This window comes from Azolla caroliniana, unplaced genomic scaffold, assembly GCF_043228905.1.
Source record: "Azolla caroliniana isolate FFs.n. ecotype wild unplaced genomic scaffold, voAzoCaro1.0.p SCAF_8, whole genome shotgun sequence".
Classification (NCBI taxonomy): Eukaryota; Viridiplantae; Streptophyta; class Polypodiopsida; order Salviniales; family Salviniaceae; genus Azolla; species Azolla caroliniana.
In genome coordinates, this window is record NW_028230443.1 from 2,936,051 (window position 1) to 3,080,229 (window position 144,179).

The 144,179-nt window shown below is 37.8% G+C and overlaps 11 protein-coding genes and 1 pseudogene across 14 annotated transcripts in view; 8 read left to right on the top strand and 4 right to left on the bottom strand.

Moving 5' to 3' along the window:
- Nucleotides 1-22,874: 22,874 nt before the first annotated feature.
- On the top strand, nt 22,875-40,810 carry ABCC13 (multidrug resistance-associated protein 11). The gene is made up of 36 exons (XM_087323268.1): nt 22,875-23,032; nt 23,488-23,528; nt 23,607-23,688; nt 23,890-24,072; nt 24,296-24,427; nt 25,057-25,175; nt 26,408-26,480; nt 27,966-28,211; nt 29,282-29,351; nt 29,436-29,502; nt 29,593-29,680; nt 29,796-29,914; nt 30,047-30,144; nt 30,236-30,302; nt 30,379-30,496; nt 31,473-31,589; nt 31,952-32,032; nt 32,115-32,348; nt 32,821-32,922; nt 33,013-33,080; nt 33,199-33,330; nt 35,507-35,654; nt 35,763-36,064; nt 36,145-36,295; nt 36,538-36,713; nt 37,141-37,252; nt 37,334-37,387; nt 37,834-37,956; nt 38,043-38,141; nt 38,216-38,308; nt 38,464-38,574; nt 38,657-38,818; nt 39,246-39,433; nt 39,554-39,743; nt 40,036-40,203; nt 40,544-40,810. The coding sequence occupies exons 1-36, from the start codon at nt 22,964-22,966 to the stop codon at nt 40,619-40,621; spliced, it is 4,461 nt and encodes a 1,486-aa protein (XP_087179394.1). The 5' UTR covers nt 22,875-22,963; the 3' UTR covers nt 40,622-40,810.
- A 3,830-nt stretch (nt 40,811-44,640) lies between these two features.
- Nucleotides 44,641-47,730, top strand: LOC147860779 (Chaperone DnaJ-domain superfamily protein). The gene is made up of 3 exons (XM_087323807.1): nt 44,641-44,976; nt 46,829-46,897; nt 46,986-47,730. Exons 1-3 carry the CDS (start codon nt 44,704-44,706, stop codon nt 47,637-47,639), a joined length of 996 nt encoding a protein of 331 aa, XP_087179933.1. The 5' UTR covers nt 44,641-44,703; the 3' UTR covers nt 47,640-47,730.
- Nucleotides 47,731-51,766: 4,036 nt separating this feature from the next.
- On the top strand, nt 51,767-56,348 carry LOC147860780 (uncharacterized). Of its 3 annotated transcripts, none has more exons than XM_087323620.1 (4): nt 51,767-51,857; nt 53,956-54,580; nt 55,202-55,483; nt 56,122-56,348. In XM_087323620.1, exons 2-4 carry the CDS (start codon nt 53,960-53,962, stop codon nt 56,158-56,160), a joined length of 942 nt encoding a protein of 313 aa, XP_087179746.1. In that variant the 5' UTR covers nt 51,767-51,857; nt 53,956-53,959; the 3' UTR covers nt 56,161-56,348. The 3 variants fall into 3 exon arrangements, with proteins under 3 accessions (XP_087179746.1, XP_087179748.1, XP_087179747.1); XM_087323622.1 differs by having other exon boundaries at nt 55,205-55,483; XM_087323621.1 differs by lacking the exon at nt 51,767-51,857 and adding an exon at nt 52,154-52,174.
- A 6,543-nt stretch (nt 56,349-62,891) lies between these two features.
- LOC147860781 (E3 ubiquitin-protein ligase RGLG2-like) lies at nt 62,892-67,673 on the top strand. 2 transcript variants are annotated; one of them, XM_087323623.1, is made up of 10 exons: nt 62,892-62,977; nt 63,996-64,233; nt 64,358-64,442; nt 64,543-64,683; nt 64,940-65,053; nt 66,040-66,132; nt 66,232-66,316; nt 66,895-67,000; nt 67,121-67,248; nt 67,448-67,673. In XM_087323623.1, exons 2-10 carry the CDS (start codon nt 64,165-64,167, stop codon nt 67,515-67,517), a joined length of 891 nt encoding a protein of 296 aa, XP_087179749.1. In that variant the 5' UTR covers nt 62,892-62,977; nt 63,996-64,164; the 3' UTR covers nt 67,518-67,673. The 2 variants fall into 2 exon arrangements, with proteins under 2 accessions (XP_087179749.1, XP_087179750.1); XM_087323624.1 differs by lacking the exons at nt 62,892-62,977; nt 67,121-67,248 and having other exon boundaries at nt 63,891-64,233.
- A 16,342-nt stretch (nt 67,674-84,015) lies between these two features.
- Nucleotides 84,016-84,868, top strand: LOC147860782 (protein NOI4-like). Its single transcript, XM_087323871.1, has 2 exons — nt 84,016-84,078; nt 84,701-84,868. The coding sequence occupies exons 1-2, from the start codon at nt 84,016-84,018 to the stop codon at nt 84,866-84,868; spliced, it is 231 nt and encodes a 76-aa protein (XP_087179997.1).
- Nucleotides 84,869-86,014: 1,146 nt separating this feature from the next.
- LOC147860783 (E3 ubiquitin-protein ligase RGLG3-like) lies at nt 86,015-99,305 on the top strand. The gene is made up of 12 exons (XM_087323743.1): nt 86,015-86,100; nt 95,249-95,486; nt 95,619-95,703; nt 95,804-95,944; nt 96,213-96,326; nt 96,424-96,521; nt 96,621-96,700; nt 97,278-97,383; nt 97,504-97,631; nt 97,814-97,946; nt 98,044-98,100; nt 98,807-99,305. Exons 2-12 carry the CDS (start codon nt 95,313-95,315, stop codon nt 98,885-98,887), a joined length of 1,197 nt encoding a protein of 398 aa, XP_087179869.1. The 5' UTR covers nt 86,015-86,100; nt 95,249-95,312; the 3' UTR covers nt 98,888-99,305.
- Nucleotides 86,580-89,992, top strand: LOC147860784 (E3 ubiquitin-protein ligase RGLG2-like). Its single transcript, XM_087323742.1, has 8 exons — nt 86,580-87,354; nt 87,487-87,571; nt 87,672-87,812; nt 88,063-88,176; nt 88,283-88,375; nt 88,475-88,559; nt 89,138-89,243; nt 89,691-89,992. Exons 1-8 carry the CDS (start codon nt 87,286-87,288, stop codon nt 89,703-89,705), a joined length of 708 nt encoding a protein of 235 aa, XP_087179868.1. The 5' UTR covers nt 86,580-87,285; the 3' UTR covers nt 89,706-89,992.
- A 3,365-nt stretch (nt 99,306-102,670) lies between the features above and the next one.
- Nucleotides 102,671-103,999, bottom strand: LOC147860785 (zinc finger A20 and AN1 domain-containing stress-associated protein 2 pseudogene; annotated as a pseudogene).
- Nucleotides 104,000-110,789: 6,790 nt separating this feature from the next.
- LOC147860786 (putative galactose-1-phosphate uridyltransferase) lies at nt 110,790-113,801 on the bottom strand. Its single transcript, XM_087323920.1, has 3 exons — nt 112,968-113,801; nt 111,735-112,040; nt 110,790-111,110 (listed from the first exon to the last, which is right to left on the bottom strand). The coding sequence occupies exons 1-3, from the start codon at nt 113,511-113,513 to the stop codon at nt 110,847-110,849; spliced, it is 1,116 nt and encodes a 371-aa protein (XP_087180046.1). The 5' UTR covers nt 113,514-113,801; the 3' UTR covers nt 110,790-110,846.
- Nucleotides 113,802-116,386: 2,585 nt separating this feature from the next.
- On the bottom strand, nt 116,387-118,315 carry LOC147860787 (pentatricopeptide repeat-containing protein At3g03580-like). The gene has a single exon (XM_087323872.1). The coding sequence runs from the start codon at nt 118,313-118,315 to the stop codon at nt 116,387-116,389; it is 1,929 nt and encodes a 642-aa protein (XP_087179998.1).
- A 20,401-nt stretch (nt 118,316-138,716) lies between these two features.
- LOC147860788 (Glycine cleavage T-protein family) lies at nt 138,717-141,513 on the top strand. The gene is made up of 3 exons (XM_087323475.1): nt 138,717-139,328; nt 139,683-139,801; nt 140,790-141,513. Exons 1-3 carry the CDS (start codon nt 138,750-138,752, stop codon nt 141,334-141,336), a joined length of 1,245 nt encoding a protein of 414 aa, XP_087179601.1. The 5' UTR covers nt 138,717-138,749; the 3' UTR covers nt 141,337-141,513.
- Nucleotides 141,514-142,524: 1,011 nt separating this feature from the next.
- LOC147860789 (U-box domain-containing protein 44-like) overlaps nt 142,525-144,179 on the bottom strand; it is a 5,156-nt gene continuing 3,501 nt past the window's right edge. The window contains exon 3 of the mRNA XM_087323433.1: nt 142,525-144,179. This exon is cut by the window's right edge and continues 286 nt beyond it. Coding sequence (XP_087179559.1) covers nt 142,970-144,179 — 1,210 coding nt within the window. The 3' untranslated portion in view covers nt 142,525-142,969.

The window sequence follows — 144,179 nt, forward strand, 5'->3', positions numbered from 1 at the left end:
CACGTAAAATTGATATCCGACATGTGCTTGAGCTTTAAAGTGTACAACAAGATCGTTCCTTGAGACCACGGAAACTATTTGCTCATGTATTGCGTTAAGCACAATATTCATCTTTTCTTATTATTGGAATCATGGAGATGATAAAGGTTATCCATCTTTTCTACTCTTGGAGTCATTGAGAATCGAGATAATAAAGGTCTTCCCTCGTTAAACCAATGCATTTTTTTGGTTGTTTGAGCCATTATGACTATAGAAGGTCTTTCCTAGAGCATAACATGACATTATTTTATTTTATTTTGGAAAAAAAAAAACATGACATTTTAATCTCAACACAAAATATGATAATTGGTTTCTTGCACGCTTGAGCAACATGTCCTTGTTACATGGTTGAATTCATATTTCTATGTTGAAGTATTTGATGGGATGTTATACCAATCTTGACCTTCATAAAGGTATTTCAAGTTTACAAAATCACTCTAACATCAAAACTTCATAAAGGTATTTCAAGTTTACAAAATCACTCTAACATCAAAACTTCATAAAGGTATTTCAAGTTTACAAAATCACTCTAACATCAAAACTTCATAAAGGTATTTCAAGTTTACAAAATCACTCTAACATCAAAACTTCATAAAGGTATTTCAAGTTTACAAAATCACTCTAACATCAAAACTTCATAAAGGTATTTCAAGTTTACAAAATCACTCTAACATCAAAACTTCATAAAGGTATTTCAAGTTTACAAAATCACTCTAACATCAAAACTTCATAAAGGTATTTCAAGTTTACAAAATCACTCTAACATCAAAACTTCATAAAGGTATTTCAAGTTTACAAAATCACTCTAACATCAAAACTTCATAAAGGTATTTCAAGTTTACAAAATCACTCTAACATCAAAACTTCATAAAGGTATTTCAAGTTTACAAAATCACTCTAACATCAAAACTTCATAAAGGTATTTCAAGTTTACAAAATCACTCTAACATCAAAACTTCAAAGGAAACATTGAACTAAATTGGGGTAAGATGGCTTTCATAATTGAGCTCTAGTATTCCATTGTTTTTTGGTTCTTGAATCATTAAAGATCTTGTGATGGTCTTAGTCATTGTTTGCATGTTGTCAACTTCAAACCTCGAATGACAATTTATCTCTTGAATAACTCCAGTTTTGCATATTGACATTGTCGTGATGTGACGTGCCCAAAGGTGGAAAGTAGGAATGCCTCCTTTGCTCTATGCTATATACCACTTGTTCTTCTTCTGTTGATTGTAGGAGGACTCAATCTGGAAGGCTAGCATTTCTTGCTTTGCCTTCTTCTTGTGCTCTTTGTGGTGCCTTAATTTGTAACTCTCGATCAACCAATGCACACTTTTGCTCGCTAATGCTTTGATCTCCTAAAATAGGTTGGTAGTTTCTCCAAGATCAAGCTCCTTCTTGGGCTTTTGAGTTGTCTTCAGTGGCAAATCTAAGGAGGATGTTGGAAGTAGGATCAAGTGATAGCCCGTGCACTTTCTAGGGCTAGTTCCTTCAAATGCCATAGATGCCCTTTCTCTATTTGAGTTGTTAGCACACCCTTTTATACACAATAACATGTATGCGAGAAGGGACTAAAAATTCCATATACATAACTCACTTGATACAATTACGTGTTTCAACTAGAGACCATAAAGACAACATGTGAAGAGTTACAGGGTCAGTTGTTTCTCTCACTTCATGATATTATATAAAGGATATGCTCTCCTCACCAATCATTTTATCATATCATAAATGGTGCGTGACCTTGAGAAAGTCTTTTGATAAATAAATATATCATATTGTGTGTCTTAACTTTATTTATCCTTGTCCTCCTAGTTGTCCTTATGGAGTTATTGATAATGGTTATTTGACAAAGGACTTTAAAAGAATAATATCTTGTGAGATAGCAGAGAAGGTAACTAGAAATGGCAATATACCTAGTCAGCTCCCCATTAAAAGAAAAATGAAAATTTATGGGAGTCGAGGTTTATGTTTGCATATTGTTTTTATTTGAAATAGCCCCTAGAAACACATGTAGTATGTTGAGAGCTCAAATATAGCCTATTGCATCCATCTTTGAGAGTTCACATCTAGTCTCCTACACTCACCTTGGTCATTGGAAATAGCAATATACTGAGTTATCTCCCATCAAAAGAAGAATGAAACTCTATGGGAGTTGAGGCTCATCTTTGCATAATGATTTTATTTGTAATATCCCGTAGAAACACATGAGAATGAGCAAGAGAATTAGTACGAAAAATTAGGAATTTCGGAGAGGAAAATAGCAAAAACACATTAGAGGGAGAACCAATAATATAATTAATGATACACTGTGGATATTTGACAAGAACGATAAGAGAGACAAGTGAGCACTATGTTAAGCCTACAAGTATTGAGAAAGGACTTTAAATATCATGTTTGGGTATGTTTTTTTTTCCCAAAAAGGAACTACTTTCCCATTAGTAAGGCGAGATTTTTACAGAAAGACTATACAAGATGGCATGTTTGCCATTTGGGTATGTTTTAATTGAGATGCCAGATATGATCTATGGGACTCATAAATAATAAAAACGATATATCCAAAAGGAATGGAATCTTGTCATCTTATTATCTATAGGAGTCTATATTCATGCTTGTGATAGTGTCTTCTACTAAGTCTTGCTAGTTTACTAGAGGCGTTTATAACTTGAATGTGAAAATGGCAAAGTGTGACTTTAATGGTATACTTCTAGACCCCCCTTTCTAGTGTAAACATTGTTTACAAATACAATTCATGCCCTGATCATAAAAATAATTTATAGACACATTCAAAGTTGTCATATTTTCATCTTTGAAGTTCTTGTGACCTCCATAGTCAAAGACCCACATGGTCCCAATCGAGTAGCACATGCACGCACGTTTTTACGACAACGTATATAATAATGTGATGTGTTGAAAATAAGCTTTTCTCTCTCAATATCAAAAAATCATTCACAATGTTTTATTTTGTAAATAAAGGTAGAACTTTTCCAAACCCAAAACATTGAAGGAATTATAGAGTTTTCTTTGTTATTGAAGAATTATCAGAGAACCATGAAGTTGTCGAAATTATCCCACTTGGCAATCGCATTGACAATGACCTTGGGATCTCCCTTGGATATAGTGAACTTAAGAATTCATGTGCCAACACACAAAGGTGATATAATATGATAATCTGTAACATCGAGATGGTTGAATGTGGACTTGAGGAAGCTGATTTCCTGTTTTTTTATCAAGATGAGTGACAATGGTGTGGGGGTTGGTTATCTAAACCAAATTCTTGTGGAGGGAGAGTGATTGCATTTCATTCATTGGGACTTCCAAAAGTTTGCAAAAAGAAAGAAAAAATTGTATTGACAACTTCGATTGGAAAAATGTTGCTCAATATGCTTATGGCTTCGCTACCTTAGGTCATCAATTATTCTCCTTGAGCCTGTCAGATATTCCCAAGGATTGATTCACACGGCAGTATAGCATATGCTCTGATGGATATGTATCAAAATATCGGAGATGCATTGGCATCACAATATGGTGGATATAATGCTCATAATATTGTTTTTCTTGAGACATATGGAAGGGAAACTCTCACTTTGGGAGTTGGATTTTCATTGTTCTTTACATGTTGGGAGTAATGCTGATGATTCACATGCATATATGCTTGGTATAAGAAGTATATTTTGTTTTGGAAAAAAATAAATAAATAAAATTGTAAGCTTTTGGGCAGACAAGCTCAAGTTGTAGCTTTCAAGTGTTTTTCGTTAATACTATTGAAGAAAATCTTTGAAGGCAAAAAAAAAGGTGGTATAATACCTTAGCCACTCGTATATTTGGATCTCCACAAGCAACATCATCCTTCAAGTTTCCTCCAATGAGAAATATTAAAGTACTCTACCCTTTAAATTCTTAATATGTCTTTTGCACCCCAAATCATGCCTCAAATACAAACACTTTACACACACACACACACACACACACACACACACAATATGCCAAACACCTCAAGTACTAAAAAAACTATTCAAAAGTGCAATAAAGGGAAATCTAAGGCAGACTGTGAGAAGACCCATTGAAATGTGGGTTTTGGAACTCCAATATAGAAACCCACACTACAAAAGTATATGCCCAAATATATCTGGGCATTGAGCATGTAACAAAGTGATGCCTACTACGTTCATGGAAATTTGTAATCGGGCATTGCAAAGTTGGCATATCTTGTGTTTGAGACCATAGTAATCTATAACTTCAAGGAATACCAACTCTTGTTCTACTTGTTTGAAAAGCCACTACACCCCTTTGGGTACCAAGAATGCATCTTGTGCAATCAACAACCTAAGCTTTGTGATTAAGTACTTACCCTCTCATCACATTGTTCTTTAAGTACAAAGTATATCCATTTGCAAGGATTTTACATTCTTTCTCTCTAGTGGGGATGTTATAACTTATTACACATTCCAAAACATTGTAGTAAGGAGCCAACAAGTGGTTAACTATCATCAATCATGAACATTTCATTTTTCTATAACTATTTACTACATGCCACCATGACTTTTTTTATCATTGTTTTTCCAAAATCAATAATTGTTGGTTATTTCACACATATGTCCAATAATATAATTTGATAAGCCTATAGAATAGTTAAGTACAACTATAAAATATAAATATTAACATGGTAGTTTGGGAATATAAACCTTTAGGATAAGAATATGAAAGTTAGAATGAGAAGTAAATATATTTGTGCCACGAGTTAGTTTTCAAGTAGGTGAGTTGTCGGTGTTCACTTCTTCTACCTCTTCCAAACAGAGTGAGGTTTTATGCAATATGGGTTGGGGGGTCACCTAATCTAGGGTTGAGATCTTGATTGAGGGTTGACGTTGTTTTCTTCTTTTATGTCTTTCATATTAGTAAGACAGTATACTTGAATAGAATGGTATGATATAGATAGAGAAACATAATAGAGAAGATAATCTTAACATCCAATAGATACATCACACAATATAGTTTAAATTAATTGTCAAATACAATATCATTATGTTATCTCTCACTTGATTATCTTTACCTCTTCAATGTGAGGTCTTTACTTACTATTCTTAGTTCAGTGCATGCATGGCATGACAATTGTAGACTTCTCTAGTATATGAACAATATCTATTTCATTATCATAAGGATTTAGTATATCTTAGTGGTGTAATCAAAGTCTTTAGCAAATCCTAACATGTGCTTGTATGTTTTACTCAACATCTCATGGTGAGAGCTAAGCACTTGAACAATAAGGTGAAGAGGTGAAGGGTTTGAACCTTGTTAAGAGGGAATAGATGGAGGAAATGTCATCTAACATTATACAAAATACAAGAATGAGATATGCAGTAAAAATGAAAGGAAGGATGTACATTTTATAAAAGTGGAGTGTTAAGGATAAGTGCTAAGAAGTTTCTATTTTGGCAAATGCTTTGGTCCACGAAAAGGGGTCAATTGGGCCCCCCAAACGGGATGGATTCTAAACATGGATCTCAAACCTAGTTTCTCCTGCCAATTGGAAGATAGATTCAGTGCATCCATGTGGAAGGCATGGTGTGACATTAGACGAGGGCTCAAGTGCGATCATCCGAGGTCCGAACCTGCCAGGCTCAGTCAACGTATCCTATGGAACCCATGTCTCAAGGATGAATCTCATCAACTACTTGGATCAAGTAAGGGATTGTCATGGGGATACATTGCAGAAGGTCCAGGAAAAAGTATAGAATGTTGGAGACGGTTTATGTCACTGCCACTACAAGATCAAGCCAACATACTCCATGGAATCAGGGGGGGATGGACTATGAGATCGGAAATCATTAACGCTCTACTGATTAGGGAAGCTGTTATTCAAAGGACAATAATGGAGAAATGGATAGGCTACGAGGAGGAGGGATCTTTGATCCCGAGAGAGGTAGGGGAACACTAGACAGGATCGAAGGCTCTAAATTGCGAGACACTGAGACAGAATAACGCAATTCGAGTAATCGCGTATACTGGTCTCCTCCAATCTGTTGCCGGTCGGGTCCTCGTTCGGCGCCTTAGCCTCGTCGGCTCCGTCGTCATCCTCCACCTACGGGTCCAGTTTTGCCTTGTGCTACTTCTTGAAGGCCTTTATTTGTTTGCTCACGTCCGGCACTCCTATTGTCGTTTTGCGAGCTCTACAAGGTGGTAGGTCGGATTGTCGTTGGCACTTGCCACCACATACGGTCTGAACCACCATGTCACGAATTTCCGTGTCAACATGTGTTGGTTATCCAGGCTGCTATCGTAGACCAACACCCAATCACCTTCTTCAATTTTCCTCGGTCGCAGTCGGTGTGTTTGATTGAACCGCCCCTTGTTCTTCGTCCACTCCTTCGCTCATTCCACATCTTCCGGTCTCTGCTCAAGTTGCCGAATCCCCACAACCATCAACTCCTCCCAATTCATCTCGTCCGACCAGTTGACTGTCATCCATGAGGTTATCGTCCATTCCACCACATGATCGGCTTCTATTTGAACATAAGTTCTCCTGGCATGTACCCAGTTACTGAATCAACCCATAGCGCATAAGGGAGAAGTCGCGGCCAATTCCCGATCCGTCCGTCGCACACTCTCATAATTGCCTTCACGATTGGCCCATGTCCGCATTCGACCTTTCTGTTTGCGTCCGGATTGTATGTCATTGTGAGGGAAAGCTTGACCCCTAATCGGTTGAATAGCTCCTCGACTTCTTGCATGTCCAACTCTCCTCGGTCGGCCACCCCTATGCACTTGTACCAACAAATCACATCCTCAATTAAGAACCGACACACCGGTGCATTCGTCTCTTGCGAGCACCAGGTACTGCATTTGCCCCACTCCCATCGGCATCATAACTAAATCGACCATCCACTTGAAGTGTATGGTTGGTGGGTAAGTTGGTGAAGCTCGTCACGGTGCCAGATTGTCGAATGCACTTCACAACTCTCACACATCGACATGAAATGGTGCACATCCTTGTACATCCCGGCCACCAGTACCTTTCTTTCAGCTTCTTGAACGTGGCCCACATCCCCCAATGTCTGAACCAGGGACTCTCATGAAATTCCGTCAGTAACACTGACTGTTCCTCTATCTTCGTCACCACCCGGAGTGGTGTACCATTCCGTTTCTTCGGGTGTCACCATATTATCTCATCCCTTAGGAAAAACTGGTATGCTTTCTTCCTGATCCGGCTCGCCTCTTCCTTTGTCCATGTTGCATCCACCATCATTGTGCTCAAGAACCTCCTGACGAGCAGCCAGTCCCCTTCATAGTTGTCCTCGTCGAACTCGTGCAAGGTCGGAGTGCTTCGGCCGTTTGCCAACAACTAGGGCCGACTGGAAGAAGTCCATGACGACTTCTTCATCCTCCGATACTATGTCGTCCTCGTTGTTGTATCGTGCTCTTGGTAGCATGTCATCCATGTCATTGTCCTTTCCGTAGATGTGCCATATCTCCGGATTAAGGGACTTTATGTACATGATCCACCTGAGCATCGCCAGGTCGGGAGTCGCGCATCTGGAAACCATTCCGAGAATTGGGAGGCATTCCGTTTCGATAATTACCTCTGTCCCGATCAAATAGTCCTTATCAGCCTTCACCGCCGAAATGATACCCCATAGTTCTCGCTTGACTTGGGTATCCTTGTTGTCACTCACTCAAAACTTTCATGGCAAATCAAATGGCGAACCACGTGCCGCCTTCGTCCTCTTGGTTGATTACCCATCTGATTCCGATCATAATCGTGTCAACCATCACGTATACCGGAGCTCCCTTCCCGTAGATTGCCTTCCGGAGAGCCAGTGCCACAGTCAGCATCCCCTTTAGTCTTCACATAGCCTTTGAGCGCTCTTCTCCCAATTCAAACGCTCGTCCCTTCTTCAGCATGTCGTAGAGCGGCTCTGCGATATATGCATAATGAGGGATCTGGATGTGGTAGAAGACGCATGCACCTAAGAATCGCCGAAACTCCGTGGTCGACCTACATACTTCTTTCATCGCCGAAATGGCCTCTACATTGGTTTCCAGCCGTAGGGTCGGCATAGGTGACCGACCACCAGGATCTCTGATTGTTTGAACGTTGTCTTGTCTCCCAAGAAGTTAAGACCCGCACCTTCGAGCCTTTGTAGTATCTTTTCGTAATCAGAGATGTGGTCTGACACAAAATTCCGGCACCCATCCTCTTCGACCTACTCGCCCTTCACATCCTCTGGACACCCCTTTATCAGGATGTCATCCAAGAATGGCATTGTGATGTCTGGGATGCAATCCCTTAGAACCTTGTTCATTGCATTCATGATGTGGGCCACCAAGTTCGCCCCTCCTTGCAGTAGGGTACACATCCGAACTAAGCTGAGAGGGGTCCGCATCATCTTGATGTCCCTGCTTTCGGTTGGAACTGGTCATACCCTGAGTATCAGTCGTCGACTGAGTAGATAGAACTTCCAGGGATGGCCTACGTGAACTCCTCAATTGTTGGTCCGACTCCTGCCTTCTGAATTGTCACTTTGTTGACAAGTTGCAAGTCTTGGATAAAGCGTAGTGTGTTCTTCTTCTTCGGCATTGTAAACCATTGATTTGAATAGGGGGCACTTGACGGTTCGAGGATCCCCATGTCAAGCTTCTCCCTAAGCAGCTCCATCAAATTTAGGATGTGAGCTCTTGGTACTGGAATCGGTTTCAGGTTTCAGGTTCCACGGTACATGCGGTACCGTGAATATCACCATTGGTTCGACGATGGTCGGGTCGACGCACCCGATCTCCTCCGTCGAGAATACAAAGGCTTTCCTATGCCTTTTGAGCATCCTCCGAAACTAGTCCTCCTCCATGGGCAGCCCTCCTTTCAAGCTTCTCCTTAAGCAGCAGCTCCATCAAATTCAGGATGTGAGCTCTCGGTACTGGAATCGGTTTCAGGTTCCACGGTACATGTGGTACCGTGAATATCACTGTTGAGCGGCAAGCTCAACTAGATCCGGATTGGCTGAATAAGCCTGAGCCGGTGAGTGAGACAGATCGGTGAGCCGGGTAGTTGGGTCAGAGCGGTAACTGGAAGCTTAGTAGTAGCCTAGACTACTAGGTAATCATTGTCTCGTAGTTAGTATCAGATGCTCATGTGAGCATTGAAGTACATTGTACTTCTGTCAGTCCTTCTAAGGACTTGTATAAATAGTGTTGTTTAGCACGTTGTATGTATAGAGAGTCACACAGAATTTTAGTGTGTTATTTTTTAATTGAGTTTATGTTATGCTCTCTCTGTCTCTCCCACATGTATTCTCTGTGTTAAGCTCTCCATTAAACCTTCTCTCATTTTCTGTTGCTATTCGGCTGAGCCAGTTCTGTCTAATGCTTCCGCATGTTTACATTCACATGGTATCAGAGTGCGAGGGTTGAGAACCTCTACAACCAACACTTGCTTTCGTAGACGAACCCTAGAACTCGGTAACAACAGATAGAGAGAAGATATGGATAGAGGAATGGCGAGTTCACTTCCAACAGAGAAGCTCGACCGGAGCAACTACGCATCCTGGTCATATAAAATGCACCAGTACCTGCTGGGGCATGGATATTGGAGTTTTGTGGAAGGAACAAATGAAGTAGCACCGGAGCCATCACACAAGGACTTCTCGGTATGGGAGCAAGGAGCGAGCCGAGTATTGTACTGCCTCGCGTCCTGTGTGCATGATTAGATGCTCAACTACATCAAGGATGCAAAGACGCCGAACGAGGCATGGGAAAATCTACGGAAGATTTTCGCTGCGAGTACCACAACCCGTAAGTTGCAGCTCCGGCAAGAGCTAAACAACATCCGGCAAAGAGACATGTCAGTTACGGATTACACCACCAAGATAAAGGTGATTTGCGATGCACTCAGGTCCATCAACGTGACGGTGGACGAAGAAGAGATGGTACAAATCTACCTCGATGGTCTAGCGCAAAGGTACGAGCCAATCTGGACAGCGATCTGCATGCAGGAGAAGCCACCGTCCTTCTTCGACTTACAATGAATATTGATGGTCGAAGAAAACCACGCGAGTGGGTCGAGGATCACTCAATTGGACGACCGGATGTTGTACATGGACACAGATCGGCCCCATGGACGTGGTGGACGAGGTGGGTTGGCACGCAATGGAGGCGATCGGCAAGAGCAGGACCGAAGGCACAGAGGTAGTGTCGATAGCAGTTCTGGACCCTCCACAAGCAGGGGAAGTCAAAATGGCGCCGGGTGTTGTCCAGAGGACAGAAATGTAAAATTAGGAAATTAGCAAACGCCGAGTCCGAGTATCACGGGCCACCGATGGCTCGGCTGTGTATTAGGGGAAACGTTATTTAAACGAGGACCAATACTTCAGAGCGAGGGAGAAGAAAAATATAGGCGGAAGCACTAGCTGAGTCCCTCGTAACTAGATAATCTTGTAAGGTCACCGGCCGTAGGCCGTGTTCTGTAATCCTTTTTCTGTCACAGTAATATATCCGATTTGTGCTCAGTTTGCTCCATGTGTCTGTGCTTTGATTCATACCTATGATTTCAACGCCGCCCACGCCTATCAAGATCTCGCTAGTGTTTTATCTCTGAGCATTGTCTCTCTCACGACGCCTCTGTTACGAGCCTTCACGTACCACGCCCTTGAATACCGATAGCCGCAGATCTATCAAAGGTGTTCACCCAAAGGAACAGGTAACACCGGGAACCGGCAAGGAAAAGCCGACACGGAATGTTGGTACTGTGGCAAAAAGGGCCACAGGGAAAGCGAGTGTTGGAAGAAGCGCGCCGATACGGACAAATCCGGATCCGGCAAAACCGATCGGGAGAACCGACAAAGCTCGCACTACACGGAAGGATCGGAAGGATCCGGAACCGAGAAAACCGGTAAAGGGCCAGCCTTCGTGATGAAGCACAAGGCTAACTCGATGAAGAAGACTACCTCCAAATAAGAGGAAGTCTGGTATGTTGATTCCGGAGCGTCCAACCACATGACGAGCCATAAAGAGTGGTTCTCCTTTTTGGAGAAACCGGAACAATCGGGGATTGTCAAAACCGGAGACGACACCCCTCACCCAATTGTGCATGTCGAAGAAGTCCCTTTAAGCCATGTCGGGCAAAAAGGGAAGTTGATGAATGTATTACACGTTCCAACTATCACAAAGAACCTGGTGTCGGTTGGACAAATCGTCGACCAGGGGATGCAGGTGCGGTTTACGCACCTCGGGTGCTTCATCGAGGAAGAAGGCCGGATAATCGCGCAGGGGCGCAGAGAAGGGAGGATGTTCATCCTCAACACCAATGACGTTGGCACTGCCATGTTTGCCAAAGGGTAGAAGGTCGAGTCAGACATCGACCTGTGGCACAAGCAAATCAGCCACGTCAACTACCAGAGGCTTCAAGACCTGCAATCGAAACAAGTTGTTTTCGGTTTGCCGAAGTTTAGCTTTCGGAAGGCTGAAATTTGTGAAGCCTACCAACTCGGAAAGCAACACCGACTTCCATTCCCCACTGAACAAAACCGGAGCCATAACAAGCTCGACCTAATCCATTCAGATGTATGGGGACCGACACAAAACGTTAGTCTTGGCGGGAGTCAATATTTCGTCTCCTTCATTGACGATTGCAGCCAACAGACATGGATCTACCTCATCGAGAGGAAGAGCGAAGTCTTCGAGTGTTTCCAGAACCTTCAAAGCTTGGTTGAACGGGAAACAGAGAGGAAGATCAAGTGCTTGCGGTCGGATGGCGGAAAAGAATACTTTTCTGGCCAATTCAACAGTTATTTGTAGCAGAACGGAATTCGGAGAGAATTCAGTTGTAGATACACACCAGAGCAAAACGGTGTGGCCGAAAGGAAGAACTGGTCGATTGTCGACGCGGCAAGGGCAATGCTAGAGGAGAAGAGCATGCCCCAATTCTACTAGGCTGAGGCGGTCCGGACGACCGTGTACATCCAAAACCGGATCGGAGACAAGGTGTCAGCACATGAGTTGTATTTCGGGCACAAGTCGAATTTGAGACACCTTCAAATATTCGGCAGCATAGCATATGTGCATGTACCGGATGAGAAGTGGAGGAAGTTGGATCCGAAGTCGGAGAAGCGCATCCTAGTCGGTTACTTGCATGAGCAAAAGGGGTATAAGTGTTATAACCCCTAGACTAAGCAGGTCCGAGTAAGCCAAGATGTCGAGTTTGATGAGACGGCATCATGGTACTCCTTACCGACTCCAACTCAAGACAAAGACCCGATTCCGGAAGATGAGGCTAGTGAGCCTGAGTGGGTCCAAGTAGAAGATGAAGATTTCGACACTCTAGAAGAGAGTCCGATCTCATTCTGGTTGAGTGAACCGAATGAGCGGTTGAGTTGGGATGACCAGTCGGATGAGGAACCAGCGAGTAGTGGAGACTCTGTTGTGCTCTCCCCGTGCAAGGAACCGAGGAGATGGTTCACACGCAAAGAGAAAGGGAAATAGAAACTGTCGGAATTCGAAACCGGCGACGTTGAGTCGAATCTTCGGGAAAGGATGAAGGCGGATCTTCGGGAATGAAGTCCGAACTGGCCAAGAAGGGCCTCAAAACGGGTAACGACAAGTTACGCCGGTCATCCCGCCAAAAGAACCTCGTTACGCGGTACGGGTACAATGAGTACATGGCGCATCACTATGCGTACATGACTAAAGTGGTAGAAGTGCGTGAGCGGAAGAGCTACGCAAAAGTAGCAAGACTTGGCGTGCCGCTATGGAGGAAGAAATGCGGGCACTTGATGCCAACGACACATGGGACCTCGTTGACCCTCCCCGACACTGTAAACCGATCGGTTGCAAATGGGTGTACAAGGTAAAGTACAATGCCGATGGTTCGGTTAACCAGTACAAGGCTCGGTTTGTGACGAAGGGATACACACAGACCCACGGAATCGACTACGACGAGACCTTTGCTCCTGTAGTGAAGATGACGATGGTTCGTGTGGTACTGGCGATCGTTGCGGCAAGGGGGTGACATCTTCACCAGATGGACGTGAAAAATGCTTTTCTTCAAGGTGACCTTGAAGAACGGGTCTATATGATCCAACCTCCCGGATTTCAATCGGAGATGAACTAGTCGGCGGTATGTTGGCTTAAGAAGTCGCTTTACAGTTTGAAACAAGCCCCCGAGCTTGGAATGCGAAGATCACGCACTAGTTGCGTAAGATGGGGTTTGTGACATCTAAATCCGACTCCTCATTGTTCATCCGGCAAGGTCCGGACGGTCCAGTTTGCATCCTACTTTATGTTGATGATTTAGTCATCACCGAACCCAGACTCAATGAAATCGGCCGAGTCAAGTCCCAGTTGTCGGACACATTTGAAATGAAGGACCTGGGGGACCTTCATTATTTCCTTGGGATCGAGGTGATCTGAACCCCCGATGGCATATTGCTCTCACAACGACACTATGTGTTGAATATGTTGTACAAGTTCGGCATGATGGAATGCTGACCTGTCTCCACACCCCTGGACCGGAACCAGAAGCTTTGTCCCAACTCCGGACCAGCTTGCGATGAGAAATTGTTCCGACAAATTGTCAAAAGCCTGATATACTTGAAAATCACCCAACTCGACATCAATTATCCGGTCGGTGTGATCAGCCAGTTCATGCAGTTCAAATAGTCCGGTATGTTAGTGGCACAAAGGACCGGGGATTGTTATACCGACATGGTATAGTTGAAGAGCGAATCGGATACACATATGCCGACAGGGCTCGTGATGCATCGGATCGCTGATCCACCTCTGGTTACATGTTTTCTCTAGGTAGCGTGGCTGTTGCATGGAGCAGCAAAAAGCAGCCAACAATGGCTATGTCAAGTACTGAGGCTGAATACCAGGGCGCTACCAATGCCACCTGTGAAGCCATCTGGCTTTGGCGACTGCTGCAAGACCTGCGGATTGAGGTACCGACCCCGATCCTGACCTATCGTGACAACATGAGCTTACATTCACAATCACCATTGGTTCGACGATGGTCGGATCGACGCACCCGATGTCCTCTGGCGAGAATGCAAAGGCTTTCCCATGCCTTTAGAGCATCCTCCAAAACCAGTCCTCCGCGGGCAGTAGGAAGCCACCCTCACTGATCTTCAACTTCCGTAGCGTTTCGTCGGTGAATCAGTGCCCTATGTCAGCAAAATGGGGGTTAGTCATGATCCCCTTCATCCTCTCCCAACTGTCCTCTAGTAAGGGTGTTGCTACTGGCCTTACCTTTCAGTCCACAGTCTTGTACTTAGTGTCAACTTGGGCTATCCAACCCGACTCGACCAATCTCTTGAACTCCGCTATAACATCGTATATCTTGACCAAATTGACCGGAATCATCCAGTCTTCACCCAGGCCTCCCGTGACCACCCTCTCGATTTCCCCAAGGGTGTTGTCGAATGAAACCACCTCCACGATGCCACTGATCGAGTCGTCGGGGTTGATGGCTCCACAAGCCCTCAAGCGTCCCTCGACTTGTCTTTTCTTTCGGCCATTGATGTCAATTACTATACAACCGCCACTGTCAGAGAACCAAACTTTCCTACCTATAGTACAAGTGTGGAAATTCTTCCTGTTTGCCAAGAACTGCACGCTCCCTATGTGCAACGCTCGGCCACAACCGAGCTTAGAATCATACACAGAAAACGGGAAACGAAAAGACACACGACACAAAGGAGAGAAGAGTACACAGGATGTTTAACGTGGAAAACCCTGAGAGGGAAAAACCACGGGAGTCCACAGACTCCAAACTATCACTATATCACAATGATTACAACAGTGAGCTCACAGAGGCAACGACCTCGCGCTCACGACCTTCGCCACAGACGGCGGTTACAACAGAGGCAACGACCTCTTCCTCTCTCTCACTCTTTGTACACTGTTACGAGCTCTCTCTTCTTGCACCAACAAGAATGACAACAACACTATCAAAAGTTTGCCCTAAGTCATATTTATACTAATATGACTTTTCGGCTATTTACAAATATAGCCACGATGGACTCTCAGAAACATAGTTATGAAAATGTCTCTTCATCCGCAGAGCACTCCTCATCGGGCTTGCATCATCCGGATCTTGCCGGGCACTCGTCATCCGGTTCTCACCGGGTCTGCACCATTTAGGGAAAAGTTGAAACCAAACCGAACCATTTAATAAAAAATTTAAACCTAACCACTTAAATCAAACTAATTAAACATCGAAATAACCAAAAATACATTATATTAAATAAGCATTTAAGTTAAATTTATTAAATCAATAAAAACCCATCAATTAAACCATTAAATCAATAAACTATTAAGGTAAACAAAAAGTTAACCAAAAACCTATAAACCTTTAAACCAAACCTATAAACCCAAGTTTTAGAACTGAAACCGAACCGTTTATCGAAAATCCAAACCAAACCCAACCATTAATTTTTTTTGGAACCAATAAACAGTTAAACCATGGCTTAATGGTTCAGTTCAGTTTGAGCCGAAACTATGCCCATTGCTACTTATTAATACTATACTTATTTACATTCTTTTTATACAAAGACTGAATCCATGTGCATTCTTGCACACCCTCGTTCACACGCATCCGGTGAGATTTTCTCCTTGTAGCCAAAATTCCCCACAACAATGAGTGTAGGGTTAAATACAGTTAGGGGTGATCACAACAATTTTTAACAAAATGAACACCTAGGGGTTTTACAAGAAGGTAACAAAAATGATATAATTTGTCGAGCTTTAGTGAGGATCCAAGTTTCTCAGTCACCAACGAGGCCTCGCCTATGAACAACATCTAGTTTCCTTTTGTTTTCATAGTGTCCTTGCTTGCCATAGAAGCCAACACCACCTCCTTCCCTCTTCTCCACCACCTCTCCAAATGAGACGAACCTTCGAAGACTCTCACACCAACACTAATAGAAACAAAAAATGATGGCGAAGAAGTGGTCTAATAGCACTTTCACACCCACCATTCCCCCTAAACCCTAAACTCTCAAGTAACATTAAGAAGAAGGAGATGAAGAAGGGGAAAATATGTAAAAGAGTAACCCCCTTTATGGGCTAATCGAGACTCAACTCTACACCTCTTCATGAATATACAATTTGTAGCCTTAACACTAGGCTATATACTTTTCGTTATATTTGTTTTTACATATTAGATTTCTATTAACATCATCCTTTCCCCATTTCTACCTTTGGACCCATCACCCACAACAACGATGTTGTGTGGCTTTGTTGAGAGAGAGAGAGAGCTCAAATGGTTTGAAACCACACTTGCCCCCTAGAATCCATGAGTGCCCATTCGTTGCACGAACATCGGTTCATTACACAAGTGCCCCTTTGATTCCATGAGAGCCCCTTAGAATCTAGGAGCACTCATTCATTTCATGAGCACCAAAGCATGAGTGCCCATTCATTACACAAGCACCCATTGAATCCTCGTGCCTCCCCTTTGATTCCACGAGAGCCCCTAGAAATCCAAGAGCATCCAATCATTCCACAAGCACTAGAACATTCCATTAAGGGAATCCACGAAGGCATTACACGAGGGGGGGTGTATTCCATGAAGGAATTGCATGAGGCCAATGCATGAAGGGGGATTGGACCAAGGCAACCCATGAACAGTTTACATGAGCCCATTCCATGAAAGGACTCCATGAAGGGATTGCAAGTACATTCCACTTGAGAAATCTACAAAGGGATTTTGTAAAAGTCAATCCATTAAGGGATTGCACGAAAGAAAATTCACGAAGGGATCGCACAAAAGCCAATCCACGAAGGGATTGCACAGAGTTTATTCCATGAGAGCAATCGACAAAGGGATTGCATGAAAGAGAATCCAGGAAAAGGGGCTCTAAGCCCATAAAAAAGGGTAAGTAATTGCAAGTGCCTCTCCAATGACATTGCACCTTCCTCATTTCAAATCTCTTGCGGTCTAGCTCGAGTAGCACACATAGTCACATTTACAAGATATCAGCACCCTACTGGGAAGCGCTCACACTTCATTAAGTGAGATCTCACAACTAGAGAATAGATAAATAGATTTCACGAGTTACTCGATCATGAGAAGCAAAAAACCCTAACTTAATTTAACTACCCAAAGGTGTTTTCCGAATTGAACATTGGAACACCCATTGGATAAAGATCTATGTGCAAGTTCTCGCAAAAGGCTTCATGGTAATTACCATGTGATCACGTGCAAGGGAATCAAGAAGGCAAAGAAGCACAAAATAGTATGAAGGGGGGACCAAGAAGGCGAGGAAGCGCGCAAATTGTGTGAAGGGGTCCGAAGAAAGCAAGAGAGCACATGATCATGTGAGGAAGAACAATAGAGGTTAAAAAGAAGAGGAAGGAGCAGCCAATTGACTTCTTCTCTTCAATAACATAGTGGTAGCTTAAATCACATTTTCTCAAAGGGATTAACACGAATTAAGGGTCACTACTAAGTCCCGAGGGTTTCCTTCCTCTTGGTGGGCTAGCCGAGGGATTGGGGGACCTCACTCTGTAATGGCAAAGACCACGTCACACATCAACTTAAAAACACTTACCTCTCCACCCCATGAAATCATAGAAGCCTCTAAGGCTTCGTAAGCTAGTATAAATAAGGACACACTTAATCACTACCCTAATTGAAAAAAATGTTTGTCTTAGATAAATAGATAATCATTATATAACAAACATAAGAGGTGTCTCAAGTAAATAGATAATTACTCAATAAGAAACATGTGTATCTTGATTGATTAGGTGGAAAAGCTACATGGTGTAAAAGTGGCTCTCAGTGGATGTAAAGGGGAGATAATAAGGACCAAAAGGTAGTCAAAACGTTAGGACACCCAAAGGTTTCTTTTACATAATTTAGTATTGCCCTTTTATACAAGTAGGAAACCCTAAAGGGTCTCTTGCACATTACAAGCCTATTCACAAATGATCATCCCTACATAATAAAGGTAGTTCCCCACAAATTACAATATAACCATGTTTCTTGACATTTGGTTTATGATCTGTAGTTGGGATTAGCATAACTAAAACCATATATACAATTTGACATTATTTACTTAACATGGAAATAGTTGTTACTATTGTTATTGTCGTGGTCGTTACAAGTTAGGCACCTACAACCAATGTTGACGTCAGACTTGCAATCAAACCTAGGCTCGGGCCCCACACTAAACTCAACTAGTTTTCCCCCTTTCATATTAAAGAGTAACAATCAACTTTTTGAACTCGATAAGAAGAGTATGCATGTAGGGGTCTCGACCTCTCCAAAGATACGTGGCAACATTAATTTCAGCCTCACATGCATCTTCAAGGTCATTGTCTTCCAAGGTGACCAATACCCACTTTCTGATGGAGATTGATTGAGCTTGATTCAAGCCTCTTACTAATGCACAACGTTGATATCGATGAGACAATGACCTATGCCTTTATTATGGTGACTTCAACCAATTTATTTGTCAGTTCCCAACAAAGGGTCCCTGATGAAAAATCTACCAAGCAAACAAATTTCAAATCTCGCAATAGGAAAACAATAATGTCCAACTACAATGGGAGCCAGACAACCATGTGACTCTTGGTATCTGCCTTTATTGCGATCCTACCATTCGTTTACATCCTCTAAAGGTTTTTCATCACTTCAAGGTAAGTCTCTCTTTTGGATCTACGTTGATAACTTTACCCTATATCCTAGACCCTAGATTCTAGAGCAATCATTTGTTTCATTGACACCACCTTTGCCAGAAACCATAAAATCTCACTTTTCTAATTATTGAAACCAATATCACCTGAAATCATTGATGGAAAATGCTTTTATCAAGTGCAATTACAGAAGTGACTGCCCCTTTAGTCTTTTGACACACAATCTAGTGGTGGATTGGTCTAAACACTCCATCACCTAGTAAAGCTTGCCTTAAACTCTTGCACTTTGAATCGAGGGAAAGCAAATCTCAACTCAATTGCTTTAACCCCTCCTCCAACATGGAAAATGCTATTTCGGTCATGCATTCTCCTATTTGATCAAGGTCTATTGACATGTTTTTTGCTCCAATCAAGACTAATTCCAACTTTGTTGCTCAATCCCTAGTTCCTGCAAGAATTGATTCCAACTCAGCCACTCACTCCTTTGCCCCAAGGGGGAGTCATTTCTTCAATTTAGCAAGTGTCAACCCCATCTTGGGTGCTCACCCTTTGGCTCTAGTTTGGACACATCATGACTCCCATTTTTGCTCAAATTTTATCATAGGGCACAATGCTTTGCTCCTTATTAAGCGGGCAACATTGAGATTAAAGATCTTTCTCAATCTTTCTAGCTATTTGGCCTTGTTAAGAATTGGTCTCCAAGTTCCCACTCCATAAAGAAGAGTTGGTGTGACAAGTGAATCAACTAGCCACAATTTAATTTATGTGCTTATTGTATGTCAAGAGCATCAAGGGTTGCATATCCACAAGAATGTCAAGCATAAGCAACCTCCCATAAGGAGAACCAAGACGATGGGAATGTTATTCCTATGCACTTGCAAGATCATGTGTATGCCACCATTTCCCAAGAAGAATTATGGTTTTAATATTGTTACCCATGCTTGAGTTGAGTTAAACTGTTAAGGTGTTTTGATGTCTTTGTAATTCCTTTCGGAGTGTTGGAGATCAACAAAATATCATCAACAAAACTTTCAAAATATATGTGTCACATTTTTAAGCTCTAATAGTAGCTATCAAATCAACATTTTCCCTTTATTAGGTTCAAAAAGTGTCACGCTCGTTGAATGTGTATGTTTTGTTGTATTTGCATTTTGTTACATGTGTGTTTTATTATGGAGTTTAGACATTTCACTATGTGTGTGGGATCATGTGTGCACACATTGATGGGTTTCATCATGTATGCATGTTTCCTAATGTGTATGCTCAGGCAAAAAATTGTCGTAAATTGTAATGTGAGGGAGGCTCAGTAGTTGATACAATAGATTGAAAACTAAGCTTTCCTCGTTCATTGGGTGCAAGTTGCAATATTCCTTTTAAAGAAAGTTAGATGGGAAAAAGTTGTCATTCGGCTTTTGGGAAGCCTATCCATGTGGTTGAATACTTTAAGCACATGCTTGAAATTTCAACATAGACCAAAAAACTTTGAGAGTCAGGGTTAGGTTCCATTTCTCCTCTCTCAATTGTCGATATCTCAATGAATCTTACTAATGCTTCAATTTCCTTTTCATATTATCTTGTCCTTTGTTTCCTCTCAACACTTACTTTTACAAAATAACTACATAATGTCTTGTTACTTATCAAACACATTGAAACTCAAAGCTTTTTTGTGGGTATCACCTGCTCAATATTTGAATATACAAGTCAATTAATGTTGTATTATGCTAAAATCATTCAATTAGCTTTTTTGTGGCTATCACCTACTCAATATTTGAACATATAAGTCAATTAATGTTCTATTATGCTAAAATCATCCAATTGTCGTGTATTATCTAGGCAAAAGGGCATTGGTTTTGTAACAAAGAATAGAAGGTCTTGCTTGACTAGCATGTCTAATACACATGCCATCTTCAATTATGCATACAACATGATTCACGTGACATTGCCGGCTTTAACAATTGATTCATCATACTAGGAGCACAAGACATATAAGTGTAACATGGTTTGGGAAGATTGCGTATAACATTTGCCCTAGAGGTCTTGTTCCAATATATGAAAAAGCTAAAGATACATGTGTCCTTTTTTTTGTTTCTCAATGTTAATAATTATAAATGCATATACGAGAAAGGATCGCTCTGCAATCATAATGCTTTTCTTATTTGGGTGTGTACGATATTCTTGTTACCGCAACCAAACGTTGTATGCATGACTCTAACCCCCTCTTTGATATATGTTGCGTCCATTTCAAGTTAGAATACTATGGTTTGCCCCCATCACACCATGAGAATGTTCATGATTGCAATGGAAAGCATGACAACATCATGACAATTTAGGTTGCTTAAAGAACTTGCATATTTGATGGCACTAAGTGTGAGATCAATGTCCAACGGTCCTTGTCTAAATTAGATTCGGCTATAAGTTGAGACCACATTCGTGACCACTTCTTAGATGATATTCAAAGGAATGACATATTCCATTCATTCAATGGACTATAGCCACAAACACGTATATAAATTTGGATTAAAACACCATTAAAGCATGAGCTTAAATATGCACAATAGACTTAACACCTTACTATGTGAACCAAATGATTTGATTCAATGTTAAATCCATTGTGGATGATTATGTGTTTAGTTAATTGGTGCAACCGTTGTGCACGTAACTAGTGAACAATTTTATCATGTTGTTCTCATATGAAATCAATTTAACGTTGTTGACTAATACTTTGTCATTATTGTTATTCAAGTGTTTATCGTCGATTTTAATTATGGTCACACACACACACACACACACACTCTCTCTCTCTCTCTCTCTCTCTCTCTCACTCACACACACACACACACACTCACTCACTCACTCATACACGCACAATCCTCATTGTGGCATGACATACTTGCCAAGCATCATATTATTGGTCTCCCTCTAGACGTTAAAAAAAAATCTCTCTCAATTCTTGTCTCTTGCAAAGGTATCAAGATCCCTCTCCATCACTCTATTGTGCAAAAGTTATTAAGCTCGTTTAACATGCTTGATTGACCTTTCTACATGAAACATTCGGTTGTGCTTCAACGCTCCCGCTCTCATACATACATACATACACACACACACACACACACACACACACACACACATACACACATAACATACATACAATCCATCCATCTATAGACACACTCACTCACACACACACACTCTCACACACATATACATATAGTATACAAATCAATCAACACACACACACACACACACACACTTACACATACATACATACATATATACGAATCAATCATACAAACATATATATATATATACACACACTTACACATACATACATACATATATACGAATCAATCATACAAACATATATATATATATACACACACAAACATATATACATATATACAAATCAATCAATATAAACATATGCACATACATTAATACTTACATGGCACCCCCTTCCCATTGTATAACAACAAGGATATACACACACACATATATACAAATCAATCAATACAAGCATATACACATACATTAATACATACATACCACACTCTTCCCATTGTATAACAAGAAGGATACACACACACACACACACACACACACACACACACATACATGTATACAAAACCAATCAATACACATGCATTATATACATACATACCACCCCCCCTTTCCCATTGTATATAACGTAAGATCGACGGTATCCTCGACGGAGCCATGATATATCAAAGCATTCTAGATGAAGGAATCCACGATATGTACATACATACATGATTACATATTGATATAAGCTGTGGGCCCGAATTCGAGCCCCTCCTTGGATCGAAATCTCCGAAGAAAAACTTATTTAAATGTGAACACACAAACCATAAAGAACAGAAACACATTCACACACAACTTTGTTGGTTGTGATGACAGGAACGTGCTGCTGCTTGCATACAAATTCAATTTTTTAAAATGAAAGGAATCGGATTTCAAATGAATTGAATTGAGTTGGATTGGATTGGATTGGATTTGAATCTGATTTTGCTTCTTTCCATCGAGCAGATCAAATCTTGTGCTCAACTGATGAAACCCCTCATGAACTCTATCTAATTCCTAAGAAACCCCTAAAATCCTTCAAAGGCCATATATCTCTGGGAAACCCTAATCCCTGCCTGCCTCATCCTCGAAATGGAACATTAACATTGAAGAGAAAATTTTGTGTTTTCTGTCAAAGAATTTGTTTGGCACAGCAACAGAGGATGCGATTGAAATAGAGAGAAAGAGAAAAAATAAAAAATAAAAAATAAAAAATGAGATGATGCACATGAAGATGAAGATTATATTCGGATTTCCGCCTTCATTCCTCTGTTCTGATCCGTTCCCAGTAACCTCCGCAAATTCAAAACCTTTTTCTTCAAATCCAGCTATTTGTTTTTTCCCACATAGTCTGAATTTAAATCGATCGTTTGCTTGATTCTACTTGCATCAATCTTTTGCAGTGATACTTTGCATTAATCTCTTTATATAGGCTGTTATATTGGCTCACCAATATAGTTTTTTAATGCATTCTTTCACGAAGAATCGTCTGTTCATTGTAAGGAACATTATATCATGTATGTTGTTCACGAAGAACATTAAGGATCGTGTATCATACGATGCTGAATAGGGAATAATACTCTCCATAGAACAATCTATGTCATTTGGATGGTTTCCTAGGACAAAGAACAGCCATCTATGCTTTTAACTGTGTTCAAAAGAAATTTTATGAGCAGATAATCATTCATGTAATCGTGTTTATAAGCAGTATTTGTAATGTCCTTCGTTGGTTTTCTTGGACAGGCATGGACTGGTCATGATTTCTCTCCCTGTTTCGAGGACTTATATCCTTAATATATCTGTGGAACTTTGCGCTAAGCTAGGACATTAATTTGATGGGTTTATTCCTTGATCATCCATACAATATTTGGCTGTGCAGCAAATTTGTTAACTCTTGTTCTTGCTGCTTTTTATAGCGTTCAAGGTTCCATTGCATCAAGAAAGGTCCGACTTGAAACCAGCACCTTATTCATGAATCAAGTGCTGTTTTTTGCCTTTTATGAATCACGTGGTGTCCACTTAGTGTATTCGAGTGGCTAAAGAAACAGACACAAATCAAGCAATATGCTTTAAAATCCAGTTATTCTGCAGAACTTCATTACCTCTTGCCTTTTTATGTATCAATATGGTTTTTGCTCAATGCAGAATGTGAGGAAGTCATTCGAGGTGTTGACACTAAGGAGGTCTTTAATGTGGATAAAGGCACTACCAATGTTAGCTATTCTTGTCACGATGGGACAATCATTTCAGTTGGTTCTACATGATGAAGAGTATGCGAACCTTCAAAATCATAGTTGGATTTATCTTTTCCTACAAGGACTCGCATGGGTATGTGGTGTTTCTTTCAGCTGTAGTATTGGCATTTGTTTTTGTGAACTATGTATGCCTCTGAGAATCCCTTTCAATTATCAAGTTTTTAGTTTTACCCAGTCCTTTATCAGTTGCAAATTGCCAAGTTTGTAATAATGTTTGATGCAGATTGTATGGCCATCTCTTGTTGTGAGAAAACTCTTCACCATTGCTACTGGTTTTATTTCTTGATGTGTGGCAGGTATCATCTGGCTGGATAGTGCATTATCACCCTGAAGTTGTCATAAAGGATTTTCTCATTCTCCGTATCTGGTGGCTTTTGAGGCCAATATTGCATATTCCATTTTTGTACACCTTATGCAAGTCATCAAAGGTAATTGGTTAATTTTCACTTTATTTAGTTGGAGATGTATGCGATATTTATAAGTTGCTATTAGTTTAAGCTATAATGACTGGATTACAATGACATGCACATTTAGTGGCTATGATGATACATTGAAACCTCATGCTATATTATAAGTTGCTATAATGAATCATGAGAACAAACAATAAAACTCCAAATTCTATGGCAAGAAAGATGGTGTTGGGCTGCTAGCTGTCGGCCAAGGTAGAGTATGATGAGTTCATATATTACGAAAGACTTGTATTGTTGTAGTATTCAGGTAAAGGCATAAATGGTGGTTAGTCTTTTTCATCAGTTTAAAGGGCTTGGTAATTTGTAATTCTTATTTTAGGATATTCAAACCATAGTTGAATGTAGTGGATAACCCCTTCTTGGAAAGAGTTCATCAAACGCCAAAATCTGTTGTGAGTCTAAATATATAACTAAAAATTAAAATTGGTTAGTATCGGAGACACTAATTTCTATACCATTATTTGCTCACAAGGTCTTTTGTATTTATAAATAATAGGTGGTCAAATTGTTTCTAATGATACAGGTTAACACATAGAGAAAGCAAAGAATTTCAAATAACTTATCTCTTGGTAAAATGGCCTTGTTAGGTGCTATGGTCTCTCAATGTATTAGAAGAGATCCTTCAGGCAACAATCTCATTTATCTTTGGATTATTTATCTTTGCCATTGGATGGAGATCTTCCTCAACTCTGAATTCCAGAAACAGGTGTATCTTTGGCATGTAACATTTTATACTATTCTTGGAATGATTCTTTGAGACATTTAATAAATTGCCTTATTATATATACTTGAAGCAAAATGAATATATATTTAAGAGACTTTTCTCTCACATAGATGATAGCATTATGGCTCTGTCTACCTATTACTCTCTGAAGAAGTAATAGGAACTCAATGCAGTGCTTCATGCCCTTAGCGTTACTGTATATGAACCTTCACCTACCCATAGGAAACGTCCATGACAATGTTGTAAAAGTGGAGAATCATAGAATGAAGTACGTTAATGGAGTGCTTCATGCCCAAACTCGGTGAAAATCAGCAGAAGAATATGAACTTTGGACCAAAAGGGATTATAACCTTCATTGGAGGAGGATAAATAATGGAAACCACAAATAAGATGGTTTAGAGAACTTGGTCAATTGAGAGTATGCATGCTTATGCACTGTTCTAATGTAATGCTGGGTGTACTATGGAATGTAGAATCACTGATGTGTTCAGTATCAGTGATCATGGATAATGGAAAGCAAGATGGATAGTCATATAAATAGGACAACAGTTGTCAGAGAAGGGACCTATATGTGCAAGAGGGAGTGGACACTACAAGTGAAGCGATGTGAGGCTCATAACTGGGGAGTTTCTAGGAAGAAGAAGTGATGTTATGGTGAATGAGTGGCCAAACATGCCAATGATAAGAGAATTGATGTAGAAAGATGCATGAACATGTGGAGATGGTGAGAAGTATTCTTGAAGTCAAGATAATCTACAGCCCTCTATTAAGAGAAGGTGATGAGAAGCTTACAGGAAAGATGAAAAGGGGAATATAGATGATGAAGTGTGAGGATGGTGGTGATGAATCCCTACATCATTGTACTTTGATCACAGGCTTGCAATCAATATATGGCTAACTACCTAGGTTATGTACATTTTCATTATCTGTAAGATTCACAAGGATATAAGTATTGGTTTTCATAGGTTTTTCCCTTTTGAAGATGTAAATGTACAATTCATTTTATTTCTCTGCTTGATAACAGTAAAGATTGATCAAATAGTTTCTTTGCTTTAGGCATTTCACATACTTTGTAGACTGTTACTTCACCCATGGTTTCTCAAGTTTTTTATTATATAAAATGCATCTTGTTGGTCCAAGGAATGTTTCATATAAATTTGTAATTGTGATATAAAGGTTTGTCTCTGAATGCGCTGATGATTTTTCCTATCAAGGGAATTTCCACTATTGACGGATCCTCTTCTACATTCAAAAGGTCTGGGACGAAGCGAGCAGACATATCCAGTGGTATGTGTACAAAGAACTCTATGTATTGAGTGCTGAAGAGTTATCTATAAGCCAATTTATATACCAGAACTGGATAGCAACATAGAATATGTTAAAATCATTTGGAAAAGTTTGATTGCTTTAATAATTGGATTTTAATCTTGTTTGGTCTTATAGGCTATTTTGGCCTCTTAAAAGGCACTAATATTTCTTTCTTTACGTTACCTGGGTAATGCTAGCGAACTATAGCTTGCAACGTGGTTACTCTGCTTTCATTTTATGCTGGCTAGCAAATGTTTCCTGAAACAATAGTCAAATTTTCTTATGATAACAGCAATGCCTCTTCTAGTGATGCATCCTCATATACATTTATGATCTTTAATTATTGATAGACTATTTTCATACCATGTACCCTTTGACTCATTACAGCATACACTAAACTTTTCGTTTCAGCTGAGGAAACTTGTAGTGTATTTGCAGCAACATCTAATAATGTAAATATTTATCACTGCTGGTATGAGATGTTTTACTATATCTTTTGCTTGTTTAAATTTGTAAACTTTAAATAAAAGTTCTAAACCTTCATATGTTCAATTATGTTACATACATTTGAGGTTGTGTTCCTTGATTCTCAATGGAATTGGAACTCCATTAGAATGGCCCTTGATGGTCTTGAGTTGGGGTAAGAATCTTCTCCCTACTAGTGCCTTTTAGTGATTTGACATCACCATGCACAGGAAGAAATGATCATACTTTTCCAGAAAGTTGAATAGTACATTGAGGGACATATGCACAGAGCCCAGCTTGCCCATGCTGGAACTAGGTTGCCCCATGTATCTCCCACACATCTTTCAATGAAAAATCAGTCATGAAATTGAACCAGTTGTTTTAAAAATATGAATGGTTTCCTCTCCAAGTGCACGATATGTGTGATTAACTTATCTCTGAAGAGGTTGGTTACTGCATCCAGAGGGCATGAACGTGCTTCTTGAATTGAACTTTGTGGATGTCAGTATCAGCGAAATTCAGTTTTTTCCTTTACGCTCTTGAGTTCTCTTTCCATGCTGGGCGATACGAAGTTTGTACAATCTGCAGCAAGCAACAAGGGCTTTGTCCTTCCTCCTTTCTTAGCGTTTCGTTTAACTAAACACTTTAGATTTCCCTGTGCCAATACCAATTGGATGGATCTAGACAATGCTGCATTTATCATGAATAGTGAACTGTAATCAGATATAAGAGTATGTAGGTTTATATTGTTCATGATCAAACAAGGACATGAAGTAGGCTTGTTTCTGAGAATTGGAATTAGGCCATTTTCAGATGACCATCTTCAATTAAAAGCAGATTGTTTGTGCTTTTATTTTCAACTGCTTTTAGACTTTTTTATTGCAGATTTGTGCTATGTGATGTTGATTATGAGATAACTGCTATGTTAAGTCGTATATTTAAAGAAAAAGTGTTGCCTCCTATTAAAACATAATCAACCAATTTAATTGCTTTTTGTAGGATAATTCTCTGTGGAAATCTCTTCTCTTCACATGGGTCACACCATTAATGGATCTCGGAACCACCCGACAACTAGAATACGAGGATCTGTTCACATTACCTGAACAATTGGAACCAATTAACTGCTCAAAATTTTTGTTAGAATCATGGGATGAAGAGAAGAAACGTGCTGATCAAGATCGCTCATTCTTCCATGCAATCTATCTTGTATATCGATGGCAATATCTTCTAATTGGCATTGTTAAGGTAATAGTTTCTGTTTCTGTTTATTTGTTTTATTATTACCCCTACATGTGTCTGTTTTCATTTCTTTAGAGTTCTATCTTTAATATTTTTTGTCCAGAATTGGCAGTCACTATTTTCTTTGATTCATGCAATGAATAGATTCAGTACATTAATCCCTGTATTCCCTTCCTGCGAGTACGAGTAGACTAGGCTACATATATTTGGAAAGACTCGTGAAAGGGGGAATAGGGTGTGTAATGCCTTTCACTGATCGTCATATTGAAAACAAAGAGGACATAAATGAGCTGTACAGTATAGATTGCATTAGGCATAAGATGACCCATGATCAGTCTCTTCTGACACATACCACATGAGGAGGATTGTCATTGAAACAACATATATGAGTAATCACAGTTCAAATGTTCTGCCTAGTTAGATTATAATCTTATCATGTTATCTGGGTATAGAAACATGGTGTTGCATATCCATGCCTTTTGAGAACAACAGTGGCTATCTAAAGCACTAAAGAGATTGAATCAAAGGAGCATTGTATATGCCATTGTACCATTGTCTATGAAATTGGAGAAGGTATCATTGCTTATATGGGTTTGGACTCTTCATAGAGTAAAATAATATAACAATTGAAGACTCTAGGACTATGATTATGGGGGTCACATAACTCGCTGAGAACCTATCGAGAGTCCAAGTGTCAACTTTATGTCACTTAAATCACCAACTTTTAGTCACTTGAGAGGAGGATCCTAGAGTCAAACCAACAGTTTCAGAGGGGTCCTGAATTGAAGTATTGACCTAGAAGTACTACCGTATTTGAAGTTATTCTGGTTTACTGTGTCATCTTTATCCACCAGAACAATTCCCTTGAGACATGTTTGGAAGGCCAGAGATATTATTGCATAATAACTTACATCATGAATCAGAATCTGATCAGTATTCCATGCGAGAATAATTACATGTATACAGGTATTTACTATAATTTCTGGTATGCTTGCTACAATTTAAGAATGTTTTCTTTCTAGTAATACATGATTTTAGTTGAGTTAGATTTGAATATGTTTGTTGGTTTTGCACAGTTTTTTAATGATATGTTGGGATTTCTTGGACCATTATTCTTGAATATAATTGTACGAAGCATGGAAGACGGTGAGATGATGACTTAAATATTCATATTGAAGTATGTTAAAATGATAAGTAATTTGTATTGTTTCATGAAGCAATTTTTTGTAGGGTCAACAGGCAGCATAAGTCGTGGTTATTGGTGTGCTATAGGCATTGGTATTGTTTCAGCTTTGAGGTAAATCTTAAATTGAAGTGCTTTATTATTACCTGTCACAAACTATTTTAAGTTATTTCTGATTCATACTGCCGGAATATTCTTTTGGAGGGCATTCTTTGGGACACAATACACATTTCTTGTGTCTAAGCTGAAGTTACAGTTGCGAGCAAGCATCATCACTCTGGTTTACCATGAAGTACATGATTGATTCTTTTTCAAATGCGTGTTGTTTTGTATGAAAGATCTTTCAAATTGCCCTGATTTTAAATCATGTTTAATACTATTGTAAGAGCTCCTATATGATATTTTAGGCGTTACGTTTGAGCCTATCAGAGCAAAGTTTATTTTCCAATGGAGAAATTCAAACTCTCATGTCTGTTGATGCTGAACGCATTGTTAACTTGTGTGGTAGCTTACATGAACTCTGGAGGTAAAAGATAGTCTAATAATTTTAAGCTTTATTGTTCTAGTGTTCTACAGTTAAACTATAATATCAACAGGTTTCTTATTAAAATTTTTAAGGTTCGTAATACCTATAAACAATGCCTTGTCTTTCCTTCAGCTTGCCGCTGCAGATGGCAGTTGCATTGGGTTTGTTATATCTGCAAGTGAAGTTTGCTTTTGTTGCAGGGCTTGTAGTTATAGTCTTATTAATTCCAGGTTCTCTAGGATCTCTCTTGTTACAATGTGATGAATGTTAGTAGAACATGCATGTTGTGTGATAAGATAAAATTATGCTTCTCTATTTCAGTCAATAAGGTGATTGCATCAAAGATAAGTGTTGCAAGTCAGCTCATGATGAAAGCAAAAGATGAAAGGTTTTTACATCTCCATTTGTGTTCTTTTTTTATCTGTGATAAGTGGAGACATACAAACTGCAATCTTTGCATGTAGGGTCCGGAAAATGGGTGAAATTTTAGCATATATTCGGACTATCAAGATGTATGCCTGGGAAAAATTCTTTTCAGATAAAGTGATGGAAAGTAGAAAGGAGGAGGTCAAATACTTGGGGGTAAGTAGGATTTTGTTTAATTTTCATCATAAGAGTTGAATTGGATTTATGCTATCTTACTACTATAACTGTAAAAGACTCCTAGCAAGGATATGTTTCTGTACCTCTTCACAATCCTGATAATACCAATATTGAAAGGCAAGTTCCAGATAGGCATCTTGTATATGATGTAGGAAGATAGATATGACAGACAGACCCATGAGTTTATTATCATCTTTGGAGGTCAATGACCAAAAATATTACATTTTCACATAATACATGTGAAAGTGAGTAGAGACTGGAGTATAGAGAGAAATTCTGGGTGCAAGAGGAATCATTGGGCATAGCTGGATCCATATGGTAGACTCCCTGATGAATTTGATGATTATAAATGAAGATAAGCTATTGTGTCAAGTGAATGATGATATGTGGGTGGATGTGGTTGGTGAGAACAGTGGATCGTGGGTTATTGGCGAACAATTATGACAAGATAAGTATGATACAACATAGTTGGCATATGGTAGTGAATGTTATGATGGAGTCTGTCGCTCATGGTGCCCAAGATTTAGTCCTTTGTGCTTCTGCCACCTAGCTTGGAAAGCACTAATCCCACTCAAGTCTACCATGGTGGCATCCTGTTATAGATAAAAAAAAAGTTTGGGAAAAAGGATGCCAGCTCTAGTTCCATATTTGTGCTATTTGCATGGAATCACCTGATACTTTGTAGTCCTTAGCCAGAGCATGCATCATCGACATATTCTCTAGCCCTGGGTGGCATGGGACGTACCATTTATGAGGATTAAAGTATAAGTTGAGAAAGACTTTAACTCCAGTGTACTGCATGATGCTCCAAAACAAGACTGTATGATGACCGCTTTTTTACAGCTTTCTTACAATAGATTCTATTGAAAATAAAAAAAGAGATGCATTTGTCAATGTGATTGATGAACTTATGCCATTTTCTCAATATACTAATCTCCCGTTGAAATTCTTGCAGGTGCGCAAATATTTGGATGCTTGGTGTGTTTATTTTTGGGCCACCACCCCAATTTTGTTTTCCGTCTTTACATTTGGACTTTATTCCGTTCTTGGTTACCAATTAGATGCTTCCATTGTAAGGGCTCTAAACATGAAGAGTACGGATTAAATATTTGGTTCCTAAGGGTTCTACTTAACTTACCCTTTTCATTCTTACACCTTATTGTTAGATCCTAGAAAGAAAGAAAGAAGAAAGAAAGATATTTTAACCTCTTTTAAGAGGCCAAAATGGCCTATAATACCAAATAAGAGATTACATCTTGAGTGTTGTCTCGTCTTTGAGAACAAATCATGGTGGAAGTTATATATATGAAATTTCTATTTCCTTTTTCATGGTGGAAGTTATATATATGAAATTTCTATTTCCTTTTTCATGGCGGAAGTTATGAATTGACCTTTTACTATTCTAAAACCTAATGTTGTGTTTTGCTGTGATAGGTATTCACCAGCCTTGCACTTTTCAATATACTTATTTCTCCTTTAAATTCCTTCCCATGGGTTGTGAATGGGATTATAGAGGTAATCAGATTACACTAATTAATTCATCTCAAGCAATATGTACTAAATGTTTTCTGTATGTGAACACTTTCAAAAATGGCAGGCTCTCGTTTCTCTTAAGAGACTGAAACGGTTTCTATCAACCCCTGAAATGAAGCAGCCAGCTGGAGTGAATGTGGAGTATACAACTGCAGCAGGAGAAAAATCTTTTCTTTCAATATATATGCAGAATGCAAGCTTTTCTTGGGCCCATAGCTTACAAAATACACCAACTCTAAACCTAAATTCCATCAAATTAGGTATTCCCAAAGGGAGTAAAGCTCTTATCATTGGAGAGGTATATAGCTCTGCTCAGTGTTTTACATATTAACAAATATCTTTTAGCTTGAGGGAAAAATGTGGATATTCCCATTAGCTAAGTAAATAACAATGCGAGTTCAGCTGGACTGAAACTTTAGCCTTCCGAAAATCTCCAACATGATCCTGTCAAGATGGAGAGGTTTCTGATGTAAAGAAAAAACCTTCAATGTTGGATGATAATGGCCTTGATTTCTAGATGACAAGCATTGGGGCCTATATGCATGACAAATTTATTTTGCTTGATCTATTATGATTCCTTTGGCATGTTCTGGTGAAGATCCTACTCATGTCATGCCCTAGAATGACATTAAATGGGGGAGGGTTGATCAGAATATGGGATGGGTCTCCATGTTCTAAAAATAGAAGTATGCTTTCGTAGCTATTAGAGACATATTCATTTCTCCATTTTTTTTCGGTTTTGTTGTGACATTGTTTTGGTTGTGTTCTAGGTTGGATCTGGGAAATCATCTCTCTTCCAAGCAATTCTAGGGGAAATGAGATATATTCATGGAGATATTCGATCAAACGGAAGATATGCATATGTATCACAGGTATTTACAGAATGTCGTAGGGTATATGAGGTCCTGGACTATAAAACATTAACTTTTCAGAGGATAACCCTGCAATTTCTACATCTTTAGAGCCCATGGATTTTGTCCGGAACAATTCAAGAGAACATTTTGTTTGGGCAACCATTTCAGAAAGAGAGGTAATCAAGGGTAAATAGTTTTATGATTTCAGCTCTATGATACATTTTCTCATTTTATTTTATCTTTTTTTTGTTCTCTTTCTATGAGCATTTGGGTTCTGGGGAATATTCTATACAGGTATGAGAGTGTACTTTCAGCTTGTGCCCTAGATATTGATGTGGAAAGGATGATTGGCAAAGATTTTTGTGTTATTGGAGACAATGCATTCAATCTGTCTGGTGGACAAAAGGCTCGGTTAGCTCTTGCCAGGTACTAGTTAACAGTTATACAAAACACTACAATAAATCAATGCACACTCTTATGCTGGCAGTGTTCCAGAAAGTTTTGCAACCGAAGTAGGCCTCACATTAGGTGGCACACGGGTGATGGGTCATGGATGTGGTGGTCTATATACATGGGAGATCTATTGTAACCCTGATTGAGCCCTTACTCATGTAGCTCTTGCTTTACTACTTGCAGTGTGAGCGATGGAGCTAAAGAAAGTTGTGGTGTCTTTATTAATGAGTTTTTCTGGCTTCTCTATCTCTTTATTTCTAACTAGAATATTCCAAATATTGCTTTATTTTCTCTACTGAGATACATACTGAGGACACCCAATTTTAACAATTGTAGTTATGCATTTATAAAAATGATTTGGTCTCATAGGTCATTTTGGCCTCTTGTGGACTATAATATGGTTTCTTTCTTTCAATGACCTACCATAAGAATCATTAGACAATCCCTATGTTCAATGCACTTGTTAAAAAGATGTAGTTTTCTGACAATATATAACCAAGTAGTAGAGAGAGGCAGTGACATCTAGTATTTCCAGAATGTCAAAGCTGCAGAGGACTGCAGAGGAAAGAAGGCAAGGTTTCCTTGCTTTTCACGGTATTTTCGCTTTCTTCAATTTCCCTCTTGGAGAAAATACTTGATGGAACAATCCACTAAAGTGGTTTATAGTACTGTATACTTCTTGTGTTTAAGGATTATATATAGGCAGCTTGGCATGCTTACTTATTGCATTGCTTGATTACTGAGATACTCTAGCTATAGTACTTGTACTATGTGTTCACCAGTATACAATCATCAGAATTAGGCTGCATGGCAATTCTGATGGTTCAGGTAATATATAGTCCTGTTTTTCTAACAAAAATGTAGAACCAAATACTGCTGAGACGGCAATGGTGATATTTGAACATCCTCAGGAGGCCAGAAACATGACGTGTGGAACCTAAAAGAATGCTACATGATTCACCTCTGCTGGTACAGAGTGGGGGTGTAGCCACATTTGCTCACGTATGTTCTTAAGGTCACTCCTATGCATATGTGCCTAAGAGGCGGGAGTTGATGCTCATAACTAGGAGAAATTATGCAAGGTTGATGCATATGAAAATGGACGGTGGATATCATTGCTGGATGGCCATGAACGCTTCACATCATAATGTGGAATATGTTTCATCATTGATCTAGTATTTCCATTGCTGCATAAACTTGCCGATGCATGCATGCCAGGGTGGAACCACCAAGGTTTTGAACAGGACAATGATAGAGGAACCAAGAGGGATGATTGAAGAATTTAGATAAATATAAGTAATAAGTAAACAGTATTTGATTCTTCGACCTTCTAGGAAGAGGCTGCAAAACGTAATGAGTTGTAGAAGCAAGATTAGACAGGTATTTTCTATGGGTGGATCTGTAACCTATCTACCACAGAATAATACAAGCCTTGAGGCGTGTCACACATAACTTTCTAAGGAGGGAAAATGTGTTTGCTGCTTATATGAAAACTTAAAAGTACTAAACTATGTTGGTTTTCAGAGTATGAAAATGTTCAAATATCTGACAGATGGTTAGAATATGGGAAGTGTTGAAGAATTTATTTCTCTCATTTCGTAAGTCTTCAATTTTTTATTTAAACTACTTGTGTAGTTATAAAAAATTCCAGAAAATTATATTTCTATCATCTGATGTGATTCTTACTATTTATATTAGCAGTAATGAACTGCATGGGAGAGTAATAGTTCAATTCTCTTTGTGAACTAGATGAGGCAGTCATAATCAGAATATTTCTAGTTTGTGAAATTTCCTTTGAAAAATGCTTATAATGATCCAGCCGACTTTTGATCAAGTTCCTTGAAATTTTCAATGCTACCATCTTATGTGATTCTTATCATTTACATTTGGAGTGTGGGATACATAAAAGTTTGATGATGTTATCTGTTTGTGTGCTGGATGAGATAGTCATTGTTAGTATAGTTTATCTTCTTCCCGTTGGATATGTTCACAGTGAGCCAGCTGATTTCTGACAGAATTGTTTCAGTTCAATATCCACATACATGTTTGTTCATTGTCATGCATCCAAAACATGTAGAGTGTTCATTGTCAGTTCAATATTTCAGTGTTCTGTATTGTGGGAAGTTTAATTTTGTGGCTATTCTTGCAGAGCCATTTATCAGGACTGTGATATTTACTTGCTTGATGATCCTTTGAGTTCAGTGGATGCACGTGTTGCTGCTTGGCTTCTAGAACATGCAATTTCAGGGCCCCTTATGTCAGGGAAAACTGTAGTTTTGTCAACATATAATGTTCAGGTTTAAATTATTTATGGGGTAACTTATACACTCATGGATATATACTCATATACCTCATCAAATGCATGTCTATTCTAGAACAGCAGAATAAATTCACTATCTATGTAGGCCCTATCTATAGTTGATATGGTGATCATAATGGAAGATGGGACCATCAGCTGGTCTGGTAAAACACAAGAATTCAAGAGTCGCTTTCAAGAGGAGCATGGAATGGGACTTCTAGATCATTATTTACACCCAAATCATGAAAAGAAAACAGCATCTATAATCAATGTAGACTCTCAAGAATCAAATGGAATTGATTCTATGCCAAGTAATGGAGATATATCTCTTGAAAGTAGAAATGATCCTGTAACACTTGTTGAACAGGAAAGGAGAGTGCAAGGTGCAGTGAATCCAATGATTTACTGGTAATACCAGTGCCAACAATCATTTTTTCATATAGTTTGTTGCCCATTTAAGAACAAAGAATTTACAATGTGGTGTACAGGGTCTACGTTTCCTTTATTGGGAGGCCATGGATATTGACAATTGTGATAAGCACTACTCTAATGCAAATATCAAGAAATGGCAATGATTTCTGGCTATCTGTATGGGTTGATAGAAGTGCAACTGATTCTATGAATAGCTCTTTCTATCTGGTAAGTAAGTTGAGAAAATTTCAAAATTGAAAACTTCGAAGCATACAGCTCTCAATATATGTTTTTCTTTTCGGAAAATTTCAAATGTCACTCGTTTATTTATCAAAATTAAAAAGATAGTGCTATTTTCAGGAGATGTTGCATATGATCTATTGCTTAAGGTCATACTGTTGCTTGTATGGATTCCGTGACCATGGACATTGTATGTATGGGTCTAATGGTAATTTTCTTTTGTTATGCAGAAAGTTTTTCTTTGTATAGCAGTGGCAAACTCATTCTTCACTGCAGCTCGAGCTTTCTCATTTGCATATGGTGGCCTTTGTGCAGCATCTAAAGTCCATGAGTCCTTACTAAACCATATCATGGCAGCATCTTCGAACTTCTTTAATCATAATCCAAAAGGCCGAATTTTGAATAGGTGACTTACCTGAGTTCCAATGGAAATCCTACAAGTTGGTGTGAATGCTTTAATCAATATCTTAGCTCTAGCCGTAAGATTAACATTATAGTTTCTGAGAAATAATATTTATACCCTAATGAGTAACATACTTTAAGGAAGCATAAACTTCAAACATGTTGCTGTTGATATTAAAATATGATATGGTAGAATTTGCGAAGCTAGAAAGCCAGTTAACAATGGTTAAAAAACTTGTGTTATAGCTAGATAATGCAAAATAATATGATTCAATTTGTAAGTTTACTTCAACCTGGATAAGAACTTCTGGAGTCTTCAATGTGTGGTTAGTGTGAGATTAGCTTAATAATTACTTTTGTGTCATCTTTGCAGATAGTTTATTTCCATCTTTGTCTTTAAACTTTCTGAAATACTGCATTATTATTTGCAGGTTTTCTTCAGATCAGTACACAGTTGATGACTCTCTACCTTTCATATCAAACATATTATTAGCTAATTTCTTCAGCCTCATGGGTATTCTAATCATTCTTTGTGTAGTCCAGGTCAGAAGATTTGACGTATTTCTTCATGTACTAAAAGATTTGATGTGTTTCTTCTCAAACTTTGTTATCTTTTTTGTGCAGTGGACATTCCTTATTGTTCTTATCCCTTTAAGCTACTTTTACATAGGTCTGCAGGTATTTGTTACAAAAGATCTTATGGATTGAAAGGGTTTTTTATATTGCAATTGGAGTCAGAATTTAGAAGAAAGAATTCGAGTTTGGGATCCTATGCTTGAAATTAGTTACAGAGAAATTATAAAAAAAGAGCTCTTCCAGGAAGGCAAGGGTTTCCTAGAAGTATTTATTGTTTCAGTAGAATTGCTTCTTATGTTGAGTAGAAATGAAAGATCTAGTATCTCTGCTGTTTTATTCTATTTTGTTACACATCTATATTTTGTCTCAATGCCAATTAGTCAATCTCAGGTTCTAGAATGCTGAAATATGTCCTATCATCCGCAGTAATTTACATACAAATTTGGGAATAGTGTGTGTCGTTAATAACCAGCATGAATGGTCACTGATTCCTGTCCCTTAAAGTGGCTGTCATTTGAATTCGGTCTAATCCCAGAAGTCTACTGCAGAAATATTATAGGTGTACCTCTCGTGAACTCAGAAGGCTCGATAGCACTTCAAGGTCACCGATATACGGCTCCTTTACTGAAGCCCTCGATGGATCAGCAACAATTCGAGCCTTCAGAGCTCAGGTATGCAGCAGGGTGCATTTTCAGATCAGCATTATGAACTGTAAAAATGTCCAAATTTAAAAATTTGCAATTTTTTTACCATGCAGTACATGTTCTATGCAAAGAACGAGAAACACGTGGGATTGAACCAGAGGGCCTCTTATTCTGAGATTGCAGCGAGTCTTTGGCTTTCAATTAGACTTCAGGTTTTCTCAATCCCAGTCGATGCCTTTTTTACCACCTGTTTATCCCTGATTAATCGGATTCTTATTTTCAACAGTTACTAGCAGCTTTCATTATCCTCTTCATTAGTGTTATGTCTTTTGTTGGACAAGGAAAGAAATCCCCAGTGAGCTCAGCTACGGCTGGTTTGGTACCTTTCTCTAAATTTTCCCTCAACTTTTTGCTTTTTAATGTTTTCTACTACAGAGTTACATTCTTGTAACATTTAAGCATAATAATGTTGCATAAGTTTAGTGCTGCAATGAAGTTTCATAGTTATGTATTTTAGTTTTCTATAATTTCTAGGTTGGGTTGGGTCTCTCTTATACTACTCCAATAATCTCTTTGCTAAGTGATTTGCTTTCCACATTTACCGAGACAGAGAAAGAAATGGTATCTGTTGAAAGGATTAATGAGGTACAAGTCCTACATGTTCATATCTCATGGAGTGTTTTGTGCTTAATTCAAGCTTTCATAATCATCCTGAATGTTTGGCTAGTATATGGAAGTTGAAAGAGAGCAAACTGATGGCATGTCAACAGCTGGAGCAGAATGGCCATTGGAAGGGAAGATAGAATTTGAGAATGTTTCACTCTGTTATGAACCAGAACTTCCGCCTGCCCTAAGAAACCTTTCTTTTAAAATTGAAGGGGGATCCAAGGTAACGTCTGTCTCCAAGATATGCATTCCTCTTTTAACTGAACAAGTATCTATTTCCTATTTGTAATTGAATGTAGCATTTGTTCTAATCTTTAATTTCTTGAGTATAGTTTTGATTTTAAGAACCTTTCAGAGATCAATACAAAAATAATAATTATTGCACTGACCTATAGTTTTGTCTTTATCCCCTCTGTTTGCTGCATTTCTTCATGCACCTATTTTCTGGAAGTAGGATTTCAGGTAATTGTTTCATTGATTTATTCTGATTCTTGAGGCACTTCCATCAAAAAATTTCACAATTTTTTGCATTGAAAGAGCTTTTGATTAGAGCATAGAATAGCTAATCAGCTTGTTGCATATATTATCTTCATTAAATGATTAGTTTTTGTTAATTTTCCTTTGTACGATGCTAATAAAAAATGGAACAGGTTGGAGTTGCTGGAAGAACTGGTGCTGGGAAATCAAGTATTTTAAATGTGTTATTTCGCCTTACGCAACCATCGTCTGGAAGTGTACTTATTGATGGGATCAATACAGAACATATCTCTTTGTATCAGCTTCGATCGAAACTAGGACTTGTTCCACAGAATCCATTCCTTTTTGAAGGAACCATCAGGCAAGTTTGAATATGGATACTTCTTGTTAAACATGATTAACTGTGGACTATAAGTCAAAGCATGAAAATTGTTTCTTTTCGTCAATATTGTATAAATTTAATGCAGAATTGCAAATGCAGGGAAAATTTGGATCCACATGGGAATGCTAGAGACAACAGGATATATGAAGTTCTTGAGAAATGCCACCTGAGGGATATGGTGTTGTCGTTGGGTGGTCTAGATGTGCATGTCTTGGAAGGTGGAGACAGTTTCTCTCTGGGACAACGACAACTACTTTGTCTTGCACGATCATTCCTTAAATCTACAAAGGTTAGTTTCATGTTCTAGTATTTTGGTATAATGTTGATTGTACATGTGATTTTCAACATGATTTAAGAAACCAAGTGATAAACCAGTCCATGCCTTCGATGTGTATCATCATAGCAGCATAGTAAAGAGCTTCCAAGTTTATACGACTGTTCATGTGGTTTGCTCATGCTGTCTAGAGTGTATTGATATTTTCCTCCCAAATGTTATTTTAATTTAAAAAGTGATGCTGTTAATGTATTACAGAATGGATAGATGTTGTGTTAACACTTACAGAATGGGATGAAATCTGCAGGTTCTTTGCTTAGATGAATGCACAGCAAATGTGGATCCCCAAACATCGTTGGTTCTGCAGAACACCATCGCATCTGAGTGCTCTGGAATGACTGTCATCATGATTGCGCATCGCATATCATCTATTTCAAATCTTGATATTGTGTTTGTCTTGGATCACGGAGAACTGGTAACTTCACTTGCTTGCTTTTCTTATGATTGGTCTGCATGGAAATAAGGAATTACATTGCATGACAGCATAGCCAATGTTTTCTGAAAATATTATGGGATTTGAACTGGCAATCTTGCATTGATAGCCTAAATGCTTACCACCACAGTAGGCCAGCCCATTAGTACTTTGATATTTACTTTGATAATCTTGGAAGGCACCCCTGCATAAAATCTTATAGCTTATGGTACATAGCTTATCTTCATCTTCTGGCTGGTTGCATGATGCTCTAATGCAGTGGTTTGCATTCCTTATTTGACACGGACACTATAATTTACACCCTTAAACCACTGAAATGCAGGTTGAACAAGGAAATCCACATGTTTTGCTTGGTGATCCAGCATCCAAATTGTCAAGTTTTGCCAATGCAAGCTATTAAGACTCCTTGTGTCATTTACGGTTGCTCTAGGATTTTCTTCTGTTGTTAGGACGACGAACCTAGCCCTGTGATATAACAAGAATAGGCATCCGATGTATTACATGTTCTCATGCTACCATTCAATAAATGTATCTCTTCACATATTGTAAAATTTAAATTTAAGGTGTATATAGGCATGAATAAGTCTGAGGTCATTGTGTTAAGATAGGGAGAGTGTCGGTATATAGGGTAAATGAGTTACTATCAAATAGATTTAAAGTTTCCGACATGGAAAATGGGAATGGTTACATGAATGCAACATTGTTGTTGTAGAGGTTGTATAGAAAAATATTGAAACCAAACCATTTAAGAAATAGTTGAAACCAAACTATTTAAAACCAAACCGTTTAGGGAAAAGTTGAAACCAAACCGAACCATTTAATAAAAAATTTAAACCTAACCACTTAAATTAAACTAATTAAACATCTAAATAAATAAAAATACATTAAATTAAATAAGCATTTAAGTTAAATTAATTAGATCAATAAACTATTAAGGTAAAACAAAAATTAACCAAAAACCTATAAACCTTTAAAGTAAACCTATAAACCCGAGTTTTAGAACCAACTGAACCGTTTATTGAAAATCCAAACCATTATAAAAATTTTGGAACCAATAAATCGTTAAACCATGGCCTAAAGGTTCGGTTCGGTTCGGTTCGAGTCGAAATTGTGCCCATTGCTAGCACTTGTAGCGAAGACAAGCATTGTTAGAATGCTTATTTCCTTAGCAGTGAATAAGGATTGGAAATTACATCAATTAGATGTAAAAAATGCATTCCTTTATGGAGAGTTTATGAAGTGTACATGGATGTCCCCCTAGGTTTTGGTACATTTCAAACAATAGGTAAGGTTTGCATACTAAAGAAGTTGCTTTATGGACTAAAGCAATCTGCTTGAGTCTGGTTCGACATGTTGAGAAGGGCTATGGTGGGTATCGGATACCAACAGATGAATGCAAACCATACAATGTTTTTTCAATAACACAAAGAAAATACTACATTACTTGTGTATGTGGATGATATAATTATCATGGGTAACAATGAAGGAGAAATTGTGCAACTGAAGGTGAAATTGGGTAAAGAGTTTGACGTGAAGGATCTAGGATTGCTACGATACTTTCTTGGAATTGAGGTTGCTTGTGGAGCAGAAGGAGTTGTTCTATCTCACCAAAAATATGTATTAGATCTTCTCACAAAAACCGGAATGTTGGGTTGTCAATCCTTGTCGTTGACATCTTAAATGAGATTGTCAAAACATATGATAGGGTGGATGCATTGCATTGTCCACATTTCTTGGAGAAGCTTGATAATGGAATATTAAAATTGAGTCATGTTTCTACTGAACATCAAGTAGGAGATTGTCTTACAAAGGGACTTGGGCCAGTAAGTCTTACTAGATTGTGTGACAAGATGGGCTTAGTGGATATTTTTCGCCCATCTTGAGGGGGAGTGTTGAATGATTAAAAGTTATAATGGCTAGTTAGCCCAACGGCCAGATCTTGGCCTTTATAAAGAGGAACTTTCTCCTCATGTAAATATGATCGATCTTTGTATTTTCTCCCTCCTATTGTGACATACCAATTTATATTATTGAACAGATGTGCCTTCTCATTTTTCAATTATTTGATTGTCATATTTGCAAAAACCAATTGCTTGATTTTAGTGGGAAATGGAAAAGTCGAAATTTGTGATGTAAAGTTGATGCAATTCTTTTATTTGAAGCATATCATTGGATTCAAAGGCAATTGGATTAGTTTGTCACATAATAATCTCACTTGAAGTTTGCCCAATTTTCATCTAATAATTAAAATGAGTTTGGGAGATTGCTATAAGAATGACCAAGAGAATAGGGTGTGGAGAAGCAAGAATGCCTCTGCGATTCACTCAAGTCAACAAAGGTACAATCAAATGTGTGTAGTGAGAAGTGATATGGGGCAAATGAGAAGGGAAGAAATACGATATAGTAATCTCATTTATTGTAGATATTATTCAAATGTATCCATCTTACAAATAGGGGCAATCCTTGTCGTTGACATCTTAAATGAGATTGTCAAAACATATGATAGGGTGGATGCATTGCATTGTCCACATTTCTTGGGACATATATATGCATAGGGCTGGGAGGCACATTGAGATCAACAGAACCCCAATTATAAATTGCTCATCTTTGAAGGAGCATTGAAGGGCAGATTACTCACGAGTTGTTTTCATTATTGACATTGTTGTTTTTTAAGTCTTTGTAATTTGTGTTAAGTTGGGTATGAATACCAACCTTAACATGGATATAATGACTAATTCGAGATGGACCATGCAAAGAGGAGGTAAGACTTATTTATAAATTGATTTATATTCTCAAAGTGAATTATCCAAGCTATTTTTGCATAATTTAGTAAGGGCAGCAATCGTATTGAATTTTCACCAAGAATCTTTGTATAACAAGCACATTGGAGAATTGACTAAGATTTCAACCCACCTTCGGCCATATAGCTTGCTTTCTTGCAAGAAACTTTTCTACATAACATAGATTAATGGTTCTTGCACAATAGACTTCATATTCTACAACCCCTCATATTTAGGACTACCATTATTATCTTGGAGTAATTGTTTTAACAACTAAGGGTGTTTGTAGGTTTGTTTGCAATATTATCCGGTTATGAAGGATTGTTTAAAAAGACTATCACTCTAAGAGCTAGTTCTTGATATTATTTAGCATTGTCGTTCTTCTCTGGAAAATCGTTCAACATACGGAGTTTGCAGGGATTGACAGTGTGAGAGTGATTTGGTGATATTATTGGGCTAGAAACAAACATAACAATCGGCAATGGTTCAGTTCGGTTTGAGAGGGTCAAAACCGAACCCTTTAAATGTTTTGAAACCTAAACTAAACCGAACCATGAAACCGTTAACCTTTTTCAAACCATTAAACCATGAAACTGTAAAAACTGCGGTTTTGTGGTTCGGTTTCGGTTTTTAACTTAAGTCAAATTTTTAAATTTTTAAATTTATAATATTTCATTTTAAAAAATTTTTAAATTTTTAAATATGTTCTTAAAATACGAGAATAAGGTCTAAAAATGAAAAGATTGTTTAAAAACAAAAATTTTAATTTTTTAAATTTTTTAATAAAATAAAATAAAAAACCGATATACTGTTTAAACCGCGGTTTCCGACTGTTCAAACCGAACCGAAGCATTTTTAAAAACCTAAACTTGAACTGAACCGAACCAAACCGTTGAAACCGTTAAGCCACGGTTTCACGGTTCGGTTCGATTCAAACCGAACCCTTGCCGATTGTTAAACAAACATGAGATTCATAACTTCAGTTTGTTTTCCGCTCGATAACTTCGGTCCTATTCACCTTGTCTAGGGCCTAAATATATACATATACATATATAATTATACATATACTGTATACATATACATATAGAGTGTATATATCATACATACTTTCTGCTAGTAGTAAGACCCTCCCCTCCAATGTATATGTATATATGTATATATATATCCGGAAAAGTACTAAGATACCCCTGGAAATTCATCTATTTACCAGAATGCCTCTAAAAATTCCAAATTTACCAAACTACCCCTATGTCCAAAAAATTACACTTTATAAAGTAATTATACACTCAAATCTTTGGTAAATAGGGCTAGTTCGGGTCCATTTCTTCCATCTTCGGTAAATAGGGCTTGTAGATTTGAGTGTATAATTACTTTATAAAGTGTAATTTTTTGGACGTAGGGGTAGTTTGGTAAATTTAAAATTTCCAGGGGCATTCTAGTAAATAGACGAACTTCCAAGGGTATCCTGGTACTTTTCCCATATATATATATATGTATGTATGTATGTATGTATATGTATATGTATACAGTATAATTATATATATATACATATACATATATATTTATAATTTATACATATACATATACGGTATACTGTATATTGTATACATATATGTACATATACAGTATATATATCATACATACATACTGCTAGCAGTAAGACCCTCCTCTCCAATGGCTCCTTGTTGCTAAGAAGGTTTTCATGATGGCCTGCTCTGCCTCTGTACCTACTTGTTGGTGCAGAGACAAGTGGTCCCCCATCAGCAGCAACAGGGGATCCCTCTGTTTTGCTGCTTTGGGTGGGGGAGAAAGACCAAATGGCAGCAAAGGGAATGAAGAAGGAAAAGAGAAAGAGAAAGAAGGATGGATGAAAGCAGCTGAACCACCCAAGAAAGATCATTACAGTGTTCTGGGAATAAGCAGAGATGCCAGCCCCGCCGCGGTGAAGGTCGCCTTTCGGAAGCTCGCTCGGAAGGTATGGGAAGACAATCTATTCCTATGCTTTCTCTGCATATAACTATTCTTTTGAGTGTGATTACTGATTTCCTCTAGAAAGAAAAAGCTCGGTACTTTTGAAACATCTTGTTGTTAAATCGGCACCCATGGTTTGGAGATAATTATATGAGTTCATTCATACACAACAGTAAGGCAAAATAATAGTGCCTCCTGTTCTCTCTTGTTGAATGCCCGAGATGCATATGTACTTACATGCCGACATATACACAGTACGAAAGCACATACGTATGTATACACGTATCTGATTCTATCGACGCTCCGAACTATTTGTAATCTGCAGAATTTTCGGAATCAGCTTCCGGCTGATAGTAGCTATTTAGGTTTTCCATCTGAAGATATGCTTACTTTTGCCATGATTCTCATATGGGACATAGTGAGGACTGACCTCAATTTTAGTTTTTAATTTGTTTATAGACAATCTATCATATATATGATGAGATGCAATTATGGAAAGAAATTAGCAACTGAGAAATGACCATTGCCGTTGATGATTTTAGATCCTACTACTCACATCTCTTATGCAGTACCTTTACATAGTTTTATTGTTGATATATTGGAGCCCTTGTTTTATTGCATTATTAAGCAAACAATGCCTCTATTTTGTGGTTGATTATAGACTTTTCCATTTTATTCTGAGTGTACTCCTTATGTAACTGATGCCATCCCACAATTCTTAGATTTTCAGCACTTCTCATTTGTAATTTGAATCATTTTGAGAGTGGTTGACATTGCATCATCCACACACAGATACCTTAGCTATGTTATTTTGTAAGAGAGTATTGGGGCATATTCCAAATGCTTAATATATGGATTAATTATATAAATAGATAGATCATTTAAATTGTCTAGTAAAGAGCAAAGCTATTAAGATTTAATTGATAATTAACAAGGCATGTCCAGTTTAGCTACAGGGATATAGCTTTTCTTGTAATTTGCAACATTACAAACAAAGAATTCTGCAATGACGAACAAGACATTATATGCTTCCATTGGGTCTTTTTTGGAATAAATGAACAAAAATTTGTTCCATCAGTTATTTCCCTTGTTAGTGTTGCATTCAATTCCGTAGTTGCAAGTTTTCATTCCATTTGGCTCTAGTATAGAAAGGGAATAACTCAACATAACCCTCAATTAGAAGTTCTTAGATCAATGGAGGATCAAAGATCAGGAGTACCATTATCACAAGATTAGCGCTAATGAAGTACGACGAATAATTAGACAAGAGGAGAGAAATTGAGAATGTATATGTAATAGAACCTTTTTATTAGACTCATAAAGTGTAGCTTGCCCTATATAGCCTACTTCAGAGAAGGCCCTTTGAGTGTCCCTCATATATACTACATAAGTGAAGGTCATTGGATGTCAATATGACTGTTCATATTTCTCATAATTTATCAGGCTTTTCACACTCCACCTTAGACATTCAGCTAATTACAGTTGGTATTCTTCATGTTGTGGACTCTGCATGCATGTATGTATATAGTCTCCACAATTGCAAGAAGATCATATTCCAAATCTGGTGATGTGTTTAAAATTCAATGCCATCAGCTGTGACCCTACCAAGATCAATCTTGGCATCTCAGTCTTCCCAAAACTCTTTAAATGATGTTGAAGATCCTTAAAATTAGTATAATTGGCATTAGTTTTTAACTGTTGTATAACTTTTGTTAGGCAAGAATGCTCGGTTTATAAAATAAAGAGACATTTGTAATGAATATAGATATGTGAACAGATTCTTTTACCTAGACTGTGGCCTGCAACATTCATGAATTTGATAGAGCTTATTTCACATTCATTTTCTCATATCATAGTATCATCCTGATGTAAACAATGATTGTGGAGCTGCAGAAGTTTTCAAAAGGATACACTCTGCATATGAGGTAAGTAGATGATGGTTTCTAAATGTCATATATGTATGATTCTGTAAAGTTGAAAATGATAGCTCATTACTGTATATACCATGTTCAGACCCTGTCGGATACAGGCAGCAGATACACTTATGATCAGGCATTAAAGATGCAATCTCATGCTACTAGAAAGAACATCTCAAGAAACCACCGATATAGTTCTATGTATGGGAGGAGAGCACAACAGGTTTACTCTAGGCATGCCAGATACCCAGAGTGGGGTAAAAGGAGTAGTGAAGGAACATGGGAATTCTCTCCACAATGGAGCTCAACAGAAAAGTATCCGAAAACAAGTATTGAGGATGAGTCGGATTCATATATGAAACAAGAGTGCTCGTCTTCCTTTGTTGCAAGAGAGAAATCTGCAAGTGAAATGCTTATACTCTTCATTCTTGTGGGATTCATCTGGTATACATTTGGGGTTCAACTAGCCTCAACATATTTTGCGTTCTTCATTCCACATAATAAAGACCACACAATATGCTATAAGTTTGCGTCTTTAGTGGCGTGGTTGATCGGCGGAGTGAGGGGCATAATTCTACAGTATGGTATTGTGACAACAGGATGGCTTTATGGCAAGGATCATGATATAGTTTTGGCCTTTCTTCTATCAAGCCTATGGATTGGGATCAATTTGCCATATGCTTTCCACATCCCCCCTGGTGCGATCTTATTTATGGCATACCTCTCCTTAGGAAATAAAGGCTCTTCTTGAGTTCAAATCTTTGTATTTTCTCCATGTGATTTCAGACAGATATCGTCTGATTTAAATGATTTAGTGAAGAGGTATCAGTGGTGAGGATTGAGATCATATCAGTTCAAAGTATTTCATTGGGCCATGAGAGTGGACCAGGCATCTCATACATCAAAAGCACAAAGCCATTAATGAAGGCGGAAAGGTAATCAATGGAAGAGCGGGTGCTTACATTGTCGCAATCAAATGTACAAAATCTTGTGTCTGGCTAAGTTAGAGACCAAACATATATGAACACAACAATACAATGTCGTCAAGCATGTCAACAATGGTATTATCTCAAGACACTGGTTATCAGAGATCTTGTGGTTTCTCCTCCTCATGTGCCTAAGTGCATTTTCTGAGTTTGTTTGTTTTTTTGTATTGCTATGGAACGGTTTGGTTCTATACGCCTTTGAGATGTAAAAACACAACATTCTTTTTCGTCTAACGCTTTTAACTGTTCTCATTGATTAGTAAACATATTTGAGAGATTTTCATGTGATTGATTGGCTTATATTCACTAAATTCTTTGCACAATGCTTTCTATCCATCAATGATTTGATGATGGAAAATGCCGGATATCCTCTTTTATATTGGTTGATGAAGGATGTGCAAGCAAATCTAACAACACCCGATGAGATGATGACATATGTAGTTAGCACAAACAAAGCTCACTTTGTATAATGGTGAACTACAAATGGTCTACTGCAGTAGAATTCACTTAGTTTGTGGAAAAGTGTTGTGGGAATAAAATAACAGCATTAGGATTGACCTATCCTTATTTAAAGTCATCATGTTAGTTATGCTCCTTTTCCTTTGAGTTATGTTATGGCTCTAATATATATCTTGATTTTTTTCCTCATTTAATGTATGGTTTATAAGTAAATATTAACCTAGAACACAATCAATAAGTCACCATTCTGGCATTATAGGGCAATCTAGATAAAATGTTGATCGTTACTTGTTCTTTGTATAGATCATTGGGGCAAGCACATCAATGTGCATCTTGTGGTGTTTGTATGCCTTTTATACAAGTGTTCCATTTTGGAATGAGGTTAGCGTGGGGCGTTCACCATGAGACACAATACATGGAGAACAAATAGGAGTTAATTACTTGGTAAAAGGAGTATAAGTTACAATAAAAAATATGATGATTCTACTGTACAACACACCCCAAAAAAAATGAAGATATTATAGAAGTTTCTCAAGAAAGGTGTGCAATACAGTTTTTTGAAAGCTTTCACATGTACAAAACATGAAAGCTTGAAGATATTTTTCTTTCCATAAAAAAAACTGACCTCTTTACTTTTTTCCATTACAAGTATCTCCAAAAAACTACTTTCAAATTGTTGGAAATCTTGAAGGGTTCAATTATAATTAGGCATTTTTGTCACAAGTAGTGATTGGTGAACATAAACGATATATTACCATGATGTGAGATTTTGGTATTCATAGCAAAATCTTTTTTATTTTTTTGTTACAAGATCTTTATTTTTTGGCTACTAATATACATGGGTAAAGTTCTATTGAACTTTTTTGAGTCTCCATTAAGGATATGTGGAGATAGATGCCATGCATTGCAATGTAAGGGGGTACCAGTTTTGCAAAGTATACGAGCACAAGTAATTGAATGATATTGATCACTCCGCTTACCTTACACAAACGCCTCAAGTTTACATTAGAATATAAAAACAAACATAACTTTTCAATATTACAATACTCAGCCACGACTCTTCACTATGTAAAAAAAGCTCTTACCAAACAAGAACAATAAATATGATGCCCAAAAGAGAAAGTGCATATGATCCCAAGTACACATTGATTCTCATTCTTTTTAGTTGTTTAGGTTTTTGTTTAGATTCATTGACTTCCATGCAATACCTTTGATTGAGCTATGATTCATGAACATGCATGTTTTAAGATAAGTCATCATCAAATATAGTCTTTAAAAATACGCGTGTAAAAAATAAATTGAAACTTGTACATTATTACCCTTGGGCCCAAACTTTGATTTTTAAATATCAAGAGCCCTCCATTGTCAAAAAGTATCTGTGCATTTAATATTGTTTAAACTAACCAACCGAACGTATTATATTTCCATTTCAGCAAGCATCCGAGATTTAAAACAAGGCAAAATGTTTGCAATCCATGCCTTTAAAATCTATCATAAACAAAGGATTAGTGATAATATCGTGTCCATGTGACATGTGATTTTCAATATAAGAAGACAAAAGAGAGGACACGAGTTAACAAATGAAAGAGAATAAAAAAGATGTACAAATCAAATCAATCATTACAACGTTGAGGTGGTTCCCTAAAAACCTATTAAAAAGGAAAGAGATAATAGAGAAGTTAATACTTGATAGAAGCCATTAGAGATGAGGAACAATTGAATAAATGATAGAACACGAACGCTTAACAATGTTTACAATTTAAAAGAATTTCATGAATTCCGAGGACTATTTGTTGGTTGGCCCAAATGTGTTTTGAGCCATGTTTGCTCATTGTAAAGCCTTAATATTCTATATATCGATGTCATTGAAGGTAAAGCAATAACTCTTTTTCATAATGTGTTAAGGGACATTGTTTCTGCAATCTACCTGTCCTCAAAGGAGGTCTTCAAGCAACACACACACACACACACATGTGTGTGTGTGTGTGTGTGTGCGTGTTTTACTAGATTTCTTCGCAATTGAATCTCTTGAGTACGTCAACAATGTAGAGTCTTAAGGTCATTACCCCGATGTCAACAACTAGACAATGCATAATCTCTTGGATTCGATAATTCGGTCCCGAATGATTGACACGTTCACAGGCTAGTGCTAAAATATTGAAAAATGAAATATGTAAAAGACTAACAGAAACAAAAGATATACACGATGCATGACGATGGATTTTTCATCTTAGGATTCGATAAGTAGATTAATTCAATTGAGACAGTTTTTCAAACAAATGTGTTGTCATGTTTCAAAGAGTCAACTCAAACTAGGTAACGAAATAAGCATCCGTCATCGTCAAAAAAAACCTCATGAATAGAAGGAGGTATTGATTAACCTTTTGTTTGTTTTCTCAACATAGAAGATGATAGTATTCGTTGCAAATGCATGTGATGCACGCAATGGGTAAATCATCTTTAACATGAAGATGAGTTAGATAACTCATTCTATTATCCCCAAGAACTAGCAATTTCCATCAATACAAAGGGATTTACGTGTTGATACCTTCTTTTTTCTCAGAGCATGATCTTACCATCATCGACGATGGATAAATGACATTGGCATGTATATCGGGGTTTATATCTAGTAACGATGACCATAAACATAGAAAGGAGGTTAGAACTAGTTTGATCATGCAATCGTCAGCATGTCCAACAAATTGCACCATGTGTAGGTAGCTAGCTACATAGGGTTTTGGGTAGCCAAAAAGGCATGATGACGAGAGAGAGAGAGATAGAGAGAGGAGGTTATCACTAAACAATACAATCTTAGCATCATGGGCCAACAACTACACATATATGATATCATCATCCAAAACTATTAAGATCAGAAACGCTCTAGAGGGGTTCTAATCCCAAAGTGAAAAAGGCTTGAGATATAGGTGCGAGAGGAGGAGGAGAAGTGCAATCAGGGAGGGTGGCAAAAACACACCAGCAGGAGAGAGATGTGGCAGGGCAGGGTTTACGCAAAATGGAATGCAGGAGAGCCAAAATGTGACAGGGATGGGGTCGGCAAATTGGGGGGCACTAACATTCAGGGGAGAGCTTGTTTCGGAACCCGATAAACCGATAAACCCGAGTTTTAGAACTAAACCGAACAAAAACCAAACCATTTATCAATAATCTAGACCAAACCAAACCAAACCAATTGATTTATTTTTTTGGGGGGAACCCATAAACCGTTCAACCATGGCTTAACGGTTCGGTTCGGTTCGAGCCGAAAGAGGGCCCATAGTTAATGGAAATGGAGGAGGAGGAGGAGGTGGTTCACATGGAGCTCTCAGTCTCAGACAGACACACAGTAGATTGGCATCCATACCCCCCCCCGAAGTCTTCTCTCCCCCCTCAAATCTCTCTGACACAAACCTCTCAATCTTTTCCAGCACTCTGTCACCACACTTGATCTCCTCTCTCTCTCTCGACATTGGACTGGTCTGCAATTCGGAGGCATCGGCGTTTTTCTTTGGACGGCACTCTATGTGGTATACTCCCCCGATTTGTCGGTGTGGGTTTTTTTCATGTCAGAATCATATGTTTTTGTGTTAGATTTTGAACAGTTTCTTGGGTGTTTTTGAGATGGGTCTAAATTGAACAGTTTCTTTGGTGTTTTTGAGATGGGTCTGTTTATTGACAGAGAGAGGCGGCTATGTACATATGCTGTTTCATTTTTTATATAGGTTATGTGGGTGTGTGTGAGGGAGGGAGGGAGAGAGAGAGAGGGAGATCTACAGATGTGCATATATTATTAACTTCTATGACAGACCACATATGATCTATATTGGACGGGGCCAAGCCAATGGTGAGCATTGAACAAAACAGTTTCTCTCAATTTCATGGCTTTGATGCTGCAGCTTTAAACACCAAGCCAACATCCGGAGAGAAATGGAAATATTGAAAGAGAGAGAATCCTTCTTTCATTCCTCACATGGGTTATGCATCATGATGCTATATTAAGGTCCACTGCAGGAAACCAATCATTACAAAGCACCCTCTCAAACTGGGCAGTTGGGGAAATTTGAATGTTAGAACAAAAAGAAAAATGCAAAACCTGAAATGGATAACTAAGTTGCTGGATTTATTTGTTTCAAACTTCATAAGTTGTGGCTGAATAGATGAGCAAAGAGTAAAGTGCCTGGTGTGTTTAGCTTTGGGTGAATCCCCTTTCGTGGTTCTCGAAAGCTAATGCAAATTTTTGGTGTGTCAAAGAGATGGTTAGTGCTTTTTTAGTAATTCTTGAAGGCTACTGCAAACTTCTGGGAATTTCCTGAAAATAATGATGACGGATGTCCCCTTATGTGAGAAGATTCCTAAGTTCCATGCTCTTCTGTTTCTAGTACAATGCTACAAATATGTGAAACACATACAAAATAGTTTTTGAATAGAGGGAACCCTAGGGAATGTATGATTTGAGGGCAGGAATATCTATTTCTAAAATATGAGTTAGGTATTATACAAAGTCATGTTTGGTTCAAATTGTGATATGTATGGTGCATAATGATGTTTTGAGAGTTTATGATAATATATTAATGTCCAATGCGGCCAATATGCCCCTGTGGGATCAACAATTATTACAAAACACACTTGCCAGCCATATAGTTGGGAGATTTTTAAGCTGAAATGAAAAACCAAGCTTCCTTCCTAATTGCATTATTTAAATTTTCCATGAGTTTGGTCCTGTGGTCAAGTAGACAAGCAAAGAGATTCCATCCTCATTAGGAGTTCTTGAAATCGAGTACAATCTTGTAGGAACTCTTGAAAATAGTTCCAGGTGTCCTTATATGCCAGGCATTCCAATGTCACACTCTCTTCTGTTTCTGGTACGTTGAGGCGATGTAGCTCACAATTCTCTTTCTGCTGCATATCCAGCCAACCCTTGGTTTCCATTTCAATGTCTGATAGCTTTTGCACATCAGTTTGATGGCATGTCTGCTTGCATCAGCATGGGTGTCTGGGTGTGAACCTGGGCATCAGCTTGCCGCCCTTGGTGTTCCCAATATTAAGTATTGATGTGGCTGCAATATTACTCAAACTCTCAGATCTATGTTGGGCTGTAAAGAGTTTTCCTGTGTGTCTGAGTAAATCATTTATTGATGATCTTCTGCCACCTCCTTTAATTCATACTCTTAGGGGGCTTGTGTCTGGGCATTAATGCCCATTCTATTGTCCAATGCAACTGATCCATGAAGGGATTAGTATTTTCAAAGAGAAAAAGATATTCTAGTATGGGAAAAAATGGTTTTTGTCATCAACTTATTGGAGAATCATGTATGGTTTGACGCGAAAGTCAGGGTAAGAAGGAGATGGAGAGGAAGAGGGAGAGAGAAAAAGGATATGTGCATCACTACACATATTTGAAATACAGGCAAGATAGTTTATTGTATAGAGGGTAACGGGAACATTCAGGGAATGTATCATTAAGGACTGGAACATTGATTTCTGGTATAAGTTGTGAGTCAAGAGAGAGAAACCGTGTTTGGATTGCTATCGATGCATATGTGATGTTGAGAGAACTGGGAGAGAGAGACAAACATTGTTCTGTACAGATTATTCACTGAAACCTTTCTATACATATATCTACAGAGACATGAAGGAGCCACAACAAGGAATGAAGCCACCGGTTCCTACATCTCAGCCCCACTCGGTTATGAATAGAGCCTATAGGAGGAAAGACTATGATTATATCTCACGTTTTAATCTAACGACGCAATCGGGCCTAATGTCATCTAAAACAAATACTGATCACTTCCATCACATATTTGATAGAGAAAGCGATTCCTTATTCACAGAAAGCTCTCTTGAGTCAGGTACTATCCCTAGCTTTGCAAGCTCTACGAGCTTTGCCTCAGGAGAAAGCTATACAAAGAATTCTATGGAATATTTAGAAGCAAAGAATGATCATCATCGTTCTCCCTATCTTGTTAGCCCTTCAGATTCTCTTCAAATGGATGAAAAACACCCCGAACTACATGTGGAATTGAAAGAAAAGTGTTTATATGCAAATGGATATATTCATTTAGAGGAGAGTACCACAGAAGGTGACGAAGTACACGTCGAGATGATAGAAAAGGCAAAACAAGAGAAAATGGATGAAAAACATCGTGAACTACCTGTCAAGATGATAGAAAAGGAGAAACAAGAGATAATGGATGAAAAACATCGCGAACTACGTGTTGAGATGGTAGAAAAGGCGAAACAACAGAATATGGTATGTGAAATAGAAAACAGTGTTAAAACATAATGTCATATTGCATGAATATTAACTGAACTGCAGTGCATCTGCTAAACCATGTGAAGGATAAAGTTATTCTTATATTAATGTTACTTATGTTGCAAATATGAATACCACATGATAATTAATGATCATTGCTTGTATTAATATACAGAATTAATTGAAGTAATACATCTGTAAATTAATACAATGAAGATATTTAAGAAGAATATTAAATTTATTTACACGTGGCATCCATATTTGCCAATGTTTATGCTTTCTTATAGACAATCCTTTTAACAGAACATGGTTTTTGTTGAATGATGCCTACAAATCATATTCAACTCAATGACCTATAATCATAGCTTGTCTATGCCCTCAAGTTAATGTAAATTTTCTATTTTTTGGCAATTGACATGCATTCAATTTAATTCACTGCAAGGTTTGCACTTCCTATTATAGCCAATACTGAAATAAAGTATTGGTTTGCAATTTGATGTTATAGTAAACTTATAAATAAGTTTATGCCTGTACCCTGTTGTAAAGTTTATATTAGGTCATAGACATATTTTGAGGCCAAACCAAAGTTTGTTCTCCCCTTGTGTTATTTTGTTACAGCAGCAACCTACTGTGCTTCCAAAATTTGGTGATTGGGAAACAAGCAATCCTTCAGCTGGTTATGAGTATACTGTCATTTTTAAGAAGCTTAGAGATGAGAAGAAATTGGGGACTTTGCCGATGTCTCCATCATCCACCGATTGTAAAATAGGACTGTCAGATATATCTTCCTCGGAAAATGTAAAACAGGAACTAGAACATCCTGTCAAAGCTCGACAATCAAAATCTCTATCCTCAAAGCCCTCTGAAACAAATCGTTCATCGCAGCAGAAAAAGTCATTGGTATTCTCTTATTTACTTTTTAAAATAGGTGTGTTATGTATGTTTATGTGCTGTACGGAATACTTTTGATTGGATTTTGTATGATATGAACTGGATCCAAACATTTCTAGGAGTTGGAATGTATTTGTGGTGCTTTTAGGAAGAAAAAGTTTTGGTTTGATTTAGTAAGATATGAACTGCTGCAAACATTGCTAGAAGAGAGCTGTAGTATGTTTCTGTCATGTTACCTTTTAATCTTAGAGATGGTTGAAACAATTTATTCTATCACCTGTGCAAATGCTTTCTTTTTGAGAATGCTTAAAAAAGATAATAAATAAAAAGCCCTGATACTTTCTGTTGTTTTGCAATTTCCCATCTCATTATCGAACATGATAATACAAAAAAAACAGATTACATTGGGAACCGCTCATGTATCTTGTAATCGTCAGATTTTCACAAGATTATTGTAATTTTAGAGTAGGTGAACATGCTTTTTATAAATTCAATGGTTCTATGGATTTTATTGAGCTGGAAACAAATGGCAAAACATGTGGAAATTCCAAGTTCTCATGAGTTGTGCTATGTCATTGCAGTTTTGTGTGTAATATGTATTAACAACTTAAAAAATATGAGTTAATTATTTTTGATCTTGTATTTAGAAATGGAGCTTCTGCTGTACGAGCTCTGTGGTTGATTGATCAGTAGATTGGAAAATCAGAAGACCAGGAAGGTAGTTTCACACCTTTTGGACAATATTATATGGTGTTCATAGCTTTTCAACCTTGTGATTCAAACGTAAATAATGGCCATTCACTTCATTCAACTTATCATTTCAATGTATCATTAATTTTTTATTATGTAACATGTGAAGGGTCATTTCAAGGAATCATATGCATTATGTATAGTTTGAAAAGAGCTTTTTAAACTTTTACTAAATATTTGGTTCTTTTTAAATGGTTCTGAATTTTCTTTTTCTTTGGTTAAGCAATATAATTCTACTGTTACATCCAGGGATCATATCAATTATGTATAGCCTTTGCGAAGTCATAAAAATTGCATTTACGGATGCTTATTTAAAATTATATTATATTGTTTTGGTCATTTAATTATAGGTTCCCTTTGAATACAGAGGTATTCGTTGTAACGTAATAATAAAGCCAAAAATTATAGCACTATCCATACATGTCATGGCACTATCATAAAGGACCATATGTATTATATGTAGTGGGATGGTATGAAATCTATGATAATTGTGCACAAATGATTTATATTTATGATTATAGAAATTCAATTGCATGGTGTTTATGGACGTAAGGAACGAATGGAAATGGTATGCCCTCACATAATTGTATGGAATAGGGTCTCTAATGAAATGCATGCACAATGAACATCATAGTATATGCATAAAACCCTATTAGCTTCTGAATTTGGGTTCTGGTTGCAGTTTTCCACTTCAAACTTTTTGGAATTTGAACTATGATTAAGGTTCTACATTTAGGATTTAGGTGTATTCACCACTTCTGTAGTACGTTATATTTGTGATTTGGCTCACTCATTGTCAATATTTGGATTGAGGGTTAAGTGACTTCAACAACTTCCATATAATATACTTGGAATCAAAATTAGGAAAAGTTCGTGAAGCTTGTGTGATTGGTAAGGCAAGACGACTTGGTTGCCACTCTCGATGTCATTCAGCCCCTCCAGCTCAATAGGTTTAAAATTTGAAGATTGTAGTCATGATAGTGGCATCAATGGGCTCCTCGACAATCAAAGGTTGGGGATCTGGATCTAGAATTAAGGGTTTATCTATACTTGTTCAAAGTAGGATCAGTCTTAGGATTCATGTTTTTGGATGTCGATCACTTCGCAATACATTTAATATGGGAGTAGTTTGTGATCCAATTCAAACTTGAGGGCTTGATAGAGGGCAAATTAGGGTGAACTCTCATAATCATTGAATCTATACTTTTAAGGTTATAGAATCTATAAAATGAGCGATTTGTTTCTATGAGATTTTAGGGAATTTGGGAGGCTAGCTATGAAGTTTAGGCCAATGACATACAAGTAGTGTGGATCGATCCAAGCCTTTTTGTGACTTGAATGCATTGGCATGAAGATGGTAGGTAAATTATATGGTTACAATTTCATCCCACACGAACGGGCCATTGGCAAGATGTTGATGGGACCCAATCGGGATGCTAAAATTTGTCTTTGATTATTATGGATGCCTTCTCATATAACCTTTTTTCTATATCATTATGTTTATTATTTATTTCTCTTGATTGGGACGTTTACGTTTCTTTCTTTGTTTTACTTTATTGCATATATTATATATGGTTCCTTTCTTCAAAGCATACTTGGAGTTTGTGGTGTTGCGTGCAACAAGGGGATGATGAAGTATTATGACGAAGTTGAGAAGCCAACTTTTAATATATCTTGAGTTTTTGCCTCATCAACCAATTGTATGGTGAATGCAATATGTGTTTGAATAAATAAAAATATGCATGATAATATGTAGGCATTGAAAGGTCTTTAGAAAATTCCAAGCAAATGACGAGACGCTAGAAGTTGGACCCAATTTTTTCGAGATGTATAATACTACATATATATGAGAAAATTGAGTTCTAAAATATGTGTACCCCTTGCTACATTTAAATGTTCTGGCCCTTATCCTAAAGATTCTTTTTCGATCCTAAATACTCACGAAAATCCGTACAAGTCTTGGAGAAGCGTAAACTCACGTGTCACAAATTATACAAAAGTGAGCATTTGACATAATTATTGTTTTCCCCAAATTGTGGAAAATTAGCTCTAATTAATTGGTTTTCGAGAATTCAACATAATGCTAGCTTGTATATTTTCGAACGATATCAAGATATTAAAACTAGGGGTATAATAGAACAAAATTTGTTGGAAGTTTTTTGGGAGATTGGTGTTTATAGAAGATGGGGAAGTGAAGGCAAAGGCCTATATAGCCTTGGGAGCAATGGTATGATTTGAATACTTACAGACTACAGTTGCGTTTGAAGCCTTTCAAAGTGTCACATGACATGTAAAAACTTTGTGAAAGATTCATAGGATTTAAAAGAGAGAACTTTCACCCATTAACATGGATATGGGGAAGTACGGCCCTCAACCAAGGACAACTAACTTTGTAAAGCACATACCCAAAAATAGAATAGAAAATGCGCCAAATTCTTAAATGTGTGTGTGCATAATTATTAATGATTATAATCTGCACTTTATGTAGGTTTCTTGGCTTTAACGATTAATAAAGAGGATCCTCATGATTTAGACATTTTATTCTTTTGTGACTCCTAAGTTCTCAATAGTAGCAATTAATAAGGAGCATCCTCATGATTTAGACATTTTATTGTTTTGTGACTCCTAAGTCCTCAATAGTAGTGGTTAATAAGGAGGATCCTCATGATTTAGACATTTGATTCTTTTGTGACTCCTAAGTCTTCAATAGTATTTGTGCACAAGGTAAATCAAAAATTTTATTTAGTATTGAAAATTTGAAACTTTTTTGTGTATAAAGTGAGTAATTAAGATAGTTTGCAGCTATGATGACGCCTTATAAGGTGCAACTTTTTGTTTGTTTTTTCTTGTGCTGATGTGCTTGGGGAGTTTAACATGTTGAATAATAGATTTCGCGAGTAGTGTTGAACTATTACTAGCATCAAGAGAACATCTCAAATCGACGATTGAAACTTTCGATTTCCAAGTTTTTTCTGATGCATTTGCAGTAGATGCATTTCCTTTATATTTCACAAGCAATGTACTTAATGACAATGGATTCATGAGTTTTGTTGATATTGAAGGCATTTCATACTGACATCAATTACATTTGGGTTCAATTTATGAAGGCAATGAACATGAAATATATGGCATGGAAATTGCTCATATGATCCATTTATATCAAAGTTATGTAAGAAAATCGAATATTGTATCATGAGGTTGTTTAAAGAATGACTTCTATATATTTGAAGCTCTGAAGTGAAGTTCTTTTGTCCAAAGTACTATCATAAAGGTTTGGACAAATTAGATGGATACATGAGAGAGTGAGTTACAAGATGAAAACATGCATAAGATTCGGAAAGATGATTGTAATCATGATGAATGGGAGCAATGTTTTCCATGAATAATAATAAAAGTTTGAAGGAAGGTCTTTGTTTTGGCACTATCATTGGTTGCATGTGAAAGACCTTTTTCTAATATGAGTAAGATTACAACTCTCTCTCTCTGGTGAAAATACACAATTATATTACTAAGTGTGTATGAAAACATCTACAAATGGTAGTGTGGTGAAAATGATCAGTTCAACACTAAAACACAATTCGGTGAGCAAGAAAATGCCATGACTTCTTAACAGAGACTAATTAATAACCAAGTTTAAATAAATTGATTACCTATTCATGACCCAAATTAAATAAAGAGCAAATAAACTTTGTGATTAACGATGTTGGTTATGTTCTTAATTATGATTTGAACGATATTTTTTAAATCCTTGCTTACATGTCGTTGGGGTAGATACCTACCCTTCACTTCCTAAGGATGACACAATGAGCAATCCTCTCAAAGACCTATCTCCCAGGACTTTAGGAAAAATTTAAGAAAAGTTGTGAATGATTACACATAACAACATCGCCTACTATTGTGACTCAACTTGATCTATTCATGGTATCCATTGAAGTCAACCATGACTGTCTATGTTTTCCTAAGAAAATGACATATCTCAATGTGAATATGCAAAGATAGGACATGATTTTAGAATGCCTTAGAATTTTTTGCCCTAGTTCTTATGTAGTAGCTATTGCCTTTTTTTGTCCCCTTGATAAGAGAGAGGACAACCATGTAACATGCATAACCATAATTCATCATGAGATAGGTTTTTTGTGTAGTTTTCGCTAATCTTATGATGGGTACGAGTGGCTTAATTCTGAAAGGAACGAGGGCATTAAATGAATTACAATTCTACAGTGTGAGATCAATTATTAAGCATGTTATCACTTGACCACTTTCACATGTACTCGGGTGTATGAACACACCAAGGCGTAGGGCTTTTGCATATATAAGAATGCTAACTACCTTCTTGTAAGGGAGATGGCTCTTATTAGCTTAGCACGAGCGGTCCTCAAGGAACCCAAGGTATGACATGCATCAACACCCGGTGGTATGAGACATATAAAGAGAGAACGAACACATCATGATATGTAGTTAGCACGTGACAAATACCCCATAACCTATATTGTTTTCAAAGGGTATTTCTTGGCAAATATATGCATATCCTTGTATTACACCAATGTGCAATTTGGAATTATTTTTAAGATGAAACCTTAAACATTCTTCTAGAAGTTTGAGATTTTAGAATGCATAACGAAATTAAGGAGATACTACATACATGGAATTTGTTTTTGGATAACTATGGATTGGTGGTCTTGGGAATTTGTAGTGAAGGTCTTCATTTGGAGATTTTGATTGGGGGTTTGCCTTTGGGATTAGCTTTAATCGATGTGGACTAGCACTGGGAAATTGCTTCTTTTGCACCATTCAAGTGGAAGATAATACTCATTGTCTCATACAATGTCTGATTTCGACTTATATTTCCCAAATTTGTCAAGTTTTGTCACGATGTTAATTTGAAGCCAAGACATTGGGTTTTTGCATGATTCACATAGGTTGACCTAGAATCAAAGATGGAGATCATTTTCCTATTTCTTAGGTATTGAGAATTGCGTCATAATTGGGATATGCATTTTCGTATTTTGATGGTAGCCATGGAGTCGAAGCATATCTATGAGGGAGTAGTAATGTGGCAATTTTCTTGACCCGGGCATGTAGAAATTCTTTCTTGGGTGGAGTATTCGTCTTGCCTAGTATCAATTCAACTTGTTAGTTCCACTTTGATTACCATTGTAGTGTTTTTCACACACATTTTATCTGTATACCTATGTGTGTGTGTGTGTCTCTCTCTCTCTCTAATTGGTGTAAGCCTATATTCCTTCAATTAGGTTTTTGCACATATGGAGAACAATGAATTGATGCCTCATTTCTGAATTCTTTTTGAATTCTTGAGGTATTGTGGGGATATACAGTTCAATTGGAATATGTAGGAATGCCACATTCACTCTTGATTCGCAAAGTTAGGGTGAGAAAGTATACTGCAAAGTTAAAAAGGGCTTCTTTTGGGGCAATTGACCGTGCTAAAGAAGTCACGGAATGTCAACCCATGAAGAGAGAGAGAGAGAGAGAGCCCTGCCAGGTCAGATATATATCATCAGATTCGCCATTTGAACTAGTGTGTAGGGTGGGATTGAGTTTGTAGTCGTAGTCGTAGCAGTACATAGTATTTAGATCCGTAGAAGGGCGCTTTTTCTGTACATATTTTGTTGTACGTTTTTTTTCCTCCAAAGAAGGAGCTACTTTTCCATTAGTTAGGAGGAGAGATATTTTGTTATGAGAGTTAGTCATGGGGGATGAGAGAGAGAGAGAAAAAGAAAGATATATTAACGTCTTGTAAGGACAAAATTGGCCCATGGGGCAAATGGTTTACAACAAAAAATGGGATATTTACCCATTTCATTGAAAGTAAAAATTAAAATAAAAACAAAATAAAAATAGAGTTTTAAGCTAAATAGTTCTAGTAAAATAACAAACAAGTTCTATATGAAAAACATGTTCTACGATGAAAATGATGTTTTACTAGGCCTAATTTCATTTCCATCCAAGTCTGTCGAAGAGAAGGGGGAGATCAAAGGGGAAGAGAGACAGACAGACAGACAGACAGGGAGACTGGTTTGGTTTGGTTTGAGCCAAAACCGGTCCCATTGTGAGAGAGAGACCGGTTTGGTTCGGAGCTGAAACCGGTCCCATTGTGAGAGAGAGACTGGTTGGGTTCGGTTTGAGCCGAAACCGGTCCCATTGTGAGAGAGAGACCAGTTTGGTTCGGTTTGAGCCGAAACCGGTCCCATTATGAGAGAGACCGGTTAGCTTCGGTTTGAGCCAAAAACGGTTCCATCGTGAGAGAGAGACCGGTATGGTTCGGTTTGAGCCAAAACCGGTTCCATTGTGAGTGAGAACGGTTTGGTTCGGTTTGAGCCGAAACGGTCCCATTGTGAGAGAGAGACCGGTTTGGTTCGATTTGAGCCGAAACCGGTCCATTGTGAGAGAGAGAGAGAGAGAGAGAGAGAGAGAGAGAGAGAGAGAGAGAGAGAGAGAGAGAGCGGTATGGTTCGGTTTGAGCCGAAACCGGTATAGATAGATGGAGAGAGAGAGAGAGAGAGAATGGAGACCATGGAAGCTTCTTGGAAAGTCCTGCAATACGACTTTCTGGTTTTGTCTGAATTGCGACTTTCTGCTAACTCCAGCAAAATCAAACAGATTCAAAAGGTATATGTCTTCTTATTTATACTCATACATGCAGACAGAAAGAGAACAGAACTAAACAGAGAGCCTCTTCTTCTGTTCTCTCTTATTGTCTACATCTCTCTCTCTCTCTCTCTTTCTTTGTGAGTTTCTCGTATCCAATCCAATCAAATGATTGCATGTCGTTGTGTATCCATTCATTGCTTCCTTTCATTTCATTTCAATCACTGCTCATCATTCTTTTACGAGAATTAGTTCATTCATTCTACTGTGTGAAAAAAATCTACGAAACCCCCCGGGCCCAATTTCTCGGCAATATAGCATATAGCATATTCATTTCATGGATTGGTTACAAATGCAGGTTAATAATAATATGCCGTGTTTCTCAAGTCCTGTAACTTTGCTTTTCTTCTCCCTCTGTTTTATTTCAGCATCTGTCACATGCTCTCTCCTTGCATAATTTGCTGGGCCAGTGCCAGGTTGATCTCCCATCTCCATATATCCCAGATTTTCTATTTTTATTTGTCTGGGATCGATTCCCACATAACCTACATTTAAAAAATCGGACTTTATGATAATCAAACTAGTTGTGTGATAAATCTTTTTTGAAAAGTTTGCTCTTGTTTTTATATGTCTCCAAAAAACTTTCAGCCTAGATATTTTTAAACTGCAAAGAGTTCTCATGGATTTAGGTTCAATTCCCACCATGAATTTGAGTATATCATAAAAAGTCAGTTCAGAAAGTTATTTGAACTTTTCCTCTATTATGTATCCACTCTGGTCATCAGTTTAGTTAATTGCATCCGTTCTCTCTTCCAATACATAGTTTTTGGACCAAGTCTTACATGACTGGCATCTACCATTTCACTTTCATATAAGGAATTGATTGCAAAAACTTTTGGAATTTTTTCTCTTGTTTATACTATGCCCACAGAGGCGCTTATTAAGTCATCTTATAGGTGTACCATTTCATATATGATGCAGTTTCCTGATGGCTATCATTATGTCTGATATTCATTTCCCAAGTATATATTTCATGAATTCTGTGTGTTCTAATAAAAATCCGAAGACAAATATACATGTGGCCAAGGCATAACTCTCTATTTGCCATATCGTTTTCTTCTCGGAAGCTCTGCCGCTAATAATTGAGCATTGTGTTTCACAGATGTTGTCGCTTGCTCTATCAAGAAACCTATAAGGAATAAAATATAAAAGATTGAAAGTGCTATAAGGGTGGAAAGCAATCAAAAGTGAAACGTCCATACCCAGTTCCCTATCACAAACCAGGAAATTCTCCAGGTTCTGGTCCAAGTGACCCTGAATATCCTCCGAGGATGCAGGTTAATCGACAGAATAATAATTGGTATAGTCAGATCATTGACAATTATAAGTCACTTGAAGAGGTTTGATCTCTCTCAATTGTGCATTGCATTTTGCTTCACAAATTTAGGCTTGGATTGGGAACAATTTTTCCACCCTCAATTCCAAATTGCTCAATATTCTATTTTATACTACATAATTTGGCAGGTTACAAAGGCTTTGAGAGAATCAGGTCTTGAGTCATCTAACTTGATTGTAGGAATCGATTTCACTAAAAGCAATGAGTGGAAAGGTTTATTAATAGTTTTTCATTGTAGTTAAATTTTAAGGCATATTTGGGTTCATGATTCTATGTGGTATGGAATCCCACTGATTAATCTATTGCTTTGTAGGAATAAACTCATTCAATGGAAGAAGCCTGCATGCAATTAGTAACATTCCTAATCCTTATGAACAAGCCATCTCGATAATAGGCCGAACCCTTTCCCCTTTCGATGAGGATAACCTTATACCGTGTTTTGGATTTGGGGATAGTGAGTTGAATATCCTTTTTAACTAGAAATCCATGATAAATAAAATGTTCGACCTTATGTGAAGACTTATTTGTGCCAATGTAAGCACTCAGCCTATATTTTTCTATGTGTATATTAGCATACATCTCTCTCTCTCTCTCTCTCTTACATTAGTTTATACACACACACACATCTATCTATCTATCTATCTATCTATCTATCTATCTATATAAAAGTTTAATGTGTACATTATTAAGGGAATGTGTTTGCATTACAGTTACCACGCATGATCAGCACGTATTTAGCTTCCATCAAGATAACCGGCCTTGTAATGGTTTTGAGGAAGCCCTTGCAAGATACAAGGAAATTGTTCCCCACATAAGATTGGCTGGTGAGTTGCAATTGCCTTATTCAAGGTCAGTAAGTAACCTTAGTGATACATACATACATACATACATATATATATATATATATATATATATATATTTATTTATTTATTTATGTATGTATGTATGTATGTCTGTATGTGTGTGTGTGTGTGTGTGTGTGTGTGTGTGTGTGTGTGTGTGTGTGTGTGTGTGTGTGTGTGTGTGTGTGTGTGTGTGTGTGTGTGTGTGTGTGTGTGTGTGTGTGTGTGTGTGTGTGTGTGTGTGTGTGTGTGTGTGTGTGTGTGTGTGTGTGTGTGTGTGTGTGTGTGTGTGTGTGTGTGTGTGTGTGTGTGTGTGTGTGTGTGTGTGTGTGTGTATGTCTGTATGTATGTATGTATATGTCTGTGTATGTATGTATGTGTGTGTGTGTGTGTGTGTGTGTGTGTGTGTGTGTGTGTGTGTGTGTGTGTGTGTGTGTGTGTGTGTGTGTGTGTGTGTGTGTGTGTGTGTGTGTGTGTGTGTGTGTGTGTGTGTGTGTGTGTGTGTGTGTGTGTGTGTGTGTGTGTGTGTGTGTGTGTGTGTGTGTGTCTGTGTGTGTGTGTGTGTGTGTGTGTGTCTGTGTGTGTGTGTGTGTGTGTGTGTGTGTGTGTATGTCTGTATGTATGTATGTATATGTCTGTGTATGTATGTATGTGTCTGTGTGTGTGTGTGTGTGTGTGTGTGTGTGTGTGTGTGTGTGTGTGTGTGTGTGTGTGTGTGTGTGTGTGTGTGTGTGTGTGTGTGTGTGTGTGTGTGTGTGTGTGTGTCTGTGTGTGTGTGTGTGTGTGTGTGTGTATGTATGTCTGTATGTATGTATGTATATGTCTGTGTATGTATGTATGTGTCTGTGTGTGTGTGTGTGTGTGTGTGTGTGTGTGTGTATGTGTGTGTATGTGTGTGTATGTGTGTATGTGTGTATGTGTGTCTGTGTGTCCATTTTTAACTTTTACTGAATTCCTTTGTGTTGCAGGACCAACATCTTTTGCACCAGTGATTGAAATGGCAATTGACATTGTTATACAGAGTGGTTGTCAGTACCATGTATTACTAATAATAGCGGATGGCCAGGCATGTTTTGGCCTATCGATGATTATGTTAGGTTGAACTACATATGCATATGCATATATACTTGTTAATCTTTACATTTTCCCATTTTCATAAGGCCAGGTGACTAGAAGCATCGATACTGATTCGGCGAGGCTAAGCCCACAAGAGCAAAGTACGGTAGATGCTATAGTTGCAGCAAGGTAATTGGTGATAGTCAAGAATATATAACATAAATAATGAGAAATCAACTTTCATCAAAACTATACATATGATAACAATATAAGCTGTAGTGCTTGAATTCTTAAAAAGGAACTTGTATGTTCCTTAAGTGTGTTACCTCTCTAGACATCTGGATTGGTGCTAGCTGTAAATGGGTGACTGGCCAGTGTGAAAAATCCATGTGAACATGGCCACTTATAAGCAAATGGGGCTCACCATATTATTTCTTCATTAGAGGCCAATATCTAACACGGTTAGAGGTCAAAATAATGAATCAGAAAAGCTATGTGCCATGTGTTCTAATACGTCCAGCTGAATGAACAAGAGCACACAAGCAATTACAATTAACCTATGAATATGACAATCTGATCTAGGAGTCTGAACCACATGACCAGCTGATGTTAACTGCAAACTTCCATTTGCACTAAAAAGAAAAAGGCAGCTTTTTATAAAGTTTTCTTGAATATAACCGTCAATATGCTTATCTGAATCTCTGATAAAACCCAAAATATTTAATAATATAAGAAATACCCAAACAAGGTTTAAATGCAAAATACAGTGAGTATCCACTCTCTATTGTGCTCGTTGGGGTTGGCGATGGCCCGTGGGACACAATGATAAAATTTGATGACAACATTCCTCAACGCAATTTCGATAACTTTCAGGTAAGATCTCCCACCTCTTCTTCTTATATATAGATTATATTGTGCCAAAGAGTTCCATCTTCTAATAAGAATGACGTAATGCTGAAATTTTCAAATGGTCTTTTTATCTATTTGCTGTAGTTCGTTAATTTTACCGACATCATGTCCCGAAACAGATCACGTGAGCAAAGGGAAGCAGCATTTGCTCTAGCAGCTTTAATGGAGATACCGTTACAATACCAAGCTGCCATTTCATTAAATCTCTTGAGGTACTGTTTTGCTAGAAAAGAACTATTTACTTAAAGAATGCATTTGCATAATAATACATTTTAACTGAGTTATTATGATGATAAATAGTTTTTGGGAATCTCAAAGAAGGAACATTTTGAGAATCTCGTAAAAGAATGAAGGGGTATGTATTTTGGTTAAAGTTTCTTGATTTGTTTTCTTTATTTTCCTATGTTTTAGTCGGACAACAAATAGAAGCCCAAGATGCCATCCTTTACCTACTCCAGCTCCAGCTCCACGGAGAATGTAGCTCAAGAAGTACATTATAGATTGCAAAACAAGAATTATCCATTCATCTGCCATTACATGGATGGATGTGCTCTGCCCTTATGCTTAAAATGAGGCGATTGTAATATATACTTATGTAAATGCCATATGGACTGATCCGCAAATGTAACATTTAACATGTGCCTACCGGATGCTTGGCTTATGATTTCTGAGATACTAATATCTATTTTTAGCCAATTCCTGCTGTAACTATACTTGTATGGTAGGTATCTTTGATCCTTTGAACTCCTTGTTTTATTCTCAGTAGTTGAGCAAGAAATAAAAAGCTTAACATGTTTTGTTGGTGCCTACATGTTAGAGTATATACAAAAAAACAAATCGGAATTATGCTTATTATTGTATGATTCTCTGTGATGTCTCCTTATTTAGGTGAAAATCTATGTTTAAGGTGTGAATTGTTGTACCCAGAATCCCGAGATGATCTGTAGTTATGTGAAAAGCTGTATTAAGGTCCAAAATTTGGCACTCAAACCTTCGACTCTTGGTTAAGATGTGTGACTTTGGCGCCCCAATCTCATCATATTTTATTTTGAATTTTACTACTAATCAAAATTGTTCCCATGGATTACTTGGTTTATGCAACATTGAAGGATGCCCTCATATCACTCTTGTGTTGGTCATGTGCTTGCCACAATTGCTTGTTTTATCCATTGAATTTCCTAAGGATTTCCTCACATCAGTCCAGTGTGCTCATCATGTGCATGCTACAATCACTTGTTTTATGCAACTTTTGCCAAAGCAAGTGCTTGTATCATTCTTGTGCATGCCATAATTACTTGTTTTATTCAAGGATTCACCGAAGCACAAATCCTTGCATCAGTTGTGGGTGTCTTGTTTAGTTAGTGATTTGCCAAAGCATGTCCTCACGTTGGTTGTGTGTGGTCATGTGGATTGAAGTTGAGATGAATGGTTTTTGGTTGAAGAGGAAAGCAAGATTTTTTTAAACAGTATGCATTTTTATATAACCATATTTGTAGTTCTTATGGATATCTAGTTGAATACTATCATGTCCGGTTCCTAAATACAGCTTTTTCATTGATAAGAGTTGTGTATGAAACAATGCATTGTCATATGCATAAATTGTTAGCATTAATTATCATGTCCATCTTCTTAAATGGGTGATTATTATTTTGCTATGAGGGCTAGCAACAACGGTGTGCATGATTATTCCAAACTCGAAATGTGATTGGAAGTGCGAGAAACCTAGAACATCAAGTGGCAATAGGATGAGATGATAGAGTGGAAGTGAAGGTTTTGCTTGAAGCGAGAGTTAGCCGAAGTTTGGTTGCTTGGAAATTTTGGATGCCAACAATAAGTGCACCCCAAAGTAAAATAGAAATGATCATAAGAACAATCATGCAAGTTCTCAATTTGTTGTACCGGATAGATCTCAACTACAGAATTCAACAATGATAAATACTTCATGCTATCACAACCTTTGCTTATGGCTTAACCTACACCAAAACACAATATATCAGTAGTTTAATAAAGCACATGATTCTGGATTGGAAGAAAGGTTTGCATTAAAATTTATAGAATATCGAGTTGTAAACTACGTGCACAAAGCTACTAGACGTAAATTAAAACATGTTTTCGAGCAACGCCAATTCCATCAACAAACATGTTATCCACAAACAATGATTCTTTGGGAAACCATGTCATCAACTCCATGAGACACACATGTTGTGTGGAGAAATGGCTAGTTCAAGGAAATAATTTGCATGGAAAAGATCAAACTTACACAAGGATGGATCGAACGCATTTATTTTCTTCCATTTGTAGAAATATATTTTTCCAATAGCATAAAGGAAATCCTATGCATACCTACAAGGAAAGAGGTAGTACAAAATTATGTAGTGTCTTCTTTTATCTACCTTTCTTTCACCTCTTTTCATCTTTATTCCTCATTTTCACTAACTTTTATATTGTGCATTGTCTTTATTCCTTTAGTAGTGTAACTTTCTTAAAGCTAGTTAGAGAATAAAGATCTCCTGAAAAGTTCGGATGCCTATCATATGGGTACGAGCCATAAGGAGTATGCATGTCCTGTATAGGCAAATGCGAGATGGATTTAGGATTCTTGAAGTGAAAAAATCAAATGCTCAAGCTCAATTCGCACGAAATGAATAACCACCAAGTTTGAACATCCATAATGAATGATTCTAAACCACATTCCTACTTACGAGGTCTAAACTCCAAAGTTCCAGATGCGATGCACATAGTTTTTATCTCTCTTTAATCATTACCCAATTCTTTCTTTTGCGCGAAGATGGCTACCAATGTTGGTATAAATTTCTATTTCTTATGGGCAAATCTATAGTCATGGTTTAGTATAGTCTTCCATTGATACCAAATTTGTTTCCTAACTTCAGATTTCTTGTTGTAGTTTCGAACTTCCACAACCTCGTAAATTTAGTGGTATAAGTTTAGAACTTTCTTTGAGCAAGTGAAGCATCGGAGAGGAGGAGGTCCCGCCGAAGAAGAAGAAGACGAAGAAGCTTTGTGGCCCTCGAACAATTGGGCCTCCGTTCTCTCAAAGTCCGTGATCAATCTGGTTTTTTATTGCAATTCGTTGGGCAGATTCCCTCTCCAAGGCGAATCTGATGTCATTGTCCAAGGTCATGAAACCTTATTTGAGAGATAAGTAGGAATGCTTTTGGCACTTGGCTTTATTCCATGTGAATATCATTTCAAGTTCTGTCTAGATTCTATCAAAATCACTTGTTTACTATATGGCATTCAATTTTTTTGGACTATAATTACCTTGTGCATAGGAAGGATCTTGAAAAACCTTGAAGACAAAGTTGAGATTTACTTCATTACAAACACTCTTGAAGGAAGGACCATGATAAACCCCTCACTTACATTCCTTATCAATCACAACTTGTTGGGAAACACAAGACACCCAATGAATTCTTTGAAACAACTCTAATGATATAGTCTTCCTTGTGCAAAAGAAAAGAGTCACTTGAAAAAATTGCCACAAGCTCCAATAAAAGCATTAAGAGCAAAAGACAATGTCTCTAGAATTTTGTCTAAATCTTGAAGCGTTGAGGTTCATACCAAAATCTAAGTAATTTCCCAATCTTGCCAACCTCACCAAGATTAAGTGATTTGCTTTCTTTGATCAAACTTATCAATGGGTCTTTAGTATAATTATTGTTCTCTAGTAGTACTTTAGTCAATGTGTTACAAGTAGCAATGGGCACGGTTCGGTTTCGGTTCAATTCGGTTTCTTGACATTGAAACCAAACGAAACCAAACCGGTGATTCATAATAAAAACCAAACCAAACCATTTAAAAATTTTGAAGCCATTTAAACCAAACCGTTTAATAGGTAGGAGAAACCAAACCGTTTACGTAAAATGTAGAACCAAACTAAACCGGTTTATCAAAAATCAAAACCAAACCAGTTTATCATACATCATAACCAAACCAAATCAAAGACCAGAACACTATAAAATAAAAGAAATTTACAACACATTTTTTGAAAATTGCTAATTTGTGAAAAATGATAAGATATAACATAAAAAGATAAATGTTTTTTGGAATGATAACAAAAATCCATACAATAGAGTTCAAACTTCAAATCTATATATGTTGAAATCCATATATGTAACTTAAGAACAACAATCCATATAATAGAGTTCTAAATCCATAGGACCATATATGTAAACTTAATCTAGCCTTTTGTTTCCAATGTTTGAATAAGGGATTCCTAAAAGTATAAAATACGCAAAAGACTTAAGTAATTCGTAATAACAAATCTAAAGCATCGAATAAAAAACAAAATAGTAATTAGTATGTAATAAAAATTACAATGACTTTGAAGATCTCCAATTGCAAACTCTATTGTCGTTAACTTGTCAAAAATCAACATGATTCCTGTACATATAAAATACATAAAAACCAGTAAGTAATTATTAATAAAAATATTTTAAGTAAAGACTCAAATAAAAAACAACCAAGTAACAAGTATGCACACCTTAATTTTCCTTTGACTATCATGTAGTATGTAATCTATTACCTCGTCTTCAGCAACAAGATCATCCAAATTCATTGTTAGTTTTGCATAAGTGGTGTGAAAATTATGTATCAACTGAACATTACATTCTTTTAAAACATCCATCCATGATGGAATGCACATTTCAGCTTTGAAAGTGCACGAATGTAGTTTGATCCTGTTATCAAAGGTCATTTTTGTTGCCGAATTAGCCTCTTCAACAGGTACTGATGATGCTAGTATAGTGAGGTAATCACATGCCATCCTATATAGTGAAGGCATTCCCAATTTATTATCATTCCACCATTGTAAAGGATCCTTGTTCGTGCCAGCCGAAGGAAGTCTCATAAAGTGCTCAGAAACCTTTCTATACATACATCTACAGAGACATGAAGGAGCCACAACAAGGAACGAAGCCATCGGTTCCTACATCTCAGGCCCACTCGGTTATGAATAGAGCCTATAGGAGGAAAGACTATGATTATATCTCAGGTTTTAATCTAACGACGCAATCGGGCCTAATGTCATCTAAAACAAATACTGATCACTTCCATCACATATTTGATAGAGAAAGCGATTCCTTATTCACAGAAAGCTCTCTTGAGTCAGGTACTATCCCTAGCTTTGCAAGCTCTACGAGCTTTGCCTCAGGAGAAAGCTATACAAAGAATTCTATGGAATATTTAGAAGCAAAGAATGATCATCATCGTTCTCCCTATCTTGTTAGCCCTTCAAATTCTATTCAAATGGATGGAAAACACCCTGAACTACATGTGGAATTGAAAGAAAAGTGTTTATATGCAAATGGATATATTCATTTAGAGGAGAGTACCATAGAAGGTGACGAAGTACACGTCGAGATGATAGAAAAGGCAAAACAAGAGAAAATGGATGAAAAACATCGCGAACTACCTGTCGAGATGATAGAAAAGGTGTAGAGAAACAAAGACAAGGAGATAGAGAAAGAAAGAAGGATGAATTCTGTTATTTTTATTTCCTGTTGCTCTTCTCTCCTCAATTAGAGAGAGGCGTGTGTTCTTTTCATATATGATACATGTGACTCTTCATATCAAGAGTGTAACTGTTTATTTTTAATTATTTTACAATTTTATTCTCTTCCTTATATTTTCCAACACTCCTCCCTAAGGAAAATAATCAAAATTCTAAGCTTTTATATTCGGTTTTTGTATGATTGAGTAGTTCAATGTTTTTGCAACATTGTAGATGTTTATGACTTGCTACTAGCTTTGTTAAGAAATCTGCCCACATCAAAGTTGATGGCATAAACTTTATGTTGATCTTCTTTTCTTCAATCATGTCTCTTAAGAAATGGTGCTTGAAAGATATGTGACGTATATTGTCGCTAATTCTTGGGTTGCTTGCCAACTTCAAGCATGATTGATTGTCGTAGTAGATTTCTATTGGTTTTTCTTCAGCAAAATTTATTTCTTCTAATATGGCTTTTAGCCAAATTCCTTCTTTTGCAGCTAGGGTAGCGGCAACATATTCCGCTTTTGTCGAAGATAGTGAAACCGTAGTTTGTCCTTTTTTTTTACCTCCACGCAATCGCTCCTCTTGCAAAGGTGTAAACGTAGCCACTTTTGGGTTTTCGGTCATCCACATCTCCTCCCCAATCGGCGTCGGTCCATCCATGAAGCGCAGTTGAGGGGTTTGCCCATCCACACAATTTTGGTTGGATTGACTCCGAATGCATGGATTGAAAAGTAAGACACAAGTGTTTAGTATGTTTAAGATATCTAAGTATTCTCTTAAGTTCTTGCCAATGTTTGGGGCTAGGGTTCGTCATAAATCGTGATAGTAATTATTATAGATCATAGCACTAATGTAAGCTTAAGATAAGGATAAAGAATTGAAAGATAGAAAGGAGAAAGAGAAAGAAGGGTGCCGATCCACCCGACCACCCCCGAGCGAAAGGATCGAGACGGACTCGAGCCTCGATCGGCGTCCCATACCACCGCCGTGGCGTCGAGTCGTACCTGGTGCTGGCGCGCTCGCTACAAGAGTTGACCCACCACACGAGCAGAGTCTCGATGTAGTCAAAAGATGATCAAATGAGGGTAGCTAGGCCTCTTATTTATAGCGATACCCAAGGCCCCCAGGCAAGTTCACACTTGACCTAATGGGTTGTCTCAATCCCGAGGATTAAAAGTAATCCTCCCCTTCTTCACACTCTCGTTTAACCCTCACACTTATCCACGTGTATAGAATACTACGGTAAATTCTTACCACGGGATATTATATGGTCATGCCCGTAACATACTCCCCCTCTTTAAAACATTGCACTCTTGCAATGGAAAGTTAGGGAAGTTAGTTCTAAGCGTATTTTCGCGTTCCCATGTGGCATCTTTTATTGATTTATCCATCCATTTTATTTTAAATTCTCGGATTTCTTTAGTACGTAATTTTTTTGTTTTAACATCGAGAATTCTTTCTGGTACATGTGGTTTAGAAGATAATTCTTCAGAAGTAACCAGAGTTTCAGTCGTAACTGTATTGTCGCCAGAACCTAGAAGTTCTTTTAGACGACTCACATGAAAGACTGGATGAATTCCAACACCATCGGGAAGAGCGAGACGATAGGCTGATGACCCAATGCGTTTGAGGACTGTAAAAGGTCCACAAAACCGTGGGGCTAACTTAGCGCACTTACCCGTAGACAATGTCTTAGAATTGTGAGGTACACGTAAAAATACCTTCTGTCCAGGGTTGAATACACGAGGTTGCCTATGATGATCGGCATAAAAACGCGCTCTATCTTGAGCTGTTTTTATATTATCTCGTGCAATATGCAACATATCTTGCATATCCCGAAGAAAGTTTTGCGTACTTCGCAACTCATCATGATGTATAGTAACATCAATCGGGGCTCGTGGCTGAAAACCATACATCAACATAAAAGGACTATATCCCGTCGACGTATGCTTGGAGCTGTTATAAGCAAACTCCAAAATAGGGAGATAACGTTCCCATTTTGTTGGTTTTGCACCAACGTATGCTCGAAGCATGTCCTCAATAATTTGATTTAATCGTTCTGTCTGTCCATCGGATTGAGGATGATCCGTGGAGCTCATGCTCAACGTAGTTTCTAACTTCTTAAAGACTTGCGTCCAGAAGTCACTAGTAAACTTTGGATCTCGATCACTCACGATATCCATCGGTAACCCATAAAAACGAAACAATTCGTCAACAAATTGGTAAGCCAATTCAGGAGCTGTTACCGTGGTTTTAGTAGCAATAAATCTGGCCATTTTAGTTAGTCGATCAACGACAACCCAGATGGCATCATGACCTTTTTGGGTGCGAGGAAGGCTAACAATAAAATCCATGGATATACTTTCCCACTTATTATTGGGAATGTCCAAGGGATGTAAAAGTCCTGCGGCTTTAAGTCGCTCGGCTTTGTTAACCTGACACTGGTGACATTTAGTCACATAGCTATGTATGTCAGGACGCATCTTAGGCCAATAAAATTGAGTGGAGATGAGAACGAGTGTACGATGTATTCCAGGGTGCCCTGCTGAGGGTGCATCATGGCATTCAAAAAGAATCCTCTTTTTGACCTCGGGTAAATCTGGAACACAAACCTTCCCATTACGGTAGAGCAAACCGTTAGCAATGTGGAAGTATTCCTTCGAGGATGTGGTGGTGTCTGTTCCAGACTCAACTCTTGCCCAGTATTTTGCGAAATAACTGTCATCAGGATACTTTCCTCGAAGGTGATCATAAAGATCTGATGATATTTCAGTGAAGCTAAGCGTGTTAACTTCACGGATGCGACTTAGTGCATCAGCGACAGTGTTCATGGAACCTTTACGATATCGTATGGAAAAATCAAAGTCCTGGATGAGATCAGCCCATCGTGCCTTACGACCTTTCAGGTCTTGTTGGACACAAAAATATTTCAAGGACTCGTGGTCCGTAGTTACCACAAAGTGATTTCCATAAAGATAATGGCGCCATGTTTTGAGCGCATGTATAACTGCAAATAATTCCTTTTCTTGAACGGTATACCGACATTGAGCAGAATCAAGTTTCTTACTCTCAAATGCTATTGGTTTACCATCTTGATACAAGACAGCACCTATAGCATAATCGCTTGCATCGGTTTCAACCTCAAAAGGTTTTGAAGGATCAGGTAAAAGAAGTGAAGGAGCCTTGTAAACTAGGTCCTTGAGTTCCTCAAATGCAAGGTCTAGTGTAGCATTCCACACAATAGGTTTTGTAGACTTACGCGTTTGACCTTTTAAAAGATCAGTAAACGGCGTCGTCAATTGGGAGTAATTACGAAGAGACTTTCGCAAAAACCCCACAAAACCAAGGAATGATCGAACTTCTCGAATATTCCGAAGAGTGGGCCAAAGCTTGATTTTCTCAATGCGAGAAGGATCAATTTCAACTCCTCGTTCGGTTATGAGATGTCCTAGATAAGTAATTGATTTCTTGAAGAACTCACATTTTGAGATCTTCGCATAAAACTGTTTGTCACGCAATGTTTGTAAAACAAAGCGGACATGTCTAGCATGTTCTTGTAATGTACGGCTATAAACTAAAATATCATCCAGGAAAATAACGACAAATTTTCCAAGTTGTTCTCGGAAAATGTCATCCATTTCTTGTTGAAAAGTAGCCGGAGCATTGGTCAAACCAAAAGGCATAACCAAAAACTCGTAATGGCCATAGCGCGTACGAAATGCCGTTTTAGGAACATCGTCCTCACTTATTCGTATTTGATGGTAGCCAGTACGGAGATCAAGTTTCGTAAAATACCGAGCTCCCTGGAGACGGTCAATTAGATCGTCAGCCCGGGGCAATGGATACGAATTCTTGATCGTCACTTTATTCAAGCGTCGGTAATTAATACACATACGCCATGTGCCCTCTTTCTTTTTAACCAAGAGAACTGGTGCACCCCATGGAGATTTACTATAACGTATATAACCCATTCGTAAATAGTCCTTGAGTTGCTTAGATACCTCATCTTCTTCGGATCGACTTAAGCGATACGGAGGTATACTTATTGGTGCAACACCAGGTACAATATCTATACGATGGTCTATATTACGTTTAGGAGGTAACCCATCAGGTAGTTCACTTGGAAAAACATCATGAAAATCATTTAAGATTTCATCAAGTTGTTGTTGTTCAAAATATGTTAATTGAATCGGGACATTATCGATATTGTAAACGTGAATGTCCGGATCAAGTACACAATAAAATAACGTAGAACAAGACAACTCGGATATTGATGGACACGAGGAAACAATCGAGAGGGATTGTTTTTTTACACATTGAATAAAATGCGTACAATCGTTCAGTACAAAAGAAATGGAATGACGAACCCAATCAATAAATAAAGAAGAGTTTTTATTATAAAACCAGGGATAACCCAGTATTACATCGGTGGTACAAAGATTCATTACATGGAAGTCTACTTCCTCTATATAAGTATCAATAGAAATTCCTAATGAATGAATCGCCCCGTTGATGTATTGTACTCTTCCATCAGCCAAGTGCACCGTGTAGGTGTGATCACTTACGGTGGGTTGGATTCCCCATATCTGAACCAAACGATCATTCACAAAATTGTGTGAGCTTCCCGAATCAAATAAAAACTGTACGGGAGATCCATTGATATACCCGTTTGCACCTAGTAAATCATTGGGACCCAATACATAGTGAGGGAAAGAACATTGACAATTACTTAAATGATGTGTATAGACCTGAAGGACATTAGGAATCTGACCTTTATGGTCTGCAGCTTTAGCTTTGTTGTCGTGCTCTTTCCGTTGGAGCTTTCGACATTGATCTTTTGTATGACCCTTCTTTTTGCAGAATACACAAAAAGGATGTTGTCGCTTACAATCGCGATCCAGGAATTCGTTGGGTGTCTTGCGTTTCCCAACAAATTGTGACTGCTTAGTCCCGGGCGCTTCGTTGGGTTTGTTATGGTCCTTCTTCGAAGTGCGTTGATAGCGAAGAACTATTTCAACGGCCTCTTCGAAGGATTTTGGATCCTTATCGTGCACTATCCAGTGATAGTCCGAATTGGGGATGCCATTGACAAAACAAGCTATCAACCAATTGTCCCCTTCTAGACCCCATTTTTGGATTTGGGTTCTAGCATGGTGAACATAGTCTTCTAGCGAGGAAAATTTCCTGCTAGAGAGGTTCATTAAAGCTTGTGCTGCCTCGGTTCGAGAGGGAGGTTGCAGAAATTGGCCCTTAAAAACCGTGACAAAATCTGTCCAGGTATCGGGCAATTTCCCCATAGTACGGAGGCCACGCCACCAGGCGGCGGCCTTACCCCCTAGTTCTCGACCGACATATGCAATCTTCGTACTATCTGGCGTGGGATAGAGCTCAAAATGAGACTCCCATCGTCCCAGCCATGTGCAGATTGCTTCTTCGGTTCTTTCCTTTTTGTCTCCCGTAAATGGCTTAACGACAAATGATGGTTCACCTTGTCGCTCATCAGGTCTATTAGTCTCTCGTTGTAGACTAATGACACGTGCCTCAAGAGCACTCTGAGATTGCCGAAGTTCGGTCATCTGTTGAGCGGTGAAACTAAGGTATTGGGTTATTTGTGCCAAATACATCTCAGTGGACATTTGTCCAGGAGGATTCCCTTGAGTTCCTTCCGCTTGAGCGGATGACATCGGGTCGTTAATTTGAGCCATTAAAGATTATTTCTGGAAAAGAAATAGGATAAGGTCAGAGATATAGTCATAACATCATGTCGTGATGTAAACATATCATGGGCGAGCATTAATCGATATCATTATCTCACGTCAATACCCCTCTAGACGTATGAGATGAGGTTCAAGATCAGGTTACTATGGTAACACAAAGGTGTTTTAAAAACCATGGGGGTGACAAATAAATGTCTTTCCCTGATCTCTATATCAATTTTTTCATGGTGGCTCCCCGAGGCTCAACCATGTATGTTCGCGTCATGAATAGTTTATACACGAAAAAAAATGTTAATAATAAACTATGTTTCGGTGCCCACATATGTGGTTTCGGCTCTTTAAGTCCTATTACGAGGACCCCGAGGTGCACTTAGACCTTAAGTCTAAACATGTGTTATAGTCATATGTATCAAGGATGTTGTATGGTCTTGGTCATATTTGAACTCGAGACCTCGAGAACAAATACATTAAACACTTGAGCCAACCAAGTAAGTTGCTCTTCTCGAATGCTTAATGTTTGATGCGTATAAGAGATATGCGAGGCAATTGATCATATATGTTTTTTTTAAAAGAACATATATGTCAAGGTCCTTATTTCGCCCTCATTTACCAAAACTATGTTGGTACGTTACCTAACCTCAAGTCTCGTAATTACGATGGCATATGCTAAAGGGCAACCTAATGGTCAAGCCAAATGAGCCCTCGTTTCGTAGTAGGCTCACGTGGGCCATCACATGGTCACGTCATTACGAATGCCTCTCGTAAGAACGAGCTCATGGTGGCATCGTATCCATGTAACGAGGGAGGGATGTTGGATACGTGCGTCATTGGAGCGACCTCACTTGAAGTGGGTCAAGCCCTACGTACTCAACATCATTTTGGCTATTCGCGTTTCTTTACGTAACGAAATCGAGGTCGTCAACGGGGTTATCAACAATAAAAAAATGTTGAAAAAGGGATGGTGACAACGCCATTCTCACAAAAATGTGAGGACGGCCACCAACATCCTTTTCCCGACAAGGACAACTTTCGATATAATCACGTAATAACGAATATACACATATGTTTACTTATCACATATATACGATCAAATACGTATATATGTTTTTATATTAAATAGCCACAAATGATGTGATCGAGATACGTAATCGAGGTATATACCTCTACGCACACGAAACATCCACAAATAAGAGATCATCGTAATACGCAATGGAGGTATTGACCTCTTACGCATACGAGACCAAACGCATATCGTTTACAACAAATCAAGGTATTAAACTCATACGCAAACGTAACATATGTTCGTGAACGTAATACGTAATTGAGGTATTAACCTCGTACGTATACGACACTCATCACATATTATTAACATGTCAAACGAGGTATTGACCCCGTGCACATATGTAAACGTTTTAGATAATCAATTAAAGACCACTACAACATCATTGATTTAATGAAAAAAATTACATATAAACTAAACACATGATTAGATGGGAGAAGAGAGAATAGAAAGAAAAAATATGGAAAGAGTTACCGAAGTTCTTTGTTGATCGTTGTCTGGATCAAGGCCAACCGCACAACGATCGATCAGCATCAATCAAAAGACAAATGAAAAACAAAGAAACATTAGTACAAAAATCTGATACCAAATATTATAGATCATAGCACTAATGTAAGCTTAAGATAAGGATAAAGAATTGAAAGATAGAAAGGAGAAAGAGAAAGAAGGGTGCCGATCCACCCGACCACCCCCGAGCGAAGGGATCGAGACGGACTCGAGCCTCGATCGGCGTCCCATACCACCGCCGTGGCGTCGAGTCGTACCTGGTGCTGGCGCGCTCGCTACAAGAGTTGACCCACCACACGAGCAGAGTCTCGATGTAGTCAAAAGATGATCAAATGAGGGTAGCTAGGCCTCTTATTTATAGCGATACCCAAGGCCCCCAGGCAAGTTCACACTTGACCTAATGGGTTGTCTCAATCCCGAGGATTAAAAGTAATCCTCCCCTTCTTCACACTCTCGTTTAACCCTCACACTTATCCACGTGTATAGAATACTACGGTAAATTCTTACCACGGGATATTGTATGGTCATGCCCGTAACAGTAATCCTGTACTAAAGCATAAATCTGGTCTCGTGCTACTAACTAGATATCGTATGGAGCCTATTACTTGTCTATAGGGAATGTTTTCCATTTCAGTTTCTTCTATGAGTGATTTTGGACTATCTTCAATGGATAACTTAACTGTGGTAGGAAGTGGGGTAGATATGGGTTTGCAGTGGTCCATGTTAAACCATTTTAGAATATTATCAATGTATCGAGATTGTGAGAGTGAGATTTGTCCTAGACTTGTATTTCTTTTTACTTCTATTCCTAGAAAATGGGTCATGGGTCCAAGATCGGTGATAGGAGAAACTAATTTCAACTCTTGTTTACAAAAATTTAAATAAGATAGAGAATTTGATAATAAGGGAAAATCATCCACATATACTCCTAATATGATGGAGTTGGATGCCGATTTTCTAAGATAGATGTTAGGTTCACTTTTAAGTCTACTATAGCCACATTTTATTAAGAAAGTATGGAGACGATAATAGCAAGCTCGAGGTGATTGTCTTAGGCCGTAGATAGACTTCCGGAGTTTGCAGACGTGTGTTGGAAATTGTGTGTTTTGAAAATAGGGGGGTTGCGCCATATAGACTTCTTCTTCGAGGTCACCATGTAAAAACGCGGTTTGAACATCCAAGTGATGAAGCTCAAGCTTTTGAGCCGCAACGATGGCCACAAGTAGTCGAAAAGATGTTATTCGTAGTGTAGGACTAAAAGTATCTGTGAAGTCTATTCCGGATACTTGTGTGAAACCTCGAGCAACTAATCTTGCTTTGAAACGAACAGGTTGTCCTTGAGGGTCATACTTTATTCGGAGTATCCACTTGCAAGTGATGATCTTACGGTCGGTGGGGGTTTTGTCACTAGGTCCCATGTTTTATTTTTGGTGAGCCGTGGTGCGGATCATGTAAGGAGTGTTCGTCAAGTTGTAGTGGCCAGGAAGTGACATTACCTTGATGGTGTTTATCTGTTTCTATGTTTGTTAAAGAATTGGTGGGACTCTTATGTTTTTGAAGAATATTATCTTCATCAAATAGGACACTTCTACTGAAAAAAAAAGTGTTTGTGTCGGGGTTATATAGGTGATAGGCTTTATAACCGTGGGCATCCCCATAGCCGACAAAGATTGCTTTCTTGGCTTTTGTGTCAAGTTTCTTTCTTTTGGTGTCTGGTATGTGAGCAAATGCAGGACAACCGAATATTTTCAGATTTTGGAGGTGTGGTTTATGTCCATACCAGAGTTCAAATGGAGTGAGGAAGCCTAGTGAGTGATGGTAGACTCGATTTTGGATATAGCAAGTTGTCGCAATAGCTTATTCCCAAAATTTCGATTCTAGTTTTGCAACATGTAGCATGCTGCGAGCAGCATTTAACAAGCTTCTATTTTATCTTTCTGAAGTGCCGTTTTGTTGAGGTGTGTGTGGAACGGACCTCCGATGGTGGATTCCTTGTGATTGGCAGAAATTTATGAATTCCTTTGAGTGATATTCCCCTCCACCATCAGTTTGTAGGGATTTTAGTTTGTGGTTAGTTAGATTTTCAGCGAGGTGAAGGTAATTTTTGAATGCAGATAGAGCTTGATTTTTTGTTTTTAAGAAAGTAATAACGGTGAATTTACTATAATCGTCGATAAAGCTTATGAAGTATATTGATCCACTAATTGATTTTGTAGGAAAAGGGCCGCAGAGATCACTATGGACAAGTTGTAGGGGTTGACTACTTGTGGTTTGTCGGCGTGGAAAAGGATGTTGGGGCATTTTTCCAAGAATGCACCCTTCACAGATTTTCAGGCTTGTGAGGTGGGCTTTTGGAAGGCCTAGTGCCATATTATGAAATTGCATATTTTTTATGGCTTGTAGATGAGTGTGTGCGAGTCGATGGTGCCACAGATTTGTTAAGGTAGATTGTTCATTTGTTGATGTATAGTGTGCTTCTAAAGTGATGGTTGTGGGTGTGCATGGGATGCGATAGAGTCCGTCGTCTAGATGTTTACAGATGTATTTGGTTATCTGTCCATCCGGGGTTTTATGCTTAATTTGTGCATATGTTTCTTCAAACTTTATGGAGGTGCCATTTTTGGTTGCTTGACAGACGGATAGTAGGTTTTTTGTGATTCCAGGGACAAAATAAACATTGTCTACTATAAGAACTTGGTTGTTTTCTAGGAAGAGGTTTATGTCCCCTTTTCCTAAAGCATTTAGCCTACCATTATTACCAAACACGACAGGGATTGGTAATGGTAAGGGGTTATAATTTTTTATGGATTGTCTATTATTTGTCATGTGATGAGTGGCACCAATATCAAAGTACCAGGTGTTGTCAGATTTTTGTTGTGTGTTGATTCCTGCTGTTAAGGCTTCGGCAAGGAATGCTTGCATGAGGTCATCATAAGAGTCGTCAATTTTTTCATTGTTTATTTCAGTTGGGTATGATTCATCTTCTGAAATTTCTTCAGCTAAGTGGGCTTCTACTCGAGATCTAGATCTTTGATATGGTTGTTTAATTTTGGTTTGTCTAAACCTACATTGATTGTTTGTATGTCCAGATTTCTTGCAGATGGTGCAGAAAATTTGTGAAAACCTAAGACCTCCGGTTTGTGATCTAAAATTTTCTGGGTAATATCTGGGCTTGTATTCCGTTCTTTGATTTTGAGGGGGTTGTTTGCTACGGTATGCTACCATTGCTAATGTGTGTTGTGTTTGTTCCGGTCGACGTGCCTTTTTCATTGCCTCTTCTTGCCTTATACAATTTATGAGGTCAATGAGAGTTGTGTTTGTGTTGAAATTTTGGGTGGTGACGAAAGTGCTCCATGATGGTGGCAGTGCACCTAATAGGAGAAGTCTTTGCAATTTTGATTCTATTTCAACTCCTGACGTAAGACAGTTATCTAGTTTGCGTTTCCATGAGTTTATAAATGCACACATATCCTCCTCTTCTTGCATTTTTAAAATTACTAATGAGTTTAGAGTCATGACCTAATTTCCGTCTGTGGTTGGTTTGAATTCGTTTTTCAAGTCGATCCACATCGTGTTTGCAATGCAACAATTTCTAATCGTGTCGGCTTGCTGGTCCTCCAGATTCGACATAATTTCTAGCTTTGCTACTAGATCTTTTTCTTCCCATGCAGCATAGTTCGGGTCTGACGTTGTGGGTTGTGTCTCTCTACCCTCAACAACTGCCCATAATTTTAGTTGTTTGAATATGAGGGTCATTTTGCTGCTCCAAACTCTGTAGTTGGTGCTATTCAATTTGCTAATTGTTGTTTTTCTATACAGGAGATTTTGGGATGATGAAGGGGTTGCCTGAGCCATGGTTTAATAAAAGTTCAGAACCAGGAATGTACATGTCTTTAAAGAGCTAAGAATTTTGGTCTGCAGATCGATTTGTTGATTTTGTTGTCTGTTTCTCTATAATTGTTGCTCTGATACCATGTAGAGAAACAGAGACAGGGAGATAGAGAAAGAAAGAAGGACGAATTCTGTTATTTTTATTTCCTGTTGCTCTTCTCTCCTCAATTAGAGAGAGGCGTGTGTTCTTTTCATATATGATACATGTGACTCTTCATATCAAGAGTTACGTGTTTATTTTTAATTATTTTACAATTTTATTCTTTTCCTTATATTTTCCAACAAGATAATGGATGAAAAACATCGTGAACTACCCATTGAGATGATAGAAAAGGCGAAACAACAGAATATGGTATGTGAAATAGAAAACAGTGTCAAAACATAATGTCATATTGCATGAAAATTAACTGAATTGCAGTGCATCTTCTAAACCATGTCAAGGATAAAGTTATTCTTATATTAATATTACTTATGTTGCAAATATGAATACCACATGATAATTAATGATCATTGCTTGTATTAATATACAAAATTAATTGAAGTAATACATCTGTAAATTAATACAATGAAGATATTTAAGAAGAATGTTAAATTTATTTACACGTGGCATCCATATTTGCCAATGTTTATGCTTTCTTATAGACAATCCTTTTAACAGAACATGGTTTTTGTTGAATGATGCCTACAAATCATATTCAACTCAATGACCTATAATCATAGCTTGTTTATGCCCTCTAACTTAATGTAAATTTTCTATTTTTTGGCAATTGACATGCATTCAATTTAATTCACTGTAAGGTTTGCACTTCCTATTATAGCCAATACTGAAATAAAGTATTGGTTTGCAATTTGATGTTATAGTAAACTTATAAATAAGTTTATGTCTGTACCCTGTTGTAAAGTTTATATTAGGTCATAGACATATTTTGAGGCCAAACCAAAGTTTGTTCTCCCCTTGTGTTATTTTGTTACAGCAGCAACCTACTGTGCTTCCAAAATTTGGTGATTGGGAAACAAGCAATCCTTCAGCTGGTTATGAGTATACTGTCATTTTTAAGAAGCTTAGAGATGAGAAGAAATTGGGGACTTTGCCGATGTCTCCATCATCCACTGATTGTAAAACAGGACTGTCGGAATTATAGCACTATCCATACACGTCATGGCACTATCATAAAGGACCATATGTATTATATTATTGCTTTATTGCATATATTATATATGGTTCCTTTCCTCAAAGCATACTTGGAGTTTGTGGTGTTGCGTGCAACAAGGGGATGATGAAGTATTATGACGAAGTGGAGAAGCCAACATTTAATATATCATGAGTTTTTGCCTCTTCAACCAATTGTATGGTGAATGCAATATGTGTTTGAATAGATAAAAATATGCATGATAATATGTAGGCATTGAAAGGTCTTTAGAAAATTCCAAGCAAATGACAAGACCCTAGAAGTTGGACCCAATTTTTTCGAGATGTATAATACTACATATGTATGAGAAAATTGAGTTCTAAAATATGTGTACCCCTTGCTACATTTAAATGTTCTGGCCCTTATCCTAAAGATTCTTTTTCGATCCTAAATACTCACGAAAATCCGTACAAGTCATGGAGAAGCGTAAACTCACGTGTCACAAATTATACAAAAGTGAACATTTGACATAATTATTGTTTTCCCCAAATTGTGGAAAATTAGCTCTAATTAATTGGTTCTCGAGAATTCAACATAATGTTAGCTTGTATATTTTCGAACGATATCAAGGTATTAAAACTAGGGGTATAATAGAACAAAATTTGTTGGAAGTTTTTTGGGAGATTGGTGTTTATAGAAGATGGGGAAGTGAAGGCAAAGGCCTATATAGCCTTGGGAGCAAAGGTCCCATTGTGAGAAAGACCGGTTTGGTTCGGTTTGAGCCGAAACCGGTCCTATTGTGAGAGAGAGACCGGTTTGAGCCGAAAACGGTCCCATTGTGAGAGAGAGACCGGTTTGAGCCGAAAACGGTCCCATTGTGACAGAGAGAGAGAGAGAGAGAGAGAGAGAGAGAGAGAGAGAGAGAGAGAGAGGTTTGAGCCGAAAACGGTCCCATGGTTAGAGACATACCGGTTTGGTTCGGTTTGAGCCGAAACCGGTTAAGATAGAGAGAGAGAATGGAGACCATGGAAGCTTCTTGGAAAGTCCTGCAATACGACTTTCTGGTTTTGTCTGAATTGCGACTTTCTGCTAACTCCAGCAAAATCAAACAGATTCAAAAGGTATATGTCTTCTTATTTATACTCATACATGCAGACAGAAAGAGAACAGAACTAAACAGAGAGCCTCTTCTTCTGTTCTCTCTTATTGTCTACATCTCTCTCTCTCTCTCTCTTTCTTTGTGAGTTTCTCTTATCCAATCCAATCAAATAATTGCATGTCGTTGTGTATCCATTCATTGCTTCATTTCATTTCATTTCAATCACTGCTCATCATTCTTTTACGAGAATTTGTTCATTCATTCTACTGTGTGAAAAAATCTACGAAACCCCCCGGGCCCAATTTCTCGGCAATATAGCATATAGCATATTCATTTCATGGATTGGTTACAAATGCAGGTTAATAATAATATGCCGTGTTTCTCAAGTCCTGTATCTTTGCTTTTCTTCTCCCTCCGTTTTATTTCAACATCTGTCACATGCTCTCTCCTTGCATAATTTGTTGGGCCAGTGCCAGGTTGATCTCCAATCTCCATATATCCCAGATTTTCTATTTTTATTTGTCTGGGATCGATTCCCACATAACCTACATTTAGAAAATCGGACTTTATGATAATCAAACTAGTTGTGATAAATCTTTTTTGAAAAGTTTGCTCTTGTTTTGATACGTCTCCAAAAAACTTTCAGCCTAGATATTTTTAAACTGCAAAGAGTTCTCATTGATTTAGGTTCAATTCCCACCATGAATTTGAGTATATCATAAAAAGTCTGTTCAGAAAGTTATTTGAAGTTTTCCTCTATTATGTATCTACTCTGGTCATCAGTTTCGTTAATTGCATCCGTTCTCTCTTCCAATACATAGTTTTTGGACTAAGTCTTACATGACTGGCATCTAGCATTTCACTTTCATATAAGGAATTGATTGCAAAAACTTTTGGAATTTTTTCTCTTGTTTATACTATGCCCACAAGAGGCGCTTATTAAGTCATATTATAGGTGTACCATTTCATATATGATGCAGTTTCCTGATGGCTATCATTATGTCAGATATTCATTTCCCAAGTATATATTTCATGAATTATGTGTGTTCTAATACAAATCTGAAGACAAATAAACATGTGGCCAAGGCATAACTCTCTATTTGCCATATCGTTTTCTTCTCGGAAGCTCTGCCGCTAATAATTGAGCATTGTGTTTCACAGATGTTGTCGCTTGCTCTATCAAGAAACCTATAAGGAATAAAATATAAAAGATGGAAAGTGCTATAAGGGTGGAAAGCAATCAAAAGTGAAACGTCCAGATCCAGTTCCCTATCACAAACCAGGAAATTCTCCAGGTTCTGGTCCAAGTGACCCGGAATATAATCCGAGGATGCAGGTTAATCGAAAGAATAATAATTGGCATAATCGGATCATTGACAATTATAAGTCACTTGAAGAGGTTTGATCTCTCTCAATTGTGCATTGCATTTTGCTTCACAAATTTAGGCTTGGATTGGGAGCAATTTTTCCACGCTCAATTCCAATTTCCTCAATATTCTATTTTATGCTACATAATTTGGCAAATTGGCAGGTTACAAAGGCTTTGAGAGAATCAGGTCTTGAGTCATCTAACTTGATTGTAGGAATCGATTTCACTAAAAGCAATGAGTGGAAAGGTTTATTAATAGTTTTTCATTGTAGTTAAATTTTAAGGCATATTTGGGTTCATGATTCTATGTGGTATGGAATCCCACTGATTAATCTATTGCTTTGTAGGAATTAACTCATTCAATGGAAGAAGCCTGCATGCAATTAGTAACATTCCTAATCCTTATGAACAAGCCATCTCGATAATAGGCCGAACCCTTTCCCCTTTCGATGAGGATAACCTTATACCGTGTTTTGGATTTGGGGATAGTGAGTTGAATATCCTTTTTAACTAGAAATTCATGATAAATAAAATGTTCGACCTTATGTGAAGACTTATTTGTGCCAATGTAAGCACTCAGCCTATATTTTTCTATGTGTATATTAGCATACATTTCTCTCTCTCTCTCTCTCTTACATTAGTTTATACACACACACACACATCTATCTATCTATCTATCTATCTATCTATATAAAAGTTTAATGTGTACATTGTTATGGGAATGTGTTTGCATTACAGTTACCACGCATGATCAGCACGTATTTAGCTTCCATCAAGATAACCGGCCTTGTAATGGTTTTGAGGAAGCCCTTGCAAGATACAAGGAAATTGTTCCCCACATAAGATTGTCTGGTGAGTTGCAATTACCATATTCAAGGTCAGTAAGTAACCTTAACGATATATATATGTGTGTCTGTGTGTCCATTTTTAACTTTTACTGAATTCCTTTCTGTTGCAGGACCAACATCTTTTGCACCAGTGATTGAAATGGCAATTGACATTGTTATACAGAGTGGTTGTCAGTACCATGTATTACTAATAATAGCGGATGGCCAGGCATGTTTTGGTGTATCGATGATTATGTTAGGTTGAACTACATATGCATATGCATATATACTTGTTAATCTTTACATTTTCGCATTTTCATAAGGCCAGGTGACTAGAAGCATCGATACTGATTCGGCGAGGCTAAGCCCACAAGAGCAAAGTACGGTAGATGCTATAGTTGCAGCAAGGTAATTGGTGATATTCAAGAATATATAACATAAATAATGAGAAATCAACTTTCATCAAAACTATACATATGATAACAATATAAGCTGTAGTGCTTGAATTCTTAAAAAGGAACTTGTATGTTCCTTAAGTGTGTTACCTCTCTAGACATCTGGATTGGTGCTAGCTGTAAATGGGTGACTGGCCAGTGTGAAAAATCCATGTGAACATGGCCACTTATAAGCAAATGGGGCTCACCATATTATTTCTTCATTAGAGGCCAATATCTAACACGGTTAGAGGTCAAAATAATGAATCAGAAAAGCTATGTGCCATGTGTTCTAATACGTCCAGCTGAATGAACAAGAGCACACAAGCAATTACAATTAACCTATGAATATGAAAATCTGATCTAGGAGTCTGAACCACATGACCAGCTGATGTTAACTGCAAACTTCCATTTGCACTACAAAGAAAAAGGCAGCTTTTTATAAAGTTTTCTTGAATATAACCGTCAATATGCTCATCTGAATCTCTGATAAAACCCAAAATATTTAATAATATAAGAAATACCCAAACAAGGTTTAAATGCAAAATACAGTGAGTATCCACTCTCTATTGTGCTCGTTGGGGTTGGCGATGGCCCGTGGGACACAATGATGGAATTTGATGACAACATTCCTCAACGCAATTTCGATAACTTTCAGGTATGATCTCCCACCTCTTCTTCTTATATATAGATTATATTGTGCCAAAGAGTTCCATCTTCTAATAAGAATGACGTAATGCTGAAATTTTCAAATGGTCTTTTTATCTATTTGCTGTAGTTCGTTAATTTTACCGACATCATGTCCCGAAACAGATCACGTGAGCAAAGGGAAGCAGCATTTGCTCTAGCAGCTTTAATGGAGATACCGTTACAATACCAAGCTGCCATTTCATTAAATCTCTTGAGGTACTGTTTTGCTAGAAAAGAACTATTTACTTAAAGAATGCATTTGCATAATAATACATTTTAACTGAGTTATTATGATGATAAATAGTTTCTGGGAATCTCAAAGAAGGAACATTTTGAGAATCTCGTAAAAGAATGAAGGGGTATGTATTTTGGTTAATGTTTCTTGATTTGTTTTCTTTATTTTCCTATGTTTTAGTCGGACAACAAATAGAAGCCCAAGATGCCATCCTTTACCTACTCCAGCTCCAGCTCCACGGAGAATGTAGCTCAAGAAGTACATTATAGATTGCAAAACAAGAATTATCCATTCATCTGCCATTACATGGATGGATGTGCTCTGCCCTTATGCTTAAAATGAGGCGATTGTAATATATACTTATGTAAATGCCATATGGACTGATCCGCAAATGTAACATTTAACATGTGCCTACCTGATGCTTGGCTTATGATTTCTGAGATACTAATATATATTTTTAGCCAATTCCTGCTGTAACTATACTTATATGGTAGGTATCTTTGATCCCTTGAACTCCTTGTTTTATTCTCTGTAGTTGAGCAAGAAATAAAAAGCTTAACATGTTTTGTTGGTGCCTACATGTTAGAGTATGTACAAACAAACAAATCGGAATTATGCTTATTAATGTATGATTCTCGGTGAAAATCTATGTTGAAGGTGTGAATTGTTGCACCCAGAATCCCGAGATGATCTGTAGTTATGTGAAAAGCTGTATTAAGGTCCAAAATTTGGCACTCAAACCTTCGACTCTACATCTTTAATTATGTGAAACTCTTGGTTAAGATGTGTGACTTTGGCGCCCCAATCTCATCATATTTTATCTTGAATTTTATTACTAATCAAAATTGTTCCCATTGATTACTTGGTTTATGCAACATTGAAGGATGCCCTCATATCACTCTTGCGTTGGTCATGTGCTTGCCACAATTGCTTGTTTTATCCATTGAATTTCCTAAGGATTTCCTCACATCAGTCCAGTGTGCTCATCATGTGCATGCTACAATCACTTGTTTTATGCAACTATTTGCCAAAGCTTGTGCTTGTATCATTCTTATGCATGCCGTAACTACTTGTTTTATGCAACGATTTGCCAAAGTATGTGCTTGTATCACTTGTGTGCATGCCATAATTACTTGTTTTATTGAAGGATTCACCGAAGCACATCCTTGCATCAGTTGTGGGTGTCATGTGCATATTATGATTGTTTGTCTTGTTTAGTTAGTGATTTGCCAAAGCATGTCCTTACGTTGGTTGTGTGTGGGCATGTGCATTGAAGTTGAAATTAATGGTTTTTGTTTGAAGAGCAAAGCAAGAGTTTTTTTAAACATATGCATTTTTATATAACCATATTTGTAGTTCTTATGGATATCTAGTTGAATACTATCATGTCGAGTTCCTAAATACAGCTTTTTCAATAGGATGGGGGGATCATTAATAAGAGTTGTGTATGAAACAATGCATTGTCATATGCATAAATTGTGAGCATTAATTATCATGTCCATCTTCTTAAATGGGTGATTACTATTCTACTATGAGGGCTAGCAACAACGGTGTGCATGATTATTCCAAACTTGAAATGTGATTGAAAGTGCGAGAAACCTAGAACATCAAGTGGCAATAGGATGAGATGATAGAGTGGAAGTGAAGGTTTTGCTTGAAGCGAGAGTTAGCCGAAGTTTGGTTGCTTGGAAATTTTGGATGCCAACAATAAGTGCACCCCAAAGTAAAATAGAAATGATCATAAGAACAATCATGCAAGTTCTCAATTTGTTGTACCGGATAGATCTCAACTACAGAATTCAACAATGATAAATACTTCATGCTATCACAACCTTTGCTTATGGCTTAACCTACACCAAAACACAATATATCAGTAGTTTAATAAAGCACATGATTCTGGATTGGAAGAAAGGTTTGCATTAAAATTTATAGAATATCGAGTTGCAAAGTACGTGCACAAAGCTACTAGACGTAAATTAAAACATGTTTTCGAGCAACGCCAATTCCATCAACAAACATGTTATCCACACACAATGATTCTTTGGGAAACCATGTCATCAACTCCATGAGACACACATGTTGTGTGGAGAAATGGCTAGTTCAAGGAAATAATTTGCATGGAAAAGATCAAACTTACACAAGGATGGATCGAACGCATTTATTTTCTTCCATTTGTAGAAATATATTTTTCCAATAGCATAAAGGAAATCCTATGCATACCTACAAGGAAAGAGGTAGTACAAAATTATGTAGTGTCTTCTTTTATCTACCTTTCTTTCACCTCTTTTCATCTTTACTCCTCATTTTCACTAACTTTTATATTGTGCATTGTCTTTATTCCTTTAGTAGTGTAACTTTCTTAAAGCTAGTTAGAGAATAAAGATCTCCTGAAAAGTTCGGATGCCTATCATATGGGTACGAGCCATAAGGAGTATGCGTGTCCTGTATAGGCAAATGCACGATGGATTTAGGATTCTTGAAGTGAAAAAATCAAATGCTCAAGCTCAATTCGCACGAAATGAATAACCACCAAGTTTGAACATCCAAAATGAATGGCTCTAAACCACATTCCTACTTGCGAGGTCTAAACTCCAAAGTTCCAGATTCGATGCACATAGTTTTTATCTCTCGTGAATCATTACCCGATTCTTTCTTTTGCGCGAAGATGGCTACCAATGTTGGTATAAATTTCTATTTCTTATGGGCAAATCTATAGTCATGGTTTAGTATAGTCTTCCATTGATACCAATTTTGTTTCCTAACTTCATATTTCTTGTTGTAGTTTTGAACTTCCACAACCTCGTAAACTTAGTTAGTGGTATAAGTTTAGAACTTTCTTGGAGCAAGTGAAGCATCGGAGAGGAGGAGGTCCCGCCGAAGAAGAAGCTTTGTGGCCCTCGAACAATTGGGCCGCCGTTCTCTCAAAGTCTGTGATCAATCTGGTTTTTTATTGCAATTCATTGGGCAGATTCCCTCTCGAAGGCAAATCTGATGTCATTGTCCAAGGTCATGAAACCTTATTTGAGAGATAAGTAGGAATGCTTTTGGCACTTGGCTTTATTCGATATGAATATCATTTCAAGTTCTGTCTAGATTCTATCAAAATCACTTGTTTACTATATGGCATTCAATTTTTTTCGACTATAATTACCTTGTGCATAGGAAGGATCATAGATTGACATATTCGCATTTGTGGGATATTCTATTCGAATGAAATGGAATATGCATACATTCGTGTGGTCAAGTATTCGTTTAAAAAAAAGAAGGAAAAAAAGGAGATGAAGTCCCTCCTTTTAGTTTCTTAGGAAAAAAAAGGGGGACTTGACATTAAAAAGGGGATAATAAAATAGAGAGTTGAGAGAGACTTGACAGTAATAAAGTTTCATTGGAGATCTTGATTCTTTACTAAATAAATAAATAAAATAAAATAAATTTTCGTTTTATTTTTAATAAATAAATAAAATAAAATAAAGGTTCATTAATTCTTCACCTTATCTTTTCCCAAAATTTATGGATATTTTTACCTGAAATTAAAATTGAGACTTCACATTAATCATGTTTTCATAGTAAAAATAAAAATATTCGTTTTTTTCAAATAAAAAAATCAATTATTTAAATTAAATAAAGGTTCATAAACTCTCCTCTTTTTTTATTTGACACTAGAAAGGAGAGTTTATACTAATCATATTTTTATAATTTATTAATGAATAATTGTTCTTTTTTTTAGTGAATTAAATTTATTTATTTTTAAATTAATTAATTAATTAATTTTTTGTATATTTATTTTACAAAACGAATGGTTTTTAAATATTCTTAGGGCCATTTTGTATTCTTGAATATTGCGAATACCACGCATGGAGAATTCGACGAATATCACGCATGTGTCAATCTATGGGAAGGATCTTGAAAAACCTTGAAGATGAAGTTGAGATTTACTTCATTACAAACACTCTTGAAGGAAGGACCATAATAAACCCCTTACTTACATTCCTTATCAATCACAACTTGTTGGGAAACACAAGACACCCAATGAATTCTTTGAAACAACTTTGAGCGATATAGTCTTCCTTTGAGCGATATAGTCTTCCTTGCCTTTGGGATTAGCTTTAATCGATGTGGACTCGCAATGGGAAATTGCTTCTTTTGCACCATTCAAAGTGGAAGATAATACTCAATTGTCTCATACAATGTCTGATTGCTCGTCAGATTTTGACTTACGTTTCTCGAATTTGACAAGTTTGATCATGATGTTAATGTGATGCCAAGACACACTAACTGAGTCTTTGCACGATTCACAAATGTTCCGTTCCGTGCCAAGGTCTTTCTTTGGCGTGTGATTGTTGGTGGGTTTGCCTTTGGCGATCCTGGCTTTAAAACGTAGAAATAATTCAAATGGGACATGGTGTTTTTTTTTGCACGGTGGGTGAGGAAGATACCAGACATAGGTTCATTACATGTCCGGTTCATTACATGTCCGGTTTGGTTTGGTACGGTTTGGTTCGGTTTGGTTTGAGCCGAAACCGGTCCCATTGCTATGTGTGTGTGAGAGAGAGACAGAGACAGAGACAGGGGCGAGGTAGAAGCTTCTTGGAAAGCCCTGCAATACGACTTTCATCCCTGGCTTTGTCTGAATGCGACTTTCTGCTAACGAAGGACCCACCCCCCCCCCCCCCCCATCTCCAGGAATTCAGACAGATTCAAAAGGTATGTCTTCTAATTTATACTCATACATGCAGACAGAAAGAGAACAGAACGAAACAGAGAGCCTCTTCTATTCTCTCTTATTCACTCACTCTCTCTCTCTCTCTCTCTCTCTCTCTCTCTCTCTCTCTCTCTCTCTCTCTTTTTATGTGAGTTTCTCTTATCCAATCCAATCAAATAATTGTATGTCGTTGTGTATCCATTCATTGCTTCATTTCATTCAATCACTGCTCCTCAAGCATATTCATTTCATGGATTGGTTACAAATGAAGGTTAATATGCCGTGTTTCTCAAGTCCTGTATCTTTGCTTTTCTTCGCCCTCCGTTTTGTTTCTGCATCTGTCACATGCTCTCTTCCTTGCATAATTTGTTGAGCCAGTGCCAGATTGATTTTCTATTTTTATTTCTCTGGTATCGATTCCCACATAACCTACATCTAGAAAATCGGACTTTATGATAATCAAAATAGTTGTGTGATAAATCTTTTTTGAAAAGTTTGCTCTTGTTTTGATATATCTCCAAAACACTTTCAGCCCAGATATCATAGAGTTCTCATGGATTTAGGTTCAATTCCCACCATGAATTTGAGTATATCATAAAAAGTCAGTTCAGAAAGTTATTTGAAGTTTTTCTCTATTATGTATCTACTCTGGTCATCAGTTTCGTTAATTGCATCCGTTCTCTCTTCAAATACATAGGTTTTGACCAAGTCTTACATGACTGGCATCTACCATTTCACTTTCATATAAGGAATTGATTGCAAAAACTTTTGGAATTTTTTCTCTTGTTTATACTATGCCCACAAGAGGCGCTTATTAAGTCATATTATAGGTGTACCATTTCATATATGATGCAGTTTCCTGATGGCTATCATTATGTCAGATATTCATTTCCCAAGTATATATTTCATGAATTATGTGTGTTCTAATACAAATCTGAAGACAAATATACATGTGGCCAAGGCATAACTCTCTATTTGCCATATTGTTTTCTTCTCGGAAGCTGTGCCACTAATAATTGAGCATTGTGTTTCACAGATGTTGTCACTTGCTCTATCAAGAAACCTATAAGGAATAAAATATAAAAGATTGAAAGTGCTATATGGGTGGAAAGCAATCAAAAGTGAAAAGTCCAGACCCAGTTCCCTATCACAAACCAGGAAATTCTGCAGGTTCTGGTCCAAGTGACCCGGAATATAATCCAAGGATGCAGGTTAATCCAAAGAATAAAGATTGGTATTCTCGGATCATTGACCATTATAAGTCACTTGAAGAGGTTTGATCTCTCTCAATTGTGCATTGCATTTTGCTTCACAAATTTAGGCTTGGATTGGGAGCAATTCTTCCACGTTCAATTCCAAATTGCTCAATATTCTATTTTATGCTACATAATTTGGCAAATTGGCAGGTTACAAAGGCTTTGAGAGAATCAGGTCTTAAGACATCTAACTTGATTGTGGGGATCGATTTCACTAAAAGCAATGAGTGGACAGGTTTATTAATAGTTTTTCATTGTAGTTCAATTTTAAGGCATATTTGGGTTCATGATTCTATGTGGTATGGAATCCCACTGATTAATCTATTGCTTTGTAGGAATTAACTCATTCAATGGAAGAAGCCTGCATGCAATTAGTAACATTCCTAATCCTTATGAACAAGCCATCTCGATAATAGGCCGAACCCTTTCCCCTTTCGATGAGGATAACCTTATACCGTGTTTTGGATTTGGGGATAGTGAGTTGAATATCCTTTTTAACTAGAAATTCATGATAAATAAAATGTTCGGCCTTATGTGAAGACTTATTTGTGCCAATGTAAGCACTCAGCATATATTTTTCTATGTGTATATTAGCATACATTTGTCTCTCTCTCTCTCTCTCTCTCTCTCTCTCTCTCTCTCTCTCTCTTACATTAGTTTATACTTGCATACATACATACATACATACATATATAGATATAAGCTTAATGTGTACATTGTTAAGGGAATGTGTTTGCATTACAGTTACCACGCATGATCAACAAGTATTTAGCTTCCATCAAGATAACCGGCCTTGTAATGGTTTTGAGGAAGCCCTTGCAAGATACAAGGAAATTGTTCCCCACATAAGATTGGCTGGTGAGTTGCAATTACCATATTCAAGGTAAATAAGTAACCTTATGATATATGTGTGTGTGTCCATTTTTAACTTTTACTGAATTACTTTCTGTTGCAGGACCAACATCTTTTGCACCAGTGATTGAAGTGGCAATTGACATTGTTATACAGAGTGGTTGTCAGTACCACGTATTACTAATAATAGCGGATGGGCAGGCATGTTTTGGCGTATTGATGATTATGTTAGATTGAACTACATATGGATATGCATATATAGTCGTTAATCTTTACATTTTCCCATTTTCATAAGGCCAGATGACTAGAAGCATCGATACTGATTCGAAGATGCTAAGCCCCCAAGAGCAAAGTACTGTAGATGCTATAGTTGCAGCAAGGTAATTGGTGATATTCAAGAATATCTAACATAAAAAATGAGAAACTAACTTTCATCAAAATTATACTTATGATAACAATATGAGTTGTAGTAATGAATTCTTAAAAAGGAACTCGTATGTTCCTTAAGTGTGTTACCTCTCTAGACATCTGGATTGGTGCTAGCTGTAAATGGGTGACTGGCCAATGTGGAAAATCCATGTGAACATAGCAAACATCCATAAATGGGGCTCACCATGTGATTTCTTCATTAGAGACCAATGTCTAACATGGTTAGAGGCCAAAATAATGAATCAGAAAAGTTATGTGCCATGTGTTCTCATACCTCCAGCTGAATGAACAAGAGCACACAAGCAATTACAATTGACGTATGAATGTGACAGTCTGATCTAAGAGTCTGAACCACTAATGACCAGCTGATGTTAACTACAAACTTCCATTTGCACTAAAAAGAAAAGGCAGTCTTTTATAAAATTTTCTTGAATATAACCATCAATATGCTTATCTGAATTTCTGATAAAACCCAAAATACTTAATAATATAAAAAATACCTAAACAAGGTTTAAATGCAAAATACAGTGAGTATCCACTCTCTATTGTGCTCGTTGGGGTTGGCGATGGCCCATGGGACACAATGCAGAATTTTGATGACCAGATTCCTGAACGCAATTTCGATAACTTTCAGGTAAGGTCTCCCACCACTTCTTCTTATATATAGATTATATTGTGCCAAAGAGTTCCATCTTGTAATAAGAATGACTTAATGCTGAAATTTTCAAATGGTCTTTTTATCGATTTGCGGCAGTTCGTTAATTTTACCGACATCATGTCCCGAAACAGATCACGTGAGCAAAGGGAGGCAGCATTTGCTCTAGCAGCTTTAATGGAGATACCAATACAATACCAAGCTGCCATTTCATTAAATCTCTTGAGGTACTGTTTGCTAGAAAAGAACTATTTACTTAAAGAATGCATTTGCATAATAATACATTTTAACTGAGTTATTATGATGATAAATATTTTTGGGGAATGTCAAAGAAGGAACAATTTGAGAATCTCGTAAAAGAATGAAGGGGTATTTTGGTAAGTTTCCTGATTTTTTTCCTATGTTTTAGTCGGACAACAAATAGGAGGCCAAAATGCCACCCTTTACCTACTCCAGTTCCAGTTCCAGCTCCAGTGGCAGCCTGGAGTCCACAGATGCCCCAGGAGAATACAGCGTTTGAATCATCGCAGAGTGATCTCCAGGTAGTTTTGAGGTTTCAGATTTCAACAAGATAAGTGATATGATATGTTTATCTTCTGTTATACTGCTACTTAATACACTTTTTCTTTTTCTTTGCAGATGTGTCCAGTTTGTTGGACAAACCCAAAAAATATGGCTTTCAACTGTGGTCATCAGGTAGTGTTTCATCTTCCCGTGTCTTTTATAACCTGTTAAGTTGTACAATGATATGATATGTATATGGTGTGCAACAGTACAGTGTATTTACAGTATATTCGGACGCGTATCCCATGATATATCAATTACACTGAAGAAAATCCAACCTCTAAATTTGAAGTGTGAGATTATCGCAAATATTCAGATCCACAACAGAATGTTATAATTTAGAACATGAATTAGATTCCTTGACTTATATTAGATATATTCATCATCTGATGAATGATCTGACATAACAAGATGAAAAAGTTATAAGTGAACTTAATGCTAGAACTTAGAACGAGACAGAAAAACAGGAGAGAACCAGAGGAGAAGAAGAAATTGTTGAAGCAAAAGAGTGGGAAAAAGTCCATTTAGAGGTGCTATTTGTTTTGTTTCATGTTAGATAGTTGGGACAACAGGACAATCACCTGTTTTGAACTGTATTTATGCACAACAGTCGCATGCCTGTCTCTCTATGCCATATGGAAACGACCCTGTATAATGGGTGGAAACACAACCCTACACTCATGAAGTCCATTATACGAAAGATAGGTGCAGTAGCTCCTGGATGATTGCCCAGTTTGATGTTCCTTTCACTGATTGTTCTCTAAATATTTGGAAATGACCTTTCAAATTTTTTTTGTTTTGTACTAAAAATGAGTTACTAATAACTCTTCTTCTACAGACATGCGAAGATTGTGGCAATGACTTAAGCATATGTCCAATTTGTCGTATCGAGATACAACTTCGATTAAGGCTGTATTAAAACATGATGGAACCGGGATACATTTTGACATTAGGGTTGTCTATATGTGAAATGATGTGTACATACCCATTTTTTTGCTGGCTGCTTCAGATGCCCTTCTAACCTTGAGATTCCAATTATTGTCTTTGTCTAATCATTCATAATAAGATATATTTACATAAAATCTTTGTATAGGCCTTTCGAACAATTTTCTCCTAGAAATACTGTGGTTGAATGTAGCTCAAGAACAACAATTATCCATTCATCTGCCATTACATGGATGTATGTGCTCTGCTCTTATGCTTAAAATGAGGTGATTGTAATATATACTTATGTAAATGCCATATGGACTGATCTGCAAATGTAACATTTAACATGTGCCTACCTGATGCTTGGCTTATGATTTCTGAGATACTAAAAACTTGTATATATTTTTAGCTAGTCCTGCTGTAACTATTCTTATATGGTAGGTATCTTTGATCCTTTGAACTCCTCATTTTATTCTCAGTAGTAGAGCAAGAAATAAAGCTTCATGTGTTTTGTTGGTGCCCACATGTACAAAAAAACAAATCAGAATTATGCTTATTATAGTATGATTCTCTGTGATGTCTTGTTATTTGTGTGAAAATCTATGTTTAAGGTGTGAATTGTTGCACCCAGAATCCCGAGATGATCTGTAGTTATGTGAAAAGCTGTATTAAGGTCCAAATTTAGGCACTCAAACCTTCGACTCTACATCTTTAATTATGTGAAATTCTTGGTTAACATGTGTGACTTTGGCTCCCCAATCTCATCATATATTTTGTCTTGAATTTTATTACTAATCAAAATTGTTCCCATTGATTACTTGGTTTATGCAACATCGAAGGACGCCCTCATATCACTCTTGCGTTGGTCATGTGCTTGCCACAATTGCTTATTTTATCCATTGAATTTCCTAAGGATTTCCTCACATCAGTCTGGTGTGCTCATGTGCATGCTACAATCACTTGTTTTATGCAACTATTTGCCAAAGCATGTGCTTGTATCATTCTTGTGCATGTTATAACTACTTGTTTTATTCAATGATTTGTCAAAGCATGTCCTTGTATCACTTGTGTGCATGCCATAATTACTTGTTTTATTCAAGAATTCACCGAAGCACATCCTTGCATCAGTTGTGGGTGTCATGTGCATGCTATGATGATTTGTCTTGTGTAGTTAGTGATTTGCCAAAGCATGTCCTCACGTTGGTTGTGTGGTCATGTGGATTGAAGTTGAGATGAATGGTTTTTGTTTGAAGAGGAAAACAAGATTTTGTTAGTATGCATTTTTAAATAACCATATTTGTAGTTCTTATGGATATCTAGTTGAATGCTATCATATCCAGTTCCTAAATACAGATTTTCCAATAGGATGGGGGGATTATACATACGAGTTGTGGATGAAACAATGCATTGTCATATGCATAAATTGTTAGCATTAATTATCATGTCCATCTTCTTACAGTTGTAACCAATGGATCTCAACCACAAAATTCAACAATGATAAATACTTCACGCTATCGCAACCTTTTCTTATGGCTTGAACCCATACCAAAACACAATCTATCAGTAGTTTAATAAAGCATATGATTCTGGTTTGGAAGTAAGGTTTGCATTAAAATTTATTGAGTGTCAAGTTGCAAACTATGTTACAAAATACACAAAGGTACTAGACGTCAATTAAAACATGTTTTTGAGCAACACCAACTCCATCAACAAACATGTTATCAACACACAATGATACTTACGGAAACCGTATCATCAACTCCGTGAGACACTCATGTTGTGTGGAGAAATGGCTAGTTTAAGGAAATATTTTGCATGGAAAATATCAAACTTACACATGGATTGAATAGATTTATTATCTTCCATTTGTAGAAATATATTTTTCCAATAGCGTTAAGGAAATCCTATGCATACCTACAGGAAAAGAGGTAGTACAAAATTATGTAGGGTCTTCTTTTATCTACCTTTCTTTCACCTCTTTTCATCTTTACTCCTAATTTTCACTAACTTTTATATTGTGCATTGTCTTTATTCCTTTAATAGTGTAACTTTCTTAAAGCTAGTTCGAGAATAAAGATCTCCTGAAAAGTTCGGATGCCTATCATATGGGTACGAACCATAAGGAGTATGGGCGTCCTATATATGCAAATGCACGATGGATTTAGGCTTCTTGAAGTGAAAAAATAAAATGCTCAAGCTCAATTTGCACGAAATGAATAACCACCAAGTTTGAACATCCAGAATGAATGACTCTAAAACACATTCCCACTTGCAAGGTCTAAACTCCAAAGTTCCAGATGCGATGCACATACTTTTCATCTCTCTTTAATCACTACCCAATTCTTTCTTTTGCACAAAGATGGCTACCAATGTTTGTATAAATTTCCATTTCTAATGGGCAAATCTATAATCATGATTTAGTATAGTCTTCCATTGATATCCTGTTTCCAAATGTGTTATATTAACTTCACATTTCATGTTGTATTTTCCAACTTCCACGACCTCGTAAATTAAGTGGTATAAAATTCATCCCTAGTCAAATTAAGGAATGAGTTGGCTTACACAAACAACACACTAAAACGTCTCCATAATAAAACTTCACAAAGACATGACAAGAAACAAACAAAATTTGACCCTCGGTCCTCTTCACAATACTAAATATTGTATAAAGACACCACAAGAAACAAATAATTCCATGGTATTCCTTGGTAGTTGAAGTCAAACCTTATCTCACCGACACTTCCAACTTTCAACCCCAAATTCCACAAAATTGTCTTAATCCCATCCAACCACTATTCATCATTGTTACATTACTATTCCCCACCATCCTTCCCACCCACTAATCCTGCGGCAAACCTAACCACACTTTGTAATCACTCATTCTTTATGACACAAAGGCCATCAACAACACTTTGTGAATGCGCGTGTTCTTTGGGAACAAAGCTTAGCAACTTATCACATATTGCAAAATTTCTTCAACACGTACACGAGTGACACCAAAAAGCCTGAAGTACGTATATAGCTATACATTCATGTATATCTTTCCCCAAGTATTGAAGAGCCTCTTTTCTCGAAACATCTATTTACCAAGAAATTAGTGTGGGGTTCTTTGCATTGCGTGTAAGTGACGAAACCATGACTGTTTCAACTGAATAAAAGTCTCCACAATGGTGCAATAGATTATTGCGTACGGTATTCGTGACAAGGCCAAGGGGCTTCCACCACCATAACATTTTTAGGCCGTGCAACAAACATCGAAAAATGGCATCTCTCACTCTAGATAAAAACAAGCAAACAAAACCAAAAGTTCCTCTTTTCTCACCTAGAAGATTCTATCACCGAACTATATACCCTTCGGTTTCTTCACCCTAGCACAAAAACGGATAATGTGAAAGGGTCTTTCGAAATAGTATTTCGAATTGCGGGCAAACAAAACACATGTTTCGGCGCCTATCCTTGATTGCAAGGCCTCTTTGATCAACCAAATTGGACATCATGGATCCACCTTTCCATATACAATTCTCAAAAGTGGAAAACCATGGCATTACATACCCAAGCATGGACATTATGATCCTTGTTATGTGTGTGTGTGTGTGTGAGTGATGGTTCTCTCCATAGTCCAAATGGACACCTTAACTTGGGTGTCATCTTGATCTTGGTGTAGATGGGTTTCTATATTATACATCCAAATTAAGTTCCAAACCCTAATAATTAGAAATGAAAGAAATTAAGCCCAAAAGAAAGTGGGCATTCTGTAACTTGGATGCTATGCCTCTCTCCAAAAGCAAAAAGCTTATTATCCTTTTGGCTCCATCATTACATCTTGGTCTTTCACACTTAAGATCTCTTTTACAGAGATGGAACTGTACATCTGCCTCATGGCAATTGCTTCACATGAGTGTCTTTTCCTTTATTGGGAGGGGGAAAAGCTAATAATAGCAAAATAGAGCTTGCATATACACACATAAACACACACACACACACATCAACACTAACATAATATCACAAAAGTTAAGCTTACACAATCCTCCATGAGTTTGCTCCAATTCACAATAAAGCCCATATTGCAATAGTATGTGGGCTTTGCACGATACCCCGAGGGGTTCTCTGTAGGACCCGATCGACCGTGAAGGACCATGAGATTGGACACCCCCCCACATCTACTCTTGTCCGAGACCGAGACGGCTTTAAGTGTGAACAAATTGGAATGGGATGATGGGGGCTTAGATCTTGTAGAGCTTCTCGGCTTTTATAACGGGATTGGCCTTGGCGATGGACGCCTTGCCGGCCGCTTTGTAGTCGAAGGGGCAGTCATGTGTGTCCGAGTGCCGATGGGCGGGGCAGAATGTGTCGCCACATCGGCACTTGAAGCCGCGCAACCCGACTTTCTTGGAGCAAGCGAAGCACCGGAGAGGAGGAGGTCCCGCCAACGAAGAAGAAGAAGAAGAAGAAGGTTTGTGGCCATCGGACAATCGGGGGGCTGCCGTTCTCTCAAAGCCCGCGATCTGTACAGTTTTGTCAGGTTTTCTATTGCAATTCATGAATTGGGCAGATTCCCTCTCCAAGGCGAATCCGGCGGCTTTCTCGGGTCTCTCCTTCTCCTCCTCCGAGACCATCAAAACTTCCACTTCTGCCCTTGGATGGGCAGTGGAGAGGAGCAAAGGCAAAGAAGGAGAAGGTGAGAGAAGAAGAGGAGATGGTGTAGAGAAGAGGAGGCTTGAAGTGGTAGGAGGAGGAGGAGGAGGAGGAGAAAGAGAAGAAGGGAAATCTAATGGAGATTGCTTCTTCAGGAGCATAAGGTCCCTGTAGCATGAGGAGCAAAGGTTCATGGAGGATGTGGAGCCAAAGAAGCCACAATTGTTGGTGCAGAGGGAAGGGGGGGGAGCATCATTAAGGGTTGAAGAAGAAGAAGAAGAAGAAGAAGATGGAGCAGGAGCAGGAGCAGGAGCAGTAGCAGTAGCAGTAGCAGAAGAAGGAGGAGGAGGAGAGGAAGAAGAGCAAGGGGACTCTTCTTGTTCTAATTTCCAGCTCTCTTGAGCCATGGTAATGGCTATGGATACAAAAGGGAGAGGGGGGTAGAACAGAGGAGGAGGAGGAGGAAAAAAACAGGGGAGGTTTCTATCTATCTAATTTGAGAAGAAGAAGAAAGAAGAAGGAAAGAAGGAAGAATAAAAGAAAGAGAGAAAAAGATGTGAACTTTTATTTTATCTATATATTTTTTGTTTGTTACAATGTAACATAATAACATGTGTACATATTTGTAATTTTGTAGTATATTTGTAGCTTCTTCTTGTAATAGTAGTAGTAGTAGTAGTAGTAGTATGTATATACTGTATTTATACAAGACACACACAAAGACATGTACTTTTTCTTCCTCTATAGAAGAGGCTCTTAAGAGTATCATACAACTTGGATGAAAAGAAAGTCCCCCAAGTGTCCTTCCACCAGAGAGTCTCGTCTCGGACACGGGATCCACTCCTCGCCTGTAGTTAGCCTCTCTTGAAGACCCTCCTTTGTTCACACTTTCCCTATGACCTCTCTCTCTCTCTCTCTCTCTCTCTCTCCTTTGTGCATCGTCTCTTCTTGTCCGTCATGTAACCTCGTCAAACCTGTTCATTTTATGCACTCTCCCCGGGCAGCCACAACATTATAGCATGCATATACACATTGGCTATTGGTTGGCTCATCAAGCTTACCAACTTCATGACTAGAGCCCATTGTCATAGCTTTTTCAGCTTCTTATCTTCAGAAAACATGTGTGTGTGTGTGTGTTATGTGGATGTCTTTGTGTGTGTTTGTATGTATGTATGTATGTATGTATGTATGTATGTATGTATGTATGTATGTATGTATGTATGTATGTATGTATGTATGTGTGTGTGTAGGTGTATGTTATGCATGTGTTTATGTGTTTATGTGTTTATGTGTTTATGTGTTTATGTGTATGTAGGTGTGTGTTATGCATGTATGTATGTGTTTATGTGTATGTATGTGTGTATGTGTATGTGTGTGTGTATGTATTTGTGTGTGTGTGTGTGTGTGTGTAGAGGTATGTATGTATGTATGTATGTATGTATGTATGTATGTATGTATGCTTGGCAGTCTGCTCATACTTTTTGCATTTATATCGCATTCTTTCTTTCTCTCGCCTAGGGTCAAGTCCCTTCATCTTCCTTTTCATGCAGCTTACTTTTTCCCTCACTGGAATCAAGTCGTCTCATCCACATCGCCAACTCGAATATTTCGAATTGCATTATGTTCTAATGTGAGGCCACTTGAAATATCAAGTATTCTTGCAAGTTGTTGTATCTTAATAATTCGTGAGCTCTATTTATTCTTAACTAAATCGAAAAGGAAACTAATAAATAATCACGTAAGATGTTTGAGGACATACTGACGCGTCACCAAAAAACACCAGATTGACGAGTGAAATTTTTCTTGTTTGTGAATGATCTCCCCTCTCGTGTCTATGCCATATGTAATTGTGTACCATGTTCTTGTCAAAAAATCTGATTTATTTGTCACAATTGTTTTCCTAATGGAAAATATAATAATGATAACGATTTTTACTACATAACCAAATTATTTGGGAATCTATAAATCAACAAAAGAGGGCCATATACCATGACTGGTAGTTTGCACCATAGTATGAACCATACGTACCATACGTGCATTCGCATTCGCGAAAGAAAAATACCCTCAAAGAATGATAAATACCATTCTTTTGAATTAACTATTTATTATGAGGTAGATAAGCCTAAAAATGAAAAAAAAAACAAAAAAACATTAAAAAAATGGGGGGAAAACAAAAAAAAAACACAAGAATGTTTGGATAACATTCGCATTCGTTTTCCAACGTAGGAAAACGAATGTTATACTAGACGAACACGAATTTTACGTACTATGGTTTGCACTTCAGGCTCGTAATAATTATCCTCTAGTCAAGAGAGTAGTTCCGACCCATGGAAAGAAGATTCAAGGAAGCCTACTAACCAGGAATCATGATCCACCAAAGCCATTTGACACACAAACAAAACAGTCAATTAAAGCCAACTCACAATCATCTATCTACATGTTGCACCATGATAATCACTCTTTATGTCAACCTCTCATTATTATATTACTAGAATAAACGTCTTTCTCACTTCTCTTCTGGTCTATGTCACAACTTATACTTATCTCCCACTACCTCACAAACATGTTCCCATGACCCATCACATAGATCTTATAAGTTTGTGTTGTAAACATTTTCACCCACATATTCACACTTTGTTATGTTTCATATGTTTGAATTTCTGTTAACCTATAGACACATCCTATCTATATTTTACTAAATAACTATAATGTCTCTTTCCATATAAAAACTACTCCTACAACTCCATGAAACTAACTCTCCCTATTCTAAACATACATCTTAACACACTGGGTTCCTTACATTCGTAGGATGTGCTCTAATTGTTAAACCATAATACCAAAATATCCATGGGTAATGTAAATGATAAACCTTCATGCATCCATTCTCTCAATATTGTTTTGTGGAAGCACCTGCCCTAGTAATAAGCCATGCTATATAGTTATTTCACTAGATGGCACCAATAAAAATATAAATTTAATGCAAGACCTCGCCTTTTCCAAACATGAAGTTGAACATAAGTGCTTCACGATAAGGTGATTATGGTCAATGTCGTAATGGGACATAAAAACATGAATAATATTTCATTGGCTCAAGAAAAGACATATTTTACTGGCCCAAGCAAAGACATATTTTCCCTCTTTTGATGCTTTTGAAATCGTTTGACCACTCTATATCATCAACCAAGCATGTGGAAATGAAAGTAACAAAACTTCGTATTACAAGTAACATGAAGTTGTCGTGGGTCAAAAGGGAACACGAGGCACTATGCAAGCAACAATCATAATGGAGAGAGTACACAAACAATGTAAAGCATGAAAATGTAAAGACACAAACAATGTAAAACAAGATGTGTTTGTCCATCGGTATTGTCATATCATTATAGGAACACAAGGGTGCATGTTGGATTGCATTGTGATTATGATATAGAGGGTTGATGTTAATGACGAGGAGCTATTTCACATTGGCACTCATAAGTCTATGACAAAAACGATTTGTTGCTTTTTGCGTACATGGACGACTAGGTGGTTAATAAAGAAACATAAAGCAGGGTAATCGGTCAACACGACATATTCCGTAGTCCCAAGGGTGCCGCGTGACCAGAAATCCAACCAATGTCTCAATCTTTGTAAATAAAAACGTACAAAAAGCTCCGTCCAACACAAACGTAGAAAAATCGGGAATGCTATGTCCCTGGTAACCAAATCGGGAGCAAAGATGTGTTTCCGGTAACCGAATCGGGAGCAAAGACGTGTTTCCAATAACCGAATCGAGAGAGCAAAGACGTGTTTCCGGTAATAGAATCGGGAGCAAAGACATGTTTCCGGTAACCGAATCGAGAGAGCAAAGGTCAGTGGGTGGCCTCAGAGTTTTGTCTTGTCGGGTGGGTTATTGGGTGGACCGAATGGGAGTGCCCACATTAGGAAAGATAATGGAGAAGGAAAGCATGGGGACAAGGCACTATTGGCAACGTACCAACAGCCCCAAGGGGCGTGTCTCTTCTAGAGGGGAAGAGGAAGACACCAAAAGGAAACCTCTCTCCCTCCCTCTCTCTCGATCTCTGACATTGAATCTTGAGAGGATCTTAAGAGAATCCTTGATAGAATCTTGAAGGGAATCTTTGAGAGGATCTTTAGGGAATCCTTGAGAGGATCTTCTTTGTGGGGCGATTTCTCTCGGATCCGACGAGGCCGCGATGAAGTTCCTCTTCCAATGCCCGTGTTGCTCGTGCTTTTGCTTTTGCCGATCGAAGAAGAAGCAAAGCATACCCATGATCGCGTATAACATCGAAAATTCCGACAATGACAATAATGAGAATAATGACATGAATGACTTGCAACAAGAGCCACTTCCCCTTCCCCTTCCACTCCCATTGTATAACCCTACCAATAGTGGCTATGGCACCAACATTAACAATAATGCCAATGATTTCCCCCTCCCTACCTCCACCTCCACAAACATCACCACCACCACCACCACCACCAACATTAATGAACAACTCTATGTCCTCACTAGCCATACCAATACCAATACCAATAGCACCAATCTTGTTAATGCCTCGGACGATGATGATCACGACACCCCTTCCGCTGTCCCTTCGATCCCTCGTCTTACCCCGAAAACCTCGCGCTCTCCATCCTTAGTCTATTCCTCCTCCTCCCTCCCTCAATTAGATTCCCCTCCTTCTTAAGGCTAACCAACTAAACAATCTAACTTACTTTTGGTATCTTTGCTTTTTGCTTTCTTATGTTTTATCACTTTTAAGATCCATTCATTGGTAACTTTACCCATCTATATAAACTATCCAAACTTGTTCCCTAGTAAATCTTTGGAAAATAAGAGCAAAAATATAATGATGATTCAGTGTATCAAACCCTTTGCAACTAATCAACATCATTCATTGTGGTGGTCCATTCTACATGATTCATAACTTGAGGAAGCTTAGTTACTCTTAATGGTGTACATCATATAAAGAATGGCATCTTCTACTCTATACATTACATACATACATTCATGCCAGATACAACATGAACCATGATTATGTATGTATTGTACATTGGGTTGTTTCTTGTACATATTTTTCCATCATTGTAACTCAATTTGAACCTCCAATCAATGTTCAAATCAGAGCAATGATATGTAAATATGTCTGTAGGTATGTATGTGTACATGAAAAGACGCTATGCCATTCATACTCGCATTATTAGCACCCAATTGTCGGCAAAGGCTAGTACATTAAGATCCATATAAAGAGTAATGTTAATATACATCATGTGTAAAACCACCAAGATCCATATAAAGAGTAATGTTAATATACATCATGTGTAAAACCACCAGATTGGATGCATGCAATTAATGTATATAAAATAAAGTACATGGTTAAGATAATTTATTCAAGAACCATAGAAAGATTGTTCATCTATCGACATTATATCAATTCTTCAATTTCCTAATCACTAAGGACTGTGTGGCAAAAAGTTGTGTCTCGTCTATTTTGTAATGAATTTGTGACTAGTGTTGTTTTTCTTGTGAATGGTGTTAATGTTGGCCCATCATGACCATGACAAATTATGATATGATGGCTGAAATTAGGAGGCCTAATGGGAGAGACTTTCACCTTGATTGCCAACTTCTTGTAAACATATGGATAAATGGATCATACACCCAATATGGATGAGTATATGTCAACAATCATCTTTGTTACCATGGTTGCTATCATAGGTGCATGAAACCCATCAATGTTATTGGCGACTCATTTATTTGTTATGAAGTGAGAGCATCAATTCTACCCCTACATGCCAAACAACCTACAACCATTAGCGTGAATAAGTCTTCAACATTCATAATTCCTCATTTGAAATCAGCCCTTCTTGTTGCCAATCATTTCAATTTCGTACCCTTTTGATGAAGGAAACATTCCCATTTCATTTGAAGTCATCAGCTTCATAATTGTGTGTGCAACTACCTCATATTTATATACAAACGAGAGACAAAGATATATAACTTACCTCCTATGAGAGGCTCAAACAAAATTATGAGACAATTCATGATTACAATTTATAGATATGAGGAGATTGAAGTTATCCACATGAAAAACTTAGAAACCTTGAGTTTCGTAAATACTATTGACAAAAAATTTGGATGCAAGTCCAATGGTACGATTGTCTACGAACAAGTAAAAGATAATGATTTGAACCCTTCACATTCCCCAAGGACATCTTGTCAATATGTGAGATTCAAAGTAAGTTGTCACTAGGACACAATACATATGGTTATACATACAGAAATTTTATCCACCATGTTAACAATGTTATCACATGCACCAAAATGTGAGAAAGAATAAAGAAAGAAAATTTAATGCTTATAAAAAGGACAAAATCAACCTAAGACGAATCGTGATTACAAATATGGGTGAATTCATGTTATCCAGATTGAAACAAAAATAAGAACTCTTGGTTTCCTAAAGATTCACAATGATGATTTTAATCATGCAATAGTATGATTCTAAAGGTGGTTTTCAAGCATGACATGCATCACTAACACGATGGGTTTAGCAATGAAGGGTTACGGTAGCCGAGGTTGGTTGATGCAATGGAATGAGGCTACAATGATGATCACCAAGTCCATGTGGGTGTCGAGCACATTGGACATGGAGAAAAATGATCTCCACAATTTGGTGATAATATGGCCTATGTGCCTTATATCCTGGTACTCATGGTCTTCATTGAGATAAAAGACATTAAAATTTTAACATCCCTAAATGCCATAATGGCCTACAAGACCTAGCAACAGTTATAACTAATTATGTTTACCTATCTACTGCTTTCAAAAGTTTCAAGCATTGTCCTAGACTAGGAATCAATCATAACAAATGGACATAGAATTACATTAAATAGATTAAAACAAAACATGTGACAATCGTGAATCTGTATGTTCAGTTGAAACATTTATCTTTTCACTTCTGAGGTACTAAACTTAATTAAACTTAATCGCATACACAATCTACACCATATGAACAACATTATACCGAGCCAGTTTGCCTACTGGTTAAGGCCCCTTGCCATCTTAGAGGGGGGTTCAAATTCCAACACCCTGCCACCCATCAAGAGGTGGCAAAATTGAACAACATTTACATGCATATACAATCTATATCATATGAACGACATTTACATGTGGGGAGCAGTTTGTCTAGTGGTTAGAGCCTCTTGCCATGTGGTATGGAGTTCAAATCCCAACCCTGCCCTATCAAAAAGAGGCTAAATTGATATTAAATATGCACTTATATTAAATAAATTTTGATTTGCATAAATGGCAATCCTCAAGAAATGGGGGGATTAGCATCTCGAAGCTCTGAAGCCGACTTTTCAGGAAATACAGGCAGTATATGACAACCACTACCGAGCTCAAAACCGGCAAGTGTAATCAAACGTGGTATTATGCGAATATACCAGTGGTAGAACGGAGCGCCCTCATAACCTTGCAATGGGGAGGTGCGCACCATGTAGTTAAAAGAGACATCATTGCCAAATAGATATTCGATTTTCTTTAGAATCCAAAGCAGTGTTTCAGCCAGGCTTTCTACCTGCAAAACTAACAAGTTGTCAAGGATACAACTCCAAAGATCTCCAGCAAACCATAACTATATTATCATATAACTAAGCATGTATCAACTTAATAAATGATTCGAAGGCAACAAGACACTTGACAGCACATTGAGTTGGGAACTTATCCAGAGCATTATCGATGTTCTCAAGATTTAGAAATTCAAAAAATTCATGCAAATTAATCTATACTGCCATAATAAATAAATTCACAGCCATATGATAAAATTACCATACAGGTTCCATCGAGCCAGTAACTCACATCAATGTGCGCGAAGTTTCAAGGAATGAATGACCAAAAGCTCAAAGATACAAACCCAAGGAATTCAAGCTAGCTATACCCATATTAACACGCTGCAGCATATCACCACAAAGGAAACAAGCTGGGAATATAAGTATCAATGTCCTCGAAGCTCAGTGAATGAATATAAGATCAACGGAGGATATCATGCATCAAGTCGGGAGGGGAACTCAATTAGACATCATGGATATCCTTGAATTTCAAGGAATTGGCATTTAAAGGGAAAACATAAAATGCCTCAAGAGTTTCAGGCTAATTATATCCATATTTACACACCAACCCATATCATAGAAACAGAACTCACCTGAGCATCGTTGATGCCCTCAAAGTTTGCGGAATGTGCCTGAGGCACAATCCACGTTTCGTATGGATATCGAGGTGCATAAGGTGTAATCACAGCATAATCCGTTGAGCAACCAATCAAACGACTTCCCTCTGAGATATCATGATGCAGAATGTCGCAAAATACGCACGATCTTTTTCTATCAAAATATTTTTTTGCACAATCGATCTCATGCTCTACATTATGAGGTACAATGGGAAGCGCAATAATTTGACTATGAGAGTGTTCCATGGAAGCTCCAGCCGCTTTACCTTGGTTCTTAAAAACCTATCAATTCAAAGCTCCCAAAACCAATATAGTTGTCAATTGAATGAAATAAGTGATGTAAACGCCTTGCTTATATTTCTGAAACATAATTACTTATGTTTTTGGTTTGCATTTTCATGTTACAGTTTACCCAAGAATGACTTTTCTTTGATCTGTAAAACAGCACATCATTTATGAAAAAGCAAATGCTATGAAATCAAAGAAGATTCACTTTGAAGATGACAAATGAAATACCCCTTCTCTACCTCTCAACATACGAACAACATTTCTCTCCCTACCAAATTTTCAAAAACATTTATAAAACCTCATCAACATTGTTTTGACATTTTGTTCTGGTTATTGTGAGGAAAATTGACACCACATAAATCTGCATTTTGATATTTTGCACATTAACATTATTTGTGGGTTTCTGCATTATGCAAATTAACACAGTTTTGTGCATGCATATCCAAATGTTCCTATGTGAAGAACTCTTTCTTTAAGATTATATACACAAACTAGTGTGCCTATTGTTTTGTGATGAATTTCTTTGCTTCCCTATAAGCATACAAAGATACGAAATTTCATGCATGCATAGCCAAATTTTTCCATTTGGTTAACTTCGAGTTATATCAAAATGTGACCTTACACGGATGCATCATCTTGTAATGAAACGTTTTGTTGATTTCATGGACCAAATATGTTTCATGTTTGTAACATTAACATTGTTTTGTGGATTTTTCACATATGCATACAAAGCTGTAAGTGCTATTCATACCGAAATACTCTATCTTGTAAAGAATTTCTGCTTTATTTTGTTTGTGGTTCAATTTTTTGTATCATTAACAGATTCTTTTGTGGGTTCCCGCAATATGCTTACAAAAATGTAAGAAAATCATTCCATATGGTCAGCATATCAAAATGTGAGCTTAAAAGGGCCTGACATACCTGGACATATTTGAATCGTCCGTCATCTCGTAAGATCCGCATTCGATGCCGAAAGCACATAAGAATCTCGGCAACGTTTAGAGGTGAAAACTGAGTAAATTTGATGTGATGGTGAGGATTCTCTATAACAACCTCATGGGACCCAAATCCAGGAATATGGGAGTGATGGTAAAGACCCTGCTCTCCCTCGTCTTCTCCGTTTGCTTTTCCTTGAACTTCTTTTCCTTGTGCATTTGGAGCCATGGCATCAACAGAGACAGCAGGGTATATGTTGTGGACAACTCGAACACGCCAATTGGGCGAGCAAAGGGAACCGCCATCGCGGAAAGCAAATAGCTCGGCACCAGTCTCCCGTTCTCGGCCGAGACAGAATGGGCAGACCCCTTGCTTTCTCTTCCTCTTCTCTTCTTCTTCTTCTTCTTCTCCTTCCTCTTCTTCTTTGTTGGTGGTGTTGTTGGGCTTATTGTAGTCTGATGGTCTTTTCCCTCTTGCTGCTGATATGATCACCCACTCACCCACCACTGGATCCTTCCTAATTTCCTCCATTTCAACGAAATAGTCAATCAGAAAACAATCAGAAAAAAAAAGGTACTCTTCTTCCTCCCACCTTATATTGCCCTTACCCTAATTTTACTCTTTCCTAAGCCATTCCTCCCCTGTTCCATCCTTGCTGATGTACCCTAATTTTACTCTTTCCTAAACCCATTCCTCCCCTGTTCCATTCTTGATGATGTACCCTAATTTTACTCTTTCACAAGCCATTCCTCCCCTGTTCCATTCTTGATGATGGGCTCATCATTTCTCTCTCTCTCTCTCTCTCTCTCTCTCTCTCTCTCCCCCCCCCCCCCCCCCCTAATGTGATTGTCTCAAGCCAATCCAATCCAATTCAATCAGGTTTTGGCTTCTTGTATGTCATATGTGCACTCCCATGGATTCTCCACCCACAATTTACAAACACAGACACAACTGCTCATCTCGCAATCGCAAACTCCGTCTCGGTCACCTCTTAGATAGTTACGGTTCCGAAAATGTGCCCAATCCGAGTCCGCGAAATCCATGTCAATCTCACAAAACTTGGTCTAGATTCGTCGAAGTTCATACATCGTGGTACCCATACGTAGTTTTTTAAGGATCGCTTGTACACCATCTCTTGTGGACATGATGGCTATGTTCTCCGCCTGACTAGAAATCCATCCCAATGTAATGTAGCACACATCATTCTTGTCATGTGTACAACACACCTTCTAGTCTAATGTGTTTAGGGGTTGGTAAAAAATAACAACCCCATGCTTATGTGACATAAACCATCAATTGGAAAGAATCTAGGGTGGACGCCTTCATATCCTTCTAGTTTAGGTTGCATAAACATTAGATCAGGTTGATATGTCACAAAACCAATGTATTCTCTATTGGTTGTAACCTAAAGTTTTTTCATGTCCAAGTATAGTTTAATTGATTCACAATTGAAGTTGCACAAACACTCTTCCATCATGATGTCGAAGAAACTTTAAAGCATTTCCATGTTGGGGATTTGTGTCCTAGTTGCCACATCCACATCATTTGACTACTTTTCCCTTTGATGTTGTTGAGGATTGTACATGACATTATTCCTCAATAGTGATCTGTGAATAAGAATTTGAGTTCCCAATTATTTGCATCTTAGTTTGTTAAAGGCTAGGTCACCATATTAGCCTCCATCTATATCGTAAGCTCCAAGAAAGACAAATGAGGATATGAAAGTTGAGGAAGGTAAATGTATGACTCTTCATACTAAAAAAGAAATTGTCCAGGCCATGATTGCTGAAAAACATACTAATGGATTAATAATTATGATATGTCCACAATACTATGCATATAAAAAGAGATGTGGGATATCCCAAGCACTAGATGTGGCATTGCACATGGAATGGCTAGACATGTACCATTTTTTCATAACATACAATTAAAGAGGAGTTACCAAAATAACAAAGTCATGTTTTGGTTGACAATGATAGGAGTATATCGACATTGTAATGTCACGCTATGTGTTGTTTGTATTATAATGAAATAAATAAACGTTTTATCTCTAATTGTCTCAAAGAATATAAAGGAGGTTGATGTGATTAGAAGTTGATAATGATAATGTAAAATCGTCTACTCATTGAACCAATGTTTTGTCGAGTATCTTGATAATGTTTTCCCACATGATTCACCATTGCCATTCTTCTCTAGCACAAGAAACATACATAATTGACATATTCCCAAGTGTGACCTGATGGGTAAGTCATCATATTAGCTCAAGGCTAGTAAAGCTCATGAAGTGGACGGTCAATTACTTCAGCGCTTCCAAAAACCTTCATCAAGACATCTTCTCATTGAGATTAATCCATCTTGCAAGTTAAAGTTGTTTTTATGCATACATGCATAGACTGTGTAGGGTTACACTTCATTACAATGAAGAACAAGTGTGTTATATTGACTAAAGTTAGAATAATATTTCACCTAGATCAACTTAATGTCCAAGCATCATCAAGTGCAGATTTTTCAAAGGATGCTGCCAAGACAACTTTTTGAATCGATATTGGGCATTGTGACTTTTTTGTTATGCCATTTGAGCCCAGCATGTGTCAAGTACATCATGGAAATTTTGATTCCCACGAATAATAATTGTTGTTCATAGCAATGTAAATTCTCAGTTACATTGATACAAAGAATGGTTACTTCCTATTCTTTACCTAGAACGTAATAATAACCATATATCCACTTGTTTCCTATTTTTAACCATGTACACAATTTTGATATTTAAAGTTAACATGAAAGTCTCAATCTTTGAGTCTTGATTTCAAATTGATCTTCAATACAAAACGCACTAATTAGATTATTTGATTTCTCATAGTTTCCAATCTTCATCTCTATCTGTGATTCCAAAGGCAAGTTTGACAATGGTGAAACAATCAGAATATACGTAAAAACATACAATGTGTCACATACGCATTTTTACTCCGTTATATAGGACACATTCATCCTTATTCTCATTGAGATCCTTGTGTTATAAATTCTAGTCATTCCAAGTAATCATGCTACATTATGTTTTGATGGTGTCGTTGGTGACTTTCTGGTTCATGACATGAATAGCAAATTTCAGCAAATTGCAAATGCACTTTTACTCCTTTATATAGTACATGTTCATCCTTGTTCTCATTAGACGGCATTGTGGTATAAATTCAAGTCATTCCAAGTAATCATGCTATATTACGTTATGATGGTGACTTTCTGGTCCGTCAAATTAATTGCAGTCTCTCCATTGGATGGTTATGTGGCCGTCCACAAAACTAATGAGTCTATCTTTGGCCTTATCGACTCCTCAAGGTTAACCATACGCCAATAACAGTATGCAAGTTATCGATTCAATAACCCAACATTGCTCAATACCTTTATTTTTAATACTTGCTTTTTATACTCTCAAAAAGCTCAATTTTATTAGCTTCCTCTTGCATAGCAACATCGGCATACATATTAGACAAGCAAACATAAGATGAAATGTCCTCTTCGTCTAGTTCTATCACATGTCCAAAAACTTCTCTGCCAAGCTCTACATCAGACACCCTCCAACAAGCCGCAAGCAACATATGCCACATAGCAATATCCGGATGAAGTGGCATGTTCTCAACTATATCTATTGCAATATATATGTATCCTGCCCGAGCAAAGAGATCAGCTATGCAAGCATAATGATCGATAGTAATGTCAAGATTGTAATAATTTCCTAGCATTTCAAAGTATATTAGTCCATCATGCAATAAACCATCGTGATTGCATACATTGAGAAGGCTTAGCAATGTTATGGCACATGGTTTCATATATTCACAGATTAGTTTACTGAAAATATAGAAAACGCTTTTGCTTTCTCCAACATTTCCATAGCCTATGAGAAGTGCATTCCACAACATTATGTCTCGAACTCGAAGATTATCAAACACATTTTGTGCTTCTACAAGCAAGCCACATTTAGCATACATGGAAACCAAACTATTGCCTATCACAGCCTCGCTTTCCAACCCTTTCTTTATTACGTCAGCATGTATTTTTGAACCTGTGAATGTGGATCCCATGTTTCCACAAGCTTTCAAGGTGCAAATGAGAGACACAACATTAGACAAGATGCCATCCTCTTTTGTCTTCTCAAAACAATACAATGCACCTTCGCTCTCGCCAAGTTTGTTAAAACCAGAGATTAGCAACGTCGATGAAACCACATCTTGTGATGGAAGCTTATCAAAAACTTCTTGTGCTTCTGGAAGAGAGCCACACTTTATATACATATCAACCAACGTACTGCCAATCAAAGGATCTCTATCAAACCCTTTTTTGACAATTTTGACATGAATTTCTTGGCCTTTGTTTTGTCCTTTGCTAGTGCTACCAATAATACCACAAGCTTTCAAGCTGCAAAGATATGTAACATCATTTGCAGAGATGCCATTCTCTTGCATCTGTTCCAGTACTTCAAGAGCTTCCTCACCATGATCATTTTCAGTGTATCCCATAATCAATACATTCCAAACCACAATATCATGAACCAACACTGAACCAAACAGATTTTGGGCTTCTAAAAGCAAGCCACATTTAGCATACATATCAATTAAAGTGCTTCTAATAAAAACATCACTTTCCAAACCTCTTCCAATTATCTGTATATGTATTTGCTGCCCACTTAATAACCATTTTGCACTGCCACATACTTTGAGAATGGAGACTAATGTAATTGTATTTGGAGAAATCCCCTCATCTTGCATCTGAAACAAACATCTAAATGCTTCTTCACAAAATCCTTGTTCTGCATAACCACCAACTAATGCATTCCATACAGCTACATCACGCTTCTGAACCTTATCAAAAACTTTACGTGCAGTCACCAGTGCCCCGAATTTTACATACATATCAACCAACATGCTTCCCAAGAAGAAATTATTTTCAAGCAAACCTTTTCTGATAATCTCACAATGGACTTCTTCACCTTTTTCCATAGCACCCGAGTTACCACATAATTTCAAAATGCACACAAAGGTAAAAGAATCCGGCGCAATACCCTCTTGTTGCATTTTCTCAACACATTCAAAAGCTTTCTCACAGAGTCCATAACCCACATACCCTCCAATGAGAGTAGTCCATATCACCACATCCCGAAATGGGAGATGGTCAAAGACCTCTTGTGCCTTTACAAGAAAACCACATTTAGCATACATATCAACCAAGATGCTACCAAGGAAAATGTCTCCTTCCAACAAATCAAATCTCGATATTTCCACATGTATGCAGACGCCTTCATGAATATCTTTATGAAGAGAGCATTCCCTAAGCAAGGCCATGAAGGAATGCCGGTTTGGAAGATGTCGGGAAGCATTCTGAAACGGTGTAGGACAAGAGTGAGGCTTGCTACACCTGACATGGTTCAAATGCGTAGCTCGGACCATCATTGACTGGCTCACAAAAAACCTTTATGGCATCATAAAACATGTTTCCAAGCACCAAGACAATATTATATTGGGTATCCATGCAGCAATGTTCAGAACAAAACCAAAGTTTTGCAGAAATTGCACTTGCATTATCCAACGAAATTACATTTAAATTTTGGAAGTTATGGTGCCAATAACTTTAAGCCAAGGAGATCGATGAAAAAAATAAAACAGAGTTTTTCTTATTTTGAATTTATATACAGAAATAAAAAATCACTTTTAAATCTTGAAATTAAAGTTGAAAATGCCGCTACATTATGAGATGTGCTAGAAGAAAAAAACTGAGTTCCAGGTTACTTGCACTTGCATTATTCAAAAACCCCATAACTGTTGAAACTTCCAAGGGGCAGATGTACACCTTTACATAATGAGATGTTTCAGAATAAAATCCGTCAATTCTTGAGATACATGACGGTTCGGTACACTAGAAAAATATAATATATATACATAATATGCATATATATGTCAAATATTCGACTTTTCTGATCCTTCCAAAACATGCTTTTAAGGCAAAATAACACATATTTTCAAGCACTAAGATAATGCTATATGGTCCATATCCATGCTACCCTTGAGACGCACACTATTGCCCCCACGTATGCATACACACACACACAATTCCTGTTTACAAGAAGACTAGAATTCCTCTTCTGAACACTTCCATGTCTAGCATTTTAACACTATAAATCCACAAATCTCTTGTTACCGGCTGTTGGGTCATTTTTTTTCTGTTCATTGCTGCAGTACAGTCCATCGAGCCTCCATCAAATCTTATGGTTTACCGTTTTCCCTAAGGATCTGCTCTGTTTAGGGAGTACTAAGATTTTGCCATACTATAGAAAGCAGGATGAAAGTATGAGAATTTTACAAATTTAGGCCTCCACTGAAATTATTTCATGAAGAAAACAAAAGCCAAAATACTTTTTAAAATAAATAAATAGAAATAGAAATAGAAATAAAAGAGTGGGATTTTCCATTACCATGGGGAATTATCCTTATTTCAGCAGATGCCCCTATCATTCTCCCTGATGCCCTCGCACAACCCCGTCTTGACCAACTCTCTGCTCAACTAGTCTGGTCTTTGTCCTTGTTTTGGATCCCAGACAACGATAAGATTTAGCGCCCATCCAAGGCCTCCCGAACATTGGATTGGCATACACATGTTTAGGATCTGTCTGACCGTATGTGAGCATTTGTTCTTGATATGCATGCTGGAAAGATCCAACACATGTGTGCCGATCCAATGTTTCAGAGGCCTTTGACGAGCGGGTGGGCGTCAAATCCTATCATTGGCCAAGACCCAAAACGAGGACAAGAGAGAGGACGAGTCCACCATAATGCCAGTCAAGACAAGGTTGGGCGAGGGCATCAAGGAAAATGATAGGGGCCTCTGATGAAATAAAGATGCACATGTAGAGTATGATTCCTAAAACAAATGGACAGTTAGAAGAACTTCGTCATTGGAGACCAATTACTTTGTTGATTGTTATTTATAAGATATTATCAAAAACGATAGCTAGAAGGTTACAACCTTATCTTCCGGAGCTAATTCATTATTCCCAAACCGGTTTTATGAAAGAACGAAGTATTTTTGACAATATTATTCTTTTTTGGGAAATGGTGGCATTTGCTGAATTACATAAGCAAGATCTAGCAGTGTTATTTCTTGATTTTGAAAAAGCTTATTATAGAGTGGACTAGGATTTTATGGAGGGAACATTGCTAAGGATGGGTTTTCCCAACACATGGATACGAGGAGTGTCAACATTATATCGTCATGCACATAGTTCTCTTTTATTTGCAGGGGATATTGGTAGGCGGTTTTCTATTTGAAGATCCGTGCGACAGGGATGTCCACTTGCTCCCTTTTTGTTTTTATTAGTATCTGAAGCATTTTCAATACATCTAAATTCTCAAGATGTAAATATTAAAGGTTTAGAACTATCTATGGAAAACGCTAGCGTGGATAGTGAGTTTGTTGATGATAAACTCTATATGTTGCAGCCTCACAAGTTAATTTGTTACAGGTACAAAAAGTTGTGGATGATTTCTCACATGCATCCGGAGCATTGATAAATTGGGATAAATCATCAAGTTTTTTGATCGCTTCGGGAGATCCTCTAGTTAATATACCTACCTCAGGTTTTACATGATACCTCATGGTCAATCCATTTGATATTTAGGTTGTAGAGTGGGTTTGGGTTTAAATGCAGAGGATATGATTGCACCCTTATTGTTAACATTAAGGAACAAGTTAATATATTGGAACAAGGAGAAATTATCCTTAGCAGGACGTGTAGTTGTAGCTAACTCAGTGCTCTTGTCTTCGATTTGGTATATAGCATCTACCTGGTTGTTTTCTAGGTCAATAATGCTTAAAGTTCAACGCCTAGTACGTAATTTCATTTGGGGGAACACTATTGCAAACAATTATGTAGCAAAGGTAGCTTGGTCGGTTCTTATACAATCTAAACAGAAAGGAGGTCTAGGTTTGATTGATCCTTTTATGCAAAGTAAAGCCTTAATTGCTAAACATGTTGTTAGGAGTTTATTGCCAGGAGATGAGTTATGGAAAAAGTGATGGATTTAGCACTTACATAAGGTCAAGCCCTCAGTAGGAGGCCAATGGCATGATAGTCTTAGGTGGTTTTTTAATTCAGATTTTCCATTACCTAAGTCTAATGTTGGATCATTACGAACACCGGGTCATTTGAAACAGGTAATATGTCGCATTCTCTTTTTCATATCTTAGTGAGATGTTAAAAAATGCCTTATTTAAGCAGAATTTCAACAAGGCACGACGCATGTGTATGTGGTTTATGAAAACATAGCGAAAAAAAGAACTAACTAATATCACGTCAACAAAATCATCCGACGTATTGTGGTGGTCACATGGACCACACCTAGATTAGGCCCCTACCAAGCCCCATGCACCACACATAGACCACACTCAAATTAGGCCCCTACCAAGCCTCATGCACCACACCCAAACTAGGCCCCCACCAAGCCCCATAATTAGTAGAGCTAATTGGAGCGGGAGAACACCCTCCACGCTAAGAGAGAGTCTATAAAATGTAACTTGAGACATAATGAAAGGAAGGCTATTCTTGAGAGCATTTCACATCTTGAGCATTTCACATCTTAGTGGAGAAGACGGGCCAAGCCACCCCAACTCACGACCCCAACAACGCCCGCCACAATGCAACACGACAACAACGACGGCAACGCAAACTCGATGAATCCGGAATTCCTACAACACAATCAAGGACACCAGCCCACATCGCCAATCGACCAACTGGTTCAAGCTCTGTCCAACATCATTTTACAAGTTAACCATACTAACCAAGCCATGTTGTCCTTTCTTTCAGCACGATCTGAGCCACAACAAAATCTCCCGAACTCTCGAGTTCGCCCAAAACCGTTCTCCGGCCTACCATCGGAAGACGTCCTCTCTTGGCTGGATCATTTCGAAATGGTGGCCAGTTACCATCAGTGGCCACACCCTCGAAAGGCAATGGAGATGAAGACACTCCTCGAGAATATCGCGGCAACATGGCTTGTACAACAACCCGAAGAGACACGCAACGACTGGGATCTGTTACGGGCAGCCATGATTCGGAATTTTGCTCATCAAGACTCCCGCCAGACGGCCCTACAACAACTTGAGTCAATTACCCAACAACCACGCGAACCCATCACCCAGTTCGCGGTTCGTTTTGTGCAAATCCTACGCCGGGCTGACGCCAACATGTCGGAGGACATGAAGTTGTTTTTTTTCTGTCCGCGTATACGACATGACCTCCGCCGCCGTGTACGCGATCAAGGCCCGACGACACTACACGAAGCCATCCTCACTGCCCAACGCATCGAAGCTGCAGACGCGCACGACATGCACACACCAGGTAATCTCAGTCATGATCATACAAACACTATACCAGCCGTCACTCCCATGGACATCGACATCCAGAACGCGCAATTACGTGCCAAGCGTGCATTGCCCGAACGAGACAGCCAGGGACGCCCCAAATGTTTCTACTGCAACAACTATGGCCACATTCGGCGTCACTGCCGAAAGTGGCAGAATCACCAACAGAAACAGAACGTCCAATTAGCTGACGTTGCCTCCCTCTCTGAGCTCCCGGAAAACTAATGCGCGGGGTGCCGCAGGGAGAGCCGCCCCCGCACGTCCACGTCTCCACGTCCTCAACTTCTCCCGTTTCTCCCACGATCAAGCCGCCCCTGCACGTCCACGCCTCCACTTCATCAACTTCGCCCGTTTGTACCACAATCGCCCGCCTCCAGCACACGACCCAAGAAGTTCTCCTCGACTCCGGCAGCAACATCTCTTCCATCAGCGCAGATTTAGTCACCCAATTACAACTTCCCACGAGCCACGCACCGCCCATTAAAATCCTCTTCGGCGACCAACAACGGGTGTACCACTCACATACGCAAGTAAGGTGCATGCTCACCATTAGTTCCGCCCAGATCCACCATCGTTTCTACGTCCTCCCGCGCCAGTTGTTCCCAATCACCTTGGGATGTGATTGGTTCCTCCATAGTCGAGCCTGTCTCAATTTCTCCGCACAACAGCTCATCCTCCCAAATCACATTCCGATCGCGCTCTTCACTACTCCGCGGGATACCACCCACATCAGCAACACACAGTACCTGATATCACCGGCGGAGCGCATCAACGACATCAGACGGCTCCTCGCCACCTTTCCCTCGTTGTCTACACCACCTGTAAAACCTCCCTCGGTCCGTTTTCCAATTCACCACACGATTCCTACAGGCAACGCCCGCCCCATCAACGCAGCTCCCCGACGTCGCTCGCCTCTCAACCACGAGCGCATCGACAACGCCGTCAAAACTATGCTCCAACAAGGGATTATCACACCTTCCAAGAGCAAGTGGATCTCGGAGCCACACATGGTAAAGAAAGGGGATGGTTCTTACCGCTTTTGTGTCGACTTCCGACAACTGAACCATGTCACCACCCATGACCGATACCCTCTCCCTCGTATCGATGACCTCCTCGACCAGCTTGGCAAATCAAAGTACTTCACCTCCCTCGATCTAGCCTCGGGATATTGGCAGATCCCGATGAATCCTCACGATGCCCACAAAACTGCATTCCGCACTAGGAAAGGCATTTTTCAGTTCACACGGATGCCCTTTGGCCTATCTGATGCGGGGAGCACATTCCAGCGAATGGCTAATGCCATCTTCGATGATCTCATCACCCGCCGTGTCGTCATCGTCTATCTAGACGATATTCTAGTACATACAAGCACTTGGGCAGAACACCTTCAAGTCCTTCGGGAGGTCCTAACTTGTGTTCAACGCTATCGATTGCAGCTGCAATGGATGAAGTGCCGATGGGGTAGTACGTGCCTCCGCTTCCTTGGGTACGTCATCTCCTCCGACGGAATACAAATGGACCCGGAGAAGACAGAAGCAGTCCAAAAATTCCCACGCCCCACCACAGTCAAGCAGCTTCAACGCTTCCTCGGCCTCCTCACGTTCTCTCTTCGTTTCATCCCACGGCTAGCCGACCTGTCAGCCCCACTACGCGCGCTCCTACAAAAAGACGCACCCTTCCTGTGGACCGAAGCCTGCGAATCCAGCTTCCTGCAGCTCAAGAGAACAATCCAAGCCTCTGACCTCCTAGCCCACCCTGATTTCACGAAGCCTTTCCATCTGCAGATGGATGCCTCCAATGTCGGCCTTGGTGCGGTCCTGCTCCAATCCGACGACAACGACCAACTCCGCCCGATTGCCTACATCAGTCGGTCACTTACCAAAGCCGAACAAAATTACTCGACAACTGAAAAAGAGTTCCTCGCCATCGTCTGGGCATTCCATCGTTTCCACCCATACCTTCACGGATCAAATACATCAGTCGAAACAGACCATTAGCCATTGCTCTCCCTCATAAAGAAGGCTCATCCACCCGGCCGCTTACTTCGTTGGGTTTTGGCGCTACAGGATTACGCATTCACTCTGCGCTATCGCCATGGTCCACAAAACATCGTCGCCGATGGATTATCCCGCATATCCTTTCAGGCGAACCAGATCACCTCCAACACAATCGATTTCCCCATATCCTCGTCCCAAATGGCCAACATGCAACAACACGACAAACAAATCCAAGATATCTGCCACCGCCTACGAGCTGAACCAACATCATCCCTCACCAAGCAATTCATGATCCAGGATAATGTCCTACTTTTTTGTCAAGTAGGCAAAGAACCCCGAGTCTACGTGCCTGAGCAACTACGCCAGTCTTACCTTCGTTTCTTCCACGATCACCCGTTGTCCGGCCACTTGGGTTTTCATAAGGTGCTCGACAAAATTCGTCGCAAATTCTATTGGCTTGGGCTACGCCACGAGGTCGCCTCCTACATCAAAGCATGCAACTTATGTCAGGCCATCAAATCACCTCAAGTGGCTCAAGGCCTCTTACATCCGATACAAGTTCAAGCTCCATTTGAAATCGTCGGATGGGACATTATGGGCCCCTTTCCCGAGTCACAAGGAGGGAACAAATTCATCCTCATCATCACCGAGTACTTGACGCGTTGGGCTGAGACGGCCGCTATCCCAGATGCAAAGGCTATGACCATCGCCTCCAAACTATTGGAGAAAATCATCTTCCCCCACGGTTGCCCACTCCAAATCTTGTCCGATCGAGGACCCCAGTTCAACGGTGAGCTCCTACGCCTCGTTACAACACAACTAGGAATCCAACAGTTATTCACGTCACCCTACCATCCGCAAACGAATGGGTTGACGGAGCGCCTCAATCGAACCTTAAAACAACAAATCTCAGCCTACATCGATCCGCTGCACTCAACCTGGGACCGAATCTTGCCCTTCGTTACGCATGCCTACAACACAACTGTGCAAGCCTCTACCCGCATTAGCCCATTTTGGGCCCTTTACGGAAGGGACCCGCGCTTACCCCCAGAAGTGGCAGTCCCGCAACCAACCACACGACTCCACGCTGACGCAGTGTCTTGGTGGTCCCACCTACAACAACTCCAGCCCCTCCTCCGCAAAGCCATCACGAGCAACCTGCACCAGGCACAACTACGCCAAAAACGACAACACGATATAGGCCGTGTCGACCATCAATACCACGTCGGTGACAAAGTCCTCGTCTACTTCCCCATCCGTTGTCGCGGTCTCAGCGAATCGCTCACGCACCGATGGATCGGTCCCTTCGAAGTTCAAAAGCAGATACGCGACACCACATACCTCCTCCGCCGCGCCTCCAACAACCGCTCTACCTTTGCTCACCAGTCTCGCATGAAGCCCTTCCATCAACTACCACCGCCCACGCCCATGTCATCCCCCCGTCTGGAACCGTCGTCCACGCCTCGTCGCGCTTCGATTGCACAGTAACTTTTTTTTTACAAGGGGGAATTGTGGTGGTCACATGGACCACACCTAGATTAGGCCCCTACCAAGCCCCATGCACCACACATAGACCACACCCAAATTAGGCCCCTACCAAGCCTCATGCACCACACCCAAACTAGGCCCCCACCAAGCCCCATAATTAGTAGAGCTAATTGGAGCGGGAGAACACCCTCCACGCTAAGAGAGAGTCTATAAAATGTAACTTGAGACATAATGAAAGGAAGGCTATTCTTGAGAGCATTTCACATCTTGAGCATTTCACAGTATATTCTATCTACCATGTTTTTGTCCAAATCTTAGACAGGGGTGTATTTGTCAACATAAGTATAATAGTAACACGGGTCCTTGTGCATATTCTAAAAAGCATGCCCCATTGAATAAGTGACTTCTTCTAATTATGTGTGTATATTTAAATATAATACATCTTAAAGCAAATTGTGAACCTTGCAATTAAGAGATACTACTATGTCAAGAGAAAATTTCCATTGACACGTGATACATGACACTGTCAATGTATAAATAAACTAGGCTACAATAACATTCCAATCATACGAGTAAATGATAGAGTATAAACTTATCTCTGATATACCCCAAATGATAAAGGAGAGTTTAGATAACATGTACACATACAAGTATACTTAATTTCTAAGTTCAATGATTGTTACACGAAAATTATAAGTAAGCTCAACTTATATATTACGTCAAAATTTAACAATTCATATTGTTCAAAATTTACAATAAGCCATAACCATTCAATCGAATAATAAGTCTGGTAAAGCCGTCTACTCAGGATTAGCTCTTTCATCAGGATTGTCCTCATTGGCTTCGTCAGTACGCTAAGTTGAATTGTTAGTATGTTTAGACTCTGAAACGTCTTCTAATTCAACAAGTTGCCCTGCGTCTTCATCTATAGTTCCACAAGTTTTCTAAAAGTCATCTGGAACATCTAAGTTTTATTGATATGCTTTGCCCCAACTTCTTGGTCTTGATCAGGACAACCCCAGATACCTTGGATCCTCATTTTGATGACATTAACTTGCTCAAGGTCCTTCTCTAATGCAACAGAGTTCCTGATAATCTTTAAGGCGTATGTTTTAGTAGTACATGACAGTAGAATGAAATTGCACAGGTAACATCAAACTGAAGAATAGAATATAACGTTAATCTAAATTGATGTAAGTTTTATATTATATACCTGTGTCAGAAAACTAATCTAAAACCCATTGAAAATTTGAAATAATAAAATTTGAAAAAATAAAAAATCTTGGATTTTTAATTGGAATCCAATGCGATGCACTAGATTTCAATTGAAAATCCAAGTTTTTTTTTTTTGTAATTTTTAAAAAATTTTCCATTAAAAAATAAAAAATGGATTTTCAGCTAAAATTCTGTGCACTACATTATATTTTAGTATATATAGCTAGAATCTAATGCAATGCGTTGGATTAGAGTCAAAATTCCATTTTTCTTTTTTCTTTTTCCAATGTTATTTATTTATTTATTTTCCATATAAAAAAATAATAAACTGCTTTTCAACTGAAATCTGATACACTACATCAGATCGTAGTCTATACAGCTAGACATTGATGCATTGCATCAGATTTTAGCTGGCAATCCTCTTTCTTTTCAATTGTTTTTCATTTTTTCAAAAAATAAATAAAAATATATTAAAAAAGTGGATTTCCAATTGAAATCTAATGCACTACATCGAATTTCAATTAAAAATCCAAATTTCTTTTAGGTTTTTCATAAAACAATGAGATAATAAAAAAATATTACATTTTCAACAAAATCTGAACCATTGAGTCGGATTTCAATTGCAAATTAATGTTTTATGAAAAAACATAAGAAAAATATTGGACTTTCAACGGAAATCCGATGCACTGCATCGGATTTTTGTTGAAAACACATCATTTTAAATGGAAAAAATTACAATTTGTTTATTTTTAACACTTTTTTAGAGAAAAATATAAACAAATAAGAAAATTTGTAAACAAACAAGAAAAAGTGGACTTTCAATGGAAATCCGATGCAGTGCATCGGATTTCCGTTGAAAATCCATTTTTTTCAATTCCTATATATTTATTTATGATAAAAACAAAAACAATTCAAAACAAATACAAAAACAAATTCAAAATATCTGAAAAATTGGAAACAAATAAGACAAAATGGATTTTCAATAGAAATCCGGTGTAGTGCATCGGATTTCTGTTGAAAACCCATTTTTTGCAATTTTTATTTATTTATTTATGGGAAAAAATGAAAAAAAAAATTAAAATACAAAAAAATATTTTAAAATATGAAAATTTGGTAACAAATAGCAAAAAGTGGACTTTCAATAGAAATCCGATGCATTGCATCGGATTTCCTTTGAAAATTCATTTTTTCATTTTCTATATAGTTATTTATGAGAAAATAGACAAACAAAACACCAAAAAAATTCGAAAAACTATGAAAATTTGGATTGAAAATCTATTTTTTCAATATTTATTTATCTTTTATAGAAAAAATTCCATTGAAAATCTATTTTTTCAATATTTATTTATTTTTTATAGAAAAAAAAATTTCAAAAAAATTCAAATAAAAAAGCAAATTTGGAAAAAAATACGTAAAAGTGGACTTTCAACCAAAATCCGATGCAGTGCATTGGATTTCCGTTGAAAATCCATGTTTTCAATTTTTATTTATTTTTTTTTTGGAAAAATAAAAACAAATTAAAAAACAATTAAAAAAATAAGAAAATTTTCAAAAAAATAAGAGAAATTGGATTTTCAATTGAATCTGATGCACGGAATTGGATTTCCATTGAAATCTAATTTTTCAATTTTTATTTATTTATTCACGAGTAAAATAAAAAATGTTTATTTATTTATTTATGGGAAAATGTTTTATTTTTTCAATTTGTATTTATTTATGTATTTTCGGGAAATCCATGCAATGTATCATATTTTAGTCTATGTAGCTAGAATTCAATGCAATGCATTAAAATGCAAGAGTATTTTTTTAATGGAAATTTAAAAAAAAAATCCAAGACTTACAGGAATCTGATGCATTATATCCAATTCTAGATGTATAGAGTAAAATTCGACATGTTGCGTCAAATCTAGATGGAATGAATCGGATTTCTGTACGACATCAAAGGCTTACTATGAGAATCTAAGAAAAATGGAAAACATCTTTAAGACATTTTTTAGATTCTAATGATTTTGGTAGAAAGCTTCTCTCACATAATCTAATCTTGTAAATGGAAAGTACATAATGAAATATCATAACCAAAAAGTGAGGAGGAAAGATGCATGAAGCACATCTACTCTTACATTGGATAATGTTTATATATTAGGTTATGACTTATCTTTGACCAAAACAAGTTATCTGTGATAGACCACAATGAAGATACTAAAAGAGGATCTGGAATGTGGCTTCAGACACAACACAAAGACAAACAAGAAGCATGACTCATAAACTCGATGAGGTTGGATTGCAATTGGATCAACACAATGCATTAGTTGCCATTGATGATGAGGATGAGACCTCATAAACTCGTACTAGTTCATCTAATGGGTATGAAGATGATAACATAAACTTGAAAAATGATTGTCCTGATACGTTAACTATAAATATTGTATTGCACATCAAGATTTGGATTCAGAATTTCTATAAATATTGGGGTTAGTCATTTTGGACATTCATTTGTAAGTTTGGCATGTCCATTATTTAGGCATTTTTTTGAACACCTAAATTTCGGTACATGTTAAAAATCAATATATTTTTGGGTCATTTTTAAAATTCCTTTACGCATGCGGCACCCCTTTTTGTGAATCACCCTAATTTGTGTCATTTTTTGATGGACAGTTCTCAAAATGCGACATATTACCTGTTTCAAATGTCCCGGTGTTTACGTTTCTTTAGTGGAATTTTTCGGGCATGGGAAATTCTTCGGCAAGCACTTGTTTTCGTGCCACCGAAAAATTATCATCAATTCATGCATCAACCTTTAATATGGAATCCTTTATTTACTGACGAAGCTGCATGTGTTTTGGGTCTACGACCGAGGTTATCTTGGGCGGCAATGGATAGTGGGCCAACCCGTACAGTTGCGGATTGGATAAAGTTTTTACAAACTTCAGCACACGACCAAAAGAATATGTTGTCTAATTTAAGAAGGGCAAGGATAATGTTCTCTCAATTGTCCATGGTGTATCAGGTCACACTACCAACTTTGCAGTTTGATCATTTTCAAAGTTGGTACGGTATGTTTTCGACATTTAATATACTTATAGGAGCTCGTTTATATCATCATAATGGCAATTTAAATTGTTATGAAGTTTTGGACAATGGTAGATTGATATTAGTGGCGGAGGAGTCTCCAATTATGTCCAATGCAAAGCAGTTGCCAATGAGAGTAATTGCTAGATTAGATAATAAAAAATTGATCGATCCTAGTCTGTTAATTGCTAATTATGCATCTCATATTTGGGTTTTACACTCTAGGCCACTTGTCGATCTACAGTGGGACCCATCAGATTATGGTTGGAAATTGTCCATGTTTGACACAACGAATAAGATCCTTCCATTCTTCTAATATTCGGTGGTGTTGGGTAGAAACTTTATGTTGAATCAGAGCGAGTCGGTCCCAACGGGAAAAAAATATTGGGAGGAAGGTAATGTCTCGTCGTCTCATATGCGGATGTTTTGGAAACGGTTTGGGTAACTAAATGTATGAATAAGATATTGCATTTTTGTTGTTCGATGATTCATTATGCATTGCTAGTAGGTGAACTATTGAGGGGTTCAGTGCGTGATTGGTCATGTGTTATGTGTGGGTTTGCATCTGAGTCATTGCATCATGTATTTTGGGAATGTGTGTTCGCTAAAAGGTTTTGGTTTCGAATTCTTAGGCTTTTAGATCGTAAGTATACCTCGGCTTTCTTCACGTGGGGTGCAGTCTTTTGGGGAATGTTGGATCAACAAACGGCCTTTTATCATTATCAACATTCTTCTTTTTCTTTACATGTGAGAAGTTTTCAAGTATATGCTAGTTCAAGTTCCTTGCAGGGAATCAAGTTCTTCTCGTGGAGTTATGTTTGGCAAATTGTTTCCTCTTTGGGTTTATGGGTTCTTTGGAAAGCTAGGTGTTCCAAACTATACAAGGATGAAAATACTCATGTTGTAGAACAAGTTAAGTCTTTTTGGGACCTATTGGTACATACGATTAAAGGTGATTGTGATAGTTGTAAGGGATTAGGAAACACAACTAGTCGAAAAAGAAGGAGAATTAGAAGAGTTTGGTCATCTATTCCTATCATGTTGGATGCAAAGGCTAATGTCAAGTGGAATTACATACCACCTCGTTGGTTGTTCCCGCCACCAGCACCGTCCTTAGAGCACACAACATGAATCAACATGGAAGAGGTGATTTTGACACATAGCAAGAGTCTTTTCATAAAAGAAGCTTCTTGCGGTAATCTCCGATAGGATTGGTGTGGATAGTAAAGCAAATGCTTTAGCTTAGATAGGGATGATTGATAATGATGCTTTACCTTAGATAGGGATGCCTAATAATGATTTTCATAAGGAGAGGAGAGTGTGCATTCATGTTTGTTTCTATAGGTTTAAGCTATTGGGGATACTCGATGACAATGAGCTGATTGATGGGGATTTTCGTGGACATTGGCAAGATGCTAATCGGCGAGATGGCTGATGTGGACTAAATGGAGAAATTTTTCTGTGATAAGGATGAGTGAAGATTGGGGGGGGGGGGTCGAAGCCGACTATCATGAGTGGGTGAGGAAACTTTTAGACTAATTTTTGTTTTTAATACAGGTTTTCCGTGGACATTGGCAAGATGCAAATCGGCAAGATGGCTGATGTGGACTTAATGAAGAATTGTTTTTTGTGATAAGGATGAGGGAAGATGGTGGGGGGGTTGTAGCCGACTATCATGAGTGGGTGGGGAAACTTTTAGACTAATTTTTTGTTGTTAATACAAGATTTTCGTGGACATTGGCAAGATGCTAATCGGCGAGATGGCTGATGTGGACTGAACGAAGAAATTTTTTTCTGTGATAAGGATGAGTGAAGATGATGGGGAGGTTGAAGCCGACTATCATGAGTGGGTGAGGAAACTTTTACACTAATTTTTTGTTGTTAATACAAGATTTACGTGGACATTGGCAAGATGCTAATCGACGAGATGACTGATGTGGACTGAATGAAGAAATTTTTCTGTAATATGGATGAGTGAAGATGGTGGGGGGGTCGAAGCAAACTATCAAGAGTGGGTGAGGAAACTTTTGGACTAATTTTTTGTTATTAACACTGGATTTTCGTGGACATTGGCATTGGCATTGGCAAGATGTTAATCAGCGAGATGACTGATGTGGACTGAATAAAGAATTTCTTCTGTGATAAGGATGAATGAAGATGGTGGGGGGGTCGAAGCTAACTATCATGAGTGGGTAGATGATTGTGGTGTAACTGGCGCATGGCTGTTGTGAGAATGTGAAGGTTGTGATAAACCAGAGTGTTGATGGTATGGAGATTCAATACATGGTCGTTTCGACATAGGAGAGGATAGATGGGGGTTGTCCAAGGCGGCCAATCATGTTTTACCTCAAGCGGCATGTGCATCATGGGCTGCTTTGGTGTCTTCAACTACAACAGATGAAGAAGGCCTTGATGTACAAAAATTTGTCAAAAGCAATATCTTGTGGACAAACAGGGTATATATGTTGAGCAGGACTACCAACAAACAAGGTGGACAACCAGGGTATGTTGAGCATGACTACCAACAAGAAATGTATTCTCTTGGACTACGGGAATTTGTTTATATGTTGAGTATGGTTATGGGGAGATTGATGGTAGGGTTCCCGAGTATATCCCCTTTATATGTGGTATAGCAAAGGTGTTATTGGCAAGAGATTTGTTTTCATAGATTATAATTATCCTTATCTTGCCAAATGCCATCACTTATATTTGGTCCTTTCTTTGATGATACTTGTAGAGATGGAAAATATTATATTCTATTTGTATAGTGTCTCTGGCCTTTTTAATTTTAATACCAATGGAGCATAATTTTTATGGAAAAAAACAAAAGATGCACATGTAGAGATCGATCCAAATTCCGCCAAAGCATCCCTTAACTCTGAAAAGGAGATGGAATCGTATCATCCTTAAAGGCTTTGAAAGTATCTCAGATCTCACCCCCATTATCCCCAATCTCATCATTATCTTTAATAGAATCTAATGTTCTGACACAATGTCATAGGAACAAATTTTTAAACTGTCGGCAATTGTCAATTGAAATCGAAGAAACCACAAATTGTCCTTGTTAATTTGAGATTGTCATTCACACACACATACAAATAGATAGGTAGGTAGATTATATTGTCATCTTCGGAGTTCAAATATGACCTATGAGACAAAAAAATATAACATTTTTATGGAATATATGTGATACTAATGAATGGCACAATTGAGAATGCATATTATGATTGTGAGAGAAATTTGTTCAAGGTTTGGGTTTGGTTGAAGATGTGAGGAAAGTGTAGTCAAATGTGATCAAAGACAAAGTGTTTGTAATCAAAGTGTGATACTTAGATAAACTTGTTCATGGTTGTCTAGTCTCATCACCTGTGACCCAATGCCTCATGTCACATTGAAATAAACAGGAATTAAGTCATACGAAAGCAATGGTTTGGATGGTAGTTACGAGATGGGCTTTTACAATTATTGATGTGTGCAGCTTCCCCATTCGAAGAGAAATATGGTTTTGTAGTTAGGTGCAACATATGTAGTATAATGTGCGATGCATGAGACTCCACATTTTTCCCATGTTATGATACATTGGCATTGCAAAAAAAACCCCTTTTACAGAGGAATCTTTGGTGCATCCTGAAGCAATGTGTTGCATCCCATCTTCCAATTTAATTTTCCATAATTGTCATTAAATTAGAAGGCAAAAATTTGCAATTTTGGATCCTTTTGCCTACTTCTTGTGCAATTCTAGAGAGAGACAAAGAGACTGAGAGATTTTCATTTTTACATAGCAGATTTGGGATCGAGTGGTTACTCTTGATGGTTGAGAATTTTACTAATAAGCATCGCAATCAAGAAGTGCAATGTGTGATTGTGGGTGCACCGAATTGGCAAAGTGTGAAGCATGAGCTTCCACAATTTTCCCATGTCATGATACATTGGCCTCACAAAAAATGCCTCACTCACCGAGGAATCTGTTGATGCATATGAATCAAGTGCATTGCATCCCATATTCCAAACCATTTTTCATATGTTGCATTCAACCATTTTGTCATCAATGTGAGGGACTTTTTTGAGTCGTAAGCAGCGAAACTTATACTCTACAACTCTTTCCATGACCATGATCTCGATGGAAAGTGATGCTTTCTCAAGAGTAGGATGGTGTATAATGTTTGTTTCTCAGCTTGGAGAAAGTTTTTACGAAAATGCTATTGCATATTTTCAAACTCTTTCCTAGCAAACTTAGGGATGTTATTTGCCCTATACTTTGACCCCATCGAGAAGTCCTATTGTCACCAAATTGTTGAAAAGGTAGGTCTTGAGGACCAAACATTTGATTTCTTCACTATTACATATGTTTTCAAATGGATAATAGGCTCTCTTTTCCCCTATATCCAACAAGTCCAAATTCGTTCTATATATTATTTGAGGGAACTTCAAGGCCAAGATATTTAAAGCTTTCCACAGTTTCAAGTGGCTCATTATTTTACATAATGCATGTTTTATCCTTTTTTGTGTGAGCGAGAGGATCCAACTTTAGAAAGGCGGATGGATACTTAACTTAATTCACGAAAGGAGGTATGTATTATAGAGATGGAAAGTGACATAACAAGAAAAGGTAAAAAGAAACAATGCATTTCGATGGATGTAAGTGGTGAATTTGGCCCTAATGTCTTCATGTGCTATTGCAAATTACATGACATGTATTTTGTTTTTTGAAAGATTCACACAACTTCAATGGAAAACTTGTACACATCAACATGGATAAAGGGGGAAGCAACTTTTGAAATGCTCGTCCGAAACATAACATACATTATAAAATTTAAGGATAATGGTATGTATATACATAGCTATATGTACATAAGTCATCATCATTGATCAATCACGAGTCATGACTCATGACTATAGTCTGCCATGTAGGTTTCTAGTTAGTTGATATCATGATTTAGAAATAAATAGCATATAGAAATATGTGCAATATATATATATATATATTGCCAAGCAATTTATTCTTTTGTAACTCCATAGCAATGATTCATGAATTAAGGCAACAATGGAAGGATCGTCGGTAATTATGGGGAAACGCCTTCTCTCCTACTAACAATTGGTTGTAAATTTTCATCCGTAGCAAACCAAACATTACTTATTGAGGATAAAAAATAATATTATTTGCCCATGGAACCAACTCATCAAACTTCAAATTTCTGAGATGAATCTTGTCAAGAATAAATTTTGAAACCAATTGTCTTAAAGATTCAAGTTTATCGATGTTTGTGAACGCCAATACATGAAATGAGACTAACCTGGAATAGGCTATATGGGGCGAATATTTTGAAGTTTGGAAGGATATGAAGAAGAGAGGAATTGGATCATTGACAATAGCATAATGTTGATAAATGAATATGCATGGGAATGTCATCAAATATCTCTAATATATTATGATGCTTCTCTAGTTAATATATTTTTCTCGTTGTATTGCATCAACAAGGTTTTTAGTCACTTTTACATTTTTTTTAATAACAAGCTATGAAAAACGAATTGCATGCACAATCTAATACTATTATTGTGATTTATGAATATATCTTATGTTTGTACCTTTGGACAATTAACAAAGATTTTAGAATGTTAATGGACAACCAAGTTAAATATTTTACAATTCCAATAAGATTGGCATGTTTTAGAATAACACTACACGTCCCATGAAACAATAGGTTGCATGTCAAATCCCAACGGTGGTCACGATAGGGGAAATCATGAAAGCTTGTAAGGATCGGGAATAACACAACCCCTTCACCCTTATGCAATTATTTCATCAATTCATTCATAATTTACTCCCTTCAAGAATCGACCCAGGAAATCACAAAAACTCAGGCATTGTTGGGAATTTAAAGAAGACCTTGAGACTACTTTGAAGTTTCTCCACACTTTTTACTTTAAAGCATGCTAAGGATTAGGTTTGGTTCATTTGCATGTGTTTGCATATACGTTATGTCGACTTTGCAAGGTGGCTCGAAGCCCTTGAGTGACTCAATTGTCTCATAAATATGGTGACATTAGATTCAGTAAATTTTACTACTTGGAACCATAACATTTGACCCATCAATTAGTCGCCTAAATTATAAGGTGCTCATGTTATGGACTCGACCATATTTTGAATGCCACTTAAGGTAGCATATTCTAACTAGTTAAGTATGTTCTACTCCAAATAAGAATTGGTAATGGAAATTTTTGGATTAAATGGAATATCTTTGTCCTTTTTGCCATAGTAACAAAAATATGTGTATTAAAAAGAAGACATTGAACTATAATAGTTTATCTGTTTACAAACACGAATCTAATGATATTAAAGAAGAGAATATTTGTCGATTGTAAAAATATGAATCTAGTGACAAGGGGGAAGGAGGGATATTAATGATGAAAAACACTTTGTTTTGGATATAGATATTAAAAAGGAGTCTGGACCATATCATTTAAAAGAGTGTGAAATATATGTCTTTCCGTTTCCCTTACAGTTATTTGAGTGGAAACTAGCATCAAGATGTTCCATGTTCCAAGCTACACTGATCATTATTTCAATATGATCAATTTCATCATTGATGTCTAGGGTTAAAAAAATTAATATGGTTACATCAGCTACTTTCTAAAAATAAAGTTAACCTGAATTACATCAATATTGATCATTTCGATCTTCTATTCATGAGGTTTTATTATATATCATTAATAATTATGTCATTGACCATTGTCTCCTACATAAAGATACCTATTGAGATATTGATCACGACAACAATATGATTCCTTGAGAGTGGCACTACGGAGACATGTATGCACATGCCCCTTTTCATTTGTTTCAATCAATTATAATTATCTTAACTCAAATGTCAAGCATTTTTTGCTTCAAAACCTTAGAGGTTCCATGTGTGTCAATTATGAAATGGATTGACCTTGATAATTTAGAGTAATTAGCTTCTTGTGTAGGAGTACCTTCACTAAGAATGAGCCATGCAACTATTTTATAATGCAGTTTGGTAGATGAATTTGTTGTAATGAGTAAATCATGCAATTAAAAAACATGTAGTGGTTTTTTGTGGATATAGACAATATGGCTTCAATACTAATATAAGTATTGGGAAGATGTGTTATTGATAGCCACCTTCCTTAATGGACCATGGTCATGTTGAAATTGCCTTCCAAATTGTTATCCACAAGAAACTAGTAACGAATCATGTTAAAAGATTTCAACATTGTGGTAGATTTCATTGAACAAAATCAAGTGGAAACAAATAACTTAAGAGTACTAAAGCCATCTATGTGTTGTCGACTTTGGTGCCAAGTTGTGAGGCTGCTTCTAATTTGATTGACTAAATGTCTTCTAAAACAACAATGATTTGGATGGTTAGACCAAATAGGGTAGTTAATTAATGATGCAAATTTAGTGCCAACATCGCGATGGGCGACCACTCAAAAACCTATTCCGCTTTGAATTATCAACATTTAGGGCCCCTTCATAACAAGAATAGATCCTTAATAACTACCCAAAGCAAATTCATTCTTAGTTAGAGTTTCACCAACATTGTTTGTAATAAAACGCAAGTTTCATAAAACTTGTTTCTCTCATCTTAGAGTTTAGTTAGTGAAGCCAATTTCCTTATCTATATTCACCCTACTACTAGTGTGACAAACAAGGTATGAGCAAGAGAGAGGTTATGGGGCGTGTTACGCGATGCGTTCATACCTTTATCATACAAATATAGCAAGCCCATGAGGAAAAAGTACTCAATTTAGAGTTTCATGTTAAAATGGAATCCCATCCATATGTCGACGAGGCGAGAATTGCTATCCACAAATCTGGGCGATTTAACCCAAATGTATGCAACCAGATTTAACCCAAATGTATGCAGGTAGACCATGGTCATCTAGAGTGTGGGGGATGATGGGTAATGGGCGCACGTGTGTATGGTTGCAACACTTGTTTAACAACACACAAATGATGTGATCTATTGTAATGAGACATACAAGCCGAGGGCCGATAGATGGGAGCAGGTCAAGTCAAGTCAGGTCAGGTCAGGCAGGCGATGTATGTATATGTTCGCAAAACCACCTTTTTCAAGCAAAGCAGTGTGAGAGCCATGAGAGAGCAGAGTACAGATAGTGACTTAATGTAACTTAACTAACAAGCATTGGCGGAGAAGAGAGAGAGACATATAGATAATCGAGGGATGAGGCTAAGGTCTCTCGGACAAAATCATGGATGTGAAGGAAGGAAAGAGGAGGTGAGGCTCATTTTCTTCTCTTTATCTAAACTTCATCCTCAAAAGGCCTTTCTTGCATTTCTTACCTCTCATTTTTTAGAACAAAAAAGGACCCCCCCAAGAAACAGAGCAAAAAGGAACAGAGCACTAGTAGAGATAGTGGATACAGTGAATGGACGGCCAGATTTGCATCGACCCACATCCGGTTTCTATCTGAACCGCCCAAAAAACAAAGCATTCTCTTTCTCTGTAGCTCGTGTGGATTGATTTCACCCTGTTCCTCTCTGCATTCTGATCGATAAGTCAGGGGAGAGAACAGAGCATCCTAGAACCCCTTTCATCCAAATTTCATCATGAAGAAAGCTGTTTCCCATGTGAACAAACTCTTATCAAGAACAACCATCTCTTCACAACAGGTGATCCTCAACCCATCTGTTTTGTACACTCGTGGATATGCTGATGTGGATGCATCCTCACTGAAGAAAACTGCCCTCTATGACTACCATGTGGAGAATGGTGGGAAAATGGTTCCTTTTGCTGGATGGAGTATGCCCATCCAATACAAAGACTCTATCATGGATTCTACCCTTAATTGTAGATCCAATGGAAGTCTCTTTGATGTGTCTCATATGTGTGGCTTGAGCTTGAAAGGGAAAGATGCTATTCCTTTTTTTGAAAAACTTGTGGTTGGTGATATCACTGCCCTTGCCCCTGGCACAGGATCTCTCTCCTGTTTTACCAATGAGAAAGGTGGTATCATTGATGACACCGTTATTACCAAAGTTAAAGATGATCATATCTACATTGTTGTGAATGCGGGTTGCCGAGAGAAAGATCTCGCTCATATTGAGTCTCATCTCAAACTTTTCCAAGCTAAGGGTGGAGATGTGAAGTGGCACATCCATGATGAACGATCTCTCCTTGCATTACAAGTAAGGGATTTACTTCTTTTCTGCTTTCTGCTTTCTTGTGTTAAAGATTTATAGTCCACCCTTCATTTTTTTGTTGTATTTTTTAATGTTGAAAATTCTCTACTTGAAATGCTGGCCACATTTCTTCGCAAATATCTTAACTTGTGCTCGGTGATCTTCTTAGCTTTTTATTGAATGCCCTAGCTTTTTATTTAAGGATCTCGTATGTTGGCAGCAATGACGACGATCTCTTCTTGGATTCATTGAAAATCTTATCTTCTTACTTGCGAATATTATTTAACGATACAATACCTCTTCTTGGATTGATCTAAAGTCTTAGCTTCTACTTATTCTTGGGGCTATTTGCATTTGTAGGGTCCCCTTGCCGCACCAGTTCTTCAGCATCTCGTAAAGGAAGATCTGAGCAAAGTTTATTTCAGTGACTTCAGAATCCTTGACATAAATGGCACTCAATGCTTCCTCACAAGAACTGGGTATGACTTTCTCTACCTCTCTCTCTCTCTCTCTCTCTTGTATTTGGCCTCCAGTGGATGTTAATAATTTATCCATCTATTTATCTTGTTCAAAATATTTGATCAGCCCCACAGAAATGAGTTGAAAATGTTTCTTTTGTTTCCATCGGTCATATTTGGCCTCTGAGGAATGTTTTAAAATCAAGGGAAGACTCCAAACCATCCCTAAATTTACCTATCCCTCTACTGTAGAAAATTTACTACTACCAAGCTTTCAATTTACTTAGGGCATTCTGGTAAATATCCAACAGGTGAGGGATATTTTTGGTATTTTTCTATAATGTCAACTTAGGGTTTTCTATGAGTGAGGTTTATGGGGGTCGCATACGCACTTCATGTTGTACTCTTCATTGCTAACAGCACTGGAAAAGTGTCCTTATATATTGATATGTTTTGCAAAGATTGGAAATTTAGATATAGCTAATTGTCAGAGATATGTAACGTCTTGTACTCTTTGTGAGTAACCTGGAAGTATAGGAAACATGCCTTGAGAAATGTGGACAGTCTGAACTCACACAGAATACAACGTGAAATTCCTCTTTGAAAGGTCTAATTATAAATAAACGGTGAACAAAGCTGATGTTTGTATAACACTATTCTAATACATTTAAGTGTCAGATTACATGTATTCATATACACCTTTTAGTGTCTCCCTCTCTTATTCATTGGCATCTTGCTCATTCAAGTGCTATCCTCACATGTAAGCATTAAAATGAATAATAGCTAGCTATGTGTGGAAAGAATTAAACAATGGGCTTCTGGTTGGACATTTAAGTGGACTGAATCAAATACATAGAGTGAAAAGCAATTTGTAATTAGTGAGGTCTAATACATAGGAGGGTTTATATTTGTGTATCTTACACTTCCTCTTTCTTCCATGACTTTTTCTTGACATCCAAAATGTAATTTCTCTCTCTCTCTCTCTCTATATATATATATATATGTTTAGGTACACTGGAGAAGATGGCTTTGAGATCTCAGTCCCATCAGAGACCGCACTTGATTTGACAAAGGCGATAATGGAGAAAGGAGAGGGGAAGGTAAGGCTAACAGGGCTCGGAGCCAGAGACAGTCTAAGGCTTGAGGCAGGGCTTTGTCTCTATGGAAACGACATTGAGCAACACATCACACCGATCGAGGCTGGATTGGCTTGGACTATTAGCAAAAGGAGGCGTGCTGAAGGAGGATTCATTGGTGCTGATATAATCTTAAAACAACTTATAGATGGCCCTACTAAGCGTCGGGTTGGGCTCATAGCGACTGGTGCCCCCCCTCGTGGTCACAGTGAGATCCTTGATCTTTCCGATAAAGTTATTGGTGAGGTTACTAGTGGTGGGTTTAGCCCATGTCTTAAGAAGAATATAGCCATGGGTTATGTTGCTTCTGGTAACCACAAGAATGGGACCAAACTCAAGGTCTCTGTGCGAGGTAAGTTGAGTGATGCCATTATCACCAAGATGCCTTTTGTTCCGAGCAAATACTACAAGCCTGAATAAATCCTTGGCATATCTTCAAATGGTTGTTTTGTTTCTTTCTGTTAATGTTCATTTGTAATCTCCTATAAGTTGGGGAGAGCTCATCTTGTTTCTCTCCTTTCTTGAGCTGTAATGAATGATAAAGAGCTCTGAAACAATGCCTTGTGCTTTTGAAATATGACAAATTTCAAAATTTTCCACCATGAGTTAACTTGGGAACAGCATAATGGCATGACATTCTATGACAAATTGACAGAAATCTTTGGCGTCTTGCAGTAAATCATATACGCTTGAAATAAGACAATCTTGTAGATCCTTTTGGAATTAACCAGCAATAAGGACACCATTGGCTTGAACTTAAATTTATGCTACTTCTGGAATTTATTCAACCAGGAATTTATGCTCAATAGATCCAAGTTTAATAACAGTTCGGATTAAGGCACATGAGAACTACATCATTACTAAGAACAACATTATGAAATGCGAATTAGGCAAATACAATTTATCAGTATTTAGATGCATAATCACAATGATGTGTGCCACAATAAAGAAAGCATTGATTAAGATAGAGATATTGAGAACCAATGTCTCAAAATAGACATAACATTGCACTTGAATGCTTATCTTGCAGTTTAGGAAACGTTGGTAATAACTTTGGTTTTTGTGCACAACAATATTTTATTTCCCACAACCTTGAGAGATACCAGCTTCTGTAACCAGATGAGACTGTTTTGAACTCAATTCGACACAATATAACATTATATGGCTTTATCATCCAGAACAATGTGATTGGCAAATGAAGCTCAATGTATCATATGGTTTCATTACCAGCAAAGGTATTTTTGGGATTTTACTTTATGGACTTTCTGAAAAACTGTTACAATTTTTAAGCTCTTGAATTATTTCTTTTGAATTGTAATTCTGACTTTCAGTGAAACAAACTGAAGTTTTCCCTAAGTCCTTTACATTCTTCCTATTCAATGTTCTAACAAAGATGCTTAGGTCAGATATTTTCAAAGGAAATTGTGATTATTTGACCATGAGCTATATTTCCAGTTAAATCAATTCCATTTAAAAGGAAATCAAGATTACGTGATCATGAGCTACATTCCTGGTTGAATAAATTCCAGAGAGGTAGTGAGTAAGATGTTAAGAAATGGATGCTTCAGATTTTGTTTTAAACATGAATATTTTAAATAAGCTAAATGATAGTTTACATTGGATGTTTCCATCAATCAGGAATGCACCATCAATAATAAAAAAATAAGATGATAAAGTAATACTGTGTGAGTGTTGAATTTTGATAGGTTACATTGGCGTTTCCATCAAAGAGGAATCTCATCAATAATAAAGAACTGGATGTAGTAACTCTATGTGAGTGTTGAGCATATACAAAAGTCGAGGACGATACATCGGTGGTGATATCTCCAGAATGTAAGTGCCAATAAGATAATACTCAATGGACTGAGGAGGCAGCATACAGACACTACAAATTTGAGAGCACCATTAGATATTCCTTGGGTCTTTGTACAATGAATGCACTTATGCAGAGTAATTGAGAAAACCTGTTAATATAACTATTGCCATCCGGTAGCTGGAGAACTCATGAATACCGTAAATATGCCACAAAACCTTCTACAATATATATACATCCTTAAAAATACGTTGATTGTTCATGAAGTATATTTAGATGTGCCAAGATTTTGGCTGCCAGTGGCCTTGTTATTGATGTCCCCTCTTGTGTCAAGGATACAAGTGGCATCTGTGCTATACTACCAAATTGCATCTTATTACTTTCCTTTCTTAATATCTTCTCCAAAATCAATAATGCCTTCTCTTGCACGCTAGAGTTTCCTATGGTGAGCTTTCTAATAATAGGCCTCACACCGTCATGCTCTACAATGATATCTGCTCCTTTCTCCCAGTATTCATCAGCAACAATAGTGATGAGAGCGCCTAGGACCGCATCATCTATTTCCTCATCCTTATCCTCCAAAGCTTGGATAAGAGGAGATATTGCCTTTGCTTCGAGCAAACAGAATGTTTCATTCACTGAACAAGGTCCTTTATGGAGAATACAACCCAGAGCTTGCTGTGGCATAAAACATGAGAACCATCCTTGAGATGACCTTAAAGGCTTACATAGTTTTGGAGTGCTTTCAGATAATTGCTGAAGAGACATGGCTGCCCTGCATTTAGTTACAGGAGTGCCAAAACCAAGGAGATTAACCAATGTAAAAATCACATTGGATTTTGCAGCATACAACTGGAGTTGTATATCTGTGGGAAGAGTAAATCGGACCAATGCCCATGAAGCATTCTCAACAAGTTGGGTGTTGCTTCTTCCTGAAGTTCTTGAGCAAAATTTCTCGAGAATAGATATGATTGAAGACAGCACTCCGGTTTCAAGCATTTTTTGCGTGACGTCTCTATTATGCAATGGAAGATTACCAAGTATGCCCATTGCAGCAACCTTTTCTTCTTCCAATGAGTCTGAAGAAAAAAGACTTACCATTGTTTTATAAGAATCATCTGTCAACTCCTTTGACAATACATCTCCCCCGTCTCTAGTCAATGTGAACAAAAGTTTTAGGGCATATAGTCGCACGTCTGTGTCTTTGTCATTGATAAGGCGAGCTAGTACCTGAATGCATGTACCTTCCCTCAAAGTCTCCCTAAATGTTGTAGATGCTGAATGTGAGCAAATGTAGAAAAGAGCTCTGAGCACATGACTTTGTGTATTTGGCCCAGCAAAGTTAATGAGTGTCATAAGTTGCAAAATGGCTTCATCTGTATCTTTCTGAGCTCCCCATAAGTCTGGTATACTAAGTGATTGACTTGACATAGCTAAGTTTGCAAAAATT

Excerpts from the sequence above, each read along its gene's own strand:
- LOC147860784 (XM_087323742.1), top strand. The coding sequence starts at position 87,286 with ATGCAGGTTAATCGAAAGAATAATAATTGGCATAATCGGATCATTGAC. Across the intron at positions 88,177-88,282 it reads TCCCCACATAAGATTGTCTG|GACCAACATCTTTTGCACCA; the intron begins GTGAGTTGCAAT and ends TTTCTGTTGCAG. Across the intron at positions 88,560-89,137 it reads GATGCTATAGTTGCAGCAAG|TGAGTATCCACTCTCTATTG; the intron begins GTAATTGGTGAT and ends TGCAAAATACAG.
- LOC147860783 (XM_087323743.1), top strand. The coding sequence starts at position 95,313 with ATGGGTGGAAAGCAATCAAAAGTGAAAAGTCCAGACCCAGTTCCCTAT. Across the intron at positions 95,945-96,212 it reads GTGTTTTGGATTTGGGGATA|TTACCACGCATGATCAACAA; the intron begins GTGAGTTGAATA and ends TTTGCATTACAG. Across the intron at positions 96,701-97,277 it reads GATGCTATAGTTGCAGCAAG|TGAGTATCCACTCTCTATTG; the intron begins GTAATTGGTGAT and ends TGCAAAATACAG.
- LOC147860786 (XM_087323920.1), bottom strand. The coding sequence starts at position 113,513 with ATGGAGGAAATTAGGAAGGATCCAGTGGTGGGTGAGTGGGTGATCATA. Across the intron at positions 112,041-112,967 it reads GACGATTCAAATATGTCCAG|GTTTTTAAGAACCAAGGTAA; the intron begins GTATGTCAGGCC and ends TTGAATTGATAG. Across the intron at positions 111,111-111,734 it reads AGGGCATCAACGATGCTCAG|GTAGAAAGCCTGGCTGAAAC; the intron begins GTGAGTTCTGTT and ends TTAGTTTTGCAG.
- LOC147860781 (XM_087323623.1), top strand. The coding sequence starts at position 64,165 with ATGCAGGTTAATCGACAGAATAATAATTGGTATAGTCAGATCATTGAC. Across the intron at positions 64,684-64,939 it reads GTGTTTTGGATTTGGGGATA|TTACCACGCATGATCAGCAC; the intron begins GTGAGTTGAATA and ends TTTGCATTACAG. Across the intron at positions 66,133-66,231 it reads ATTACTAATAATAGCGGATG|GCCAGGTGACTAGAAGCATC; the intron begins GCCAGGCATGTT and ends CATTTTCATAAG.
- LOC147860787 (XM_087323872.1), bottom strand. The coding sequence starts at position 118,315 with ATGGCCTTGCTTAGGGAATGCTCTCTTCATAAAGATATTCATGAAGGC.
- LOC147860779 (XM_087323807.1), top strand. The coding sequence starts at position 44,704 with ATGATGGCCTGCTCTGCCTCTGTACCTACTTGTTGGTGCAGAGACAAG. Across the intron at positions 44,977-46,828 it reads TTCGGAAGCTCGCTCGGAAG|TATCATCCTGATGTAAACAA; the intron begins GTATGGGAAGAC and ends CTCATATCATAG. Across the intron at positions 46,898-46,985 it reads GGATACACTCTGCATATGAG|ACCCTGTCGGATACAGGCAG; the intron begins GTAAGTAGATGA and ends TACCATGTTCAG.
- LOC147860782 (XM_087323871.1), top strand. The coding sequence starts at position 84,016 with ATGGATGAAAAACATCGTGAACTACCCATTGAGATGATAGAAAAGGCG. Across the intron at positions 84,079-84,700 it reads AGGCGAAACAACAGAATATG|CAGCAACCTACTGTGCTTCC; the intron begins GTATGTGAAATA and ends ATTTTGTTACAG.
- LOC147860780 (XM_087323620.1), top strand. The coding sequence starts at position 53,960 with ATGAAGGAGCCACAACAAGGAATGAAGCCACCGGTTCCTACATCTCAG. Across the intron at positions 54,581-55,201 it reads AGGCGAAACAACAGAATATG|CAGCAACCTACTGTGCTTCC; the intron begins GTATGTGAAATA and ends ATTTTGTTACAG. Across the intron at positions 55,484-56,121 it reads CGCAGCAGAAAAAGTCATTG|AAATGGAGCTTCTGCTGTAC; the intron begins GTATTCTCTTAT and ends TCTTGTATTTAG.
- LOC147860788 (XM_087323475.1), top strand. The coding sequence starts at position 138,750 with ATGAAGAAAGCTGTTTCCCATGTGAACAAACTCTTATCAAGAACAACC. Across the intron at positions 139,329-139,682 it reads GATCTCTCCTTGCATTACAA|GGTCCCCTTGCCGCACCAGT; the intron begins GTAAGGGATTTA and ends TTGCATTTGTAG. Across the intron at positions 139,802-140,789 it reads TGCTTCCTCACAAGAACTGG|GTACACTGGAGAAGATGGCT; the intron begins GTATGACTTTCT and ends ATATATGTTTAG.
- ABCC13 (XM_087323268.1), top strand. The coding sequence starts at position 22,964 with ATGATGCACATGAAGATGAAGATTATATTCGGATTTCCGCCTTCATTC. Across the intron at positions 29,352-29,435 it reads TGTACGAAGCATGGAAGACG|GGTCAACAGGCAGCATAAGT; the intron begins GTGAGATGATGA and ends AATTTTTTGTAG. Across the intron at positions 32,349-32,820 it reads AAGCTCTTATCATTGGAGAG|GTTGGATCTGGGAAATCATC; the intron begins GTATATAGCTCT and ends GTTGTGTTCTAG.